Genomic DNA, 144,179 nt, shown 5'->3' with positions numbered 1-144,179 from the left:
CACCCACCCATGCATATCTGGCTGTCCTGAGTAAGTGGTCTAGGAAAAGATCACCAACCCACCTAGTCTCAATTCCTGAACTGTCCCTTAAGAAGGACCACTCACCTGTATATGCCTTCACTTCCCCATCTGTAAGCAGAACAGGCATTACGGCTCTTATGAGGGAATAAATGAATTGACCATGAGAAACCCTTGGGGTTGCCCTTAAAAGTGTGAGATCTGCTTATGTCTTGGCAGCGGTTACTATTCTGATACTGACCAGTGATTCCATCGAGCTCATGTTTCTCCCTTCTGAGTGATCTTTTCTGATGGCATTCTGGATGTGCTGTTCTCCATCTGCCTTCGGAAGGACTTGTTACCCACACTACCACACAGTACTGCCTAGCCTCTGCTATCGGCACAGCACTGCCTAGCCTTGGCTACCTGCACAGCACTGCCTAGCCTCAGCTACCTGCACAACATTGCCTAGCCTGGGCTATCTGCACAACACTGCCTAGCCTGGGCTATCTGCACAACACTGCCTAGCCTGGGCTACCTACACAGCACTGCCTAGCATCGACTACCTGCACAGCACTGCCTAGCCTCAACTACACGCACAGCACTGCCTAGCCTCAGCTACATGCACAGCACTGCCTAGCCTTGGCTACCTGCACAGCAATGCCTAGCCTTGACTTACCTTGCTGCTACCATTCTTCTCTTTTTCATGCTAACTTCTCAATTAAAATTTAAGTTCCTTAAAAACACAATTGTGCATTGTCTTCCTTTCCCCCATGTAAATAACTCAAGGTCTCTCATGTATGTACACTTGTGCAATAACATATTGGTATGCATGTGTACATTCACAAATACAGACGTGCATATGTTAACATGTGTATGGGAAAAGAGGCAAACTCAGTCTTCCTATTTCTGAATGAAATGAGTGCCCTCTAGTGGCCTGGAAGAGCATTAGCCATAGCTCCAACTTTTATTTCCAGATTCTAGTTTCTAGGGAAGAAAGACATTTTCTGGACATTTGTTGTTTGGCCGACACATGGTATTCATTTTCCTTTCTTATTAAGAATGTTATATTTCTCCATGTTATCAAAAACAATAATGAATATTCCCTGTTTGTTTTTTTTCTATGAAATAATGCTATGGAGACTCTGAATTGAGTGAGGTCTCTCCAGAACTGAGATGTTACTGAGGAACTCATGAAACAGGATTCCTTGGACTTGCCAGTGCATGACGGCCTCTCATTTGTATTCATGGGAACAAATCCCTTGGGTTTCAGTCAAAAAGCTGCATCGCTTGCACTAAACTGGAAGACTACAATAATATTTCTAGACATCTTGAAGGTTGTGTAGATAGTCCATCTGACCTCCTTATTTTATGAATAAGAATGCAGAGACTGTTGTAGAGGAGGTGACCCGAAAAAGGTCACACAGGGAACTCTTCTTATTCCTGACATTAGAATCTGTTCCTTCAGCACTGCTCTTTCCAAAGGTCAGGCACCAGATCAAGAGCCAGCAGGGATGTGTGGCAGGAAGTGAGGGCTCTCGAGTCACCCAAAGCCCGTATACAACTGTGGAGGATGCCTGGTGGCTAAACACTCCAGAGAAGGTTCGGGTGACTAATTGGGTGTGTGGGCAGGACATGGGATGCTGTCGACAAGAGGATCTGGGAAGTCTGCCTTCTTACTCTGCTGACAACAAGAGGTTCCAGAAAGTCTGCCTTCTTACACCAAAGACCTGATTTGCGTCAGCCCGGTTAGCTTCCTTAGGTACATCATGCCTGGTCCTTTCGGTCAGTTCATGTCTAGGTAGCATCCAGAGTAGCTCCAAATATTAACATTCCTCAACCTCATTCTAGACAGAAAGGCAGACACTAACCTGCCCCGCTTGAACTGGAGAACTTCCCGGTGGGCATGTTTACCTATGGGAAAGTCAGGAGAGGGGTAGCACCGGGCAGCTGTGAGGATCAAAAACATGAACAATGGAAGAAAAGGATAGAATGTTCCAGGCAGGGTGAGCCCCAACGATAACAATAACAACTGTCTCCCATGCAGATGAGAAAACAAAGATAGTACCAAGCTATGGGCATCAGAATGCCCCCAGCAGAGCATCTTCCCATAGCACCTATAATCTTTCTCAGAAACCAGGTTTCAATCTTTGTGACGATGAAGGGGGTCACAAAGAAGAAGGCCAAGCTAATTAGATGGCGAATGTTGTTTGGAAAACTTAGGACAAAACTTCCAAAACCATTCTCGCCTAAGGAAGCTCTTGTTATCTTAGCTCATAAGAAGTCATTCCTTCAACACCAACCTCAGTCCCATCGTCTATAAAGTAAGGGATAAGGGCTTCACCCATGAGTCCCAAGACGACCTTCCAGGTCCCACAGTCAAATAATAGCGCTCTCCCCCAAAATAATACTTTAAAATTGTCTCTTCAATGTTTTATAGCACCATGTTCCTTCACACCTTCTTTTCAATAAATAAGCGGAAAATTAAAGCCCAGGATGAGGGGAAATATTCCACAGAGAGTCGCGGGGTTCACTGGTCCACATACTAGAAGAGTAGTTTACTATAAACCCCACCCTGTTCTTCTGCCAAGATTCTAAAAGGAAATGATGCTATTGCCACTTTGAATGAGATGTTGCCTCATTGTGCCAAATCATTCTGAGGTCCTGCCCACTAAATATCTCTAGCATCTCCTGGGCACTGTGGCAACCTTCCCTACCGCTACTACTCACGGCCTCGGGGAACCGCAGCAACCCTCGGTGTGAAGCAAAAGAGTCACCGCCAAGAATACGGGGGTGGGGCATCTTACCCTTAAATCACATTAGCTTCGCTTGGGCAAATTAACGTGAGACAAGTTCGTAGCAAGGCGGTCTTTCCTGTCGCCTGTCGTTGTCATTTCTTCAGGCTGTGCTGGCCCACTTCATCCCCACCTTCCCCTTACACTTCAGCCCTCGGAGCTGGCGACTGAAGCATTCTTTGTCCGTTTGTCACCCACTCTCCCCCATTTGTACCTGGCATAATATCCTGCAGGATTCTGTAGGCAGAAGAAGCACCAAACCGTACAACCAAAGGGCAGGGGTCATTGTCTTCCACACACCCGAGATGCTCGCCTCTGTGAAAAATAAAGACAAGACATCGTCAATGTGAAGCTTTTATAGCACGGTGCCCCCGCAGGACAGTGCTCACAGAAGACCTGACTCTGTCTTCAGCGCTGCCCAAGCAGCTGGCTCTCTGGCCCACAGCAGTGGCCCTGTGTCCTACCACAGTCATTACCAGGAGGGTGCCGTGGGAGCACCGGTCCTGCTCGCTGTCGTTGATTTGCGTGGCACGCCTCACATAGGAATTCCTCACATAGGAATTCCTCTAAGCAAAGCTGCTTGATGGATTTCACCTGCCCTACTGGCTCTAACAACAGCCTGTGTTTAGGCAATGGAAATGTCAGTTTACTCCCTGGGTTAGACCAGGGCTGGGAACTGTGTAGGAGGCTACGCAAGATAAACAGGGATTCTTGTGGATAACCGTGGCCTAGAAATACCTTTGAAGGATAAGTGATAGGCTTATCCTATTATCTCGCTCCTCCTCAACCCAAGAAGTGTGTCTCCATACATAAATAGGAATTTCTGGAATTGAAGTGTTCTTGTTACGTTTAACAGAAATTAAGACAAAACTAAAGCAATTGCTTACCATCTCCAACAATGTTAGCATGTCATAGTCATATAATATACTCGGAAATATACCTAACAAAGGAAAAAAATGGATGAAGAGGGCAGGAAGAAAGGAAAGAAAGAATGAAATGTTGGGGGCGATCTGACAAAATGCATAAGGGACACAAAGGATTGAATAGAACCCGCTGGCAAGGATCCGTCTGAGAATGTTAACATTAACTCTTACTATTTTCATCCTGAGTGAGATAGCAATTGAAAGATAGTAGATGTCTACACTCCCAGATAAAAGGATTTGCATAATCAGAATTCACTGTATGCATGAATAAAGCTTCAAGTATAAATCCATTATTATACATAGTTAACACATGCCCATACACATTTTTTTAAAATAAAATTCAACATGTACCCAAAGGCATGTGCCCCTCCCACCATGATAGACAGATCATGGTAGATAGGTAGATAGGTAAATGGTAGGTGGATAGATAGGTAGGTGGGCATTAGATAAGTAGTGGTGTTGGTACTTTTATTCCTTTGCTCTTTAACAAAGCCACCCAGCTCCCAAATAAATCCACATGGAGTCTTATTACTATTTATAAATGCCCAGCCTTAACTTGGCTTCTTTCCAGTCAGATTTTCTTAAATTATCCCAACTGTCTTATGCCTCTGGGCTTTTACCTTTCTCTATTTCTGTGTGTCTTTTCTTTCCTTCTTACTCCATGGCTGGCTATGTCACTGGGTGGCTGGGCCCTTCCTTTCTCACTCCTCTATCCTTTCCTCCTAGAGTTCTCTTTTTATTCTCTGCCTGCCGGCCCTGCCTATGCTTTCTCTTGCCTTGCTATTAGCCATTCAGCTCTTTATTAGACCAATTGGGTGTTTAAGATAGACAAAGTAACACAGCTTCTCAGAATTAGGCAAATGCAACATAAAGAAATGCAACACATCTTTGCATCATTAAAGCAAATGTTCCACAGCATAAACAAATATAACACATCTTAAAATAATATTCCACTAAAAAATAGATGATAGACAGATGGACACACAGATGATAGATTGATAGATATATAGATGATAGATAGATAGATAGATAGATAGATAGATAGATAGATAGATAGATGAATGAGAGAGAGAGATGATAGCTAGATAGATGATACATATATAAATGATAGATGATTAGATAGATGGATAGATAGATAGGTAGATAGATAGATAGATAGATAGATAGATAGATAGATAGATAGGTAGATAATTGAAAGAATAAGATTCTTGGCTTTAATTGAAAAGCCCAAGGGCTATCACAATGGTTGACTTTTTGCTACCTGCTCATTTTTAGCCAAAAAGAATTCTTCCACCCAATCATGCATCATATGCAATAATGTCATTACTAAAACAATGAAATTATATTAATTTTTAAATTCATGCTTTCTGCCTTGAAAGACAAATCTAGCAGAAATTCTGCTAAAAATCCCACAATTAACAAAACCTTCACAGCACATCTTTCAGCATTCAGTTAGCACATTTAAGCCTCTCACACAATGCGAAGGGGAACATAATTCCCAAAACCTCACACCTATTTTTCCATCCTTCTCTCATCCTAAGTCGATCAAACAGACAGTGCCTCCTGTTGAAAAGCATGCTAGTGATCTGTCAGATCATCACCAAGGCCAGCACCGCTTTGAGCACACTTAGTATGACAGAAAATTAAAGCCGTGGATGAGTTTGTTGCCATAATTCTGAAAAAAAAAAAAACTTAAAAAGAAAGCCAAATATTTCTGGATTAACTATCTTTAAATTTTGTAGTCAGTATGGGAGACAGCATAGGGGTGGCATATTTGCAAGACTGTGGCTTCAATCTCTAGCATCTCTCTCTCTCTCTCTTTCTCTCTCTCCACACACACTCACACACACACACACACACACACACACACTGCTATTACCACCACCACCAAGAGCAACAACAACCACTCCACAAACACAGTTCCCTTAAGAGACTGGGAGATGGCTAAGTCAGCAAGCTGTCAGTTGTGCAAGCGTGAGGAGCTGAGTTCAATTCCCAGCACCCAGATGAAAACCAAGAGTAGCTTCAGGCACCTAGAACCCCAGCGCTACAGAGGCAAAGACAAAAGAGTGCTTGGGGCTCACTGGCCAGCCAGTCTAGGCAAATTGTCAAGTTCCAGATTGAGTAAGATGAGTAAGAAATCTCAAAAAAAAAAAAAAGGTAGGGGGACTGAAGAGATGGCTCAGAAGTGAAGAGCACTTAATGCTTTTCCAGAGGATGAGAGTTGAGTTCCCAGTACCCAGACTGTGCCACTCACAAATGCCTGTAACTCCAGGTTCAGAGCACAGAGACCCAATACACTTGCATACACATACTCACAAATAACAATAATGATAATAATAATGTAGAGAGCCATTGAGGAAGACACTTGATATCGGCCTCTGGCTTCCACATGCATGCTCACATATTCACATATGCACAAACAGATTTGCACACAGAAATATGTGCAGATAGTCACACATACATATGTGCAGATACAAAAATACAGACAATTATTTATCTTAAGGGAAACAAACTTTACAAATGCTTTAAGAAATGATAAGAAGTAACAAAGCTGGATGTGGTGGCTCTCACCTGTAATTAAACTGAGGCAAGAGGATCCCTGAGAGTTCAAGGCCAGTCTAGACTGCATAGCTAGGCCCTGTCTTCAAAGAGAGAGAGAGAGAGAGAGAGAGAGAGAGAGAGAGAGAGAGAGAAATGAAGGAAGGAAGGGAGGAAGGAAGGAAGGAAGGAAGGAAGGAAGGAAGGAAGGAAGGAAGGAAGGAAAGAAAAAATAAAATAGCAAGCATTACTCAACCCAAAAGCTTAAGTAGACATTTATTTTTTACAAAATAGCAATTGAGTTCTACAAACCAAGATGGAAATTGTTTTGTTTGCCTATAATTATTGTGTATTATACATAAAACTTTGAATATATCTTTTTACTTCAACAGGTTTGGTTTTGTTTTTTTTGTTGTTGTTGTTGTTGTTGTTGTTTTGAGAAAGGGTCTCTCTGCATAGCTCTGGCTGTCCTAGAACTCTCTATGTAGACCAGGCTAGCCTCAAACTCACAAAGATCCACCTGCCTCTGCCTCCAAGTGCTGGGAGTAAAGTTGTGTGCCACCCACCCGGTGTGCTTTAACTTTTAAAGAGTTAATGTAATGTTTACAAAAAATGATGTTGGTTATTACTAAACATGTACATGGCAAATAATCACTGTTTGATGTGGAAACATTCCTCACGAGGCCTTCATTAGACTTTGCAGGTTGGCCTATTTGATGGTTCTGATGCTAGAGAGATCCAGAAACTTCTAACACCATCTTTAGTACCCAAGAGTACTAAAACCATAAATACATAAAAACCAGACTTTGGAATGCTGTCTTTCCCCACGTTTCAGAATAGAATGCCTCCCGGTTTTTGTTTTGGTTTATGGGTTTTGGTTTTGTTTGGTGCCTTAAGCTTTTCCTCAAGGTTAAAGGTATTTTTTAAACTTGATCCTTTCTTGGATTAGGCTTATAGAGCCAGTTGCTTGTTAAGCGGAGCCGTGTGTTTCAATGTTGACCTGTGCCCATTGCGTTCACAGTTACTGAGCTGCACCCATTAGCCCCTTTTCAGTGGCATGAAAGCGAAAGGTTCGGAAGCAGCAGGAAGGTCAAACTGCAGGACAGAGGCATGACTTGAATAGGCAATGCCTCCCCATTCCTCGAGTTCTGCATTCAAAAGTCACGGTGTGAGGTAGGTAGATACAAACACAAACCGTAAGTATTAATTAACAATGACTTTTTCCCTCACCCTCCACAAGGAAACCAAAGTATGATGGGGTACCTGGTGCCCAACCCAGGCCTGAGATTGCAAACAGGGTCTTTTTCCTTGGAGGACAGCGTACCCTAGAGATGAAGTACCTGTGCTCAATGTGCAGAAGTGTTCCAAATATCCAGATCCCACAAAATGATCCTCATCTTTGATGGCAATTTAACTTTTAAATATTCCTCCATATATCTAACACCAAAATGCTTCACCCTAAAGCTCTCCCAGGTGACAGTCCACAGCACAGCTCACACAGCTCACACACTCAAGACATCGCAAACACAAAGCAACCATGTAGGGAGTGCACTGGATGTGTTGAGTGTACGGTTGCTTCGGAAACATGACTCAGTTCACTGAAAACGTACATGCCATATTGCATTTCTCCAGTGTAATTTTGAGAAGAGAAAGGAAATATTTTCAACAGCTTGAATTCCTCTATCTATGCTGACTAAGGCAGTACGCGAACAGCAGTCAAAAATCCCACTGAGTACGAAAGTGGACAAAACTCCAGAGTTTAACAGTTTAACTTTGTCATTCATGGGCAAAGCTAATGACAGTCGTCAGCTCCTGCCTGCGTGCTTAGGTTCTGTGATGAGTTGTTTGTCAAATAAGATCCATAAACAGACTAAAAGGCTTCCAGGCAGACAACGGGAATGCACTTCAGATGGTCTCAGCTAGAAGATTCCGTGGCATCTGTGAATAGCCAACAGCCTACTGTTTCACCCTTGGCCAGCAATGGATAGAGGCATCCTAATAGATGCCGCCATTATGAGAGAGGGGAAGAAAAACTTATTGCCTCTTTACTGTCCGGATCTATGCATTCACTCTTCCAGTGCTTTCAAACAATTCTGGGCTTCTGAAAGGACTTCTAGCTCCCTAACCGAAGAGCAGTTGATAAAGCTGGTTCTCCTCAACTCACAAGTGCCAGGCAGTACAACTGGGATCTGAACCCAAGTCTGCAGTTTTTCCGGGCTACCGTGCCACTGTTGTAAAATAAACGTAGAAGAGCTGGTCTTTGCACAGATTTCACATCTAACTCTCCTCGTGATGCCATAACAAATGTATGAGCTTCAGAGGTAGATGCCACGACTCTCTTCTATCTAGGAGGAATTGTGGTTCAGAGAGTAAACTGCTTTCCCAAGGTCACATTTCAAGTTATTGGAAAATTCAGATTTGTCTTACAGCTCCCGATCCGTGGCTCCTCACTGAGCTTGTGCTTTGGTGCCCATGAGGGACTGGTGCCAGGACCTTTCGTGTATACTGATGTTTGGGAATGCTCAAGGCTTGTACAAAAATGCACACGACCCCTCCCCCCACATCCTTCTTAGTCATCTCTAGCTTATCACTTATGACTAACACAATACAGGAAGGCAAGAGATGAGCCAGTTTGGGCCAGAAAGCAAGGTCCAGGGTTGCTGAGCTCGTGAGCGTGGCTCAGAGAAGAGGCTGTGAGGAGGAGGGAAAAACCACAGATTTACCTCTTGCTCTTTCTGAAGTCATCAGGAGGTTGCATGTGAGTGTTGCTGGACAAAAGAATAAAACCCTCGGTATGTATGATAGTGCCTGCCTAAAATCCCAGTGATTCCAGGGGCTGAGGCAGGAGTTCGAGGTCAACCTGCATTGCACAGTGCCCCCCCCAAAAAAAGGAGAAGGAGGGTAAGGAGGAAGAGGAGGGAGATGAATAAAATAAGAAGGAAGAAGAGGGAGATGAATAAAATAAGGAGGAAGAGGAGGACGATGAATAAAATAAGGAGGAAGAGGAGGAGGAAGAAGCAGCAGCTGCGAATATAATGTATGTATCAGAAGGAGGAGGAGGTAACACAATGCAAATACTAAGTAGATAGTATTGTTATACTGTATTTTTAATAGAATGACAAGAAAGTGTACATATTTGATACAGGTGCAGTAGGTGCGTGTGTGTCTGTGTGTGTGTGTGTGTGTTTGTCTGTGTGTGTCTCTGTGTATGTGTGTGTCTGTGTCTGTGTGTCTGTGTGTGTGTGCATGCGTGTGTGTGTGGCCACAGTTAAATCCACAGATGTGAACCGCATGGTCATGGAATGCCAACTCTGCATAATTCTGTGCTTGCTTTCTCTGCCCTTGTTGGAAAGGGAGAGCACTGGCTGTCCTCACTGGTAAAGCAACCAATGACAACAGTTTTGTGGATTCTGTCTCTCAGATTCTTGTACATTCAAACAGGGAATTTCTGAGGCAGCCCCTCTGGTGGCAGGGAGTACAGGCTCCATGTCATATGAACAGGAGAAATCATTAGAAGCAAGGATGACTTTTTGTAACCCAAACCAAACCCACAGAGCTGCAAACTCATGGGTGGGTGAGCCCTCCGTGTCCCCAGAAGCCCAGTTTGCTAAAATTCAGGTCATCCATAGGTTCTTCTAAGCCAGTTCCTCTAAACCAACAGCTCTCAACTTGTGGGTCTCAACCCCCACAGCAGCCATATATCAGATATCCTGCCTATCAGAGATTTACACCATGATTCATAACAATAACCAAAGTGCAGTTCTGGAGTATCAGTGGAATAATTTTATGGTTGGGGGAACAGAATTAAAGGGCTGCAACATTACAAAGGTTAAAACGCTGTGGAACTGGGCTCTTTCCTCCTCACATATCCAGGTCTCACGCTGTGCAGAAAGCCGATGAACGCTCAGCCTAAGGTGCAAACAGCACACGGGGTGAGCATGCGCACATGCCATCTATGTCAGTGCTGACCAAGGTGTGTCCATCCACCTAGTGAGTCATCACAAAACCAAAGACAATTTACTGTCACCCAGACTCTGCAAGCAGCAAGACTAACAACATGCAAAATTTAGGGCTGGGTTGTTGGCCAAGTCAGCTAAATGCAAACATGAGAACCCAAATCCTTGGACATCAGTTTAAAGAAGAAAATATAAAACAGCAAATAATTACAAATTATTATAAAACTTGGGAAGTTGGACTAGGGATATGTTCAGTTGGTGGAACGCTTGCCATGAATGTGATCCCCAGAATCACATAAAACAGACATCATGTCACCTGCTGGTAGTCAAAGCACATGGAAGGTGGAAAGATCAGAAGTTCAAAGTCATCCTCATCTACACAGCAGTTGAGTCCAGCCTAGACTACTTGAGACCCTGTCTCAAACAGAAAAAATACTTCCAAAATCAAAATAAACACATGGACTTCATAAATGAATTATAATGAAGCCAAGCGACACCAATAAAAAGTATCAACCTAAAAATCATTGAGGCAATTCAGTAGCTCGTGCTGATACAGGAGAAACACAAACAGAAAGGCAGTAACTGTAACAGCTAATTTCAACTATCAACTTGATTAGATAGAGCAACATCTAGAAAATTGAAGTGCACTTCTGGGTGCCTCCGTGAGGACTTTTGCAGAGATGATTGACACTTGGGTTAGCAAATGAGAGGGGAAGACCCACTCTGAGCATGGGCAGCCCATCAGAGGCTGGAGTTTCAGATGGGGAAAGGGGATAGAAGGAGGAGGTTCTCAAGTCAGGGCACCTGCTGGGCCCTTATGGGCTCTTAGAAGATGGACCAACAGCAACTCTTCACCAAGGAGCTTCCCGGCCTTCAGCCTCATACAAGGCCTACATCATTGGTCCCTCTTGTCCTGTAGATTGTGTGTGCCGATCTACAATTCCTCTTCTGTGCATGCTCACGAATGGGAGGGGGTGGCTAATATTTCTTTTCCTCTGGAGAATCCTGACGAATACACTAATAAAAGCATGAAATTGATAAAATAACTGAGAGTAAAGGTATAGTCCATGAAAAACAGAAAATGTAATTCTAAAACACACACTCACACATACACATATTTGTACACATACATGCTCATATACACACTCACACATATGCACACTAACACACATATATACTCATACATACACTCACACACATGCATACATACACATATACACACATTCACACATATAAACACACTCACACACATATATACCATACATACACTCACACACATCCACACACTCACACACATGCACACAAACATGCACATATATACACACACTCACACATATACACACATTCACACACATATATACTCATACATACACTCACACACACTCACACACATGCTTACATACACACATTCATACACATATACATGCTCACACACTCATTCACAAACACATACACTCACACATTCACTTGTAAGAAGAGAATGGGAGGGATGATGGGTTACGTCACAAATGGACAACAGCCTGACATCCAGAATCGGTCTCCATGGAAATTAGCTTTGACAACAGATTTTTTTTCTGTTGAATAGTAGAATCTGTAGTTTTTTTCTCAAAATTCTGTGTCAGGGGGCTGGAGAGATGGCTCAGTGGTTAAGAGCATTGCCTGCTCTTCCAAAGGTCCTGAGTTCAATTCCCAGCAACCACATGGTGGCTCACAACCATCTGTAAAGAGGTCTGGCGCCCTCTTCTGGCCTTCAGGCATACAGACAAAATATTGTATACATAATAAATAAATAAATATAAAAAAAACTTTAAAAAAAATTCTGTGTCAGCAACATGTGAAAAATAGGAGATTCTATTGGACACTTTTAATCCCAACCATCAGAAGGTAGAGGTAGGAAGATCTCTGTGAATTTGAGGACAGCCTGATCTACACAGCAAGTTCCAGACTAGACAGGGCTACATGGGGAGACCCTGCCTCAGATGATAAACAAAAGTAGATTTTTAAGTATCACTTCACCCTCATTGTATTTTACATTTTACAGCTCCTCTCTTGAATATTAGAATGATTGGAAACTAGGGTTACTTATAAGACAAAATTAAAATGCAGTGATCCCTTTAGTACTTTTAATAGAAAATATAGTATAATAAATATAACTGTATTTTTCTGCTTTATATTTAGGGGAAGGAAAGTCATGTATAGTAATTACATACTTAGAGTCAGTAATTTTGGTGCCATTCATCAAAAGGGAAAATAAAGAAGAAACAAATCTAGAAAGACTCAGAAAAGCTCAACATGAAAACTCACAATGAGAGGCTGGAGAGCCTCCTGTGGAGGATCTGGGTTCGGTTCCCAGCATCCGTATCATACAGCTCACGATGCCCATAACTCCAGTTCCCTGTGGTCCAGTGATCACATCCAGCCTCCAAGGGCACCAACATATACGTGGTATACACTCACACAAACACAGACATACACATAAAACATAGAAACAAATTCATTTTTCTATTTATTTTTTTTTTTTTTGATTTTTTCGAGACAGGGTTTCTCTGTGGTTTTGGAGCCTATCCTGGAACTAGCTCTTGTAGACCAGGCTGGTCTCGAACTCACAGAGATCCGCCTGCCTCTGCCTCCGGAGTGCTGGGATTAAAGGCGTGCGCCACCACCGCCCGGCAAATTCATTTTTCAAATGCACAATTATATGACGGTCATGAAAATACATATAAAGATGTGATAGTTAGCCACACAATGATGACTCTTTTTTAACGGACAGATGTTTATAAAAGCACTACACACAAATCTTTACATGACCTTCACATCTGTGCTCATCGGTAAAGTATGACTATTTCTTCTTTCACAAAAATGAGGATCTTGAATCAAAACTTTTGAGTTGCAGCCGAACTCCAGTTACCAAACAGAAGACAGCATTAAAAGGTAGACTCTTGACTCGGGGGCTTAATGGTTACATTTTAAAATGCGCACTTACACAGCCAACAATTTTTAACCTGGTCACAACTTGGAGTTGTCAATTTCTACTAATTCATCCATCTTGTATCTTATCTCTCTTTCTGGCTCTCTCTCATCTCTCTCTCTCTCTCTCTCTCTCTCTCTCTCTCTCTCTCTCTCTCTCTCTCGTGTGTGTGTGTGTGTGTGTGTGTGTGTGTGGTCAGAAGACAATGTGTGGAAGTGGCGTCACTTCTCTCCTAACACGTGGGTCCCAGGGATTGAAGTCAGATCATCAGGCTTAATGGCAGGGACCTTTCCCGGTCGACCATCTCACCAGCCTGAAGTGTAATCGTTTTAAACGCTGTCCTGGGGCAAACATTAGCCCTGCTACAACTGGAATGTTATGCTGAGCAGAACACTTTTTAGTGCTTACGTGCTTTGTCCTGTGCACAGCAATCTGGATGGACCACTCTGATAGGGATAGAATTTGGGGATTGTTGCCCCATCTGTTTAATTTGTGTTTTCTGCTTACAAAGCTTTCCTACTGATAAAAATGAGTCATCACACCACCCCACTCTTTCCAAACAAAGATATAATTGGAAAAGGTAGTCTCAATAATAAATAAGGACTTTGGCTGATCAACAGTCAGGAGCTCTCAAGTTTAGCAGCTCAGGGATGGCTTTGCCTTCGTGACGGTAGAGTAGGTTAGACTCCTGGTAGGATTATTGTTGTTGTTATTGTTATTATCATATTATCATTAAGGCTACTAATTGCCTGCCTGGCCATGTTCACAGCTCAACCAAACTCGTCTGGAATTTGCCTGCCCTTTCAGTGTTTATCATGGGTGCAGCCACGTGAACAATAATACGCTTGGCCCAAGTCTTTGAACTAAGAGAAAGCAGCTGACCTCACTGGGTCCATAAAGCCTCAGCACAAGAATATTAAAACCTAAGGAAAAGAAAAGAAGAAAACAATGGCAGTTCAAAGTGGTAATTCCTGATTTAATTGAACAATAGGATTCCAAGAGGAGCTTCTGTGAAAATACCAATGTCTGAAGCCTGGATTCAATGAGAATTTATGGAAGTAAGACTCAGTCACCAGAATTTTCCATAAATCTTTTTTGTGACTGTTATTTTGTCATTTTTACATAAACTACAGTTACCTCGGAAGAAGGGGTTAAAGAATTGCCTGTCAATAAATCAGATGACCCATGGGCACGTCTGTGGGGCATTTTCTTAGCTGAAAACTGATGTTAAGAAGATCCAGCTCACTGTGGGTAGTGCCAGTCATCCCTGGGCTGGTAGGTTTGGACTGAATAGAAAAGAAGCTGAGAAATCCAGGGGTAGCAAGCCAGTCATCAACGTTCCTTGGTGCTATCTTCTTCAGGTTCTGCTTTTAAATTCGTCTAGACTTGCTCCTGTGATGGACGACGGTACAGAAGCTGAAAACCAACAAACCCCGTTCTCTCCAGGGTGGTTTCGGCTGGAGTTTTATCACAGCGAAAGAAAGTAAACCCAAACATCTTCATTCTACATTATTTCATTGCTCCTGACCAGCTGGCGTGGAAGCGTGAGGGCGCCTCTGTGTGCCACACCTTGACTGCGCTCCCCATTAGTGAAGAGCCAACTCTCGGAACTTCCAACCCCTGTTAACACGTGAAACTGAGGAAAACCCAGGACTGATATTGAGCGCGGTCCATCCCCTGAAGGAGACAATGAACAAATCAAAACAACGCCATAAAAAACAAAAGTGAAAACCGAGAGTTGGACCACTGCTTTCCACGCCCTGCATCCTCCAAAATGTCCAGGATGGTGAGGCAGTCCCTTTGGGACACTCAGCTAGAGGCTTAGGAGTTTGCTTGCTGTGTTTAAAAGGTTTAGAAATAATATGCAAAGGCAGTAGGAGTTTACAACTTTTATAAAAATAAAATCAGGGACAGGAGAGGGTGCTCAACAGGTAAGAACACTGGCTCTTCTTCTACAGGAACCGGGTTCGAATCCCAGCACCCACGTGGCCGTACAACCATCTATAACATCAGTTCTAAGGGATCCAACACCCTCTTCTAGCCACTGTGGGCACCAGGCACACACGTGAGTACACGGATATTTGTGTAGACAAAAACATCTACAACTTAAAAATAATAAAATCAGAGGCTTCCCTGTCTATTTATGGCTATTACTGGCTACTCTACTAAGAGAAATAGTTAGAAATCACAATTTCTGTATATCTCCAAAGCTATATACTCCCAGGACCATCCCCTAACCTGTGGGGTTTCAGAAGTTCCTAAGATGGACTGACTTCAGTCACCTCTCAGAGACGGTACCGGGGATCAGTGGTGGCAGTGGGAGTGGCCTGTCCCTCTAGGCAGAGGCACATTATCACTTAGTGGTCTAGAATTTCCAGAATTTATTGAGGATTAAATAAATAAAGGAAAACAGACTATTTTTGAAACACACTTGTGCCATTGTTCTCTATAGACACACTACCCCCACTGCCCCTTAGATCCAGGGAAAACTGTTTCTAGTCTCATTCCCTGTGCTCCCCCTTCCCCCAACCCCCTCATATCCAAATTTATAAAGACCAATCCTGGTTCCTGTTTACAGATTTTCATTCATCCAGCAAAGACACAATGATGTTATAACTCTATATTCTGCAAATATGGTGGGAAAGGGATGAGGGTGTATCTGATCGTTTAATATAATCTGTAAAGACTCAGAATGCAGCATTTGGGGGTTGGGAACTGAGTCAGTGCTCGCTGCTCAAGCATACAGACCTGAGTTGTCTCTCCTGAGCACCAGTAGCCTCTGTGTTAAGGGGTAGAGATGGGGGCAGGGGGCAGGGGTTCCAGTACAGACAGACCCTGCCTCAAAATATAAGGTGAGAAGCAATAGGAGACACCCAATCTCAAACTCTAGCCTCCACATGACATGAATGTACACAGATGTGCATATGCAACCCACATACAGATGTGCGCCCACTTGAGCGCTCTCTCCCTCCCTCCCTCCCTCTTTCTCTTTCTCTCTCCCCCTTTCTCTCTCCCTCCCTCCCCCCTCTCTCTTGTGCATGTGCTCACACACACACACACACATACACACAATGCAAGGCTTTCAGTTCAATTCAACCTTATTTGCTGAGTGCACTGAAGATCTCTCAGCTGAGCTACTAAGAAGTCAAAGTAATTTCAAAATAAAAATACAAATACAGATCAACTCTGAAAGAGTAAGTGAAATATCCCCAAAAGAATGAAAGGTAACTGTGAACCTCCCTTTTCAGTCAATAAGCTTCTTCCAGTGGGGAAATAAACATTTTGTCAAAATTCGAAGAGTAAACATTTTGAATAAAAAATAAGCTTTTAAAATTGCATTCAGCTGACAAAAACTCCTCCTGGGAAAGGAAAGCATAAAGCAGAGAATCAACCACAATATGGTTTTAAGAAAAAAAACCTGAAAATATAGAGGGCCGGCAAGATGGCTCAGTGAACAAAGGCAGGACAACCTGAGTTCAGTGACCCACGTGGTGAAAGAAGAGAAGGGACTCTTGAAGACTCCCTTCCAAACCAAGAGAACGACCCCCATCCCCCGCAAGCTAAGACTTGCTCGGTGGAAGTGTAGTGCCTCCATTGGCTGAGGGCACTCCAGTGCTTTTTTGGTACAATATAAAAATTCCCCTCTGGTATCAAGGAGATTTTGAAGTTGGCAAAACTTCCACAATAAAATTGAGTATTAAACATCACAGCATGATGGAGAAAAATGATAAAGGCTTCATGACCGTCTGTGTTTAACCATGTGGAAATTACCTGGAGGTCGGATGGAATCAGATGTTCCAACATTCCAATTTTCCAAATTCTAATTTTCCAAATTTAGCTGGGGTCAGGAAAGCACAGAATCAAAGATGGAAGTAAGACTTTTTCCACCCAAGCCTGGAGCTCTTGTTGAATAGGGAGCCTCTAAGTCACCAAATTCTTCTTGGTCCCTATTCCCTGAGAGTGTTATTAATTGAGACCTAAATAACCAAAGCCTTCCAGCTATGCTGTCATAATTAGCTGCTCATTTCTGAAATTCCTCAGCACAGGAGGTCATTAGAAGGAAGAGGATGCAGGAGTACTCACTGTGGCTGGTCAACAAGACTCTCGCAGACACCTGCTCTCTTCCCTGGTGGCTGAAGAGGCATCAATGGCTTTCCTTCATCAGATCTCTCTTCAGAGCAGCAGCTGGGCTCCTGGACCTCTTGAGTAGTCACTTCGGCCCTGAATGGCAGCTCCAGAGACTGAGGCAGCTGTGCTGGACTCTGCCCTCCCACAGACAGCTGCCCCATGTGCAGAGGAGCCCCAGCCTGACTGACAGGTCCTGCCTGGGAGTAGCAACTGAAGTGGGAGGGGAAGAGAACTGGAGAGAGGATGAGTCAAATGCTGAGACACACATCCCCTCTCTCTCTCTCTCTCTCTCTCTCTCTCTCTGTGTGTGTGTGTGTGTGTGTGTCTGTCTGTCTGTCTCTCTATCTCTCCCCCCCCCCAGGAAAGGTTCTGCCTTTGACAAGGGCCACAGGGCTATGGTGGTGGCACAGGATCCTGGTACTTGGCCATTGCGTTCTCACCTGGCAAGTCTACCTGAGCCTGAGAGTTGGAGCTAGAAACCACAAGTTGTCCACACCGGGGCTATAGTTGGCTGGTGTTGGAGACACTAAGATTATTCTAGCATGGCTTCACCCATTCCTACTTGTCCTCACTTGCAGGGCTAAGCAATAGTCAAATTCTGAACCCCTTGGTGGTTATGGGGACATAGATAATCCACTATGGTGACCGGCAATTCAGAATGCCAGCTCCTCCACCAACATGGGTTGCATGTCACTGATAAGCAGGTCCTTGGCAACTGGCAGAAGGCATAAGAAACGGTTGTTTTTTAGTCACTGGTATTTGGAGCTAGTTTTTACCGCAGCAAAACCTAGACTATACTGACTGATACAAACTCATAGTCTCTTTAAAAACAACAGGACTGTAGCTTTCTGAAACTTATAGGGTTTTTGTGGGGGGAAGAGGAAAGGGGTGTGTGTGTGTGTGTGTGTGTGTGTGTGTGTGTGTTGAGGGGACATTGGTTTTGTTTACATATTCAGGGCCTTTTTAGTGTTCACTCATGTTTGGAAGCTGCATTGATAGTATATAGACTATGTCCTTTTCTTTTTATACGCTCCTGGAAAAGCTCTTGTAGTGGAGTGAGAGGCGCGCTGCCCTAGTTTACTCTCCATTGTTGTGACAAACACCATGAGCAAGAGCAACGTGGAGAGGAGAGAGTTTATTTCAGCCTATAGCTTATAACCAATCATCCATCAGGAAGGGAGGTCAGGGCCGGAACCTGGAGGTGGAGGCGGGAACTGAAGCAGAGGGCATAGAGGAATGAGACTTATTGTTTGCTGTCTGTGACTTGCTGTCTGTGACTTGCTCCGTCTGCTTTCCTACATTCTAGGACCTCCTGCCCAGGGGTGGTACCCCACTGTACTAGGCCCTCATCGTGAATCACCCCTCTAGACTGGACCACAGAGCAACATGATAATGGCGTTCTCTCAGCTGAGGTTCCCTCTCCGCAGCTGACCCAGGCCTGTGTCTCACTGACAACTGACTAGCATACACACTTTCATGCTAACCCTCATCCAAGAACTCCCATCCTCCCTCTGTGCCCTGGACTATTCCAAGGGTGACCAGAGCATAAAGGGGGAGTCCGTAGGTGCTGACTTGGTTTTCATTTTCACAAACTCTAGGTTTCAGAATCCTCTTTGGGGTAAATACTCCAATCTGGAAATCTTGTCAAGTACCTCAAATGAGAAAATTCTATTTTCTGGTGTATTTTATTTTTGGAAGGTTAGGTTCCCAGTGAAATTGACCTGAGAATATAAAGGTTAATTGGAGAGTTTTGATTTAAAAGTACAAAGTCTCTCATTTATCTCCACCACATACTTGTACAGCTCAGACTAGTAAGTATGTCATGACAAGCAAAGAAACTCCACAGATACATCCTCATCAATCAGTTTCCTTTTCAATATGAACGATTTCTGGTACATTCGGTATATGTGGATATGCAGACTTGCTTAAAGATGACCCTTGGGCAGGGCTTATGAACCTCCACCCCTCAGTGAGGCACTATTGGCAACTACTGGCTGCCCAGGGAGAGAGAATCCATCTTCTACAGAGATGCTCCAGTAGGTGGCCCTACTTCCAGGCACATACAGGAAGCATGAGCGGATTTGGTGGGTTTAAACAAACAATAGCAGGTGAAGTTGGAAAACAAAAGTTGAAGGTAGAGCCAGAGAGAGAGGAGTAATGGGAAATTTGATCGGAACCAGCATGTGCGGGTATGAGCCTTTCTCAGACAGTCGAATAGAGATGCCTCCTTGGCTTCCAGAGTTCACAGTCTTGGGGGAAGAAAACACATGAGCATCAAGCACATCTGAGAGTTTCTCTATTATGACCTGAGAGAGTCATTGCGATTGCAAAGCATGGAGGTGTGGCTGGCAGCTGCCTTGGTCTAATGCCGCCCCAGGGACCATCTAGGTCCAGTCCAGACCTAGAGGAATTCAATCACTCCATATGAAAAGCACTGCTTTCACTAACACTTTATTTGTCCATCAAATTTTTTTTTTTTTTTTTTTTTTTGGTTTTTCGAGACATGATTACTCTGTGTAACAGTCGTGGCTGTTCTGTAACTAGCTCTTGTAAGACCAGGCTGGCCTTGAACTCACAGAGATCCACTTGCCTCTGCCTCCCGAGTGCTGGAATTAAAGGCATGCACCACCACCGCCCAGCGTTCATGAAACTTTTAAGCATGTACTAAAGACCATGATTGTAAAACCTGTAAGTGTTCTTGCAGATGATCCTGAAACAAATGAGAAAATCAACTCAACTCTCATTAGCGGGGCTGGGACATCCAACTTTAAGGGACTGGCCTTCACTCAACAAAGCAAGGCTCCAGCTGCAGTAGAAGGCATACTCTTGACTCCCATGTGATATTCCGGCATTGCCTCACTGAAGGCTTTTTATTTTTTGGTTGTGAGCCTAGACTTTAATGACCGAGCCATCTCTCCAGCCTGCAGAAGGCTTTTTATCTTGTGTTGAGCCTCAAGCTTTGCTCCACACTGTCCTGTCCTGATGCTCTCCTTCATCCCCTCTTCTGTGACTAACTCCAATACTCAAACAGGTTCAACCCAGCCCTTCCTAGAGGAAGTTTCCCCCAAAGCTCAGGCAAATCCAGCACCCTACTCCTGCATAGGTTCCCTTATCACTGATTCTCCAATGTTGAAATCTGATCTGTGCTCCCCCATCCCCCACAAGTCATTTCTACCAAGGTAGCAACCTACCCCATCCTGTTCATCCTGCTCCAGCCTTAGAAACTGGTTCCCAGCCCTTGCCTCTCTGTTGGCATTTATTGTAGCCTGAACAGCCTCCACCCATCCCCACCCACAGCTTCACACCTGGCTGACTCACCTGTGTCCCAAGTGTCTCCTCCTCTGTCAGGTTTTCCATGACAAACCTCCCTGACTGGCTTCTCCCTTGGCATTCCAAAGCATCCAAGGCTGGCTCCACCTTGCCTTGTGATTTCAGCTCCATCGCATCAGGCACACATTCCATGGTAGAGCTGTCACCATTGGCTGCCCCACACCATACTGCTTTCTCCTTCTTCTTTCCTTCCTCTTCTTCTTCCTCTTCCTCTTCTTCTCCTTCCTTCATCTTCCTCATTTCTTCTCTTCTTCCTCCTTCTCCTCCTTCTTCCTTCTGCTCTTCTTCCTTTTTCCTCTTCTTCTCTTCCTTTTCCTTCTTTTGTTTCTTCTTTTTCTTCTTCCTCCTCCTCCTCCTCCTCCTTCCTTCTTCCTCCTTCTCCTTCTCTTTCTTCTTCCCATTTTTGATTACTCTCAATGACTTTTAACCAGTTGTGGCAGGTCTTCTTTGTTGGTCACTGAACTAGATATTAGATAAAAATGATCATCAACTTATAAGTTTTAGGGGATCTTCTGAGGAATAAGTGGTGTTCCGAGAAGGATATTTGCCTGGAAGATGAAAATAGTTTTCTAGGTACACTAGAAAAATAGCCACCTTGTCTCCATTTCCCTACCTTCCTTTCTTCCTTCTGAGTTTATGATGGGAGGATGATGCAGTGTATGCAGATAGGAGAGCCATTTTGAAACCTTGAGGTGGTAAGGCTGAGAACACCAATATGTTGAGCCAAGGGCTGGAGGTGTGGTGGGTGTAGGAAGTTAGAAAACCACTTGGTCCTTGATAGCACCACTAATTTCTGGAAACTTACCTGGGATCATTAGCTTCTAAGCTGTTACAATAAAAAACTGATGCATTGTGAACTTAAGCTATTGTCAAGTCTCCGGTTACTTATGGCTGAAATAGTCGAATGGATCCTAGCTAAGGAACACCGAGTCTTTCTCTATAACATTTTGTTTCTTTTCCTCATATCCATTAGGCCTCACATGACAGTGATGTGTTCTGAGACAAGCACTGCAACTTCATAATTGTGTTACGCCGCAGTGTGTGCTCAGATAAGCCTAGACTGATGCAGGCCGGTCCCTCCAGATGAACTGCTGATACACAGTGTGTGCTCACAGAAGCCTAGACTGATGCAGGCCGGTCCCTCCAGATGAACTGCTGATACACAGTGTGTGCTCACAGAAGCCTAGACTGATGCAAGCCGGTCCCTCCAGATGAACTGCTGATACACAGTGTGTGCTCACAGAAGCCTAGACTGATGCAGGCCGGTCCCTCCAGATGAACTGCTGATACACAGTGTGTGCTCACAGAAGCCTAGACTGATGCAGGCCGGTCCCTCCAGATGAACTGCTGATACACAGTGTGTGCTCACAGAAGCCTAGAGTGACGCACCCCGGTCCCTCCCGATGGATTACTGATGCACACAAGAGCTGTGAACACGACAAGGTATATGTGGCTGCTATCAGAGTCGAGAGTCCATGATATCCTATAACAACTTTTCAAAGTAGAAAGAGTATATTCTGAATAATAATAAAAATAATAGTATTATAAATGTGAAAACTGACATTAAGATAGTTGTTTCCTGGGCTAAGGAAATGACCCAGTTGGTAAATGCTGCACAGGTATGAGGGCCTGAATAAAAAGCTAGATGTATTTGGGATGCACCCTAATCCAAGTTCTGGGGAGGTAGAGACAGGAGGCTCTCTGGGCTTGTTGGTCAGCCAGTCTAGGGACTCTGTATCAAAATAATAGAGTGGAGAAGAAACTAACATTGACTTCTAAACCCACAAACACACACACACACGGGGGGGGGGGCACTTGGGAAACACCTGGAAGCCCAAGGAGCATAATCGGCCACATAGTGAGTGTGAGGACAGCCTGGGCTCCATGTGAGTGTGAGGACAGCCTGGGCTCCATGTGAGTGAGTGTGAGGACAGCCTGGGCTCCATGTGAGTGAGTGTGAGGACAGCCTGGGCTCCATGTGAGTGTGAGGACAGCCTGGGCTCCATGTGAGTGTGAGGACAGCCTGGGCTCCATGTGAGTGAGTGTGAGGACAGCCTGGGCTCCATGTGAGTGTGAGGACAGCCTGGGCTCCATGTGAGTGAGTGTGAGGACAGCCTAGGCTCCATGTGAGTGTGAGGACAGCCTGGGCTCCATGTGAGTGAGTGTGAGGACAGCCTGGGCTCCATGTGAGTGAATGTGAGGACAGCCTGGGCTCCATGTGAGTGAGTGTGAGGACAGCCTGGGCTCCATGTGAGTGAGTGTGAGGACAGCCTGGGCTCCATGTGAGTGAGTGTGAGGACAGCCTGGGCTCCATGTGAGTGTGAGGACAGCCTGGGCTCCATGTGAGTGAGTGTGAGGACAGCCTGGGCTCCATGTGAGTGAGTGTGAGGACAGCCTGGGCTCCATGTGAGTGTGAGGACAGCCTGGGCTCCATGTGAGTGAGTGTGAGGACAGCCTAGGCTCCATGTGAGTGTGAGGACAGCCTGGGCTCCATGTGAGTGAGTGTGAGGACAGCCTGGGCTCCATGTGAGTGAGTGTGAGGACAGCCTGGGCTCCATGTGAGTGAGTGTGAGGACAGCCTGGGCTCCATGTGAGTGAGTGTGAGGACAGCCTGGGCTCCATGTGAGTGAGTGTGAGGACAGCCTGGGCTCCATGTGAGTGAGTGTGAGGACAGCCTGGGCTCCATGTGAGTGAGTGTGAGGACAGCCTGGGCTCCATGTGAGTGAGTGTGAGGACAGCCTGGGCTCCATGTGAGTGAGTGTGAGGACAGCCTGGGCTCCATGTGAGTGAGTGTGAGGACAGCCTGGGCTCCATGTGAGTGAGTGTGAGGACAGCCTGGGCTCCATGTGAGTGAGTGTGAGGACAGCCTGGGCTCCATGTGAGTGAGTGTGAGGACAGCCTGGGCTCCATGTGAGTGAGTGTGAGGACAGCCTGGGCTCCATGTGAGTGAGTGTGAGGACAGCCTGGGCTCCATGTGAGTGAGTGTGAGGACAGCCTGGGCTCCATGTGAGTGTGAGGAAAGCCTGGGCTCCATGTGAGTGTGAGGACAGCCTGGGCTCCATGTGAGTGTGAGGACAGCCTGGGCTCCATGTGAGTGAGTGTGAGGACAGCCTGGGCTCCATGTGAGTGAGTGTGAGGACAGCCTGGGCTCCATGTGAGTGAGTGTGAGGACAGCCTGGGCTCCATGTGAGTGAGTGTGAGGACAGCCTGGGCTCCATGTGAGTGAGTGTGAGGACAGCCTGGGCTCCATGTGAGTGAGTGTGAGGACAGCCTGGGCTCCATGTGAGTGAGTGTGAGGACAGCCTGGGCTCCATGTGAGTGTGAGGAAAGCCTGGGCTCCATGTGAGTGTGAGGACAGCCTGGGCTCCATGTGAGTGTGAGGACAGCCTGGGCTCCATGTGAGTGAGTGTGAGGACAGCCTGGGCTCCATGTGAGTGAGTGTGAGGACAGCCTGGGCTCCATGTGAGTGTGAGGACAGCCTAGGCTCCATGTGAGTGTGAGGACAGCCTGGGCTCCATGTGAGTGTGAGGACAGCCTGGGCTCCATGTGAGTGAGTGTGAGGACAGCCTGGGCTCCATGTGAGTGGGTGTGAGGACAGCCTGGGCTCCATGTGTCTTGGGAAGAAAAAGAAAAAGGGATTCTTCAGTCCAAGGCTGTGAGGACTATGCTTCCATGCAACCAGGCTGCAGTAGGATTTCTATAGTCTCGTTACCACAAGCACATAAGTGAGGTACTGGACTACGTTACAAAAGCTCTATCACTAGATCGTAGAACATTTTCATCTCCATTCTCATCGTACAGGTCCACACCCTGTATGCTGTCTGTTACTGAGCAAATTGTCAGTCTTAGGCATCTAGTAGTAACCTGAAGAGTGGAGAGCCATGCCGTCTAGCCTTCCTTCACCACTGTGACGAAAGACCAGGCTCACTCAGTGCAAAAAGGAGGGAAGGTTGACTTGAGCTCACAACTTTACAGGTTTCAATCCATGCTTGATTGGTCCACTAATTTCAGGGCCTGTGGCAAAGAAAGGAAAGCATATCGTAGTGAAAACATACGGCGGACGTTGCTCTCACCTTCTCCAGAAACAAGTCAGAGCAGTAACCAGAATCCCAATATCCCTGCTTAGTTTGGGGTTACTGTTGCTGTGATGGAAACCATGACCAAAGCAACTTGAGGAGGCCAGGGTTTATTTCACTTACAGTCCCATATCACTGGTCATCATCAAAAGCAGTGAGGCCAGGAACTCAAGCAGGGCAGGACCCTGGAGGCAGGAGCTGATGCAGAGACCATGGAGGAGTGCTGTGTATTGACTTGCCCCTTGTGGCTTCCTCAGCCTGCTTTCTTATAGACTCAAGGACCACCAGTCCAGGAATGGCACCATCCACAACGGGCTGGGTTCTCCTTCAACAATCATTAGTTAAGTAAATACCCTTGCCTACAGCTAGATCTTATGGGGGCATCTTCTTAATTGAGGTTTCCTCTTCTCGGATGACTTTAGCTTGTGTCAAGATGACATCAAACTATCCAGCACAGTCCCTTTCAAGGCAATGACCCCAGTAGCCCAACATCCTCTCACCAGGTCCCAAGTCTTAAGTTCCACTACCTCCCCATGCTGCCACAAGCCTGTAAACGCATGGACCCTTGAGAGACAATTATGCAAACCATAGCAACCCTTCATCTAAGATGTACCCTGTGAGCTATACATACTAGACACCTATCAGCAAAAGTAACTGGCAAAGAAACTCTGAGCCATTCATTGTTTCCTGAGCACTCAGCATACAGGAGCAATTCTGGCAGTGCTAACGGAGCTCTGGATGGAACTCTTAGGAGCTGCCTCCTCCCCTGGAGGCAACCCTTGAGAATCAGGTATTGATTATGTGCCACCCCCCTTAGGACATGAAAATAGGCTCCTCAGTGTTGTTGCTAATCTTAAAGTTGCTTTCAAATGTCAGTCTCACCTCTTAAACCCAGACCTGGAAGAACTGCCTTCCCCATGGCTCCATGAGCCATGGAATGCCACAGACATGAAATTGCAAGTTGTCTACATGTTGGCCTGACTCCCGGGGCTGTTGACTGTAACATGGTCAGTGTTTCACAGACCACAGACGGAAAAAAGAAAAAAGACAAACTATTAAACAAGGGCAGGAAAGGACACTGTGGAAAAACGAAATAATCCTGCAATGTAGCCCAAGTTCCCAGCTGAAAAAAAAAAAGGTGTGTGTTAACCCCAGATAAGTAAGGAAATCAAAACAAGCCAGGAAGACAAATACCGTGTGTCTCATCGGACTCTCTCTGGACTAGTTGACAGAAAACCCCAGAGATTTTCCTGTCTCAGTTCTCTTAACTCGGGGACTTCAGGGTGTTCCACCACATCAAGATTTTTATGGGGTACAAGGAGTCCAAACTCGGGTCCTCAGGCTTGTACAGTAGTTTGCCAGCTGAGCCGTCTCCCCAGCCAGGCTGAACCCTCAGAAGTAGCTGTGTCTACCCGCATGGCTTTGGATTTGACCTGGCTGGGGACAAAAGGAAATGCAGAGAGGACAGATACACAGACACAGCTACAGAAAGACTCAGATGGAGAGTTACCAGCAGTTAGGAAACTTGGGGTGTTTATTATACAATGCTGGACGAGGGGGCAGGTTTATCGAATACAACTGAACAAGGAGATAGGTTTATCATACACAGCTGGATGAGGGGGCAAGCTAGCTAGTCTGGATGGGTGGTCCTGCTGGGAACAGTTCTAATGTTGCTGTCATCAGGGAGAAGAAAGCTGTGGTTCAGAGCTTCTGTACACACACACACACACACACACACACACACACACACACATTAGCTAAAGGTCAATGCTTAATAACATCATTCTTGTCCAGAGGAAGGATTTGCTAATCCTCTGAGGCTGACCAGGGGAAAGCTTTGCCTATTCCCATGGGTCTGAAGCACCGGAGACATGCATACAGGACTTCGTCTGCTCCCCACAAGTAGGTCTACCCACATCAGCCTGGCTTCAGTTGGTTGATCTGCCAAGAGTAATCACGCATGAACATAGCAGGTACCATACCAAGCATCTCTGCAGCACTAGCCAGCATTCCCATGATGCTCTTCACCAGAACCTGCTGCTAATGTAGTCACTGTCCCAGCTGCTGCATCTCTCACTTCCGGCATCGTTCAGCCACTGTCACTTATATTCCAGGACTTCAGCCCTCATGTCATTGAGCTTACTGTCATTAGTTACCAGGTCCTCTGTATGGGAGGCTTGGCATTTGGGCAGTGGCTGTACTGTCTGGTTCTCCAATAGGTAATGATGCTTCTTTGTCTATGGGTCAGGATGGTCTCAGAGGAAGGAGATACGCAGCATCTGGGCATCTATGCAATAAGTCCTAAGGATCTGCTCCTTAGCCTTGCTTGCTTGCCAAGCCGTTGCTCTGGGCGGCAGCTATGGTCTCTGGGTGCAGTGCTTGTGCCCTGGCAGATCAGCTTATAGCTGTCAGGAACAGAGTAGGGGATACCATTGCTTCTCGTGAAGCATCAGGGGACCTTCATGCCCAAATGGAGGGAGGCACGCGAGGACATTAGTCTGCAACACAGCGTTGATAAGCAGTCAGCCATTCACAAGCTTCCAGAGGTCCATGTCCTCGGTCACCCAAACTGTTGTTTGCTTTCCTTCACATAGTCTACGGCCTATGGTCGGGGTGGGACTGGTTGTCACGGGACTTGGATTCCCTCTTTCTGCTGGAGGGTGATTCACACCCTGATTCCCCTTCACTTTGGTTGGAAACTTTGCTGTGCTACTGTGTGATGCCAGTCCTAGGGAGATGTAAAGAAACCTTGACTCCCTTCAGATAGGGAATCAAAGGCGGAACAGAGTAAGGAGACCATCAAAGTCTGACTTGGTGAACCAATGAATGTATTGGGGTTACTAAGAGGAAGATTGTAAGAGTCACAAGTCACAGCTGGGATGGGAAAGGTATCCTGGCAGTTGGGAGCCAAAGAATACCACAAAGTCACACCACAGTACACATCTCACACAAAAGATGTATTGGGAAGGAAACCCCCAGGAGTGTGCTACCTTTGGATGAGAAGCAGCAGAGAACTGAGCGGAAGGCAGGATTTTTGTAGGGTGTCTCGGGGGGCAGAGCTTTCTAGCGTGGCCTGGAATTGGAAAGATTATGTGGCCTTATCTTGGGGCAAAATGGGGAATTGGTGGGATTTTTTTTCTATAGGGCAGGATCTGGCCACACTCCACCTTAGGGGGCTGAGAATGGCTGTTCAGACCATTGAAAGAAGTCCAGGGTGAGACTAACCCTTGGCTGGGCGGTGGTGGCGCACACCTTTAATCCCAGCACTTGAGAGGCAGAGGCAGGCGGATCTCTGTGAGTTTGAGACCAGCCTGGTCTACAAGAGCTAGTTCCAGGACAGGCTCCAAAACCACAGAGAAACCCTGTCTCGAAAAACCAAAAAAAAAGAAAAGAAAAAAGAAAAGAGACTAACTCTTGGAGCTCCTCAATCTAGGGGTGGAGCCTGGTGACCAGAGGTCTCCTGGGGCAGATACTACACTGGGAGTCTCCACTTGTAGCAGGAAAAGCCACCCCCACCGTCTGAGTGAGTAACCAACAATGATGGGAGCGGGGTTGCTTACAGGAACAGACAGACTCAAAGGCACCGCATCACCGAAAGGCCATCTAGCACGGGTGATGGCTTCTGAAAATGGGAAACCTGAAGTTCCCTGTATACCTTGCTGGCAACTCATCTTCTGGGCAGTCTGGCTGGTCTGTGCTTCTTCCAGGTAGCTTGCGAGTCTGAGAATGTCTCTCCCCACGCAGTCCTTACCTGCTTATATAAACGTGAACTGGGAAAGGGTCTAGTGTATCTGGTCAGTTTCGAGGAGTTCCTGGGGTTTCTGAGTTGCTTACTTCCTAAGTTTTAATGAGCCTCATTTTAAGATTTTCTGAGTCTTAACCAGCTTCCCCGCAGGATGGAAAGTTTTATCTCTGGTTAGAACAGTGATTCTTAACCTTCCTAATGCTTCCTAATACTTAATACAGTTCCCCATATTGTGGTGACCCCCATGCAGGGAAAAAGGTCAGAGCCTACTTCCGAGTTTGAAAACCTACCAAAGCTCACCAGTCTCTGAGCTTGAAATCTTCACCAGTCCTTGGACTTGGCTTGAAATTCCACCAATACACACCCTGGAAATCTCCACCCTAGAGAACACCCTTGGCCCCCAGAAACCCTATATAAAGTGTGCCTCCTGCTCAGTTCTTTGCTGTTTCTCACACGAATAGAGGCAGCCACCTTGTGTGTCTCTACCAATAGATCTCCTTGTTGTGTGGTGTGATTTGGTGGTATTCCTTGGCTTCTGACTTCAGGATAGCTTTCCTTGTACAGCTGTAACACTTATAAAAGGGAACCCACTCCCTCAGAGATGTACCATACCCCAACCATAAAATTATTTTGTTGCTACTTCATAACAGTAATTTTACTACTGTTATGAATTGTAATGTAAATATCTGGTATGTGACCTCCCAAAGGGGTCTTGACACATAGGTTGAAGATTTAGAACATCCTGCGTCTTCAGGAGTTTCCCTCCACAATGAGGTGCATCAGTGCAAAGAAACACATGCTTTTCTCAACCAGCTTAGTATCCAGCTTCATCCTAAAAAATCTGGACAGGTGGGGCTCACATCTTCCCTGCCAGTGGCTTCCTACCCTTTGAGCAGCAGACAGTGTCTGGTGTTATAAGGACATATCTGGAAACTTCTGGAAGTTTCTCCACCTAGACATCTGCAGCCCCGGTATCAGGGTCAACCTCTGTGAGGTTCATTATCCTAAATTGTCACACCCTGCTTACGTCTTTCAGCTCTATCCAAATTTATAACTAGACACATGCTTCCTTAGATGAAGGTTGTTCATATCTTACACCTACCCTGTCCCTAAGGAAAATAAGAGCCATCCACACAGGACATTTGGACTTTAAGACCACAGTTTCTTCTACTCTCCTTGAATAATATAGCTTCCATCCACTCCCTTCTGCTTACCAAGCGGGGGTGGTATGAAGAGGGAAAAGCATTAACTAGAGACTGATATGAGAAAGAAGGTTTCTGTGAACATTTTGAATTTCCAAAGGTAAAAGTGATTAAGGAATTATTGAAAAACAATCTTCAGTGACTGGAGAGATGACCATACACAAGCTTTTGCAGAGGACAGAGTTCATTTCCTAGGACCCATGGCAGGTAGGGTCACAAGAGCCGACAACGCCAGCTCAAGGTGTCTGACGCCCTCTTCTGGACCCATAAATAAATGCAATCATGTCCATAATATCCCCACACAGACACACATAAATACATAATTAAGAATTAAAATAAAATCTCTTAAATATAATCTTAACAGTCAATCCAGTCTTCAAAATTTAAAGGTAATTTGATAAACTACAAGGTATTTATTCCGAACAAGATGAGATATATTTAGTTTTACACATGAGAGCAGGATGGCTTGACATATCAACTACCAGACAACAGTAAAACAAAGTCAAACAAATAAAAAAATTAGGAAAAAAATCTATTTCTCAGTGGCTAGGGAAATGTTCCAACCAGAAAACTACTTGCTACATAAACATAGAGACGCAAATTCAATTCCAGAATTTACATTAACAGTGTCAGGCGGGGTGGAATGCTCCTGTAATCCTAGTGCTGACGAGGAGAGACAGGAGTGGAGCCTGCGGCTTGCTGGCCAGCCTAACCCACTCAGCAAGCTCCCAGTTCAAAAAATAATAATAATAAAGTGAAAAGCAATAGAGAAAGCTCCAACGACAACTCCTGGCCCCCTCCCACACACAATTATGTTTAAGGGAAAAACATTGATATTCAAAACTAGGTCAGTTAACACTACTGTAGATAGTAGGACCAGCTCCGCCTGCACAGACAGAAAGATCCAGAAGATAGAGTCAGAAGGAACAGTCACGGCACAGTGTTGGAGGCCTTGGAAACTGGGCAACTGGCTCATGTTGGGCAGAGTTAATGACATATTCGGATAGATGGACAGAATTTGGTGACAGTCTCGGCTGAACCTCAATGAACAAGCTATTCTTTCAATAAAACTTTATTTTGTTTGTTTGGAAGAAATACTTTCTGGAGAGCAAATGGCTCATCGCCTCCTGGCTTTGTTTTTCATTTCCCATAAAGATGCCTGATTGCATGTAGGAGAAATAAATTTCTGTTCTTCACAAATTGTCCAGTTGCCTGTACTCTGTTACATTAGCACGAAGTGGACTATAGTCTGATATATCACAAATCCTTGATAAATGTTAGCTATCATCGCTATCACTGCTATCGCTCCCACTGTTAACAATACTGGGCTCTCTCCACTACCAGGTACTGGTAGGATAGCTTTGAACATACATGCTTTGAAGGGCACGAACAGAATAAAGGAAGTCTGAAAGAGTTGGTAGAGAACAGACAGGAAGTGTTGAGCATATAGGATCCCCAGCTTGGGGGAGTGTTGATTCATGCTAAAAATTCATCCTAAAGAAAGACAAAAGGCGAAACAAACTCCATTTAGGACAATACATACAGGCGGGGAGGATGTTATCTAATTCAGTGTCCTCTGATCTCCATTTCCCTCCCCTTCTCGGCCTCACTGTGAGCCTACTCATGACATGTGCAGACTGAGGTAAGTCTCAGGAGAGTGATGGGAGGCTGCGTAGCCCAGCTGGTAGAGTGCTTGCCTAGCATGCACGAAGCCTGGGGTTCAATTCTCACTACTAGATAAACCAAACATGGGAGGCCCACACTTATTAATCCCAGAACGTGGACTATGGAGGCAGAAGTATCAGAAGTTCAAAGTCATCATCGACAACATCGTACCTGAGGCCAGCCTGGGCTATGTAAGACCATGTCTTAAAGAAGAAGAGAAAAGAAAAGAAAAGGAGAGAGAGAGGAGAGAGAGAGAGAGAGAGAGAGAGAGAGAGAGAGAGAGAGAGAGAGAGAGGTGACATGTAGTGGGTACTTGAGAGGCCAAGGCAGGAGATTCATAAATCTGAACCCAGGTTAGGCAACACAGAGAGATGTTGTCTGGGGTGAGGGAAGTATAATTAATTGGTCCAAGTTATTTATATAATCATTGGTGGAATAAAAAAGCACCAGAAATCTGTGTAGTGAACTAAAATGAAAAAAATAATTTTTATTTCATTTTTCTGTTTCTCTTTGCCCTATATAGCACTGATTATCTTGGCAGAACTAAAGAAACAATTCCATTTACATCTGAACACTGTTCTCTGGGCTGTGGCAAAATACACAACAGGAGCAACTTAAGAAACGAGGGCATTATTGGGGTGCAGACCATCAGCGCAGGGAAGGCAAGATGGCAGTGTCGTATCTGCAATCAGGAAGCAGACAGGGCTGAAAGTTGCTGTCCAGCTTCTGTCTCCATTGGATTCATCCTGGGACCCCAGTCAGTGGAATGATGCTGTTCACATTTGCTGATCCCCCCTCCTCAGCCAGTCATTTCTGGAAACAGCCTCACACACGTGCCAGAGGTGTGCCTGCTAGGTAGTTCCAAGTCCCTTCAAGTTGACACTGAAGATGAATGATCACAGCATCCCAGAAACATCATTAAGAATCTCTGGTTTTGAGTCCTGTAAAGCTCTGAGCCAAGGCTAACTGATACATGTGGGAGCTTTCACTTTTCCAAGATGTGTGCTTCTGCTAACTAGTTGTGGCAAACTGTGTGACGCCACCTCACCTTTCTGGGTCCTCCTACAGAGCTCACGGCGTATCTAGAGTCCCTTAGATGAGCATGTCATCTCTAAGGCAGACTTGTTTCCGATTTCTGTGACCCTCTGCTTATAGCATTGCCACAAGACAGAAGCTTCAATGTCCTATGGGGATTGAGGGTTTTTGTTTGTTTGTTTAGTTTTTGTTTTTTAACTTTTTCTTCTCCTCTGGGACAGTTTCACTATATAGCCCTGACTGGCCTAGATCAGGCTGGCCTTCTTGCTTCTGCCTCCCAAATACTTACGTCCTCTTGGAAATGACAGTTATTTCCTACTTGAAATTAAACCAACAAATAAATATGCTTCTTCTGGCGCTGTCCTGCTACCATAGTCTCCACAAGTCACCCTCTCAGGACTGTAGGATAGATTACTGTAGGTTCCAGGGAGAAGAAAGGAACAGAAAAACACGAGATGCCCTGTCCAGAAACTCGCCAAGAAGATACAGCATGCCTTATTGTGAGGTTATTACATATAGAATTGTAGAAGAGATGGATTTCCTCTCGGTCGATGCAGAAGTGCGTTATATGACAAAATAGAGAAACAGGACCCAGCATGGCAGTGAAAGGTGGTAGGTGACAAGGCGGAGGAAGGACTGGAAGTCTCTTTGGAAGTCTCGGGTTGAAGGCACCACACACTACCATGCCACTGGGCTAACAGGACAGCCAGACAGCTCTGTGACTGCTGTGTGACTTGAATATTTTCCTCAAACCTGAGGGCACTTTTTCTGCCCTCTGTCAACCCCAGTGCACAAGAAGAAATGACTTCAAACTGTAGCAGGAATTTTTTTTGTGTACATCTTAATGGTCAGAGAAATGATTTCTGGACATATAAAGTTACTAATTTTGAAGGCCAGTTTTCAAAGCCACATTGGTCTGATTCAAAGGCCCTCAACCCCATGTCTCTAGCAGTTAAATTTCTGCTTGGGGAGGTAGTCAGGCTGAGAGAATGAAAAGGCTGTGTGCAGATCCGGGTTATCAATCAGTAGCTGGAGCCCTCCGTTGCTCTACATACAAGTACATGGTTTCGACAAGACACACCAAAACTGTGGGGCCTTGAGTGCCACCTAGTGTTCATTTAATTTCCTTTTAGAAACTGAGCATTTTATCTCAGAAAATCATTTGAGTTTACAAAGATGTGCACTGTAAGATAAAGAAGGTCCTCTAACGCTCTATGTGTGAGCATGCCATGCAGAGTTATCTAAACAGATTATGAGGAATGGCAAATCACCCTGACAAATTATGGAGGTTCTCCCACCAGTGGAAGAAAGTTCGCAGAGGATCATAAAGAACAAAAGTGGAAGTAGAGGAAATCTGGAGACTCCATTCTTCCTCCCTTCCTATTCATTATCCACACAGAGCAGTGTCAGTAACTTGTCTGCCTAGGAGCTCAGGCTTCAAAGCCAGCTCGGGACTCAGAGCTACAGATCCATCCATTACTAGCTGTGTGGCCTTGGTCAGGCCACTTAACTTCTCTGAGCCTGTTTCATCGGCACAGCTTTAAATATACTTCCTCCTCCTTCACGGTGCAGTTAACTAAGTTTTTCATTGTTAAGGGGTCATATGCATCTTGGTTTTATATATCTGCAAAGTTTTCCTCCTAGGGCATAAGAGATTTTAACAGAGGCTTTTGTAGTAAATGAATGTGATGAAGGAAAGAGACTGGGAGGAGAAACAAGGTTGAAGAAAGATAAAAGGAAAAAAAGTTTTATGGAAGGAAAGAATAAGCAGGAAACAAAACTAAATAATAAAGGAAAAAAGTAAGCAGTAAACAAAACTAAACATAAAAGCACAGGACTTTCTCAAGATAATTAAAAACAAATGAGATAAATATAAGATTGATTTATTAAATTTAACTGTGCTTATTAAGTTTAAAATGTTTTAAAAAATAATCTCAATTAAATTAAAGCCCAAGCCAACAGCAGTATAAATTGCAAGGTAACAATAAACTGTGCAAGGAACATGAAAAACAAGTCAGTAAGACTCCTAAACTCAGAGACTGAAACAAGTAAAATGTCAGAGTTTGAATGCTCATTGGTGAAAATGAGAAATAACCTGAAAAAAAATGACACAAAAAACCACATGTATTCACTCAGTCCAGGCCCTGGAGGGAAAAAGCCACCAACACAGAAGACAAAGTTAGCAATATGAGAAAAAATGCCAGCAGAAACTGAGAATTTTAAATTTAAAAATAGGTATCCTCAATAAATAATCTTAAGGAGAAAGCGTTAGTACGATTCAGCAAGCTGAAGTATCAAGGATGCAGAGTGAAGCTAATGAAACAAATATTCACACTGGCACTCCTAACATAGAGACACCATGTTCACACTCATGGGCACACACACAACAGAAACTCTACAGCTACAGGGAGATGGTGACAGTGGCAGGAAAACGGAGCCAGAAGTTACTATGCTAAGCAGTTAGGCAGACCGAGAATTTTATCTCTAAACATGTAGTTTAGATTTTAAAATTATGTACATTTGTATATGCATCTTACAGTATTGTGTAGGCCTTGAAAATAGAATGGGGGTAGGTAATGAGAAGGAAGGAATCTTGGAAGTAGTGTAATGGAATATGTATGATAAATAGAAAAGGGAACTGTCTGGAGGAAGAAAGGGAACCAGAGGGGAGTGGTTCTGGGAAGAACAGGGGAGGGGAATGAATGAGGACACGATATTAATAATATATTCTCAAAACTTTAACAAAGGCCAAGGAGATGGTTGACTCACTGACCAGAAAAATCTGAGTTCTAGGCTCAGTAAGACACTTCAAAAACAAGGTGAATGGTTCTTGAGAAAGGGCTCAACACACATACACCTGCCCCCAAATACACACACACACACACACACACACACACACAATGAAGCCCATTACTTATTCCACTAGCCTCCAGATTAAAATTACTGGTTATGGTAGTGGAATGGAAGGTCATAGAACCGATCCATTTAAGCTGGTGTCTGCTTTTTTCCTAGAACTGGATTCAACCTTCAGACAAAAATCATCTGCACAAAGTTGTTAGATAATAATTACCTGACTCAACCCTTGCTCAGCATTTCTCTAAACAGCCAAGTTTTGTCCTGTATTTATGCAGATCCAAGGAAGCAATCAGAATCCAAACATGGTGGCAGACACCTGTAATCCCAGCACTTGGAGAAGCTGGAAGGTTTCAAATTCAAGGCCGGCTTGAGACACTGACTCAAAGGACCAGCTCAGCAATCCCGGGTTTATAGTGGTTCCCACCAGCCAACTCACAACTGCCAATAAATTCCGGGAAATCCAATGCTCTCCTTTGGCTTCTGTGTGAAGCTAAAAAATGCACACACATAATAAAATTAAAGCATTTTAAGGTTTTTTTTTTTTTAGGGTATCAGGGGTACAGTGCTTGCCTAAAGTGTGGAGCCTCGAGTTTCAATCCTCAGCCTAAAAGCAAAACAACAAAGAGAGAACTGAAATTTTAAACTAAGAATCCTCATTTCTAACTTAAAGGAGGCAGCACGTTTATTTCCCATACTCTACATGGTCAGTCTTCCAGCAAACATTTAAAGCGACCTTAGAGACCCATTTTCAACCACGGCATGTACGACTTGCTTTTTTTCTTTTCTTTTTGCCAAAATTTATGCTGCTGGAGGTTGAACCCAAGTCCATGTAAATACTTGGTGATACTCTAAAACTAAGTGACTTTTACTCTCCATTTTTTTTTTTAAACCATTTGGACTCTGGGAACTAGGAAGCCAATAAGCTCATGAGATGTACTTACAGGAGCCAAATGTACAGCTGAAGCCTAAAGAATGACTGTTGTTGAGTGGCAATCCTAGCTCCTCCCACAACTCCGTGCTCTACTGAACTTCCTTCTTTCAGAAGGGCTCGCACACTTACAGCCTTTACTTCCAGTCTGAAAAATCCCAGACTGAGACCAACCAGAACAATTTAAGTATTCTCTGAAGGGGCAGCTATCTTCAAACCTGTCCCAAAAATGGAGTAGCCAACACCCCCACACACACCAAGAAAGGAATGCTCTATTCAAAACCAGAGGAAGAAGTCTTTCAAACTCACCTCATCTGCATCACACTGACACTGTAAATGCTTCTGAAGAATAAGATGGCAATTTCCATTTTTTTTTTTTCAATCTAGTTCTGGACCAAGGGCTCTACAAGGTGCTTCACAGAACCTCAAATTCTGCCCCCATCCTATGAGGTAGAAACTATCTAAGCAGTTTCAAATGAAAGAGATACTAAGAATAGTTCTGTAAAATCCAGCCAGTCAGAACTTGCAATGCTATAAAACTTGGGCGTTTTTTTTTTAACCTTTTTTTGAAAATTCAAAGCAATACAAATAACTCTCATCATCCTTAAAAACACAGCATATAATAAACAACATGGTAGTTTGAATAAGAATGGCCCCCACAGGCTCACATTAGAATGTGTGGTCCCCAGCTACTAGACTGTTGTGCAAAGGACTGGGGGATGTGGCCTTGTTGGAAGATGGTGTCACTGTGGATGGGCTTGGCAGGTTCCCAGTGTGTGCCTCTCTCAGCCTCCTGCTGTGGGTCAGGACGTGAGGAGCTCAGCTGTTTCTATGCCTTGCCTTTGCTTTGTCATCCATCATGGACTCTACTCTCTGAAACCATGAGCCAAAAGCTGTCAATTATAAGTAGCCTTGGTCATGGTTAACTAAGGTAAACAACAACCAATAAAGACTGACACAAGTAGCAATACAATTCTTTTTTATTATTAATTTTGTTTTAGGGAAAAACATGCTTTCATTTCCTTCTTTTAACAGCACCTGTAAAAAAATGAATATACTATTCTGAGAATATATATATATATATATATATATATGGATTTTGGAATGTTAGATTGTCTAAACATCAACTGCATCACATTAATAGCTACTGAAGGCAAGGTAGGCTACACAATTAATTTTAAAAATATTCATAGCAGCAACTTTTGAAAGATGATTTTATTAAAGTCATTGCACATGGTCATTTTATTGCTACAGCACAAGGCCATTCAACTGTAACACTTCTCAATTCTGATTGTAAAGATTGTCTCATTCTGTTCATACATTTCAAGTTTAAACGTAAGCATAAACATTCATCAAAAAATCCAGAGTACTTGGAGCGTTTTCCTCTATGTGATCACTGTAAGGGAGTGTTAAACCAGGCCCATTCTCTCTGCACCTTCCAGCTTCCCAGTGAAATCTTGCACAGCTCAATGGAGCTGACAGCTTTATAGTAAGAAATAAGCTTAGTGGTCACAAGCACACCAAAATAACATTGAAATCCCATTAGAAATGAGCTTAGTGGTCACAAGCACACCAAAATAACATTGAAATCCCATTAGAAATGTAGTAGTATTGTTTCAAAGAACAGAAATCTGATTTTCATTAGTAATTTGGCAATGATAGATTTAATGTTGTCTTTTATACATGTGGGAGGATTTACCTCAAAATCGAAGTTATAATTAATATCATTTTGTGATATTAACTTTAGGAATAGTAAAAGTTCCCATATCAAGGGCAAATACTGGCGAATTATTATTTTAAGGAAATCATTTTTTTCCCTTTAGTAAGTTCAAGCTTGCTTGTTTTTTTCCTGAATTCTATCGCTCACGTCAGAAAACCAGACATACAGAAAAAAGGAGAACAAAGCCAGTACGACTTCTCCGTTCTGACTGAGAGGACGATAGTGTGCGCTGCGCACTCATGGCCGTTCTGACTATACAGGCGAGTGCAGAGCACACACTATCACCATCACTGCCGCCACAGGAAGATTGTTTCCTTTCTAACGGACACTGGGTCTCTACACTGTCCAGGCTGGCCTTAAACTCAGTCCGTTCCTTCCTCAGTCTACAACCTACAAGCATGCAGTCACCATACATGACTCCAATAAATTTTAGTAGCTCACAAGTATTAAAATATATGTGTTGCCAGGGCCAAGATCACCAAGCAGATAAATGATACATAATAGTTCAGAAAGGAACCAAACTGCGCGAATTTAATATACAATAAGGGATTGTGCTTTTATTTCTCTTACTCATGCTTATATCACATAAATTCAGTTTTCTGTTATCTGTTTTTCTATAAGAATTATTTTCCCAATTTTTTACATTTTAATTAGCATCTATGAGCTACATGTTTGTCCAGAAAGCGTACACTAGTCACTCGCCTACTGTTGAATATTTACGTTATTTTTGTATTAAAATAACCTTCAATGGGAAAATAACAAAGCTTGAACTGCTGGAACCTTTTCCATCCAGCATTCTGGGGGAAGACAAAGCTCCAGTGCGGAAAGCAGGGGGTGATTTCTAAGATAGGATCATTTACTTTTATCTGAAAACTGTCATTAAGAGCTAGTTTATTAACAAAAAGCAAATTGATTCATTTGACTAATCACTTAAAGATAAAATGGAATAATTTTGTCCATCAATAACCCCTCATTAGATGAGCTTAGACTTGAAATGTTAAAATAGCTAGGCACAGTGGTATGGCTGTCATCCTAGCACGTGGGGGGCAGAAGCAGAGGGATCAGAAATTTAAAATCATCTTTGCTACATAACAAGGTTGACTCCAGCCCAAGCAATATAAGACCCTTTTTCAAACAACCAAAAAAGCTAAAATGCACACTTGATGTAAAATTAATGCTGTCCCCAGAAGTTAATCAAGTGTAATTTTGTGTTGGCAATTCTATTTTCTACTTCAGTTCTTTTTATTTGAAGTAACACAAGACATTTCACTTAAAAAGATTTTTCCATTTTAAGATTAAAATGTAAAGAAAAAGTATTTTTTAAGAAGCATGATACCTTCAATCTGATCTTCATTTCATTTAATAAAGTAAACTTTAAAATATAACTTGATTTTCAACAAATAAAACCATTTCCTCATTGTTTTTAAGACACGTTGACCCACAGGGCTGAGCCATACCACCCTGAATGTGGCTGATCTAAGATGTTCCACTATTGATTTGTGATGCTAAAAAATGATTAAGCATTCATTCTGAAATGATCTCCAACATGGTCAATTATATTTGATTTTCATAACCCATAATGTTACTATTTGTGAAATACTAACACTCTTTTAACATTTACATAAGTAACAACCCAAAATATTTCTAGGAGTTATTGTGTTCTATTTTGAGAAATTATGTCTGTAAAACCTGAGTTTACATTATAGCTTTCCCAATATGAACCTTCATTCTAAAATTTTGAAAAGATCTGGGTTTAGAGGCCTTGTGAAAACTAAGGGAAGGCTACAAAGAGCTAATTACAAGATAATGAAATGAGTAATATTTAGAACTGTAGAATGAGCACAAGAATACAGCAATAAGGCTGGTGTCTACATTATTTAATATGTGCTGCAGTGTCTAGGCACAAGTAAGAATTAGCATGACATTTTTAGATTCCTTAGGCCACATGAATTGAGAATAAAGTTCGTATTTTCCCAAAGATTAATCCAGTATATTTTAACTAACTTCCTTTAATGAACCCTATAGTGTGAGCATTAGAAAACACCCTGCAAGTTTAATTTACTTTTATTATTTCATTATTGATTCATTATGCATGGGTGAGGAACCTCGTAATTAGGAACTCCTATTTTACCACCCAATGTACAAACAGCACTGCAGACACAGGCACAACAGTGTAATCCTAGGTAAGAAGCTAAAAGTGTGTGTGTGTGTGTGTGTGTGTAGTGCAAGTATACAAGTTTATGTCCTTATGTATTACAGAAAAGCAGTGATTCTAGTTACTATAAAGCTAACCCGTCCATCTCAAATAGTTTATCTTACAGCTTATTTGTAAAGATAGTACGATATTTATAGTATAGAACTCTTTAAAAATAATACAAGTTTCAATAAAAAAAACTATTGTGAATTTTCATTCCTTTTTATACAGATTCAGTAGTATTTTCAAGCAAACAACATAAATGTTTGCTATCCCAGCACAGTAGGAAATAAGGCCTCCTTTTTCATATTGGCAAAACAAAATATATATATAAAAAAATTGTCACACTCCCTAACTTTCCAGTAATATCACAGTTCATGTCCTCTCATTTCTTCGTCGCAACACCACATCTGCTGTCTTAACAAGTCGGTTAAGTTCATAGTGTTGCTCCTAAATCACTGGAGCATTAAAGACACTGGGTCCATACCACCTCAAGAAGACAGAAGAACTTTCTTCAGCCTTGCAATTTCCACCTAAAAACAAAACATAAATTGTACAACATAAAATACCTTTAGCAAGGTTTAAGTAAGATTATCTGTACTACATGACCACACTTTCCAACCTCTGAATTCTGATGTCAATATCAAAATCTAATTCTCCAGAGTGCAAAAAATAATACTGTTGAATAAGAGTGTCAGTAGAAAATAGAGCAGTGCAAGTACCTAAATGGTCAGAAATAAGAAAAAGTAGTGTATTTCTTTTAGCTAGAACAACAATGCTAAATGATACAAGCATTTGAAATAGGTATTGGAAAAAAACCTGACACACGTGTACACCCCTCACACATGAACACAAGGAAAAATCTCTTGAAAGGAAAGAGGGAAAAAAAAGAATGTATGGCCACTGGATCTAGAAAACCTTTTATAGGTGATAATGGAAAAAATGTGACACACTACAGAAGCTGAAGAAGAGACTTAGAACTGCCATCAGCAAGCATAACCTAAAATGCACAGGGTTGAGGCTGGATGTGGTGGCCCATGTTTGTATTCTCAGGAGGCCGGAGCAGGAATATTGTAGTAGGTTTAAGGCCAGTCTGTCTCAAGAAATCAAACAAACAAACAAGAGACCGATTTCAAGGTAAAGAATCTGAGATGAAAAATGCAGGACATTTTTAGGGAACAGAGTGAGATCTATGTCTGTCTTGTGGCAAACGAACCCGAAATAAAAAGTGAAAAGAACTACAGCAGACCAAGAAAGGCTTTGTCTTTAGATAAAGGAGCACAGGAGGAATGAGTATTTTCATACAAAGAAACAGGGTGCCAAAAGGAATCAATGGAGTTGTGGTAACTGATAAGGGACCTTCAGGACAACATACACTGATCCCAGAGAGCTATGGGGGATAAGGACTCCCACGGGGCAAAGGATGAAGGCCATGACTCTAGCTGCATCCCACTGCTATACCATGACCCAGTTTCACCTGTATAGTAGGGTTAATAATCCTCATTGCTCCTTGCAATATCTAAGCACACTGGATATGGAGCTGAGAAGTAGCCCTTGGGTAAGTCAGGAAGTTGAGAAAACACACTTTCTGATCCTCTGACAGACAAGGAAGGTAAGCAATGAAGCAAGGTAGGAGGGTGACGGTGGTAGTGACCAAGGAATAGAAGGCTCAGAGAGGCAGAACACAGTGGAGAGAAAAACAGGAGAAAAGTTAAAATTAGGAAATAGTGTAACTTCCAGCTATCCCCAGAAAACAAAATAATGTAACCTCTCCAGTGGCAAATGGAAGTGAGTGACACAACCTGTTTTTCCCTCAAGGTGAGGTGGTGGAGGGGGGAAAGGGAGGCAGGCAGACAGAGAGACCAAAGAAAACAACAGCATTTATTTACTCAGACCCCTCAGATACCAGGTGCCTCCCACACTGTCCTGAGTTAGTACTCAGATAAATTACTGAGCTGGGACTACAGCTCAGCACCTGAACCTTTCCTTAGCAAGCACAAAGCCCCATGTGTGATTCTCAGAACAGTAAGAAAAACAATTTTTTTAACTGCATGAATAAAACAATGTTACCAAGTCCACAAGAAATGTAGGAGATTTAAGAAAGCTCATTTGAGGCAGGCAAGCACAATCTGTAGCAGAGCCAACCACACTGTGAAGAGAGGGAACACAAAACCTCACACTTTCTAGAATTGGAGATGCATTACCTCTAGGTTACTCCGCATGGCCTTCTCTTCTTCCAATTCTCTGCGTAGCTTTTCCAGTTCTTTCCTAAAGGCAAAGTTTACTGTTCATAACTGGAGCTGTAACTTACACACACACACACACACACACACACACAGAGACAGACAGACAGACAGACAGAGAGAACAATGACCGTGTTCATTTGAAAATTTTCAAATTCTTTAGTTTGAGTATTCAATGTAAGATTAAAAATGGTGCTTTCTACTCTTCCAGAGAATCTGAGTTGAGTTTCAGCACTTATATGAGGGGCCCTACGACCACTCCTAACTTTAGCTCCAACAGAATCTGATATCATCCTCTGGACTTTGTAGGAATCACAACCACGTGCAGAAACATACATTATAATAAAAGTAAATGTCTTTGGTGTTATTTTATACCTCCCCATATAAATAATACTAAAGACCATTTGAAAAAGTCATATAAAGTTACTACTGTAGAGGTTTCTAGGTGTGTGAAGGTGGGGTAGGGCAAGAGCTAAAATGGGAAGATGGGACTGGAAAAATAGCTAAGCGGTTAAAGGTACTTGCTGCATTTACAGAAGACCTGGGTTGGTTTCCAGCACCCACACGGGCATGGCAGAAACCAGAGGCCTCAAACCAGAACTCACTGCAATGAACATTTGCAAGTAAACATGTATGGACTAAAGGGTATACTTTGTACCTCACTGCATCACACTAAAGCTTCCATGATAAGATTTTGCTTTTCGTTTCTTTTTTTAAATTTTATTTTTTCTTGGGGGTGGTTTACAAGGGTAGAGGGCAGATGTAAAAGGATGGGGAGATGAGTGGGACTAAGATGCATGATGCGAAATCCACAAAGAATAAAAAGTTAAATTAGAAAAAAAAATCACTAAAAGAGTGACAATATATCTGAAATAAAGAAATTAAGCTAGGCAATGGTGATACACATCTTTAATCCCAGCACTTGGAAGGCAAAGGCAGGCAGATCTCTGAGTTTGAGAATACCCTGCATCCCGGTCTACAGAGCAAGTTCTAGGACAGCTAAGGCTACACAGAAAGAACTGTCTTGAAAACGAACAAAATAAATGAACAAATAAATTCAAAACAGCTAAGGACAAATACAGAAATAATACCTGGCTTTTAAAAGCAGTTCTCCATAATCGCCTATTATACATTTTATAGGCTGGACACTCCAGCACTCAAAACAAATACCAAAGTGACAACTGAACTTCAAGTTCCTCTCTGTTGCTTTCAACTAAATATTACAGTAAATTCCCCAAGCTAAAATATTCCAGCCAATAATCTATATTTTTAAAATCATGTTGTTACTTTTTCAATTCCTTCTAATCTACATTTTCTATACAGTATTTCTGTAAGTATTTTGGATCATGTCTACACAGTAATTCTGTATGTATTTATTTTGTGTTGTGTTTTTTTTTCCAGAAACTGTTTTGAAATATATACAAGCTGTTAAATTTTACTTTTATTTTTCTCAGTAACAATACAGCCTCACCAAGGAAGAAGTTCAGGAGCTACTGGCAATTGATGGCTGCTGAAAGAACAATCAGTTCTCTTCAAGATTTTGGCCCAATGGCTTGTCTATGCTCCAGTGGATGACCCTTGACCCTTGTGTACTAATTGGACCCAATGAGTTACTAAAAATGAGTAAATAAAAGGGCATGTGGTTGAGAAAAGAATGATGTAGTTGAGAAAAGGATGATGACTTAGAAAGGGGTAATAAGAGCAGAGGTAGACATCATCAAAGTAGTTACATGCACATACACACACACTCATGTATCAAAAATACATATAAAATAAAGGAGTGTTCAAGTCCCAGATCCCACATGGTGGCTCATAACCATCTATAATGACAGACGTTGCATGTTCACGGACTCTCATTCTCTCTTCCTCTCTGTGGTAGCCTGAAATTATTTAGGGCCCATAAACTCATAGGGAGTGGCACTATTAGGAGGTGTGGCCTTGTTGGAGGAGGCTGAATGATGTGTGCTTTTAAGCCAGACCTTGAAACTGGAGAGCACACCTTTAATCTGGGCCACATCATCTTCTGTTGGAAGCCTGTTAGATCTTCTGCCTACATGCCACCATACTCTCCTCTGAACTGTAAGCAAGCCCCCCGAGTTAAATGTTTTCTTTATAGAGTTGTAGTGTCTCCTCACAGCAACAGAAACCTAACTAGCACCTCCTCCCCCTCCCCACAGAAAGCAGAAGACGACACTGTGGAGTCAGTTCTTTCCTTCCATTATGTAGGTCTTGGACACCAAACTCCAGTCATTTGGAGCCATCTCACTGGCCCCAAATATATCCTAAAACAGTATTTTTTTCTTGGTTCCATATTTTTTTAACTTTATATACAAGGAGTAACACTGTATGTATATTTCTGATTTGTTCCCACCTTTCATTTTACAAACTGACTGATACTGATTCACGTAGCCACAATCATTCATCATTACTTACACACTGTACATTTCTTAATTAGTATACCAATAAGTATTGTTTATTCCTTCTCTTGTTGTGGCTCTATGATTTTAGATTTAATAAAACAACAACAAGAAAAATCCCTGCGGCCGGGCGGTGGTGGCGCACGCCTTTAATCCCAGCACTTGGGAGGCAGAGACAGGCGGATCTCTGTGAGTTCGAGACCAGCCTGGTCTACAAGAGCTAGTTCCAGGACAGGCTCCAAAACCACAGAGAAACCCTGTCTCAAAAAAAAAAAAAAAAAGAAAAAAAAAAAAGAAAAATCCCTGCCATGGACCTTTATCTTTCCAGAGAAATTTGAGATGCTTAAATGATCTTTGGAAAGATTTTTAAAATATCTAATTGTACATAATAAATCAAAACTATTGTACTCGTTCTACAGATAATTTAAGAGAGCATACAGGCAATTTATGTATGCCAAGTGCTACTTCATTAAAATCCTAAACTTGGGCTAGTTATGGGGGCGTATACCTGTAATTCCAGCACTTGGGACAATGAGACAAAAAGATTAAGAGCTAAAGTGATTATAAATTTGAGAGCACAAGGCCAGATGGAGCTACATGATACACTGTCTCAAATCAGTACACCTGGTACTCAATGTGTAAAACAACAAAATTTGCAAGTCAGGAGAATTTTATAACTGGAGGGAGGTATTCATTTACGGGGGAATGAGCATACAGCTTCTACCATGTGTAGTGCAGAATTTATGAAATCCTTTCCAAAACAGATCAATGTACTCAAGAAAAACCTGGCATATCAAATGACTAATTCTATAATCACAATATATTCAGTAAATAATATATTTCAGTAGTTATCTTAAATAAAATTTTTGCCCCCATCTGTTATTTTTTAATTTACTTTTGCTATTTGATGTAGAGTCCCTCTACACAGCCCTGGGCTAACCTGGAACTCACTGTGTCAATTAAGGTGGCCTTGAACTAAAAGATTTTTCCCTACATCTGCCTCCAGAGTGCTGGGATTGAAGGCACTCATCACTATACCAGGCTCTACTTTATTTTGCTAATACCACCTTTCATAAAGAATTCTATGTGTTGTGCAAATTAAAAGAGAAATGATAAAATCAGACTCAGGGTCTAAGCATAAATTGTATATCCTAGTCTAGGAAATCTTTTGGGGAAAAAAGGTAGACGATGAGATGGGATGAGCACGCTCATCCTCTTTTTAATTAGATTAGCTGACTTTCATCGGATTTATTTATGGGGTTTGCAAGACTATAACTAAATATCAATAGGTGAAAAGATGTGCAAACCAATAAAGAAACATGGTTTTGAGTGTGGGCTGTCACTGAAGAATAGGTAAATAGGCTTACTTCTATATGCTGATTTCTTCATTAAAACGGGGAGGAGTCTACAACAGGGCATCTTTTGAACTTTTAGAACATTAGGCATGTATACTATATACCATATCAAAAACTTTCAGGGCTGTGGTAGAAGAGGGCATTAGCACAACACTATGAGCTTGATCCATAACACTAACAGACAACAACGAATACTTTCAGAGTTAACAGAAGGGCTTTAGCGATCTCTTGTGAGTTGGCACCCATTCATTTTGTAACCACCTAATGTAAGCCTAGCAGAAATAGGGGTCAAAGTCCTCTAAGAGATAAGTATGAGATCTGGATCCTACCAAAAATGGCAATGCAGGTTTCTCAGGATTTTCAAGACTGACATCTGTGCCTGGCTAGCTCCTGGCTAAACACAAAGGTACATAAAGACCTTCTAGAACTGAACCACTGGAACAAGTTTTCCAATCAAGGTTTTTGCTGAGAATGCTGTAACAAAAATGTCTTTGGAAACATGTGCACTTGTTTAACTTAGGAGATTAGACCTTCCAATAACACCTAAAAGAAGTCTTTGAACATGTTAGGGGGGTGGCTTAGGAGAAAATAAGTGTTACTTACCCATGATCCTTTTTCAGTGCCTCTACAATACACAGTAATTCAAGAATCTGGGCTCTAAGGTCATCCAGGGAACTTTTTTTCCCATCATCTGTTTCTGCTTTAGCTTTGAGTTCTAATGGAGTTAGGAAAGCAGATGTATTTACTTTAGAAGCACTTGAAGGTGTAGAAAGAGATGGCTGAAAAACATAAAAATTTTCTCATTATGCTTCTGTTTATATTTAATATAATATTTAAATTGAGAAGATTATGTTTTGTTCTGGTTTTCATTTTTAATACAGGTCCACATGTAGTCCAGGCTGGCTTGTAGCTCCAGATCCTCATATATTAAACTTCTAATCTTCCTGCCCCACCTCCTAGGTATTGAGACTACAGTTTATACATTATTGGGGATTAAACCCAGGGCATGCTAGACAAGCACTCTGAGCTACATCCCCAGGTCACAATACTTTTACAAAAAGAATACAAACAATTAATGAAGTATATATTAAGCAGTCCTAATCTGAAAATCCCTAACCTTAAAAACTCTACACCAGACTTTGCTTCAAACTGCAGGCATGTTTAAATATAGGTAAGGAATTACATGAGACAAATAAATTTTATGTTTACTCGTGAATCCCAGCCCCAAAATACGTTTAAATATATATCTAAAATTTTCCAAATTTCTGACTTCAAGCATTTTAGAAAAAAGATTTTCAACTATGGTTCAGGGTAAATGGGACTCACTGCACTGGATGTGGGACTGCTTACAGCATGACTATGAATTCCAACCAGAACTTCAGATTAGGGCATCACTCAAACCTCACTAGACAAGCTTCTTATTGTAAATGGCAATTAAGGCAGAGACCCATATACAGACAATGTGCAGAGAGTAAGAGAAGTTGGAGTACTCAGTGCTACATGGGATGTCTATGTCACACCCCTCCCCTCATGGTCCAGGGACCTAAGCTGAAAAGGATGCAGAAAGATAATAGGAGGCAGGGGTGGTGGATGACTTCAAAGACAGGAAGAATTTTCAGGACCCAACAGGGCAGGTGCACATACAAACTCATATAGACTGGAGAGTATGCACAGGACCTGTACAAGCTCAGGCCAGACAAAATCCCAGCTCAGGGCAGATGGGGCATATAGTCCACCCTGGCAAAGATGCTGTATGCAATTAACAGCTGCTAGGATACACTCCAGGGCAAGTCCCATGCTCAGGTGTAGTTGGACAACAAAAACTAGATTCTTGTTTTCTTGTGGGTTGCAATGATTTTGTTATGACAGAAAAAATGTGAAGTTTGGTAGGAAGGGAGGTGGGTGTGTGCGTGTCTGGAAGAGTTGGAGGAAAAACAAGAATATGATCAAAATGTACTGTCTGAATTCCCAAAGAATAAAAAAAATTTTAAAAAGGTAAATTTTACAAAATTAAATTCCAAAAGCAGTTGGTATATTCATTGTGGGGAGCAGAGGGGTGTGTGAATAATCAATAAAAAAATGATCTGAAATCTAGTGATTTTATTTGTTTAAGGAAGGAGATAACCACTGGCTTATCTAATGGATTGTTTGCCTAGTGCGGCATCTACAAGTAAAACTGTATCACATTAAGGTGCTGTTTCCATCTTATTGTTATAAATATCCAAAGCCTCACTTAAAAGTAATTATGAAGAATTTAGTTCAGTCCACATGATTTCACTAAAATCGGTATTTTTAGAAAACTTTTAAGAGACTTTTTCTGCTGATAAGATAGAGAATCAGATTAAATATATTTAATTAATTCAAGAAGTGGCCAAATATTTTAGAATGAAAATAAGAACTAACTGATGGAGGAAGGTCATTGGCTAATAAACTGCTTTGGCCTATTTGATAGGCCAGCCTTTAGTGTGGTGGAGTAAACAGAACAGAATGCTGGGAGGAAGAGGAAGTGAGCTCAGATGCAGGGCAGCTCCTCCCAGAGCCAGAAGCGATGAAGCAAGCCGCCAGGTCAGACATGCTGAATCTTTCCTGGTAAGACTGATGCTACACAGATTATTAGAGATGGGTTGATCGGGATATGAGAACTAGCCAGTAAGGGCTAGAGCTAATGGGCCAAGCAGTGCTTAAAAGAATACCGTTTGTGTGTCGTTATTTTGGGGCATAAGCTAGCCAGGCAGCCATGACCAGCTGTGGAAGTGGCCCGCAGCACCCCACTACAGAATGGCGCCCAGACATGGGGCACTGAATCTACTGAAAGCCTGAGAAAGCTTGGGAAAGAATAGAGTAAAGCATGTTTTCTTGGTAGCAGCAATTCTTGGGTCTGCTCTGCTTGCTAGAGGCATGCAAGCGCTCTCATCTAAGAGAGGCTTCCTGACTCAGCTTTAGCTGCAAAACCTGCAGCTCATTAAGAGGTCCTGCCATGAACACTTGAACGGTGTTGATGAAAAGCCGACTGCATGATTGTTTGTTTTCGGCCGTAGCAGGAAAAAAGGTTGTGCTGTTTTAAAATGCTGGCATTCTGGTCCGTCCTGCCAGGGCAAACTCTGACTCTGAGGCAGGAGGTCAGCTCTGTTGAGAGCATTTGAGTGTTGTAGCTTGTTTGCTGGCAAGGACCTTGAAACGCCACAGAGTTGTGGTGATAAACATGGCTACAGCCGGTACCTCCGCCATGAGGCTGGAAAGCTAAGGAATGGGCTGGATCTAGCTGGCAAAGCCACGGCTTTAAACCTACCATATTGCTCAGTAATTTAAAGGCTGGTGTGGTCAGAAAAAGAGAGAGATACAGTAAAGAGAGATTCAAAGACAAAGAAAACCTTTAAATGATTTACGGTGTACTTAAAAATATATGCAGACTAAATGTTAGTTCTTAAAAAAAATAAGGAAGAAAGAAAGTAGTTGGGTGTGGTAGTCCACACCTTTAATCCCAACACTTGGGAGGCAGAGGGAGATTGACCTCTGTGACTTCAAGGTGTGGTAGCACACGCTTTTAATCCCAATGCCTGGGAGGCAGAGGCAGAAGGATCTCTGAGAGTTCAAGGACAGTCTGGTCTACAGAGTTATTCCAAGACAAATATATACAGAGAATATAAAACAAAAGTAAAATAAACAAAACAGAGTTAAAATAAAGCTGCACAAAGATGGAAAATACACAGAGAATCTTGATACTGTATGCTATTATGCTCTCTTTGAATTGTTTGAATGCTGAGGAAGGAGCAACAGATGCTAAAAGATATTTGTTTATAAATGCTGCTGAACTAATCCAAGATATATATTTTCAAAATACCTTGACTTCAGAATTTGGATCTAAGGATATGATACTTTGGAAAAGAGTTTCTTCTTTTGTTTTCACAGAGAATGAGACTCTATGGATTGCTTCTTCGATCCCAATATGGTATGATAGACCACGTCCTCCTGAAGGGTTGCTGTGAACACCTTCAAAAAATTGCTTCGCTCAACTGCCAACTGAGATGAACCTAGCAGACAAGTTATCCCATAAAAGACCTGAATAACAGCGTCCCCAATCAGCAGGAAGCAGTTTGGAGAGAAAAAACTGCGCCCATGTTCCCATATAATGTTTATAAATGTTCTTTTACATTTAAAGGGGGAGATGATATAGATGTGAATAATTTGCATTGATATGAATCTTGGTTTACTGATATTAATTTAAGGTCAATTTTATTATATGTATATGTATTCCTGATATTGATTAAGGTTTTGTGATTGTGTAGTTCACTTAAAAATGTAATGTATATAGGTTGTTAATAGATAATCATAATAGTCAAGTTTGTAGTCATGTTAGATTTTCTAGTTGTGCATGCATATATTTCAGATAGGCATTCATCATATCTTTCAAAGGCTAGAGAATATGGCATTTTAAATGTTTTAATAACTTAGGGTTTTTCATGACAATGAGACACTCTGCTCCTGGCAGCACCAATCTACTTCAAGAAGAAGATGGGCATCGAAGAGGCACCTTATGGAGTTTGATAGCCATTTGGGCAAGAAACTGCTCTTGCCTGTACTGTTGCATAAACTGGACACAGAGAACCCACAGAGAGAGGACTACTGAACTTGCCTAAAGGTGAGATGACCTTTTGGGGTTCCTGATTCATGAAGGAGTCTGACAGACATTCTGCAGGACGCAGCAGATAGTGACTGAACTGACTTTGAAATTTCCTGCTTCATGGAAATGTCTCTGGATACTATGGGCCTGTAGGCCGAAGATAGATGCCCCAATGGTACAGAGAAACTTTGGGTGACTGTCAAGGCAGCGAGATGTCTCTGTCATTTCTAGAGTTTGAAAGTTGCTTATTTCTTGTTTGCTTGGGTAATATTGTATCTTTCTCGAGTCTTTGATGGAGTTGAAGAATAGTTAGTTGTAGTTATAGTTTTCCTTTGTTATGATAAAGATAAAATAGATGTAAATATTGTAACTGTAATTCTTACTTGATAACTGTTTTGTTATATGTAATTTTGCTATGTTAAAGTGAAAGCCTTTCCTTTTTGTTTAAACAGAAAAAGGGGAAATGATGAAGGAAGGTCATTGGCTAATAAAGAAACTGCTTTGGCCTATTTGATAGGCCAGCCTTTAGGTGGGTGGAGTAAACAGAACAGAATGCTGGGAGGAAGAGGAAGTGAGCTCAGATGCAGGGCAGCTCCTCTCAGAGCCAGAAGCGATGAAGCAAGCCGCCAGGTCAGACATGCTGAATCTTTCCTGGTAAGACTGATGCTACACAGATTATTAGAGATGGGTTGATCGGGATATGAGAACTAGCCAGTAAGGGCTAGAGCTGATGGGCCAAGCAGTGCTTAAAAGAATACCGTTTGTGTGTCGTTATTTTGGGGCATAAGCTAGCCAGGCAGCCATGAACCAGGCTGTGGGAAGTGGCCCGCAGCTCCCCACTACAACTAACCTTACTTATATATGTAATTTATAACAAAACTATCTTCAATAAAAATAATTAATTTTAGAAAAGAAACATCACCATGAAATAAGATGGATCCTTCTGCCACTCATCCCAGCACATGCAGAATGCTTAAGAGAATGCCAAGAACCAAACTAAAGAATGAATAAACAAATCATGATTTCCAACCTGCTAACCCTCAAACGTAATTAGACTGAAATTTTCTGGGAGTTGAGCACAATCCTACATGCCTATGGAGGTGGAGGCAGGAGGATCAACAGAAGTTTGAGGGAGCCTGGTAAACATATGAAGAGACAGACCCAGTCAGGGCCACATAGAAACCCTATCTCAAAACAAAAAAAAAGGCCCCACCCTCAAATTATTTTAGGTAAACTAATTCCAGAGTGTATATTCAGTAAGAAAAATGAAACAATGTACAGACCTACGTCTTGGAAATACAAAACACAGAGTACATTCTTTAAGTGCTTCTATTATGAAAAGAGCTGATGTGACTGAAGCTTAATAATTGAGAATTACTTTATTTTTTGGCAGAAGACAGAAAATAATGTTTCTAAAAGGACGCCTTAAATTTCCTGATTGATGACTATAACACATCTTAAAAATTAAGAACCCTAGGCCACAGTGAGTCTACCTTTGAAGAGAAGCTTGTATCCCTTTTAAGCTCCAACGGCTTTAGGTTGCCACTATCTTCTTCTTTTGGTAACTTCAATGTTTTTTCTGGGCTTTGAGTTGGCTACAGGTTTAACATAAAAAGAAAAAATCAAGACACAAATTTTATAAAAGGGAAATTTTAAGAAGCACGTGCACAATATAGCCAACACCCCCACCACTTAGCTACTGCTGTTCCCACTGTTCACTGCTGGACAAGATGTCACATAACTTCAGACTGAGTAATATTTTTCATATCTGAAGGGCAAACCAGCTTTCCTCACAGAAACAGAGCTTTTCCCACCGAGGTAATTTTAAAGTTACACTGTGCTGATGAACTAGTACTGGAACGCTGAAGTAGATCTGCCTTCCAAACAACAAACAGAAAGCAGTTGTAAAGAGAAGGCATCCCAAGAGGTGGGCGAGTACCCCATTCCCCGGAGTCTGGATCTGCTGCTCACTTTTCCTCACTGCCCTTCCTGTGCTGACTGAACAAAGTCCCTGCTCCCCACTGGCCCTGTGCTCTGACTGTGGTCTTAAGACAACTCTATTTTCTGACTCTGAAATCTTCCATGCAAGACTCTATTATTAAACTGATCATATCTCTTTTCCTCTATTTTCTTAAAGAATCACAAAGCTGTCTTTCATCTTTTAAAATTGGATGTGGCTATAAATCCACTCGTTCTCATCTTAAAGGGGACTCAGCACTTTCTTCTGTCTACATTTTCCTAAAGTAAGGGAAACTCACAGAATGTCCACCATTGAAGCGGCCAGGCAACCTTCTTCCAGGCATCTTGGGTCTATTTGCAGTGAGATGTAACAAGTTCTCTGAGGAAGCTATATCATCAAAATTTACAGTATCTAAAATAAAAATAAGTATTACCAACTAAGAGAGTTACTCCTTCTAAAAAGCAAAGAATAATATTTCTGGTTTTTTACACTGAAAAAGAGGCACCACTAAGTCAAAAAACTCACAAATTGAACAGTGCTTTATATATGCATTTGGAAAACAACACCCATGCTCTTAAAAAAAAAAAAAAAAAAGTCAAGATCCTTTAAACCATGTTAAGACCTGTTTCCAGCTCAACAACGTTCCTACAGGAAGAATTCTGTACCACGAACTGCAGTAGAATAAAAGCTATGATTTGAAATTCTCACATTTTTAAAAACCTATTTAAATTCTCAATTAATTACACCTTAGAGAAATTTTACATGTCCAATATTTTAAACTTTACACTATGGACTAATAAAAAATTTGAAGGACTATACTGTATCTGACACCCTACTGCTTTCTATTATTCTCAGTATAAAGTGAACTTATGATTTAATTACATGAATATATACGGATGTTACAGTCAGGACTCAACCTATGAAATAAGAATCATAAGCTAGTTTTACATTTAAGGCAAGTAAGATAACAAGCGCAAGTGCTTCATAGATCACTAACATGTTTCTCTGCCATCAAAGGCTAGCTGCCCTTTGACCAAGTAATTTGTGTTGAAGGGCGTATAAGATATATATGGTAATTCATACCCTTTAAACAATGGTTTGTAAAGCAGCTAGAAAATCTTAAACAAGTTGTGATTCCTCTGAAGCTCAGATGTCTATACACAGCACTGAATCTTTTATAAATTCCTGATACTGCCCTGATTGGTCTAACTTCCTGTAGCTCAGATAAGAAACTAGGAATACTACCCACAGTCAAAATATCCCAATCTTCCAGAAGATTCCTTTTCCTTATTACAATTTGTCTGAGAGTTGTAAAACTTATCAGACACTTACATGTCCAAATAAAATGATTTGCTGTTTCTTTATAAAAGACCTAAACGTACTCATTATGGTCAACCTCTTAAGTTTAATTCATCAAACTTTATATTCAAAGTAATCTACAGAATATTCATTTAAGAGATGGAAAACACAAGGTAAAAAGTCACCACTTTGGAAATGTTCACAGTATAACTACTTTACTATTAAGTTTTTAATAGATTACTTTGTGTGTTCTACCTGGGACAAATACATCAAAACAGATGCTATGGTCTTTTGATAATTTTAATTATAAAATATAGCAAACCATAGAAAGAGATAAACAACATTAGTGGAAATGAATTACATAAACTAGAAGGTCTGGTTTAAATGTTGCATATATCTCATTCTGTTTATAAATATATTAAGAAAAATAATTGGAATAAAAATATGTTAAACTGATAAATGTGCATTGGTGACCTATGGGAAAACTCTGAAAAGTAAAACCCTAATATTTTGACCAAAGAAATAATTTTCAAATGCATATTTAAGCAACTTGCAGGGAAAAAAGAGAAACAAAATAGAAAAATATGGAAGAAATTAAAATAAAATGAAACAGAAAGGGTAGATTGTTTTAAAATGTAAGTTTATAAAGAACAGTATACTATATAAAATGCCTTCGTATGTCCAATTTAGAGCTAAAACACCAAGACAACTTTACCATTCTAAAACTCTCTCAGGTTCTCCATTTATGATATCAAATAAAAGACAATAGTGCACATTTTGGATTTATGACATACCTGAGCCTTTGTAAGTGATGCAAGATTAATTAACAATAGATTGACACTGTGACAATGGCATAAAGGCATCAACTCTAACAAGCATATCTGTTACTCGGACAGAAACTTACACTTCTGTATGTTCTAAGGAAGACAAGGACAGGCTTTTAAGAGCCAAGTGATACAACAATTGTAGGAGAAAATCTGATTTGTGTGGTTGTCAATTTTTTGGAGATATATTACCAAAGAGTATTTTAAATTATAAGCAAGAAAGGTTTTTAAAAATGAACTTCAATTTATTTTAAAATGGAAAACCAAAAGGGTTAGAATAGACAAACAAACACGTACACTTTTAGCAGAGTTACAATGAAAAAGATTGTGTGCACCACCTACTTCTATTGAATATACTACTTTGATTTCTTTTATAAATTGTTATCTTACCAAAATGGAGAAGGGTAGGATAATTTCCTGACACGTAAGAAGGGAGGAAACATGGCAAACAGGCTAGGAAACAAAATCTGGAAAGAAAAGTCAAGGATAGGAATGTCTAGAAAAAAGACTAAACCAAAAAAATTATTTTACAAAGCAGGAAAAAAAGGAACAGTTGTAGATGAATAGAAGCACATCAATGTCTAGCGACCAAGGTTATCTGAACTTATACAAAATGTGTACTTATTTTAGATTTATTCCTTTAATTTCAATATACATTAAGATTTCTAAGCCACATTATATTACAATACCAACACAGTTTCTAAAAGGACAGCTCATTACTGTAAAAGGCCAAGGGTGCAAACCAAAGTTCTAACATCTCCTAAGATAGTTGTAACTAAACTAACACCATCTTCCAGTCAAGGTCTAGTGTTTGCTGCATCACAGTAATTAAGGTGATTTTAATTTTATGACATTTTAAAATTTAAAAAAAGTCCCAAACAGCAAACAGTATCTTTAAATTCTTCACTATAAATGTAATTCAATGCAATCTGTGACAACTCTCATTTTAGAGAGACAGAGAGAGACAGAGACACTAAGGAAGGTCTTAATGCTAGCTTTTGCTTCTTAAACATTAGTATTTTAGAAATATGACTGTTAACTGATAAATAATTGGTAATAAAATGAGATTTTCCTTAAAACTAATTTTTGATGAAGCATTTGAAAAAAGAACAAAATTAAAGCACAGTTACTAACAGCTCTAACATCTGTAGTGCTCATTCATATATATATGAATGATATGACCATACTGGTAAGAGAACTGAAATTATTTCATACCATGAAAATAAAACTAAAAAACAAATATTCTAGGAATGACTTTCTCTTATTTTTAAAGAGCATATATATATATATATATATATATACATATACACACATCAATGTTTATATTATGAAAATATTTAAATTATGAAAATGAGGTAAAAAAATCATGTTCTTCATAGATCAAAGCAGAAAAAGAATAAGATGGATTTAAAAACATGGAGGGGCTAAAGAAACAAAACATTCACAGTATCCTCCACATTCGTTGTCCAGGAAGACAGAGGATAAAGAGGCTCATTTGATCACAAGTTAAGCAAGAAAAATGATCCAGGGGATAAACCTGCTTATTAAAGAAAAAACACAGTTTTAATGCCAAAGTCGGCATGGTTTCAACTACAGTAGTTCATGTCAAATTATTTAAATGATAACGGACCTCTCAGTAAGGTTTTGTGTATGTTTAATATTCTCTTTTTTGAAAAGAGAGATATTTTATATGACTGTGGCTGTGTTGGTTATGTGCACATGAATACAGTGCTGAGGGAGGCCAGAAGAGGATTTCCTATCCCCAGGGTCTAGAATTTCAGGGAGTTGTGAGCTGTCTGATGTAGATGCTGGGAACTGAACTCAGGTCTTCCGCAAGAGCAATTCTCTCTCTTAACTACTGAACCATCATCTCTTCATCCCCTAACTTTACATTTCCTGAGACTTAAAAACCAGGCTCTAGCCGGGCGGTGGTGGCGCACGCCTTTAATCCCAGCACTTGGAAGGCAGAGGCAGGCGGATCTCTGGGAGTTCGAGGCCTGCCTGGTCTATAAGGGCTTTCTGGGACGGGCACCAAAGTTACAGAGAAACCCTGTTTCGAAAAACCAAAAGAAAAAAAAAAAAACAGGCTCTAGCCTAATGCCAAGCCCCAAGTTGTACTCAACCCAAAACTCACAAGAGAGGTAGAACATTTATATATTATAAGAACAGATTTAACAATCCCCAAATTGAAAACGCTCAAAAAAACAAAAATCAAGCCTTTGAGTGGCAAACTTGATTCTATCAGTAGAAAATTTCACAGTTGGCCTCAAGGTACAGGCAGAAATCAGTCAAAACAAATGTACACTAAAAAAATTATCAAATTACCTTAAGAAAATACATTTAAAATTATACACAGAGTATATGAAACTAATTTTGTTTGAAATAATGTTTATAAGAAGCCATTTGCTGCCAGCCATGACACCTTTATCCTAGCAAAGAACATGTGTCTAGCATACTTCTAAGGATGTAACAACTGCTCCTTAAAGAATTTGTACTTAATTGCCAAAATTTGTAACTACTGAAGATAGAGCATAAGTGTGGAACACCAAAGTTTGCCAAATTAAGTAAAAAGAGTCAAAGACAGTTGCTAATTTCCTGACTTGTGACCATTTTAGCATCTCTATACTCTTTACTTACTAAAGAAAGAAAATAGAAAACCAAAAATTTAACTTTTTACACTCTATTCCACAAGATCTATTATATGAAGAGTAAACAACCACCACTGATATAAGACAAACATGTAGATTTTACTTTCCAACCAGGAGTTTAAAATTCTTACATGAACTGTTTATCTGTAAACATTAAAATAAAAAAAAAAAAAACTCTTAATAGATGTACATAGAGAAAAAAGACAGTGAAAACTTGAAGGCTTGGAGAGATGGCTCAGCATTAAGAGCTATACTGTCTTTAACACATGTCTTTAACCCCAGCACTCTAGACCAAAGGCAGGTGGACCTCTGTGAGGTCGAGGCCAGCCTGGTCTACATAGCAAGTTACAAGACAGTCAGGGCTACATAGAAAGACCCTGTCTCAATCAACAAAGTAAGAGTGTGCGCTGCTCTTGGAGAAGACCACAGTTTCATTCCCAGTACCCAGAGGAGGCAGCTCACACACTACCCCACAACTTCAGCTCCACGGGGCTCTGATTTGTCTCACTTCCATGGGAACCTGAACTCACATACACATGCACACACAAACACACATATGTATGAAATTTAAAAAAAAAAAAAACAAGTCTTTTTTTAAAAGCTGAAGCTTATTTTATCTAAAGTGTTTTGAAACTTCTACCTTAAAATCAAATACAACACATAGTCAAGAGTCACACAAAGAAACATGAAAAGAAAATTCCACTCCTAAAAACAGACATCAAATTTAAGACTTTTGTGATAAAGATCACAAAAATTGGGGCAATCTGAAAGATAATACAAATGGATGCTTTTATTTAAAACATTAAATTTGTATAAGTAGCTGGATTTTCTTCAACTCTTACTTTTGAAAACATATTTCTGGTTATATTTTGAGTAAATATAAAACAAGAGCTGTGACAATTCTATCATTTTACTAACATCTATAGAAATAACGGATATTTTAAATCATTTTGCCATTTATTTACTAGTAAATAAGGTCAATTTTTAGCAAGTAAGGCACAGTATGTTTTAGCGAACTTTTCTAAGCTATAATTAGCATCACAATTCCCAAATATTTGGTAATGAATGTAGCATCATCCACAGAAGGATGCAAATAGGACAAAGGGATTTACAAAATATTTAAAGCAGACAAGCCTCTGCATTGATGAACTGAAAAGACAGAAGAAAATTTTAAATTCAATAGTATATTTTATAAAATTATGGCAAAAGGTCTAAGTGTAATTACCACTGAAGTTTAAATGTAAATATAAAATGTCAGCACTGAAGTCAAAGACTATTATGACACTAAACATTTATCCACATACAAGGACTTCAGCACTCTCTCGCTCATGATGTATACATTGATGTATCTGTACCTGTTTACAAATAAAATGGGGAAGCAGCATCTATTTCCTAGGGCTACAATAAAAATAAGAAAAAAAAATACATAAAACGTCCTCTGAAAAATGTAACTAAAAAGGAATGCAAAATACTATACAAAATAACATCCATTACCATAAGGTAATGACTATCAAACACTCTTAGCAGGTAGAACTTCACCAGGATGTCTGTGCTTCTAGCTTTCCACCTTCCACTATACATGGACAACACAAGACAGCAAAAAAGTCCTAAATCTTAAGAAACACTATTTAGCAAAAGTGAAGCTAGTTGAATAAAAATATTTTCCTGCAGGTAACAAAAGTTTCTCCAAATGAAGATAAAAATTTAAGTTTTACAAAATATAAATTTTTGCTAGCACTGAAAGTCTGTCATCCTATTATCACATTTTTTAAAAGCATGCATGGAGGTGCAGATGGTGGCCACAAGAGGGCCTCAGGCCACCTGGGGTTACAGACAGTTGTCATGCAGATTCAAGGAAACAAGCCTTTCCTTTGGAGGAGCAGCCAGTACTCATAACCATCATAATCATCTCTCTGGCCCCTTGTTTTCAAATATTTAACACCAAAATGTACTCAGCTCTGACTAATTTAAGAGATATTGTCATTTCATTATGAAGACATAATGAGATACCAAGCGTGTCAATCTTGTTCATTTTTTGATCATCAGTAAGAAATCCCGGCTCAGACAGAATTATATTCTACCACCTTATTTTTCTACTCTAAGCTACAAAATTTTAAGTCTATTTCAACTAGTTGATATTATTTCATACACAAATTTCGAGTTTTTAAAATCCATTTTGACTCTTTTATTAAAAGCAGTATCTTGTCCATTTCAACTTACCTGTTTCTTTGGAATTTCTGACTATGAAAGCATCAAAGTCTACTGATTTTGGCCTGACTGGCAATTGTTCAGGGTCTAGCTTTGGTTTTGATACTGGCTCAGCTTCAATCTTTGAAGAAACTGTAGTAGAAACGTCTCCATTAATTCTTAAATGAGAAAACAAACATGCAAAAATTACTTGAAGGTAAAATAGTGACTTAATGACATTAAAGATTTTTGTGTGACATAATACTAATTTCCATCTGTTCTGTAAAACTATGTATGAACATAGACTTCTAATCCTAAAACTAATCACAACAAAATCAGAAATGCAAAAACAGTTTAAGTGAATTCATTTATCCTGATGTAAGATTAACATTTAAAGAACTAATAGTCTACAAAGAAATAAATATATGGAAAATAGATACCTAAACTTAAAAAGGCAACAGAGGCCTTCAGGTCAAAGTGAGTAATGAGCACCTAATTTTAAATCAGGTTAAAGCTTACTTGGCTGCTGGTGGTGGAGGAGGAACTGGTTTGTCTGGTCGCTTTGGGTACACTGTTCCAGGAGACTTCAATAAATTATTGGCTTTGGTAGGTGGAGTGGGCTTTTTGGGTGGGACTTGAGGAGCAGCTGGTTTAGAGGGTTTCTGTTCCAGCAGTGCTTTTTCATCTGATGATTAAAAAATATTTAAATAGTCAAAACTATTTAGGTGTTTTTTTTCCAGCAAAGATCAATATTAACCTTCACATTGCGTATGTGTATAAGCACACAGTTTGAAAGTTGCACTTTAACATGTTTAAGAATCTTTTTTAAAAAATTTCCCAGTGGAGCCAAAACTCATTAAAAACCTAATTACAAATAATACATGCTTTTTGTTATACTTCTAGCAACCTTGGTTTGCTATTAGGGGTGGTAACACTATTTTAGTGAAATAAATATTTCTTATTTGATAGAAAAATGCTTAAATAACAGTATTATAATGGTTGTATACCGCATTCATTAAAAACAACCTCACCAAAAGAAAGACAGCAAACACATCCTACAGAAAGCATATCCACTTCCTTATTTTCAAGTACGAAGCACAAATACTTAGCAGAACATCTGTGATTACACAGCACAGATCCACATAGTAGTACGACAGACACAATTAAAAAACAATAAACTTAGGACCAGCACTGAATGACTATTTGTCTTCAAAAATAATGCAAATAAAAGCTCACAAGTGATTTTATGAAATTTCCTCTTAGTCAGAAGTTGGTAAATAATAAACTTGAATCAGTATCACAAGACACAGCACACCTTCTTTAAACAAATTTCACCTTAAAATAACAAAAACTATAAAATGTAGGGTCTGGAGAAAAGGTTCAGCAGTTAAGGGCACTGGCTGCTCTTGTAGAGGACCAGATACAGTTCCTAGCACTTACACAATAACTCGCTGTCTGTGACTCCAGTTCCAGGGATCTAATGCCCTCTTCTGGCCTCCTTGGTACCAGCCATGCACACAGTACACATACATACATGTAGGCAAACACTTATTAAATCAAAACAAATAAGTATTACTACCTCTACTCTACCATGTACAAATAGAGCTTGTTTAAAAAAAAAGTAATCTGTCAAATTACTGATCATTATTCAGAAGTCTGTTGTTTTGTTTTTGCCGAAGACAAGGTGTCTCTATGTAGTTCTGGCTGTTCTGGAAATCACAATGTAAACTAAGATGGGCTTGAGCTCAGACTGCCTTCTGCCTCTGCCTCCCAAGTGCTGGAATTGTCAGCATGTGCCACCATGCCTGGCTAAAAGTCTATTTTTATATGGCCTCAAAATATAGCAATGTATCCCATCCCTATACCACCAGGAGAAAAATACAAAGCTTCCTATTTCTATTTCATAATCAAGTAGAGCCCTTTATAGAGCAACAGCTAGCTAAATTTGAATCTCTAGAAAATACTGAAAAATATTTTAAGGAAATTGCATATAGGTTTGCTTAGCCCTCCCTCTAGTCCACTGCCATTCTTGGGCATCTTTCTCCTTAAGAAACTGTCCTATCCTATTTCTAACCATGTGTTCCCGATGCAACCCTTTGCCCTGAGACACAGGAACCTGGAACTGGTTGCCCTATGAACTCAGATCTGCAGCTCTGACTGAGCATGTTTGCCCTGAAACTATGGCCTTCCTCACTGCTCCTCTGACCTCCACATCTAACTTAACTGGCATGACTTATTCTCCACCTCCCCTCTTCCTGGTAGCTGTCAAGATTCACATCATACAGGCAAAGCCTCACAGTAATTCCAAAGCAAATCTCCAAGTGCTCCTTTTGTGCAGAACCCCATAATACTCTGGCACTCTGCACAACTGACTTAGTATCCCACCCTAAAGGTCTACTCTGTGCCTTCAACTCTGCAAGAGCATCAGGTTCTGTCTGACTTTTTTCCTACAGCATAATACATGCCTTTAGGGCAGGCTAAGAAGCTAAACAAAACTCAAAACATCACAAACCTAAATGTGAAGAAAAAATTATAAAATTTCCTACAATATAACAGAGAAAAGATCAAAAATGGTCTTGAATATATATGATAACTTGAACCAACGGTGATAAGGAGAGAACCAACTCTCAAAAGTTGTCTTCAAATCACATGCACAACTCTGGCACTGACATACAAATCATATATACATACATAATAATTTCCTTAAAAAATTTAAAATTTCAGTAAAATAAAATAAAATTTCTGTTCTATAAGAGAAATAAGACACACAATGGAAAAAGAAGTGTTTGTAAAAAACACATGTAATAAAGGGTAGCTACTCAATAAACAAAGAACTCTTAAACTCATAAAAAATGAACTAAAAATCTAACATACGTGTCACCAAAGTTGTCAAGCACATGAAAAGATGTTCAATATCAGATGTCATTAAGAAAGTGGAACCATATGACACCATTACACAGCTATCAGAATACAAACACAAAGCAGAGAAAACATTACATACTGCTGAGGACACAAAACAAAGTTTCACTACCAGTAGGAATACAACATGAGACTATTTGGGAATAGATTGGCAGTTCCTTAGAAAACTAAAAATACCCTTACCAAAGGATCCAGTGACTTCATCATTGATATTTATTTAAATGAACTAAAATGTATGATCAAATTAAATCTGCATACATGTTTATAGCATCTTTCCTTATAAGCGCAAAAACTTAGAACCATTCAAAATATTCCTCAGTATACATAGGCAATACACATGGACAATGAAGCAGTAGTAAAAGCAAATGAACTACCAACTCATGAAAAACCATGGGTAGATTTTTTTTACATACATAGTAAATTAAAGAAACAATAAAAATGATTACATACTACAAATAATGGGAGATGCAAAGGTATAGAAAGAGATAAGGGAAAAGTGACTACCAAAGGTTAGGATGAGGGTAATCTAAGATAAGAGTAGAGAACTTTCAGAATAGTGAAACTTGAAGTATAAGCCAGACAAGGAGCTATAGTGAAACTATTCTGAAGACAGAATGGTGGGTACACGTCACAACGCACTTGTCCATCCAACAGAATGTACAACACACAGTAAATTCAACTGTAAGGAATTCAGGACAGCGAGGGGTGCACCCACACACTGAGACAATGGGGATGTTCTATCAGGAACTCACCAAGGCCAGCTGGCCTGGGTCTGAAAAAGCATGGGATAAAACCGGACTCGCTGAACATAATAGACAATGAGAACTACTGAGAACTCAAGAACAATGGCAATGGGTTTTTGATCCTACTGCACGTTCTGGCTTTGTGGGAGCCTAGGCAGTTTGGATGCTCACCTTACTAGACCTGGATGGAGGTGGGTGGTCCTTGGACTTCCCACAGGGCAGGGAACCCTGATTGCTCTTAGGGCTGACGAGGGAGGGGGACTTGATCGGGGGAGGGGGAGGGAAATGGGAGGCGGTGGCGGCGAAGAGGCAGAAATCTTAAATAAATAAATAAATGAATGAATAAATGAATGAATGAATGAATAAATAAATAAGGAAAAAAGAATTCTTAAAGATGATGGCATGTCAATTATAATTGTAACCACCAGTCATAACCAATACACTACACCAATGCAGAATGTTTATAGTGGAGGAGAATGAGCCAGAGAACTCATAGGGGTTACATATGGCCCAGTACATGTGTGGAGGTCACAGTCAACCTTGATGCGGGGTCCCATGAATCAAACTCAGATCATCAGGTTTGTGTAGCAATGTACTTTTGCCTACTGAGTCAATCTTGCTAGCCCTTGGTTCAACTTTCTGTGACTCAAAAATTAGGAAGGAAGAAAGGAGGGAGGGAGGGAGGGAGGGAGGGAGGGAGGGAGGGAGGGAGGGAGGGAGGGAGGGAGGGAGGGAGCAAAAGAGAGATGATTCTGAATATGCTATGAAGTACAAGCCAGACAAGGAGCTAAAGTGGGAAAAATCAGTTAAGACACATAATTCAAGTAAGAAACAATGACAGGTTAAACTCTAACACTAGCCAAAGAAATAAAGGCATCCTGAAGCAATATTCCAGTTTGTGCCCAATCTAATAGAGACAAACATCATAGATCTTTTTGTACAGGAAAAATCTTATTTTCCTAAATTTAATAACAATATAAAATGTTTTTTGACAAAATACATGGTATCTAGGAAAAACTTCCCAAGTTCATGTACAAGATTAAAAAAATACCTAGTAATCTCCATAGTTAAATTCTTAAAATTTTTTTAATTTTCATCAAGTAGCCAGTTTTTTTAAGATTTATTTATTTATTTATTTGTTTGTTTGTTTGTTTGTTTGTTTATTATGTGTGCAGCATTCCTTCCATGTGTTCCCACATGCCAGAAGGGGGCACCAAGTCTCATTATAGATGGCTGTGAGCCACCATGCGGTTGCTGGGAATTGAACTCAGGACGACCTCTGGAAGAGCAGTCAGTGCTCTTAACCATTGAGCCATCTCTCCAGCCCAAGTAACTAGTTTTTTTATACATAATATGAAACAGATACTACATCTTACTGAGGAATTCATTTACTTTTGTTTTGTTTTGGTTTTGGTTTTTCGAGACAGTTTCTCTGTAGTTTTGGAACCTGTCCTGGAACTAGCTCTTGTAGACCAAGCTGGCCTTGAACTCATAGAGATCTGCTTGCAGTCTGTCTCTGCCTCCTGAGTGCTGGGATTAAAGGCACGCACCACCACTGCCCAGCCTTCATTTACTTTTTTAATGAATGTAAATTATCAGTATGATGAAAGATTTAATTTTATATCAGTTTTATATAATATTCATTCCTAGAAAGCTCTTAGCACTGCAAAGTAAGTATCAACAAGTACATAAAGACCGTGTAAATGATCTATCGTGGTCATATTTCTTTAAGACACAATCAAAGAAAGGATTTTCTGGGTAAAGGAGGAATCGGCCTTACCTTTTTCTTCAGATTTTAGAGGAAAAGCTTTCTTCTCTGCAGCTAACAGGTCAGGCTTTGGAGCTAGTGGTAGGGAAGAAAGTGAGTAACAACTTTTAAAAAATAATATACGAGAAAAGAACAAAAAGATGGTCATTTCTGGTACCCAATTAAACATCAGAATTCAAATTAATTTCTTCATCTGTACTTGGATTAACATGAAAAACCATTAACATTCCTTGATTTGGCATTTTTATGTTATGAATGCATCTATACTCATAAGATAACACTTTATTTGAGTTGCAAAGCCATATAATAGGGATGGCATGATCGTAAAACACCTGAAATTGCAGCACTCAGGAGGTAAAGGCAGATCCTAAGTTTGTGACTAACATGAGCTATCTAGTTAGCTCAGGTTTCCCCTTCAGCTACACTGTGAGATCCTGGTCTCAAGAAACCAAAAGCAAAAACCCAAAGCAAAAGAAATGCACAATACCTCCAAAGTATATTTAGGAATACTTTGTGTAAAGAAGCATTTGTTCAAAAACTATGGATAAAAAAAGTAGAGTATGGAGACAGGTGTCATGGCACATACCTCTAAACCCAGCATTGGAGAGGCTATGGCAGGCAGGTCTCTGAGTAAAGCCAGCCTGGTCTACATAATGAACTCTACACTAGCCAGATCTACATATTGAGACCCTGCCTCAAAACAAATAAATTAATCAATCAATTAATTAGCAAGAAAGACAAAGTAGAGCAGAGGAGGGACTGACGGCTCAGCAGTTAAGTGCACTAGCTGTTCCTCCAGAAGACCCAGGTTCAGTACTCCCACATATGTGGCAAGCTCTTTCAACTATCTTTAACTCCAAACGTAGGGTGGATCTGGTGCCCCCTCTGGCATCCATAAGCACTGTATGCACATGGTACCCAGACATGCATGCCAGAAAAAAAATTATATATATATATATATATATATATATACATAAAATTTAAAATAAGTAGAATATATAATTCAGCCAAGTCATTTTAAAATAGGTTTAAACTTGATAATTTGTATTAATTCAATATTCCTATTACTGAAGTATTCAAATTATCCCGAAGATCCTTATTTTATTTTTGGAGACAAGTTCTAACTATACAGCCCAGGCTGGCCTTGAACTTAGAATCCTAAAGGGGCTGGGTTTACAGATATGTACCACCATGCCTAAGTAGGATCCTTATTTTATATAATTTGTACTTTTAAAAATAATGAATAATGCATGTGAACATTTAATTTTGCATAGATCTAAAATGCCTTAATACTAACTTTAATTGGTTTTGCTAATAATAAAATTCAATGGTTTACATTAAACCTTATTATTTTGTAATTTAAAAATATGAAAAGTAATCAACTAAACAATGCATTTTTTTTTTTACAAACCTGGACCCTTTACAGGAGGAGGTGGTTTCTTTGGTTTCTGAAGGAAAAAAAGTTAAAACTGATTAGTTATTTAGAGTAAAAATAAATTAATATAAATTATATTGTTTCTCATCTCATGCTTGCCAAGAATATAAAATATTAAGAACCTAACAACTAGGAAAAGCCACTGAAAAAAATATTATTACAACAAACAGATTCCTGGATCAAAAGCTAGTCAAATACTTTTTTAAAAAAGAATTAGTTGCCGGGCGGTGGTGGTGCACGCCTTTAATCCCAGCACTCGGGAGGCAGAGGCAGGTGGATCTCTGTGAGTTTGAGACCAGCCTAGTCTACAGAGCTAGTTCCAGAACAGGCTCCAAAGCCACAGAGAAACCCTGTCTCGAAAAACCAAAAAAAAAAAAAAAAAAGAATTAGTTAATCAGGTAAAAACAAAAAATCTTGGTGAGCAAAATTTTTTCATCTTCATCTAATTCGTCTTAGATTTCCAAACAAAAATTTGCCCCTTCTTCCCAGCTCAGGGACAGAAGGTAAAAGGCCTTGTGCCCACTGGTGCACTAGTGGCAGGACTGTATGGAGGTAACCAAGCACCTTCTGCTTAGATTTCTGTCTGCTCTACCAGAGGGACTCAGGCCTGATAATACAAACCTGGTCAAAAACACATGGAGTGGGAGGTCATAGGCTCCAGAAGGGAAACTACTACTAACATTTTCTATACAGACATGATATAAAACTGTCCTGTAAATATTTCTATTTATACTCATAGAGTGTTCTCTGCCTTAAAACAGAGTAGCTTCTGCTTTCATCAAGTCATAGATAATGCAGAGACTCATAACAGGATAAAGTGCCAAGAATAAACCATTTTTCAACACTCTGACTTGGCCATGTATATCATACCCATCAAGGAGGCTCAGAAATACCAAAGAAGTATGTGCAGAAAGAAAAAAAAGTAAGAGACAAGAGGTGGGAAGGACATCTGTGGAGAGCTGGCTTTTGGATATGAGGAGGACATTCATCCATGACCTCTCCCTAGGACTGAGCCCATCAGCACCGCACTCATCATGCCCCACTCCCACTGAGGAGCAGCTACAGGCAGTAATGGTTCCTAGGTGTGAGGTGTCATTCTTCTGTGGTGGAGCCACTGGTAATTTGCCCTTCCTCAAGGCTAAAGCAAATAAACCCCCATCCACAGTCAATTCTAATTAAATACAGTTGGTTACAAATAAAAATGAAAATAAAAAAGGACTTCTTGGGATGGAAAAGGATTTGCTGAGAAAGAGGATGTGATAAAAGAGGATAATAAGGGGGAGTATGATCAATATTTACATGTACAAAACAGGAAAGAATAAGTTAATAAAAACTTAAAGTACATATGAGAAATTAGTAATGATAAACCTAGCTATCACTCTTAAGTCTAAAGAACTCTCATAGATAGTTAAAAGCAAAGGCCTCCTTTCCCCTCCATTTTCTAAGCTTTTAATTAACTTTTAAGACTTAATTTAGTGTCTTAGAAAGTTTCTAACATTTTTAATCGTGTTGTTCCAAATAACGAATAACTAGTAATTTATATAATAAAAGCAGGAAAAATGCTCATTAAAGAAAGAATAAAAGTAAACTGGAAGCTGAACCAAAACTGAATGCAATATAGCAAAGGAAAGAACTCAGACAGCCTAAGCTTCTATAATATAATTGCCAATAATTTACTTGATTAAAGACTACAAAGATTAGCATGCTCTGCATCGGCCTGAACTGAAGATGACAGCCTATTTTGCTGTGTACACCTAACTGCTTTGCCTTCTAATTGGTAAGCTCGAGTAACCTTGCATGTGGAGAAAGTGTCAAGGCACGAAAAGGCAAAAGATCTAGTACTAATGAATGATTAGTTTTCTCTTGAGAATTTATACAGAAATATTACATGTCTAAGGAGGCAAGCACCCAGTTTCACAATACCATACAATAAACTGACATTTTTCATTAACATTAAATCTCATTCAGAAAATTAAGAGTCTATTCAACTTATATAAACCCAACATTTTTGTGACTCAGAAAAGGTAAAGAAGGCACAGCTGGTTTTCAGTATATAGAGAGCTAATATCAAGAACAAAATACAAGACTGAAATAAAATGTTTCACAGCAAATCAAATTTTACTTAAATGCACAATTTTATGAAATTTGTTCAGCAATATAAAAATTCTATTTTTGAAAAACTATCTGCAAACGTTAAAGTATCATCATTACTAAAAAGCAAATAGACTCTTACTGGAAAGTCTTTATCTAGTTCACTTATCAGAACAGCGAAGTTATCTGGAAACACTCCTTCTTTGCCATTAAGCTCACCCTTCCACCAGCCTGCTTCTCCAGTGTCCTAAAACACAAACCAAGCAGTTACACTAATGTATCACATTTTCCACATTTTCTTTTTTTTTTCCTCTTTTGCAGTGGGGGGGGGGGGGGCTAACCGGGTAGCAAAGGCTGCCTCAAATTGAATATCCTCCTGCCCCTAGCTCTGCAGACACAAGCTAGTAGTTATTAAATAAGGGGAAAGTTCACAAGAAGCTAGGATGACTTCTATGATCTTTAAAGGAAACGGACTATGGTAGGCAGTTTTCCCAGAAAAACTATTCCCTGCATACTACACTTTTAGTAGTAGTTAGAAACTGGACTTAATACCTAGGTGTGATGGCACACACCCTTAAATCCCAACTCAGGAGGCTGACGCTTACAGATCTCTGTGACAATGAGGCCAACCTGGTCTATACGCCAAGTTCCATGCTAGTCAGAGTGAGACCCTGACAAAAAATTTAAAATCAAAACAATTTTAAAATGTTCTCATGGGGACAGGGGTGGTAGAGAAGAGAAAAATACAATAGGTAAGAAGAAACAGGAAAAATATAAGAATTCCTAAACTTTTACTATCTTAACATTTTATATGCAATACTAAAAATCACTTACGCAGCTTCAGAAATTAGCACTTCTAAAGATCACCTGCATAAAGTATTAAATTTTATCAATATAAACTCTATGAATATTAAGAATTATATACAGGGGTGATGTTAAATGTTGTGGACTACAGTTATTTATCATGTAGGTAGGTAGTTAAGCGAGATGTTGAACATATTCCTTTCATTAGCCTTTTTGCTATCTTTTTGGATTCATAATTTATACACTTTAAATGTACACAATAAAATGTATTACTAAAAAAGGATCACATACACTAACCCAAATGTTAACAGTTAACTTAAAACAATAAGAACTTCAAAACAAAATATTCCACAAGGCTATAGCAAAAGTAAATACTTATTATTCTCTTATAAGTAATTATTACTATAACATTCTGCCCAGACCTAAAACCCAGGAGGTTTTATTTTTGTTTTGGGGGCAGGGGGTTCTTGTTGCCTTAGAATTTATTCTAATTTATACAATCATTTTGTTCTTTAAAATAGGGGTACCAAGGTCGGTGAGATGGCTCAGCAGGGAGGGGTGCCTGCCATCAAGTCTGATAACCTAAGTTCAAATCCTAGGACCCACAGGGCAGAGAGAGAAAAACCAACTCCTACAAGCTGTTCTCGGACCATTTCCCACAGCAAGTCGAGTCTCATGAATGACGTCTTACTTACTAATGAACATTTAGGATGTCCAATTCTTGTAGTTAATAAAGGAATAAAAATAAGCAATGTAATCACTGGTCATTTCTTTCTTTTTTTCCTTTTTAAGATTTATTTAAGTGTTTGAATATTTTGCCTACATGTGTGTATGTGTGTGTGCTCGCGCATGCTGCATGCATGCCTGATGCCTGCAGAAGTCAAAAGCGGGTGTCTGGTCCCCTGAAGTAGATGTACAATGACTCTAAGCAACCATGTGAGTGCTTAAAACTGAACCCTGGTTCTCTGCAAGAACAGCAAATGCTCTTAGCTGCTAAGCCACCTCTCTAGACCCTATCACTGGTTTTTAGTATATAAATTATAAGCAATACAAACAATAAAAACTTTAAAATCACTTTAAGAGCTTGTATTTATGTTCCCAGAACCCAAAATCAAGATAAATCCCAACCCATCTGAAGCTAATATTCTACAGGCATTAAAAGAATTTTGAAAGATATTTCTATGAATGATGATTCACAAAAGAAAAAAAAAAACCACCTTACCTTACTTATCAAATAGATTATCTCCCCTTCTTTAAAAGTAAGTTCATCTTCATTGGTTCCTTCATAAGCAAATAATGTTCTACAATATTCCTTAACTGAAATAAGGAATATAAATAATGTGAATATATAATATGACTTATACAAATTGATTAATACAGCAGATACTTATTAAGCCTCTATGTAAAATAATATACTCATTAAGCTATTAAAAGTTAAACTATTAATTTTAAAACTTATACTCAATGATAAGAAAAGTTTACCTGTCATTCAAATAATACTCAGTGTCTGAGATGTACAAAATACAGTTTTAACTTCAGAGATTCTTAAATGAACACAGCACTCCAGAATTCTCAACCTTGTGTGTTTTTCTCCAGGAGGATTTACTATTCTGGGAATGAGTACAGTGTGACCAGTCCCTCTGGTGAGTTAGCACTATGACCCGTATCTATACCAGAGTGGTTTGCTGCAGAGCTTACCTTTACTTTTACCATCGGTGTCTGGTTTTGTCACCTCCACACTCTGGGTTCTGGATCCCAGTGACTGCAGAATTGAGGGCTAGAAGAGGATAGAACACTATCAACTAACTTGAGCTAAAATAAAAATAATGGTTTTAATTAATATTTTTACTTTTCAGGCTCAAGAGACAGCTCAGTGTTTAAGAGCACTAGCTGCTCTTCCAGAGGACCCAGGTTCAATTTCCAGCACCTACACGGTGGTTCACAACCGTCTGTAACTCCAGAATCAGGAGATCCTAGCCCCTTTCTAGCCTCTGAAGGTACTAGGCACGTATTTGGTACAGATATACATGAGAGCAAAACACTTAAACACATAAGACAAAAATAAGTAAGTCTAAAAGAAGATTGTTTAAGATTTTACTTTAGTTTGTAAATTATGTGTCTATATAAGTATCTGTAAGGTGGGAATGTTCACATGAATTCAGTTGCCCAGAGGACAAAAGATGGTGTTGATCTCTGGAGCTGAAGTTACAGGTGGTTTTAAGTCACCTGACATGTATATAGGGAAGTGAACTGTGGTCCTCTATATGACCAATATGTATTGTTAACTGCTAGCCCATTTCTCCAGCCCAAGAATAACAGAAGTTAAACCAAGTTTTCCTTTACACTTCCCCAGTCCTCTATAATGGTACTTATAGTTAGGTTTAGTAATCTAACTAAAGATTCAGCAATAAAAAATTAACAGTCTAAAAATTTCCTCAAAATATGTATGACTGTTTTATCTGCATTTACATCCGAGCACCGAGTGTAGGCAGTGTCCATGGAGGCCAGAAGAGGGCAGTGGATCCCATGGGAATGGAGTTACAGAGGGCGGGGAGTCACTATGCAAATTGAACTAGGAATCTAACCCAGGTCCTCTGGAAGCCATCTCTCCAGACCCAAAAGCCATTAATTTTTTTTTAATTATTTTATCTATCTATCTATTTATTTATTTTGGTTTTTCGAGACAGAGTTTCTCTGTGTTGCAGCCCTGGCTATTCTGGAACTTGCTTTGTAGACCAGCCTAACCTTGAACTCACAGAGACCCACCTGCCTCTGCCTCCTGAGGGCTGGGCTTATAACCACTAATTTTTAAAACTATCTTAAAATAATAAATACTCAGGTATCCACTATCTATTTAATAATAGAAATTCTAAAATAAATAAAATAACCACTTTATATAGACTGAAACTTAACCCTTACAAATTTCGGTATCAAGTATGGATTGTCATTCTTCTTTTTTATATTAGGAAGCAGTTAACCCATCAAAGCAGTGATGCCCAAATCTGAATCTACAAAAATGGATACTTAACAACACCAAGCCTTAAAACTGGAGGGGAACTTTTCAATTTATTTTATTTATGCATTATTTGAGAATTTCTTACTGTATTCTGTAGCTTTGGGTTTCATATGAGTATTGCATCTACATCACTCCTACCCCACCCAAACCCTGAAATAAGAGGGAAATTTAAAAACTTTATACTTCATTACTATCTGAATGAAAATATTTAGGTACTGTTACAACTCTTACATAGACTACTTAGACATTTCTCCATAGAGTATGCCTACACCACCTTCAATGAGTGCTTCCTTGAGTTCTCTACCCAAATAGAGCGGCACACATGACATTAGAATGTAACGGTTAAAAATATGAATACACTGATAACTAACCTACCAATACGTTTATGTGTCTTCAAAAAAACTCACTTTGATTTCTCACAGTTTTAACCATACCTTTTAATATGGTATCACCTAAAACATAACAAGTGCTCCCTACTTTATTAAATAATGTTACTTTGAGACTACTCTCACTAATAACTGCGTAGCAGACGTTATGAATTGTGACTGGCAAAATACTAATGCAATGTCATTAATCCCTGTCGAGAAAAAAAAAAGTTAATCAGTACCATCATACACTTTTAGAGCTCAAAGGGACCTATGATCATTTAGTCCAATGTCCCTCAAAAGCAAAAAGCTGTAGAACACCATTTCACAAAACTGAGACTCTAATCCATTAATTCATTATACCCTATAATCTTTTTTTTGGGGGGGGGGCAGCATTTCACTATGGAGCCCTGACTGCCCTGGAAATTGAGATGTAGACCAGACAGGCCTCAAATTCACAGAGATTCATGTGCCTTTACCTCAAATACTAGGATTTAAAGATATATGTCATCATACTAAAATCTTAATGCCAAGAGTCTCAGAGGTAGGAAAGGGCAAGGTAGGAAGCAGAGATGCTCTTTCCTAAATCCAACTCACAATTAAATAAAAAAAAATATGTAGGAACCTGGCAGAGGAGAAGACCACCATCTCGGGAGAAATAACAATGTATTACACCAACCAAATGAGATGTGGCTGAATTGGGTAAATAATTATTTTAAAATTTTAAGAGATAAGGAGATATAAATGAGAACTATAGGTCCTAGAGAGATGGCACAGCTGATAAGAGCACTTACTGCTCTTAAAGAAGACCCAGGTTTGGTTCCCAACACCCACGCAGAAACTCAATCAAGCACATGTAACTCCACTTTCAGAGGACCCAGCTCCCTCTTCTGATCTTCTCAGGCTGAAGTGTGCATATCACATATACACATAAACACAGCCGTGCACACACATAAACATAAAATAAAGCTATTTTTTAAAATGAGAATTATAGGGATGAAGTTTCTTTCTTCTGAAGTACTTGCTCAGTCAGTATCTCCAAAATACAAACACTGGGAACCAAAACTTCCAAAGAAAGGCTCAAGATTGCAATTATTCCCTCCCAAAACAAAAACTTAAAAGCTTACTTTTTTAGCTTTTTATTAGATTTTATAAATTATGGATTGTTCACTTGATTTCATTTGAAAATGCTAGTAAAATGCTAATAATATTATCTATTTGAGGTTAGTAAATTTAGCTACTGTTGAGAATCCAGAGAAAAGTTATGTAGCACTTAAGTAATTTAACATTTTATTTAGAATTCACTTTAAATAGTTCATTCTTAGGTATTTATTAAATTATAAGAAAAATAACAAATCTTTAGCTTTAAAAAACAAAAATATTTCCCTTTTATATTTACACTGTAATAACTAAAGGACACTGAGGTTGCCACTAAGGAAAGTCTGTTTTAGATTTACCAATTAATAAGCACCCTAATAAAGTAATTAGCCATTACAAATTACAAGAAGTTTCCTTTAAGATTCCCATTCATAAGCCCGCATGACCCTCAAAAATAATTAACAGACTTTCACTCTTTTATAACTTAAAAAAAAAAAAAATGTTTAGTGATGCAGAGTGAGCTACCAGGAGGATCTTGAGGTCCAGGCTAGCCTAGGATACATAAAGAATCTTATCTCAAAAAAAGCATACAAACAAAAAGCCAATACCCTCACCCCCAAAATACTAAATGAAACAATGAATAAAATTAATCTAAGTTAAATTCATTATTACTACCTGTGATTGGTTACCTGTGATTACCTGTGATGGTTAACTGTGACTACCTGTGACGGTTAACTGTGATTACCTGTGATGGTTAGTTCTTGTCAACTAGACACAAACTACCATCACCTAAGAGGGAAGCTCAATGGAGGAATTGCTTCCACCAGCCTGGCCTGTGGGTCATGTCTGTGAAACATCTTCTTGATTGCTGACCGATGTGAGAGGGACCAGGCCAACTGAGCAAGCCAGTAAGCTGCTTTACCCCATGGTTCCTGCCTCTATTGCTGCTTGAGTCCTGCTCTGATTTCCCTCAATGATTGACTGCTTGGACATGTGAGCCAACCATCACTTTCCTCCTTCCAAGGCAGTTTTGGTCAGTATGAATTATAGTAATAAGAACCAAACTAGTACACTACCTTTTCTGGTTTTTTCTCTTCTGTTTCACTACTGGATGTTCTTGTCCTAAGTTTCACAGAGCCTTCTTTAAAAATATCTCCAAATCCAACTCCTCGGAAAACTTTCTTTGGCTGTGTAACTGATCCAGGATCACTCCCATTTCCCGGAGACAGTAATGGTGAGGTAGGGCCAGTCAAAGCTATTTCTAAAAGAATAATTTTGTTTATGAAGAATGACAGTCAAAATTACAAAATTCTTTACAACACTTTCTACAATATCTGTATCTTATACTTTGTAAAAAAAAAAAACAAAGAAAAACAACACAGTGCTCAAATGTACTTTCATTGATTTTTGCTGCTATGTTGAATAAAATAACTATTCTAACTATATTTAATTTTATGACTAAGAAATTCAGAAAACAAAAGATTCTTAGCAAGATACTACTACTTAGATATGGTTTGTCTCCTAATGGCACAAAAAGGAGTGTCACACTTAAGAGGTGACACTCTCTAGATGACTGATTCATCACCACCTGGGAAGAACTAACACCACGTTATGGTTTGCAGGCAGGAGTGCATGAGATTGTGAAAGAGCATTTTGCTGTGAAGAAGCTTCATGGCGGTATTTCTATTCCTGAAGGATCCTTTGATGTTAATATAACCATCCTATCCTAAATCTAGTATGTCTTATACAGAACATCAGGTTCTATCTTTTTTATAACCTGATAAGAGTTATAAGAGACCTTGATAGTATACTTACCAGTCTGGCAATTTTGTCCATTCAATATTCAGACCATTTATATTTAATATAATTAATAATATTTAAATCCATTAGCTTGCTACTCGTTTTTTATTTACGCATTTTTTTTAACTTCTCTCTTGTCTTGGTTTGTTTCACTGCTTATTAGCATCTCATCTTAATAGCTCAGTAAATACACCTCTGCTCTAGCTCTAATGTATAATCATTGAATATATATACACATATATATAATTATTTACCATAAAATCTGTTTCCCTTTTTTCACTAAATTTGTACAACAAAAACTACTTCATGTATACCTCCATGTACTAACATAAAACAATTTATAAAATCTGAAATGTGATCCTTTGTTGAAAAATTACCAAAAAAAATCATGAATTATACTGGGTATTAATGAAAAGTAATACAACAGAGACACCTGATGAAAACACAACATTCAATAGAAACAATCCAGTTTACCATTAATCTTACAACACCAGTCTAGAAGCTTTTAAAGATGGCTCCACATTTCCCTGTGTTTAGGTATATACATGTGAAGAAAGGAAGAGAAGGAGGGAGAAAGAGAAGAAGGGAGATTATCTTGATTATCTTTACTTGGATAGTTCCATATTCCCTAGGAGGGCTCTAACTCAACATCTCCAAAGTAAATTCACCATCTCTCCCAGCTTAAACCTAGCTCCTGACAACAAACAGTATCTGCATTAACCCAAAGACTAGCTGGTAATCTCTGACCACTCTTCTTCAGTCACTCTCCACATCCCATCATAACTAAGTCCTAAATGACACAGAACTGATGGAGCTCTCCCATTCTACCAAAGTCTCTCCATGGGTAGAATAGCATTCTTCTGTTCTACCTAAATTAACACGACACTCTCAGCTGGGCCTGCCAGCCAGTCGTCTTCAAAGCACTCTCCACATGCAACCAAAAGAATCCAGCTTAAAAGAAAAATTGATCATGTCATTCCCCTTCAAACATTCTCTGTGATTTAGTGGCTTTAGTGGCTTATGCCTGACGTTTCTCCATCCTTAACACTTACCACCTTCAACTATATAATCCAAAATCTCTCTGAAATGAATGTCTTCCAGGTCTTGAAAACCTATAGCCTTTCTTCACTCTTCAAGTTTGCTGAGGCACTGGCCTATTGATTTTGAGATCTCAACACATGACTTCTGCAAAAGGTGTTTTCCCCCTTTATGTACATATATAGTACTCAGAAGTTCCTTGTGACATATTTCTCGTGTCAAATTACATTAACTTTGACTCATTTAATAAAGTCTTTTCTTTTTGAATGGAACAAAAGCTTCAAAGTTGGGGGGCTGCTTGTTATTCACCACTGAATCTCCAGAATCTAAGCACAGTATGTTGGACAACAAACGCTCAACATACTAAAAGTAAACAAACTATAGATGCTAAGTGAATAGCAGTTTTTTATATGTGGGCTTCCTTTCGGTCTGTAACTATTACATTGCAGACTTAATGACAAGCCTCCACTGAAATGTAAATGAGCTCTCATATCACTACTCAGCACTCTCAGTCATGACTCGGAAATCAGAGTCCAACAGGCAAACCACAGGGCTGCAATACTAAGAAATACCTAGTACCTAATTTCCTGGTCATGCCTTCTACACATTAAGAAGTATAAAAGAAATCAACAGCAGCCCAACTATGATTTACTACTCACTGGATAACCAGGTGTCCTATTTCATCTCCCTTAGTAAGAGTGACATCAATACCCTCCAAAGTTAAGGGTTTCACTTTCTAAACTGCCTGAAAATTCTCTGTATACCAAAAAGTATTATTCTTTCATTTGCTGACTATCGACATGTCACACCATTCCACAAAATAGGCATTTGGCAGTGAACAAAATTTATATATTCTAATAAGTAGTGTGTGTGTGTGTGTGTGTGTGTGTGTGTGTGTGTAAATAAGGAAGAGTAAATTCTGCTTCAAAATTAAATCAAAGAGAATATAATTTTAAAAAGGGGGCTGAGTCTTTCGCTTTTATATACAGAGCATTCAGAAAAGGTATCAATAATAAAGTGATTAATAAGAGTATCATAAACCATCAGAATACTTCAAAGAGTCTTCCAAGCAAAGACACAGTGAGGTCACAGTATCCATGAAAGTTCCATACTCAAGTGTTCTGTATCCAGATTCGACCAAGTGGAAATGTGGTTAGGTATATGATGGCTGCATTTTTACAGACTTTTTCTTGTTTTTCCTTATACATACATTGTAATAACTATCTACATTGTCTTAGTTATTATAAGTAAAACTGGAAATTACTTAACATGCACAATCAGATGTGCCTAAATTATATGTAAATTCTGTCATTTTAGAAACTATAGTGTCCTCTGATTTTGATATCTGTGGGGAACCCTAAAAACTAAGTCTCCAAGATCTTAAACAAACAATGTACCTAATCCACTCAAGAAAAATCAAAGCAATTGTTGTACAGTCCCCAAAAGTCTTAATGCCCAAAAAAGCAGACAGAAGATAAAGGAACTGGTCTAAAGACCAATTAAAAGGTAAACCATATGTGTGGTTCTAAGTTCAAAAGAAAAAAATCATTATAAAACAATAGGAGAACAATTAAAGAAGTCTGTAGATGAACTATGTGTGAAACAACATCATCAATACAAAGTGTCCTGATTTGATGATGATAATAATGTAACTGAGACAATCTTTGGTCTCAAAAGATAAACAAGATTTTTCAAACAGATGTAGAGAGAACATGAACAATAACTAGACCATGGTGAATTGTTAACTAGATAAAATCTGGATAAAGGATATATGACAACTCTTCCATTTTTATGTTTCTCCAAGTTAAAAAGAAATATTTCTAGCACAAGCCTGTAATCTTAGCACCTAGGAAGTTCAGGCAGAATTACCATGAATTTGAGGTCAATCTGAACTATACAGAGCAAGACCCTCTTTAAGAAAAAACAAAAACAAAATGCTTAAGATGGTCCTATAAGGCAACACTTTGCAAATAAAAGTACTCGGCAATGGGATTCAAATGACCAAACTCTTAGAAATTTTGATTCTTCAATAAAAATAAAAGCATAGTGTCAGGTTTCTCTGCTATAAAATGAAGGGCTAGGGGCTCGAGAGATGGCTCAGTAGTTAAGAGCACTTACGCTCTTCCAGAGGACCTGAGTTCACTTTTCAGAACCCTTATCAGTCAGCTCGCAACTGCCTGTAACTCCAGCTCCAGGAGATCTAACTTCCTTTTCTGGCTTCCCCAGGCACCCACATACTCACATGCAAATATACATACCCACAGTGAGAAACAAAAATTTTAATAAATAAAAATGGAAATCAATCAGTCAAATGATTATAAGGACTTTCTAGGTTTCTAGATGTTTCTGAACTTTATCTCCTCATGCCTTTTTCTGCCATTTAAAAAAACCTAGCTTTTCCTCCCAAAATCAATTTTCTTCATGTTTTCTACCATTTAACAAGATGCCTTCTTGAGCTGGTGAAAGAGTTCAGTAATTAAGAGAACTCTAGCACAGGCTGCTGTTCCAGAAAACCCAGGTTTGATTCCCCGCATACAAATAGCAGTTAACTCCAGTCCCAAGGGATCCAACACTCTTCTGGCCTCTGTGAGAACCAGGCACACATGTGGCATACATAAAACATACAGGCAAAACCCCACAAACATTAAATAATTTTTTTAAAAAAAATAAAAAAGGGCTGCCTGCCTGCTCTCTAGGCTTCAAATTTCTTAGGTTGTAGAGTTAAAGAAGATACCACCTCACTCACATGCAAAAAAAAAATACAAAATTATGAATGATGACAAAAGTAGCAGGAAATTCTCTTGAAGTCGGAAATAGAACACTTGAGAATAATTTCAAAACAACTCTAGATTTCTTTTATCAATTACATTTAATGCTACTGTACATAAATTTTTATTTTGTAAGGATTTATTTTAATTATTTGTACGTGTGGGTATGTGCACATGACTGCAGATGCCCAAAAAAACCAGATCCTCCTGGAGATGGAGTTACAGGCTGTTGTGAGCTGTCCAACGTGCATGCTGGGAAACCAACTGCTCTGCAAAAGCAGTATGTACTCTTAACTGCAGAGCCATGTCTCCAACTTCAAGTCTATGAAAGTTTTAATTATTATTTGGATTTATTTTCTCTAAAAGTCTCTTATCATTCAGTTCACTAAAGCTCAGAATCCATTCTCTGCGCATTAACAGCTTTCACTTCAAATCATTTGCACATCTGTATATAAAACACTAAAAGTACTGACAAAAGTCAAAGAAAATAATAGCTCAAAGCAATGCACTGCCCTGCAATTGCATATAATACCTTTCTGATAAAATCATTACTCTCGTTTGCAAATTAATTACAGAAAGGCAAAGATAGCATATATTCACTGTCACTACTCACATAAACAAGAAACACACACACACCTCGGCATTATACTGACTCTAAAAGAAAAGAAAAAGTAACTGGCATCTTACAGGTTATAGACTAACCCTTAAAATCCATAACATACATAACCAAAAATAGCTATGTATTACTTATCCTCACTATATGTACAATCCTACCTACACTTCAAAATTTAAGTAGTATTTTAAAGCAACTTTCCTAAATACCACAACAGTGGTTTTTTTTAATAGTATTAATTTATAATTAGCTTGGGTTAACATTTCCTCAACTAAATCCTTAAATGATGAGAATATTAAGATGAATTTCTGTCTCTAATTGACAAGAGATCAAATTTATTAAGCTAAACACGGCAGGACACACACTTAGAATCACAGTACTTCTGAGACTGAGACGGGAGGATTGCTACAAGTTCAAATAAAGTGTGGTTCTACACAGTGAGTTCCATGTTGACAAAGTTACATATCTCAAAAGACCAAATAACAATAACAGCAATAACAATTAATTAATTAACTGGCATTTGATTTTAGAGAAAACAGAATCTGGATTAAGAATACAGAAAACAAAAGACTGCTATTTAAAATTTTCTCAATTATTAAGCTAGGCCATTTGCAAACTCAGCAGTTCAAATAGTATGCTAAACAGAACTCAGGGAAAGAAAAATAATAAACTGAGCAGGTATTTTTTCCCCTTCTATTCTCATTATAATCTGCTCTTTAAAACCAGGCTAACTGAAACTGATTAAGCACTCAAAAGAAGAATTCCAAGAGATAAAATCATAGTCAAGTTTTTTCTCCTACCTGATTCGTCCTGACCTTCATGAGTTTCACCATCCTCTGTGAGCTCTAACTCTTTCACAAAGTTTGAGGGGAAAAGTCCCAACTTATTGTTCAGGGTTCCACTCCACCAACCTTCCTCCACCTGAAAAAGTTCACAGCCCAAATGTAGTAAAATTCTTTTAAGTGAAAACCTCACTCTATGGAAAAACTAAGTAAATAAAATTTAAGTAGATGGTTTCTAACCAATATTTCTAAGCTAATATTAAATTAGTCATGCATGGGATTAATTATATTACTTGTAATGTTCACAACGAAAACTTATAATCAATTCAAGCTGTGAAACAAACACTTTTTACTAAGTGACAGTAGAACATAGCACATAGCTGAGGAAGCACATAGCCCTGACTGGAATGGCACTCAGACGTTACTGAACGTTGCTTTATAAAAATAAGATAAATTATTTACTTAAAAATTTTCGTTTGGACAAAGTTTAATAACTCTAAGGATATAACTTTGTGAACCAGTGAAATGACTCAGCAGGTAGGACTGCTTGCCAACCTTGACTACCTGAGTTTGATCCCTGAAGCCCACAGAGCAGAAAACTGACTCCCAAATGTTGCTCCTGGCCTCTATACATGTGTCATGGCATTAGCACAACACACGCAGGCACAGGCACATGCATACGTGTGCACACAGACACACACACACGCGCTATGGAGTTAAGAATGCAGAGGATCAAAATTCAATTCCCAGTATCCATGTCAAGACAGCTCACAACATCCAAGCTCTTGGGGATCACAAACCTCAAGCCACTTCAGGCACCTGCACACATATGTACATACCTACACTCAGACCCACACACATACATATAATTAAAAATAAATTTAATAATAAATGTAAAAAATATTTCTAAGAATGTTAAAATGTATAAAATCTTATTTCTCCCCTTTTAATTAAACAATAATTATTAAGCAAACTATGAAAAAAAATTTTGGTTTTGTTTATTATTTTGTTCATTTTATGTGTATGGGTATTTGCCTGATGTGCTGTATGTACTGCAAGCATGTCGTGGCCCCAGAGGCCATAGAAGGCATCAGAAGCCCTGAAACTGGAGTTACCATGATACGAGCCATGTGAACGCTGGGACATGAGCTGGGGTCCTCTGAAATACTGACCCATCTCTCCAACCCTGAAAAAAATCACTTTCAAAATTCATCTAATAAGCACCTTACTCCAAAGAAAAATGTTCTCATGAATCAAATTCTTTAACACGGCTGAAGAGATGGCTCAGCAGTGAAGAGCACTGGATGCTCTTCCAGAGAACTCAGATTCAATTCCCAGCACCCACGTGGCAACTCACAACTGTCTATAACTCCAGTTCCAAGGAATCTGACAACCTCATATAGACATAACATACAAGTCAGCAAAACACCAATGAATTTTTAAAAAATCTTTAAAAAAGCCTTTATACTCACTAATAATAAGATTGCTCAATTTATTAAAAAAAATCAGTGACTGTTTTCAGACACATAGTTTCTGTTGTTGGACAAAGGATGCTAAAGGGATTTAGAGAGTAACAGTAAATTTTGTAGAGTACACTGCTAACTGTCATAATTTACTTATCAACCTTACATCACAGCTAGAAATATCTCATTTACATAAATCATTTTCAGTGCTATCCACCTTATAACTGAAAGCAAACTGATCTCTACATAAACTTTTCTGACTGTCCTGAAACTCACTAAGTAGACCGGGCTGATCTCAAACTCACAAATATCCACTTGGTTCAGCCTCCAGATTAAAGGCATGTGCTACCATTCCCAGCCTGAAAACAAAATTTTTAATAAATAGTTAATGTAATAGGCACTCTTTATATACAAGCCATGATTTTTGGCTGGGAGAAGATTCAAGCCTTGCATATAAAAAATTCCTTCCTTGCCTTTGCTGAATAGCTCACCTAGGAGAATATTAGACTGCAGCAATCTCTTGAAAAACCAATCTAAGAAAGCAGTAAGCACATAGTTAGAATGTAATTGCTAGGCATGGTGGCACACCTTTAAAACCAGCACTCAGAAGAAAGAGACAGGTCAACCTTTTTAGTTCTAAGTCAGCTAAAACTACATAGTGAGTTCCTGTCTCAAAACAAAAACAAGTAAACTAATAATAATGAAATGTAAAAATAAGTGCTGTAATCAAAGTGAGAAAAGTGCAATAAAAGCACGGGAGCATAAGCTGGAAAGTATCAGAATCTTCTCCCCTAAAAGCCAATGACCAAGAAACTCAACACTAAGCCTAAATGAGAATCTTCTAGATAAAAAGCATATGGGGAAAAAATAGTCACATCAAAATTCATGATGGTTACAGACAATATAGCTGAACTACTAATAGCCAGATACAGTATGCTTGGGATGGCAAAGTAAAGCAGCAAGCATGAAGAGTTCAGAGATTTTAGCAGACCGAAGGCAAATGAAACTGAGCATGAAGACTCATGTCTGACCACATCACTCAGGGAATAGGGCAGGAGAGTTGCTTTGAGTGTAAGGCCAGACCAGGCTAAATTTTAAGTTCAAAGAAGTGTGCTACAGAATGAGACCCTGCCTCAAAGAAAGAGGAAAGAAAGAAAGGGAAAAAAGAAACTAAGGTAAAAGGATTGAAAATTATAGGAGCTATGTGTGGTATGGAATTAAATATGACAAAATGGAACAGCCACAAAGTAAAAGAAAAACATCAGTATTAAACTCCAAATATCAGCAACTTGTTAAAAGTTATTTAAGGAATTCTTGGGAAGAGTGGCAGTGAACACTCATTCAAGCATAGCAATAATGAACTGGGCATGGTGACCATACCTGTAATCCCAGCACTGAGGAGGCTGAGGCAGGAAAACCACCAGTTTAAGGCCAGACCGAGCTTTGAGACCCTTATTTGTCTCTAAGAAACACAAATAAAAACAAATACAAAGGAAAGCAATCATTTAAAAACAGACTGCAGTTGAGCCTGCAGGCACATGCTTGTAATTCCAGTGCTCAGGAGGTGAAAAAGAAGACTACAAGTTTGAGGCCAGCCAGAAATACATGGTCAGACCCTAGCTAAAAACCAAGGGCCCACTATACACAGAGTCCGGGGTTCAACTCCTTCATGTGGGGGGGGGGAGTAGGAAGCTGTTCCAGACAGGCACACAAGAGGGCAAACTACACACAATCAAATTCAGGCCACTACATGTCAGGCACATATGAAGTTAAATGAAGATGGTTTTACTCCTGACAGTTTCTAAGTGGTTTGTAAGTAGCTATCATTTCCAAGGCTAGACTGTAAAAGGCACTTCCCCACGTATGCTGAATTGGTTGCACTCTGAGTTGTGAAACTGCTGTGCAAATCAAAATAAGTGCCCTCTACTCAAAATGTTTTGGATTTCAGACTACGGAGTGTTTACAATAACTCGACTCAAAATCTGAACCTTTTTGATTATTATGCGGGTAGTTAGGAGGTTTCAGAATCTTGATCATTTCAGGTTTGAGATCTGTTATGTTCAGACTATAAGACCAACTACCCAGACACTCCCATCCTCTAAGAAATCCAAGCCAAATGGAAACGACACTAGAGAGCTGTCCAAGTGGCAGTTCTAGTTTTCAAGGCTATCAGACATAGATGTAAATAGAGCAACTTTCTTACAAAGGCTCTCACCAGCCCCTTACTTCTGAACCTGTCCATCTGGGGTCCCAGACATCATGGAACAGACAAGCCAATTCCTTGTGATCTATCTGCATACCTGAACCACACAACCCACAAGCATAACAGTTGTTTTTGCCACTAATTTTGGGGTAGCTTCTTCTGCATCACGAGTAACAACTATAAGCAATGTGGTTCTCTATGACTCAGTCTCTACCTCTGAGAAATGAAGATAAATATCCCCTTCTGTTATAAAGGAAGAAAATGTCAAACTTATTTAGCACAGTACTTCCAAATAAACGTTAACTGGTGTTGCCATCAGACAGACATCAGACGGCCTCTTGTATAGGTATTCTCGAAGTTATTGTAGATACCAGTGATAAATGAGAAATCATGACACAAAATCAATTCCTGCTACAATACATTTTATCAAAGCACTCTCTAAAATAGCATCTTCGCTGGCCAGCAAAACTTTAAATATTCCTTCAATGAGAAAAGCAGATGTAAGAAATTAAAAACATTTTCATATCTTAAAGTACTAAAACTGTGAAAAAAGCATACTTGGCTAGAATTTAAATACAACAATTCAAACAAGACAGACTTTAAAGCAATTTCTGCATTGTACTCCTATATCATTCAAAAATAAATTTTTGTTATTGTTTTGTGCCAACGGAGAATTAAGATGAGGCTCTCTGGTGTTTGGGACTATTTAAATAACATTAATTTTACTTTTTAGCATTATTATAATGGTATGTGTGCACAACGTGAGTATGCGTGTGAGCATGTAATGTGCATGCAGAGGTCAGGGGCAACTCTGTAGAGTCAGTTCTCCTTTCCACCTTTATATGGGTTACAAGGATGGAACTCAGGTAGCCAGGCTTGGGTGAGCTTCTTGCCAATAGAAAATTACATTAATTTTAAGCTTAAAAAATGTTTATTTTTATTAAGACAAACACACAAACAGGACAGAGCAAGCACAAGTAACAAGGACTATCTTTAAATTTTATTGAAAACGGGCATAAATTTTTATAAATTTTAACAATCTGACAAAGCCCTCTTCTAGAAGCCACCCCACGTAACTGCTATGCTACTGCAAATGTACAAAGTCCTTCTGGTGCTTACCTCTTCGTTAATATCAATGATATCCCCCACTGTCAGTACCAGTTCGTCCTCATTTTGTGGAAGGTAGTCAAAAAGAACTTTACACTGACGCTTTTTTGTCTCTAGAAGAAATCATTTTAAAAAATATGTTTAAAAAGATCATTTTTTAACTAGCACCTTTATTCATATACCACAATTATAGTTACAAGTGTGTAAAAGAGAAAAAAATTAAACAAGCAATCACAAACAGCACTGGGTGATTTTTAAATATGTCTCACACAACACAACATGTTCACCTCCAGATAAAGTGTAAGGGTTCCGGTACAGAAAACGGGTACACTTGATTCCTTTCACACACAAGCAAAATATCCACAACAACTTTTAGAACTACAAAGACATTCTGACAATAAAATTATTGTAGGCAAGTCCCTCCCAGTGGTAATTTTCAGATGACTTCTTAATCAAGGCCTAGGAATATTTAAAATGTGCTACTTGAAGTGACTGTTGAAGGGAAGGCAAGACGGCAGAGCAGAAGTACCCAGCACTCACTTGCTCCTTCCAGAGAATAAAGAGGGGGAAGGGAAAAAGAAAGAAAGAAGGAGAAAGCAGGCTGGCAACAGGTAACAGATGTACAGATGCACGTTGAGATGAAAAACTGGCATTCAATCACAGAAAAAACAAAAGCATTGCAAAGTCCCAAGCCTTGAGACAGCTGCATAGTAAAAGAAAAAATACTCTAACGCCCAAGTTCCTAGCTCAGCAGCTTGGAACCCTTTCCCTTCTGGGATAAAAGTAGAAAGAAAATCAGAAAACTATCAGCACAGGCATTGATACTCCTACCTACTTGGAAGTTTTATAACCCTGGAAGCTTACATTCTAAAGAGAATCTGAATCTACCCACTCGTATAGAGTTAGAAAAAGGATTTCATCCAGCAATTCCCCAGGATATTGTAACCCGGAGGCTTCTTGAGAATAGATTGATGGAGGAAGGTTATTGGTTAAATAATAAACTGCCTAGGCCCATTTGATAGGCCAACCCTTAGGTGGGTGGAGTAAACAGAAGAGAATGCTGGGAGAAAGAAGCCGAGTCAGGAGTCGCCATGATTCTCCCACTCCAGACAGACGCAGGTTAAGATCTTTCCTGGTAAGCCAGTTCATGGTGCTACACAGAATATTAGAAATGGGTTAGATCAATATGTAAGAGCTAGCCAATAAGAGGCTGGAACTAATAGGCCAGGCAGTGTTCAAAAGAATACAGTTTCTGTGTAATTATTTCGGGTATAAAGCTAGCCATGCGGGCGGCCGGGTGCCGGGGATGCAGCCCCACCGCTCTTATTTCAACAGAGTGGCACCCAACGTGATTAACTAATGCCACGTAAAACCTGAGAGGGCTTAAAAAGGACACAGAGAGAATTTAAGACAGCTTTTTGCTGTTTCTGGGTTGCGTGCCGCAAAGAAATTGTCCTGACTCAGCAGCAGGAAAAACTGGCTGTTTTAAAATGCCGGCTTTCTGGGCTGTGCCGCCATTGCCATCTCTGTCTGGCTCCTGCGGGAGACAGAGCTTTTGAATGGAGCATTTGGAATAAAGTGCTACGGCTTGCTTGATGGCACTGTGGACTGCTGTGTGCCTGGAACTGTGTGTGGCTCAGGGGCACCAAATGGCTCTGAGGCAGGAGCGCTCAGCTCTGCCAAGCTGAACTGTGCTGGTCTCAGGCAGGAACTAACGTAATTACCGTAATAACAGCGCAGTTAAAGTTTAGACTGAGCAGTACACAGGCGGTACCATATTACTTGTACATGGTGCAACTTAAGTTTTTAAGAAGTGCTTAACATTTTAAGAAATGCTCCTGGATAGTAAAAAAATTACAGATTCACAATAGAACAGATTCAGACACTGTTGGATGAATGTACGTAGGCTTGAGAGAGAAAAAAATATATATATAAAGAATAAAGTTAATGTCTTAAAAAAAGGGTAACGTCTTTAAAGAGACAGAATACAGATAGTTTTAGATTAAAAGAAATAAAGAAAAATAAGCCACGTAAAAATGGAAAATTCACAGAGAGTCTGGATTATGTACATTGTGTTTTCTTTAAAATTTTTGACTGTGAAGGAGCTAAGTACAGAGAGACATTTCATTATATGGGCTGCAAGCGGAACCAGAATGGATATCATAAGGGTATTATGATTTCAGAATTTGGGTCTAAGGATATGATGCTTTGGAGAGAGTCTTCTTTTGTTTTCACAGAGGACGAGACCCTGTTGATTGTTTCTATCCCAATATGGTATGATAGACCACGCCCTCCTGAAAGGTTGCCGTGAACACCTTCAGAAAATTATTTCACTCAACTGCCGACTGAGATGAACCTAGCAGACAGGTTATCCCATAAAAGACCTGAATAACAGCGCCCCCATTCAGCAGGAAGCAGTTTGGAGAGAAAAAACTGCGCCCATGTTCCCAAATATTGTTTATAAATGTTCTTTTACATTTAAAGGGGGATATGATATAGATATGAATAATTTGCATTGGTATGAATTTTAAGGTCAATTTTGTTATATGTATATGTATTTCTGATCTTGATTAAGGTATTGTGATTGTGTAGTTCATTTAAAAATGTAATGTAAAATAGGAAATATAGGTTGTTAATGGATAATCATCAATAATAGTCAAGCTTGTAGTCATGTTAGTTAGATTTTCTAGATATATAGAGATATATTTCAATTAGATAGGCATTCTTCATATCTTTCAAAGATTATAGAATATGGCATTTTAAGTGTTTTAATAACTTAGGGCTTTTCATGACAATGAGACACATCTGCTCCTGACAGCACCAATCTACTTCAAGAGGAAGATGGGCATCGAAGAGGATCCTTATGGAGTTTGATAGCCACTTGGGCAAGAAACTGTTCTTACCTGGACTATTGCATAAACTGGACACAGAGAACCCTCAGAGAGAGAACTGCTGAACTTGCCTAAAGGTGAGATGGTCTTTCGGGGGTTCCTGATTCATGAAAGAGTCTGCGAGACATTCTACAAGATACAGCAGTTAGTGACTGAATTGTCTTTGAAATTTCCTGCTTCCTGGAAATGTCTCTGGATACTATGGGCCTGAAGGCTGAAGATGGATGCCCCAACGGTACAGAGGAACTTTGGGTGACTGTACAGGCAGTGAGAAGTCTCTGTCATTTCTAGAGTTTTGGATTTCTTGTTTGTTTAGGAAATATATCCTTCTGGAGTCTTTGATGGAGTTGAAGAATGGTTAGTTATAGTTATAGTTTTCCTTAGTTATGATAAAAGATAAAATAGATATAAATATTATGACTATAATTCTTGCTTGATAACTTTTGTTATATGTAATTTTGCTATGTTAAATGCCTTTCCTTTTTGTTTAAACAGAAAAAGGGGAAATGATGGAGGAAGGTCATTGGTTAAATAATAAAGAAACTGCCTAGGCCCATGTGATAGGCCAACCCTTAGGTGGGTGGAGTAAACAGAAGAGAATGCTGGGAGAAAGAAGCCGAGTCAGGAGTCGCCATGATTCTCCCACTCCAGACAGACGCAGGTTAAGATCTTTCCTGGTAAGCCAGTTCATGGTGCTACACAGAATATTAGAAATGGGTTAGATCAATATGTAAGAGCTAGCCAATAAGAGGCTGGAACTAATAGGCCAGGCAGTGTTCAAAAGAATACAGTTTCTGTGTAATTATTTCGGGTATAAAGCTAGCCATGCGGGCGGCCGGGTGCTAGGAACTTAGCCTGCTGCTCTTATTTCAACAATAGATTATTGAATCCGGACTGCCATGTTTCAGATGGGCAGACTTAACTCAGTGGAAAGACACTGACACAAATCCACCAACAGACCTATCCTAAGAATTCAGTATAAGGGATGCAGAGTGGGAGTGAAGGTATTAGCCACAAAAAACAAATGATTAGCGAGCCCACCAACTGAGATAAGGGTATATAGTTTGCCACAAGTAGATCCTGCTCAGCTCTCAGTTCCACACAGAAGTTCCTAACTCTGACAAGATGAAGAAAAGGGCTCCTAGACTGATCTCTCAACACACATAGGTGTTCTGGGGCAGTTTCAAGCAATGTCCTTGCACCATCATAATGCTACCCAACTGGTCCACAGAGAAAATGTGTCTGGATTTGTTCTTTGTACTTAGAACTAAGAGGAATTTTGCACAGCTCCAGTTGCAACCATTCCAGCAATATCCCTGGTAGATAATGATTTTTCAGAGGAAGAAAAGCCCATCCCAAGCAAGCATGCACACTAGGGGAGGGGACCTAAGCTCCCACTCTTGGACAAGTATGCCTACAGCAGCACAGCAGAACAGAAGAATAATATTTCTGCTTCCATTACAACTACATGTGTCCTCTGTATCAGTCTTCACAATGATCTTGTACAATCACACACTCCTGTTAAGACTAGGTATCAGTGGCACAGCGGAAGTGTTGTGATTTCTGTTCTAACCTTCCTAGAAGACCACTGGACTTGTACCCACTGTCTACTCAAAGAACAAATGTTTTGGACATTACATGCTTACTACAACTGCATATTCAAATAAAAGAGGCAGTATAAACAGTGCCTGAGGAAACCTCCATGACTTAGGGACTACATCTCCAACTGTAGATAAGACTTAGTACACAAGTACTCTACCACACAAGGCCAGGCCTGCTACAGCATCTCTACTCCTGTGTCACCAGCAGAAGTGGGTCTCTCCAACTCCATACTAAGCATGGGTTATGCCTCAATAATCAAACCCAAAGAAACTCTCAGGAGTAAAGTGACAGTATTATAGTAATCAGTTAGAAATAAACTCAATTCTCCATAACACATTATTACCCCCAAGATTTTACCTCCAATGAAATTAAGGAGATACTCATTTTACTAGACATGCAAATCTTAGTAGAAATAAATTAAAAAATATATGAAAAAGACAAAGTAAGCATATTCTTTAAAAAAAAAAAGCTAAATATGCTGAACAAGATGAAATTCAAGATAAAAAATTTAAGATAGTATGTTGTTATTGTTTTAAAGCTTAATGAGATCCAAAGGAATATAAATAGAATGATTAAGTAAACTTGGAAAAACAAGGCAATATATGATTAAGAAAATCATCAAAGAGAGATTTTGAAAAAGAACTAATATGAAATCTAGGAAATGATGCTCATTGAATCAAACAGAATCCATCTAAAAACCTCAACAGCAGATTTAAGGAAAAAGAAATAATATGAGAGCTTGAAGACATCTTTTTGGAAATAACATATTTGTATAAAAATATAAAAATAAGAATGAAAAGAACATGAAAGATTGGAGGATATCATTAAAAGATCAAATACGTGTATCATCAACATACTCAAAATTTTAATAAGGACAAAGCAAAACAAATGAAAACAGCAGAAATTTTCTCTAATTTTGGGAAAGGCATGCATGCACCATCAGGGACAGGATATTGTTTGTTTGTTTTCTGGGTCCCCCCACCCACCTCTGAGATAGGGTTTCTCTATAGCTTTGGAGCCTGTCCTGGAACTAGCTCTTGTAGATCAGGCTGGTCTTGAACTCACAGAAATCCACTTGCCTCTGCCTCCCAAATGCTAGGATTAAAGGTGTGTGCTACCACTGCCCAGCTCAGGGACAGAATTGTTATATAATCCCCAACAGCCAGAGAAGATCCTCTCTACAATGTATGATAGTCAACCTTTCAAAAGGTCAGCACCAGAAAGACTTAAAACCCACAAGAGATCACATTTAAGGATAATCCTATTGGACTAATTATCAACAGAAACCCTGAAAGCCAGACAAGTGTGGTAGGTATGGTGAGTGACTGGAGGATCAGGAGTTCAAAGTTAGGCTAGGGTACTTAAAATCTGTCTCAAACTAAACAAACAGTAAGAACCAGAAGGGCATCAAATGAAATAGGCTTTAATACATTAACAGCAGGGATGATTTCAACACCTCACTGTCATGAATGCACGGATCATCCAGTCACAAACCAGGGGAAGTGGAAGCATACAGATTTTCAAGATATAACTAGAGAAAACTGGAGTAGACCCTTGTCTCAGCGCCTCCCCCTCCTTCAATGCATGTTAGCTATTAATGGCTTTGGGCAGTGGATACAAATCCCCTGTTCTCTCCTGTATCGGGCAGATGGATCCATCCTTAGGGTTGACTCTCTTGCTTTTTTTTCTTTGAAAATTAGTGATGCTGGGGCCATCAAGACAGCCCAGCAAGTAAAAGTGTAAGGAAGGAAGTAACTTTTCTGGCCTCTACATATGTGCTGTGTCACACATTTAAGTAAACAAATGTAATAAAAATTTGAAAGTGATGTTGGACAGTCCATCTCTGAACTTTAAAAAAAAAAATCAAGTCAGCTTTTTCTTTAAAAATCTACCGGCTAGATCTCCAGGTAGATGCTTATATTTCCCTTTTTAGACAAATACATGCCCTTTCTGTAAGTTAGCTAAGGAAGGAGACAGAGCTGCGTTTCCCCTACCCTACCCTGCACACTGAGGCAGACCAAATGGCAGCTATGCCATTTTTACTTGCCTGGCAAAGCACTATTTAAATATCTTTCTTATTGGCCATGTAATCTTCAAATACTAGGTAAGCATCATAAATCCCTCTTTTTCACTGTCCAGCTACAGTATTTTCTGTAGAAATCCTAATATTTTAGAGCCCATAATACAATAATATCACATTTCTAACAAGCTTTCAGGTAGCATTTTTCTACTAATTTGAGAAAACAGACTTTGAAATTAAAAAATAGTATTTAACTAACTACAAGCAACTGAATTCTTAATTCAAGCTTGTTGCATGCACCTTTACCCGCTGAGTCAAACTGCCAACCACAACTTCATATATTCACTTGACCATTTTATTTCATCCTAAATCCCACCCAACTGCTAGTGAACTTACCATCCTCCTGCCTCAACCTTGTTCCCCTTAGAATTGGAAAAACAAACTTGTATCATTATATATGATCATCTCCAAATAAAACTGATTTAAAAACCTAAAGTAAAATTTTATTTTTACCTATGTGTTTACATCTAACGAGAATGAGTTATTAAGGAAGCCGAAATTTATTTTGGCATCAGGCATTTGCCTCTCACTACTTTTACATGTTATACTGTCAAATCTCTAGATTTTTCTATGTCATAATATGAAAGCAGGGATAATCTAACTTTCTCCTTTCTTGCTCATATGTCTGGTATTTCTCTCTCTCTAACCTAATAGCTCTAGCTACACTTCTATCACTATATATACAAAAAACCATGAAAAGCCCTCCATCCCTGACCATGAAAGTCTTATCACCCTTGACCTGTTCCTGACCTTACAGGAAATGCTTTCAGTCTTTCACATTCAGTACACTGACTATGAATATAGCCTGCAGCACAATGTGGTATGAGTCTTCTGTACCTACCTTGTGCAGACCATGAAGGGATGCTGAGTTTTAGCCAATGTTTCCTCTCCATCTATTGGGATGATAATATGATTTTTGTCTCTCATTCTATTTATGTTTATTGATTTGTATTAAATAAAAACATCTATGCATCTTTGGAAGGAAACTTGCCATGCAATCTGTGGCACGCCTGTTAATTTGAATTTGCTAGAATTTTGCATAATTTTGCATTCAAAGACATTAGGGAGTATTTTCTTCTTTGTTTTGCTCTGTTGGCTTTTGGGACCAAAATAACGTTGACCTTACAAAATCAATTTGGAAGGGTTCCCTCCCTCTCAATTATATGGGACTGCTTGAGAAACATTGGTGTTATTTCTTTAAATGTTTGGTTACATTTAAAAGTGCAGCCTCTTCTGGTCCCAGACTTTTTTCTTGGTTGGTAAATTACCTGGATTTCTTTTTTATATTTTCTTGAATTTTGGTAGGTCACATGTGTTCAAAAGTTTTTCTGGACATAGATTTCACCTGTGTTGTGTGTATGTACTCTTTCTCTATTACTTATACCAAAACTGAAACTATGGTAATTTGAATGAGAACTACTCCCCATAGGCTTGAGTATTTGAAGACTTGGTTTCTAGCACATGGTACTATTTGGGTAGGTTTAGGAGATGTGGCCTTCCTGCAGGAAGCATGTTGGGGGTAAGGGCTCACCCCAATTTTAGTTAAATGTCTCTGCTTCACGCCTGCAGTTGAAGATATTAGTTCTCAGTTCATATGTTGTCTCTTTACAGCGCCACAGAATTAAAATGTAGGGTGTTAATAATGGACAGAGATCATAAATAACTCTTTCATTGATCTGGAAATTCTCGGAACACAGAAATTGCATACAAAGGTGCAACTCTGTGCTGTACATCTCTACTACGTGGCTAGTCTCCAGGAAGTGCAGTCCAGGACCACTAAAATGGCTAAGACTGTCCAGTTAAAAGTGGGATGGGGATGAACAAATATTACTTGACTATCACATTTTCTGGAACACAAAGAATAAAAAAAAATCTAAAAAAAAAAAACTTTAATTGGTCTTAGAATCAAGAAAACTTCATTGAGCCAGCAAGGGCGGCGCATACTTTTAATCCCAGGAACTGGTTAAAAAAAAGCAGGCAGATCTCTGAGTTCGAGGCCAGACTGGTCTACGGAACAAGTTCCAGGACAGCCAGAGCTACACAGAGAAACCCTGCCAAAACAAAACAAAACAACACTTTTTCTTCACAAAAATGTTTTCTAATATAACCCTGTGCTATACTGACATGGAAAATAATACACTGTGACAATAAGGGGCCTGTATGAAAACTAGTAACGCCCTTACATTTATAGTTCAAGGGGGAAAGTTCCTTATTGCCAGTTATTTAATACCATAGGGAGTTACAGACCAAACTTTCAAAGATACTATAATCGCAATAATCTCAGGTAAGAGTGTTTAAACAACTGTGGTCTGGCAAAAATGACTCATCAGGTAAAGGCACATACCTCCAAGCCCTACAACTTGAGCTTGATCTACAGAATCCATCTAATAGAAAGAGAAAAACCAACTCCTACAATGCTGTCTGACTACATACACACTATGGCTCACACACACAGGATGGATGGATGGATGGATGGATGGATGGATGGATGGATGGATGGATGGATGGATGGAAGGAAGAATATGTATTTTTGCCAGGCAGTGGTGGCACACACCTTTAATGCCAGCACTTGGGAGGCAAAAGTGGATCTCTGTGAGTTCAAGGCCAGCCTGGTCTATGAAGTTAGTTCTAGAACAGCCAAGTATTACACAGAGAAACCCTGTCTCAAAAAGAAAAGAAACGAAAAAGAATATGCAGAATATACACTTTTAAAAATACCAATAAACTGAACTGTCCCACATGGAGTTTAATGGGATTTTTAAAATAATAAAACCTTTAGTATCCACTGTCATAAAGACTGTAATTGTACATGTTTAATGCTTCATACTTGTAAATGGCATTGTTGCCTCTCTTTTCCTAACTGAAGTTTAAAAAAAAACTCAAGTAAACTTAAGTGAGCTGAGGTCATAAAAGAGATCAAGTTTCTAAAATTTAAAGTACGTTGACATAATAATCCTTTGGACTCAGTAATGGCACATATACCTTGGTGGCAACCAACAGCTTTCTAAGGACTTACAACCCATTCAGCTAGAAGATTACCATGCCTGGTACTGGAAACCTAACTATTCAGTACTAATGAAACCGTGGTTTTTGGAAGAGATTTACAACCACTAATTTACTAAACAATCATAATCCCTAACAACAATATATAAATATCTGTCTTAATACCCACAGGTAAGTGTTGTCTTCACCTTTCATCAAGGAATCTTCTTTGCAACAGATGAAGACCACTACAGAAAACCACAACCAAACAAAATGCAGAGTTGTGGAGCCCACTCCCAATGGATTCATATACAAACCACTCCAGAACCTAAGGCTCTGGAAACATTGCAGAATAGAAGACAAAAAGATTGTAAGAGCCAATTAAAATTAGGGAATTCACTGGGAGACTCTGTCTCCTACTAATATCAGAACCTATAACACATGAAGTCTCATCAATATTATCCACCTAAACATGAGCTGTGCAAGAATTATACCAACAAACATGCCAAACTAGATCAGAAAAAGCCCACGTGGCCTCAAGCCTACACAAATTACTCAGGCAACTGAGTAATTCTGGGAGCAGGAGAGGTGGTCCTCCCCAGGGAAGAACACACTAATAGGTTGTCTAGTATCCAATGGTCAGACCTGAAAATATACATACAAGTAGTATTATGTGAACTCTGCAGGTTCTATTTAGCAGTATGTATGTACAAGCAAATATATACATGCATGCAGTAACAATTTAATGAAAAAAGAGACCATGAATTTGAAGGAATCTGGGAGGGGTATATGGAAGGGTTTTGAGCAAGAAAGGGAAGGGAGAAATGTTGCAATTAAATTACAACCTCAAAAATAAAACAAAACCTAAGATATGCAGGACTGGGGAGACAATTCAGTGAGTAATAGTGCTTGTCGCTCAAGCCTGACACCCTGGGCTCAATCCCTATGGCCCATATAAAACTGGGAGAGAACCAACTCTACAACATGTCCCTTGGCCTCCGCACTCAACATCCACACACATAATGAATTTAAAAAAAATTTTTTTTCAATAAAATATGGTACTCTTTCTTGGTCTTCCCCCTAACTCATTTATAAACAAAAAACTTTCCAGAGCAGGAGGATCACATATGAAGTCAACATAAGCTACTGGGAAAGACCCTATTTCAAAAGAAAAAGAAAAAAACTTATCAAGACATTTCAGATTAGCAGATACCTCAACAATTAGTAAGTATTATTAAATACAATCAATGTGTCAATCATTCAGAGACAGTAAAAGAGAAGCCCGATATCTTCATTTACAGTTCCTGTATATGGCTACCAGCTTACTCATGGTGGATTATCAATGTTACTGACTCATCATGAGCAAGTACAAAAACTATGTGTGCCAATCATCAGTTCATGAGAGTAAATTAATTACTGCAGTTGGCTGTAGAAGACTGAACACATCTCCCTGAATTTATGAGCAGTCATAACTAAGAAGGAAAGGAATTGTTTACATACTCTTCTTAAGGGTTTTGGTTTGTGGATGTGGCTGAATTCCTCCAGCTGGAAGTCCGTAAGTGCTGATTCGCTGTACAAGACTGGCTACATTTCCATGCCTTTCCCGTTTGATGGGCAAATTGTTATCCTTGGGTTCCGTCTCTCGCTTAATTTCCTATAAAAAGGGAAATCAGTAAAAGAGAAAGATACTTAGGTGTGTCTTAACCAATTTACATTCTTAGACATATTTCTGTATTTTTTAATGTAGCCAAGGCTAGCCTAGAATACACAGCAATCCTTCCACCTTAGCTTCCCTACTTTTTGCTTCTCAAATGTTAAGATGTCAAGACATAGCTACAGTGATTACTAAATAAATCATGACATAACTCATTTTTAAGCTGAAGAATGCAGATCACTTGCCAAGCATGGCATAGTATAAGTTTACACCTTATTGAAACTGGAGAAAGGGTAGAGTTTCAACCTACCCTCCCTAACATACACAAGAAAATCCTGAAACACATAAACAAGTAACAAGTGTACAACTTCTTTCTACAAAGCACTATATACTAAATGTTTATGGCTACCAGTCCATACAATTTCTAATATCAGTTCTGTTACATGTAATTCAAATGCAGTTACATACCTAAACAACTAAACCCAGACATATTCTAAAAGAATTCATGAATGTAAGTAAGTTAAGTTGGGCATGGTGGTCCACACTTGCAGTCCCAGCCCTTGGGAGTTAAGAGGCAAGAGAATCAGGAGTTTAGGTCCTCTTCTAGTACAAAGAGACTACAGTGAGTTCAAAGCCAACATGTCTGTGTGAGACTCTATTTCCAAGAAAACGGGGGGGGGGGGGTGGGGAGGGAGCGTCTTTTAATTTTCACATATTTTACACATAATTTAACTTTCTCTTAATTTTCCCCCATCCAATCATAAAAATCTTAGCCAGCAACCTTAAAACACAGATCTTGTACAAGCCAGTGACATGTAGATTCTATCTTACAGGTTTTAACTTAATGGCTCCCTGCTCTAATTCACAGGTATAATAAAATGAATGCCAGGTGGTAATCCCAGCACTCAGGAGGCAGAGGCAGGGGAATCTCTTAAGTTTTAGGCCACCCTGGTAGAGCAAGTTTCAGGACAGCCATGGTTACATAAAGAAGCTCTATCTTGAAAAACCGAAAGAATCATCTTGGGAAAGAGTATGGAATTTTACTAGAAGAAACAAAAAAACCACATAAACATGAAGTCATGCCATGTTCAATGATTAAAAGCTTCGTATGAGAGGCAGCTCTAGAGGTGGCCTCAGTCCACCATCACCCTCTGTCCCACCATCCAAAGTTACAAACTTTAGTTTACCTAACATAAATTTAGCAATGGAAAGACAAATCAGGGTAACTACACAAAGTAACCTCTGGGCTGGTGAGATGACTCAGTGGGTAAAGGCACCAACCAACAAGCCTGACAACCTAAATTTAACTCTCACACACAGTTGGAAGCTAGAACTGACTCTACTGTGACAAGTGAGTAACAGGCAGCAAGGCACAGGGAAGGAACATAAAAGATAGAATATGAACAACCTGACTGGAAGACAAAACAGAGCAAAACTTCTAAGAAACAAAGGTGACACTACGTATAGCTGAAGCATGAATATGAAGAGCTCTTAAGAGTCATAAAGACTAAGAACGAGGTTGGAAGGTTGATGATACAAGGCTCTGAAATACACTACAAAGAATGTGGGACAGTTCCACAATGCAAGAGATCAGCACATGCAGTAAAACAAGCTTACAGCAGGTAGGTACAACTGACAATGAATGAATGTTCCCTGAGTCAATGACAGAACAAAGTTTGAAAGGTTCAGAAAATATTCAAAATACTAAGAATCTTGAAAATTCATCAGCTCCAATTCAGATGACAACTAAATTCCTGACTTGATCAACTCTCAGATGGCGCTACCATTCACTAAGCAACGGTCTAAAAAAAGGATGTCTTCTTTATGATCTCCTGTATTTAAGTGGATAATTCTTAAATACAGAATTACCCAATAATAGAGCTCCACTTCAAACTTCAGTCAACTCTAGCTTTTGTCTGCACTACATGTGTCTTGTCTGAATTTTTTCAACAGAGATCACAGGGACTAGGGAGCTAAAGAAAAATTCAAGGCAAGATCCTGGTACATATTTTAGTATTCCCATCAAGTTGCAACTGGATTTCTTCTTCTTCCTTCTTCATCATCATAGTTACGTCATAGACTTCCCTACTAGGGTTGAGATCATGGGATTCCCTGATCTGTTATACTTACAGGTTTCCTCAATGTATACACTTCTCTTAGCTACAGGATCTCACTTTCTTGTTTTCAGGACTATATGTCTGAGGTCACTCAATCTTGATCCACTTGCACTTCTGTCACCTGCTATATACATATAACCAAACTTAGACGCCTTTTTCAAAATGGAGTGGCTTATACTCATAAAATTTTGGGTGTCCCTACTGCCATGAGTTTCCTATCAGATTAAAGCACTTTGGTTTTTTTGGTTTCTTTTTTTTTTTTGGGGGGGGGGGGGGGTCTGAGACAGGGTTTCTCAGTAGCTATGAAGCCAGTACTAGAACTCACTCTATACACCATGCTGGCTTCGAACTCACAGAGATCCGCCTGCCTCTGTCTATTGAGTGCTTGGGATTAAAGGTGTGTGCCACCATCACCCAGCCAGATTAAAGCACTAACACCAGACACAAACAGTAGGTTCTTCTGATTTTAAGTCATATATTTTCCTTTTGTTGTTGTTTTTTGAGACAGGGTCTCTCTGTGTAACAGTCCTGACTGTACTGGAACTCACTCTATAAACCAGGCTGGTCTTGAACTCACAGATATCCACCTGCCTCTGCCTTCTGAGTTCTAGGATTAAAGGTATATACCACCACCATCCAGCTAATTTTTCATAATATACTAGCTTAAGGGGCCCTTGTGGACATAAGCCTTCAATACACTGTAGCCAAGATAAGCAACTATTTCTTTTTACGTTTTCTCCATAACTCTCCAGAGTATTATAGGGGGAAAAAATCATACCATATCTGAGAGAGGCAATCATACCTTTACTATGTACAAAAATTATAAAGGTAAAACTTGATTCCTACCAGTTAGGAGCAACTCCAGAATAGGTTAATACATGCTACATCTGATTCTTACATTTAGAAGCAAATAAGATAATGCCCCAGTTGTTCACTTTATTTTGGTAAGGCTCAAAAAGAAGGATGTCTTCTTTATGATCTCCTGCATTTAAGTGGATAATTCTTCAGTTGCTATTGATTCTTCTGAGATGTATCCTTCATAATTTGGATACATTTGAACCCAAAGCCTTGACAGAAGTTAACTCGACTGAGAAGGTTTCATACCTCCTTTGTGATTTACGGCTGGAGAGATGTCAATGTAAATGTTTCCTGCTCTTCAGTTTAGTTCCTAGCACCCAAATCAGGTGGGGCTATCAATTATCAGCTCCCGAGGGATCTGACTCCCTCATCTGACCTCCGTGGGGACTTCACACACACACACACATGTACACATAAATAAAAGTGAGATTTAAGTTGGGCAGTGGTGGCTCAGGCCTTTGGTCCCAAAACTCAAAAGGCAGAAGCAGGCCAGCCTGATCTACAGAGTGAGTTCAAGGACAGCCATGGGTACACAGAGAAACCTTGCCTCAAAAAACAGTAAATAAAATAAATAAGTGAAATTTAAATTTTCAGAAATATCACCCAGAATTATACAGTATAACCAGACAATTTAAGTTAGATAGTAGAGAAATACAAACAATAACCAATAATTACTAACTAATGAAAACCTACTACTGTTTTAGAAAATCTTAAAAAGCACACTCCCAAGAAATCTCCAGTACTTTGAAGGCTAAATTCTTTTCCGAGACAGATTTTTCTTACTCAATCTGCCCTTGGCATTAGAAGATAATTACAAATACTACCAGTGATATCTGAGATCACTACTAATAACCTACAGAAGATAGTAAATTCTGTTTCTATAACCAGCACCTACAAGAAGAAGAAAATTTAGGACAAAAGGAGGTTAATATACAAGACAGGGAGAGAATACGGGAATGAAAGGCATACAGAACTTCTCGTAGCTATATTGGTTAACAAGATCTTCCACTGACTCTCTCTAAGGGGACACACACTGACACATCAATGTTAAAACTGTAAGCATTCAGATCACTGAAGAGAAAGTGCCCAAATACTGGGTGTACTACTAAGACTTCTTGTCCTCAATGTGACATGATGCTAGAGGGTTAACTGCCCTCAGGATCAAAAGACTCTCAGACGAGAGCCCCTGATGCAGCCCCTGAATGAGGTGGCTCAAAATAATCACAACAAATGGGATGAAGCCTCAGGTAAACCTAGAAGGCTCAGTTCCTCTGCAGTGGTCAAACTCCATATATCTGGGTGTGACCAACTGCTGTTCAAGGTCTAAATTAGCAAGACTGAAATCTCTATACTCTTGTATGCCTCACTTCAGCCAGAAGTAGCCAGATCAAGATGATTCACATCTCCACAGTTATTCTGAGGTCTCGGATCCTTTATTCCTATTACTACACGCATGATGTCATGGAGGTCAGAGGACAACTTCCATGAGTCGGTTCTCTCTTTTTCCCCCAGCAGAGGTAGGGTCTCTCTTGTTAATGACAGGCTGGCTGGTCTGCCCACAACTTTCCAGGCAATTCCCCTACCTCCACGTTCCATTTCTCTGATACAAGCAACCTAATCCTTTTTGTTTTTCTTTTTTTTTTTTTTTTTTTTTTTTTTTTTTTTTTTTTTTTTTTTTTTTTTGGTTTTTTGAGACAGGGTTTCTCTGTGGTTTTGGAGCCTGTCCTGGAACTAGCTCTTATAGACCAGGCTGGTCTTGAACTCACAGAGATCCGCCTGCCTCTGTCTCCCAAGTGCTGGGATTAAAGGCATGAGCCACCACCACCAGGTCCCTAATCCATTTAAAAAAAAAAAAAAAAAAAAAAAAACATGGGTTCAAGGATCAAACCCAGGTTGTCAGGCTTCTACAAGAAGCACTTTTAACCACTACACCATCTCACTAGCCTGGGTCTCACCTCTTGAGGAAAGATTGTAGCTAGTTAGATATTAGCAGGTTTAGATGTCACTAAGGATGGACCACTCCCTCATAATCAGCAGCCTATACAGCCAAGTACTAAACTGCAGTACTATAATTACTGGTCAAAAATGGGATCTGAAACAGCAGTGGTCCTTGGTGAAAATAGAAGATCACAAAACTAAGTACCGAGATTACTACCTCAATGAAGGCTTCCAAGTCATGTATAAGGACACGTCATTGAATTGTCCCTTCCTCAGTCAATCCATTACAGCACTAAGGAGTTCAAGTCTAGACTGGTCTACATAGTGAATTCAAGGTCAACCAGAGCTACAAAGTGAGACCTAATCTCAAATACAATAGTCAATTTAACAAGCATGGTGGCAAGCCTTTAAATCCTGGAAATAGGGAGTGAGGCAGGGGCAGCCAGATTTGTGATTTCAAAGCCACCCAGGGCTACATAGCAAAACCCCATCTCAAAATGGGGGGGGGGCTGTTAATCACTTGAACAAGAAAATACTCCTTGGGAAAGCTGTCTGCTATAGAAATTTTAGAGATGGTATAAAGTCTGCCTAAAATATAGGTGGACACATACTCTCCTTGGACACTGTCCATTCTCATCCATTGCTGCAATGGTCTCTTGCATCAATGTCCAAGGTCACCCCTTCCAAGTGTGCTATGCCCTCTACTCTAATAAATTTTGTGTACCTTTTACACACACACACAAAGAGGAAGAGGGGTGGAAACATATCAAAAGAACAAAATATGCCACCAAAAAATTTGCAAAGATATATCTAATAAATCTTATAGAAAAGCAACAAAAAAACAAAACAAAAAAATGGAAGACTTGTGGGACAAATCTAAGACACCACCTCGAAGTGCAACCCAACTGGAAACTATTATCTATGGTTTTAAAAAAAAAAAGATAGGCTGGTAGATACATGCATACAAACATAAACAAACACAAAGATACACATACACAGCATTACTGTACAGCAGGCTACCAATCAATAGTAAAATCTATTACAGATGTATCTGTACCTGTGCTTTTCTAAATGTCAAGGATAGCTTTAAAGTATTTTCATTTCAAACATATGTATCTATTTGACATACAGAGTTAATTCTGTGAAGCAAAAGCAAGAAATTAAACTGAAAATATTTACCTTAACGAAATTATCAGGGAACATCCCTCTTCTCCCATTTAATTCTCCTTCCAGCCATCCTTCTTCCTGTAGTTTTTTCACATTTCTGATGATTTCCCCAACTCGAATACTTAATTCATCATCATGTACAGCGTCATAGTCATACTCCACCATATAGTCAACTAAAAAAGGAGAAAACAAATGTCTAAAATATAATTTACAAAATTACTATAAACCATATTAACAATCTTTCAGCTACAGAATCTGTGTAACAACAACTAATACTGCAAAGATAAAGGCTTGTCACACCATAGGAAAGTCCTTAATCATCTAAATATAGAATATAGTACACTGTTGTAGAATAATCTTTTTTGTACACTGTGAAGATTTGTCACTTGGACTGGTCTAATAAAAAGCTCAACAGCCAATAGTTAGGCAGGATTTTCAAGGCAGAGAGGACACTGGGAAGAAGGGCAGAGATGCAGCGAAATGGAGAGGAAACAAGACGGTCAGTACAGAGTAAAGGTGATAAAGCCACAAGACAAAAAAAATATATATATATAGACTGATAAAAATGGCTTAAGTTGTATAAGGCAAAAGACTTGGGAATGATGGCAACAATCAGGAGTTTAGAAACAATCCATCTACAAAACCCCTGGTGAGAACCCAAACCTGTGAATATTCTCACTGTGGTCTCACTGAGGACACTAGCTCTTACAGACCAGCCTGCCCTTGAACTCACGGAGATCTGCCTGCCTCTGCCTCCTGAATGCTGGGATTAAACACATGTACCACCACCGCCCCACTACTGCCCACTTTTAAAAAGCAGAACAGATTTCTTATACAAGATGGCAGATTACCAGCTATAGCCATATTTTCTTCCACCTACAACCATAAGAAAAAATAAACATTCAACAAAGCACTTCAAAACAACAGCAGCCACCACTAACCCTCCAATTTCTTACAGATCCTTAATTTTATTAAGATAGTCTGAAACCCTGAGCTTTACAAAGTTTCTTGCAGGCCAGGTTAGATCTTGACTAGTCTCTATCTGCTTTTCTCAAGCACGAAATCTAACCAAGTCATCTGGGAAATCTTGTTTAAAAGAGGACTGAATAAAGCTCATGCATCTAAAGCTGTTGGTAAGAGACAAAAGTTTAGAGATAATTTATTCATAATCATTCTAATTCTGCCCAATCACACTCAGGATTCTGACTTTCCTTTTCATTTGGCTTAAAAAGCAAAAACACAGAGGTAGGAGTATAGCTCAGTTGTAGTGTCTGGTTATTATGCAGGAGGTTCTGGTTCAATCACAAACACACATGTATCCAAAACACAAGGGCCAGGCACCACGTGATACACGCCTATAAATCCACCACCCAGGACAATGAGGCAAGAGGAATACGACCTTGAGGCCAGTCTGGACAACACAGTGAAAGCTCTCTAAATACAACAAGTGAAAGTCTCTAAAATACATACAAGAAGTAACACCCAAAGTTGCTCCAGTCTGAGATTTAAAAAAAAAAAAAAACAGATATGATTAAGGCAGAAAAGATAGGAATCTGAGCAGATTTATCAAGCTGCTACCCTAACCAAGCCCAATTTTATCTGCAACACCCCAGATTTGTTATGTGATTCATGTCAATTTCTTTGTTTGGTTTTTGTTTTTCTCAAAACAACGTTTAATTGTGTAACAGCTCGGGCTATCCTGGAACTTGCTTTGTAGACCAGGTTGGCCTCAAACTCTAAGAGATTAAAGGCGGGAGCCACCACCACCCAGTGAAGTCATTTTTTGTCAGGAGCCATTTCCCTCCAAAATTATTGCAGGGACCATTGTCCTGGGGAATTTGCAGAGAGCCCCACACCCTAACAGTATTTAGAACTGTTTTATTGGCAGAGCCTATCCCATACCCAATTATCTGTTAACAGAGAGCTACCTGTTAGCAGAACCAGCCTCACATTCCAACTATCTGGAGAACTAGGCGTGTCAACTTGTGACCTCCTGACCAAGGAATCATGACCTGACCAATGGTAACCTCCTGGCCGACCTCGTGACCGGCTAGGACCATCGCGGCAAGATCCCTTCCTGCCCCTGCCCCTGCCCCCATCCCAACCCAAATTCCTCATCCAGGGGCTATATAAGCCACAACCAAGACGCTAATAAACGGAGGCTCCGACAAGAACTCTGCTTGGCCTCCTTCCTGTCTCCCACCCATGTCTTTCAGGTAGCGCCTCTCCGGGACCCTGGAATAACTGACCAGCCAGGCGGGTTACAATCCCTAGACTAACTGACCCAACAAGGCGGTCTACAATTTTTTTATTTAGTTTGTAAATGAGTCTTAGACAGAATTTCTACTAGAGGTAAAGACAAGGCAGAGAGCAAGCAGAACTGATAAAACCAGGAAGAAGCTTAAAGAATTTAGGAGGCTGTAACTGCTCTGCTTAAGGCCAGAAAGGCCAGGAAGATGAAAAGTGGGATGGAGAATAAGAACACTGTCAGTCACAATACTTCAAGAAGACAAAATGAAGGCCAGGCATGGTGACACATGACTTTAATTCCAGAATTTATGTAGTACTCTGGACCTGCTCTGGGTCCTGACAATGTCATCAGCTACATCACCACAGCTATGTCCCCTCATAAACGGCAGCCCACCCACCTCCTCCCTCATTCCTCCTCTCTCTCCTCTCTGCCTGTCTCCAGAGGTCTCCTCCCTCCCCACCCCTTTCCCATTCCCTTCCTCCAATAAAAAGCCCTCCACATGAGCCCTGTTGCAAGATGGGGCTCTCTCCCACTGTTTTTTAAATTATAACATACCCCACCTCACATCTCTCCCCCCCAAAAGACACAGATGTTGTGAGCTACAGTTGAAAGAGCAGCAAAATTTAGATTTCATCTTATGCCCACTGAAAAACTGAAATTTTAATTTTATGATCATAGACTACTATCCTCCATCACCTTTTACAGCTATACTAATACTCCAGTAACAGTGTACTGTAACTGAAAGAATCAAAAGATGCATATTCTGAGTATTTAGAGATACTCAAAGACAAGCAAGGAGATAAACTAAGACTCTAAAGGAATCTGAACCCTTAGAAACCTACAGCTTGAATAATCATTAAACAATTTACAAGTCCAAACCAGGTAAAACAAAGCCTCAAACTAAAGACCATGGTGCTATTTCTAGGCCTAAATATATATCCCTTAGTAACACTATAAAACACAAACGTGAATAGTATTTTTTAATGTTACTGTATCTCATTAAATTCAACAAAATTAGGTATTATATCCATGTGAAAATATTAATTAAAAGTCACAGTATCTCAAAAAAAAAAAGTCACAGTATCATCCCAAAAGCCCCTTTTATCAGTTATTGATCGCTAAATATAGAAATAAGTATATCTAGTATTCTTCTATTTGTGTGTGGGTGTGTCTGTCTGTCTGCTTTTCAAGCAGGATCACACACTGCAGCTCAGACTGTCCTGAAACTATGCAACCCTGGCAGTCCTCAAACTCCCAGCAATCCTGACTGCTAGGATTAAAAACATGATCCACAACGCCTACTTTCTAGTTGTGAATTTATTTCTTTGTTGAGATACAGGGTCCTACTCATTCAAGGTGAGCCTCCACCTTCAATACCGGGGTTGCAAGCAGGAGACAAGTGTTGGGATTCCAGGTGGCCCCATCACAACCTAAGATTTTATCTAGTGTTATGGATTGAACTCAGGTTTCTGTGAATTGGCTACTCTTCTGGTGCTGTGACTAAACATCTTCAAAAGCATCAATAAGACTCAGTAAGCAACATTAGAGAAAACATGGCAAGGCAGCTTATGTCACAGTACACAGGACACAGACAGGAAGATGCCAGAAACAAGATACACTTAAGGACCTACCCCAGCCCTACTTCCTCCAAGCAAGCCTCACCTCTTACTTTCAACATGCTCCACCGGCTCAGGTCATGTGGGGACAGTTCAGACTCAAACTCTTAATACCTTTCTCTTCCTGTTTCAAGTAGTGTGTAAAGATGTACATAATGTGTATACTCTGATCACATTTCTCAGAAGGAAATTTCATCAGATTTTTTTCATAGTATTCTAATATTCTTTTCTTTCTAATATTATAAACTAATGACATACCCAGAAAAAAACTCAAAAAGTTACTTTGATCTTACAAAGACTAATTGCTTATAGTCATAACTATAAGCAAAGACATTTTCATATGCATAATCAATTCCTTCTCCCAAAGTAACACTCAAAACCCATACTAGGAAAAAGCAAGTTGGAACAGTCACAAAGTTTCTACATTCCTTGTGTGTTTAGGATTTTTGTTTCCTTTTGCTTACACCTCCCACTATCACCACCCCACCCCCACCCCACTCACCCCATCCCCATACACAAAGGGTCTTGCTTTGTAACTGAAGCTGAACTCAAATTTACAGCAATCTCGACTCAACCTCCTCAGTACTGAGACTACAGGTACGGACGCCACAACTAGCTCTTAATTTCTCAATTTCAATACTAGAAGAGTGTTAATTTTCAAAATCAAACCAAATCATACTGATATAAATATTCACTGAAGTTGTACAGAACTCAGAAAAAAATAGAAAGATAAAACCTAATGAATATATAAAGAACCTGTAGTAGTTTGATTAAGAACGGCTCCGAGAGGTTTGAATGCTTAGTCACTGGGGACTATCACTACTTAGAAGGATTAGGAGTAGGTGTGGTCTTGTTGGACGAAGCAGGTCTATGGAGGTGGGCTTTGACATTTCAAAAGCCCAATCCAGGCCCAGTGACTCTCTTCCTGTTGCTTGTGGATTCAGATGTAGAAATAACTTTCAACTTCTCCACCACCACATCTGCCTGCACACTGCCAGGTTCCCCACAAAGACAATAATGGAATAAATCTCTGAAACTCTAAGCAAGTCACAATTAAATTCTTTCTTGTATAAGAGTTGTCATGATTATGGCATCTCTTCTCAGGAACAGAACACTAAGACAGAAGCAATGTGCAAAGCAGTATATTCCTTAAAAGTATCTTGAAAGGAGTTTCTTAAACACCTGAACAATGTATGGTATCCATCCACAATTTCTAGGAGAGTTAAGTTTGCTTGGATTGTTTCTGTTTTGAGAAAGGACTCATTTGGTTGCTCAGCATGGTCTCCTAGGTTTTCAGAGTAGCTGGTATTCATGAGTTTCAGAGTGCCATTGTGGTTAGCTAAGCTTCTTTATTTGCATATAACAAGGTAGTTGTTACAATCTTACTTTCTTTGCTTAACTCAACATTTTCCCCTTTCCTAAAATTTTTTTAAATGTTTGAGAAGACACGCTTTTAAATCAAATCAATGCAAGTCTGAGCTTGACTCCCCTGCATCCTGACTCTAACCTCGGGTAAGCAACAATTTCTATACTTTTGTTTGTTTTCTGAGACAGGCTTTCTCTGTAGCTTTCCAGCCTGCCCTGGAACTAGTTCTTGTAGAAGATGCTGGTCTGGAACTCAGATCTGTCTGCCTCTGGTTACCAATCTCTATACTTCTAAGGACTGAGGGCATCAATCTGTTTGCTACAATACTCTTGTGGAGATTAAAATTTCAATGCAATACCTAATATGGTAAGTATACGCCAAATGAATAACTGGCAAAACATCACCTAAAGAGAGAAAAGTTAACTTAGCAAACAGGAACTTGCTATAAAAGTTCACTCATTTGCTAAGTAGATTTTAAAAACGAAAATAAGTTATACAGATAAATGCAAACTCTAACACAAGATGTATGGATCATTAAAATTTCTGAAACAATCAATTAAATCTCTGTGTATTTCTAGGCATCCTCCAAAAATCTGATTTCCAATCAATTTAGTTTTCATATGTAATAGAACATGTATAATCAATCATGTTCCATCTTCATTCAGCAAATCTTACCTGGTTATTCCCTTAAAAAAAACCACTTGGTCTAAGCACACTTAGGATACATCTAAGAAAAAATAAAGCTCTCTGAACTCCTGAGGTTTACATTCTACAGTACTGCTTGGATGAGTGAGAAATAAAGATTAAGTAGGCTAGGGATATAATTCAGTGGCTAAGAGCCTGGGGTTCAATCCTCAGCACCAAGAAAGAAAGGTAAGGAGACAATAAAAGAAATTCCAAAAACAAGTTACAATCTGGAAGAATGTAAGAAAAAATAGGGCAGGATAAGATCAAGAATATCTACAACCTGTAACTCAAATAGCTCCCAAGGAAAGAATGAGCTGGTCTACTCTACAGCACTGAGAGTTCAAGTAGTGAAGAGGTCTGCCTAGGTCCAAGCCTTGGCCTTGAATTAACTGCTGTGGTATTGTTTTCCAAACTACAAGAGTAACAAGACCAGCAAAATGGCTCAATGGGCATATATGTGTCTGCCACCAAGTCTGATGACCTGAATCCAATCCCTAGGACCCATGCCCTGCAGGAAAGAATCAACTTCAACAAATTGTCCACTAAACTTCACACATACACTGTGGAACCTACATACTCCCACACACGCACACATACAAAATAAATATAAAAAATGTTTTTCAAAGACTAATAACAGTACTCAAAAATGATAGACTTGTAAGAATTAAATAATCCTTAGAAAAGAGCTTTAAAATGTACCTGAAGCAGAAATACCTAATAATCACTAAACGTTAAAATAACACCAATCCAAAACACATTCTTCCCACTGAGCATCTAGAACAAGCATTTTGTCCACTTTTTTTTTTCCAAACAGTTTCATGTAGCCCAGAGTGGCAGTGAATTCTTTACACAGGCAAGAATGACCCTAAACCTCCTGCCTTCGCCTCCTATGAACTGGGATTACAGGTACACCCTACCTTATTTATACAGTGGGAGGAGACTGGAACCTTCTAGCAACTTAGCTACATCCTTTAGTCCCTTAGTCACCATTTTTTTTTTGCGTGCTTCTGTTTGCAATGATATAGGCAAAGGTTTCAAAACATATTTGATGAATTTAACCAAAGCATTTACTAATGGGATAATAGCTATCATTACTCTCAGAAAAAAATAGTATACTATGAATGGTTAAAAAGAACTAGCGCATAGTAAAACTTAAAAAAAAAAAAAAACAGATGATGGACTTGTGAAGCACAAACTGCTATCTAACTGGAAAATTCCATGAAAAAAAGTGGAAGAATTGGGTCATACCTGTAACCTTGGCACTTGGGAGGCTAAGGAAGAACTACAGAAAGCTAGAGGCCAGCCTGAACTACAAAGTGAGTTCTAGGCCATCCTAAGCAACAGTATAAGAACCTATCTCAAAAAAAAAAAAAAAATACATACATACCATAAAGACATAGGCTCTTTTCTCAAAACAATCCCATCACAAAAGTCCACATTTTGCATATTTAAATCTGATGGACCTGGACAAGTCTGATGTCTCAACGGATAAAAAAAAGCACTTGCTTCAAAAGCACAGTGACCTGAGTTCACATGTATCTGTGACCTGATGACAAACGTACCATACATAGCACATGTGTACCCATGATCACACACAAAACAAGCAAACAAACAAAACAAAAACATGGTGGACTATAAAATGCTTCCCCATGCCTTTTTTTAGAACATTATTACATTCCTATAAACTAAATTACTTCCTTCTGAGGTCTTCACCAGCATCATTCAGTTGTTACTGAAATATTTCTCTTAGGTCTTCCTTTCTTTCAAGAGAGGTCTGGCCTGGACTTTGTGAAACGGCTAAACTAAACTCAAATGCACAATCTTCCTGCCTTATCTCCTGAGTGCTGGGATTGCAGAGTGCTGTAGTGAGAGCGGCGGGGCTGCGTCCCCAGCACCCAGCTGCCCGCATGGCTTTACCCGAAATAATTACACGGAAACTATATTCTTTTAAACACTGCCTGGCCCATTAGTTCTAGCATCTTATTGGCTAACTCTTACATATTGATCTAACCCATTTCTAATATTCTGTGTAGCACCACGAGCTGGTTTACCAGGAAAGATCTTAACCTGCATCTGTCTGGAGTGGGAGAATCATGGCAACTGCCTGACTCGGCTTCTTTCTCCCAGCATTCTCTTCTGTTTACTCCACCCACCTAAGGGTTGGCCTATCAAATAGGCCTAGGCAGTTTCTTTATTAATTAACCAATGAAAGCAACAGATTAGAAAGAAATCACTCCCACATCAGCAGAGTGCGAGTGCACTACCATGGCTCTATGATGCCAGGCAAGGTGACACACGGTTTGAAACCTCAGTGCTAGGGGTTGTTCTCCACAAGGGTGGAGCTCTGTGAGTTTGAGACGAGCCTAATCTTCATAGTAAATTCCAGGTAAGATCCTTTCTCAGGTAGGCACAGACAGACAGACAGACAGGTGCGGCTTCCTGCCCAGGTTGGTGGTGATGCACATGGTAATCCCAACATCTGAGAGGCAGAGCAGGAACACCATATGTTAAGGCCAACCTGGGCTATACTACACAGACAGTTCTGGGACAGACTGGGGAGGGAGGGAAAAAATTATAAGCTAACATATTACCAAATCGAGTATTATTAAAATCAAACCACAATTACAAACATCAATCTAGATGTTGTTTAATAGCTTTAAATGTACTATTATTGTTTCTTAAGCTGTGATCACAACCTCACAGAGTCTTATAACTGAATGTGCATATTGAAAAATACCTGGCAACAGCAAGGTCTATAAACACAATGATCAAAGATTAATTCAAAAATCAAATAAAATGAATCTAGCACATTTCTGGTGGTGCACATCTTCAGTGTGTTGGTTCTGAACACATAACATGCTCACGTTGCACTACACATGCCCCCATGCCAGGCAATGCTAACTATCACTACCTAAACAGACTCAAGACAGTTATTTTTATGAACTGCAGTGTTTACTACTGTACAAGGTTTTTGTCCCTTATAGATGAAACAGAAAACAAAAGACTATTTACCTACTATCACTCCTCAGTGCATAAGTATCAAATAAGTATACCATTGAATTGAACTGGATTAGAATGTTCGACCTGAAGAACTTTTCTGAAAATGTTAACTTGCATTTCATTTACAAAAAAAAAAAAAGTAAAGAAACCTCAAATGCATTTTGGCTTTGGATTAGGAAAAAATTTACAACAATTTCTGTCATGGCTCTAAACACACTTCTGCCATTTTATACTACATATCTACATGAAGTGATCTCCCAGCACTGAAAATTATAAGATAAGTATCAGTCAGGCACCATGGTTCATACCTGTAATTCCAGCACTCAGGAAGCAAAGGCCAGATGACTATTACAAAATCAAAGTCAACTCAATCTACAAAGCCATTTCCAGGCAAACCCGGGTTATAGCAAGAAATGACTTACAACAACAAAACAAAACAAAAATAGCAACTACCAATGAACTGTAAATCTGAAGATGTTCTACATCATGCAGTATTTAAAATACTGCCAAGATTTTAACTCATGTACATAGGACCTGAAGAAGTGGTTCAGCAGTTAGGATCACTGGCTCCAATTCTAGCGTCCACATGGTGGCTCACAACTCTTCAACTTCAGTTGCAGGGGATCTGACACCTCCTGGCTCCTTAGGCACCAAGTATACACATAATGCATAGACATGCCTGTAGGCAAACACTAACACATAGAAATAAAGCAAATTTTTAAAAAGAAGCACAATTATCTCATCAGTATGTAAACTTACTTTCACCTTTAATAAATGGTAAAGTTATATATACCAAAGAACTATTTTTTGGAGGGGAGGGAGAGTGTTTGTTCTGAGACAGGATCTCATTATGTCCTGGAACTCTCTCAGTAGACCAGTCTGGCTTCCAGCTCAAAGCGCCACTGCCTCTGCCTCTGCCCCTCTCCCCAAAAAGTTGGGATTACAAGTATCACATGCTTGTGCTCAAAGAAATATGTTAAAATAAATTTCTTTTTGATTATTCCCATTAGTACTTGATTTATTTATATGTTGACTAATTTTATGCCAATCTGACACAAGCTAGAGTCATGTGAGATGAGAGGAGGAAACTCCAGTTGAGAAAATGCCTCCATAAGATGAGGTGACAGGCAATCCAAGAGGGCGTTTTCTTCATTAATGATTAATGTGAGAAGGCCAACACCACCGTGAATAGGGTCACCCCTGGGCTGGTGGTCCTGGGTTCTATAGGAAAGCAGGCTGAGCAAGACGTAGTAAGACAGTAAGCAGCACTTCTTCATGGCCCCTACATTAGCTCCTGACTCTTGGTTCCTGCCCTGTTTGAGTTCCTATCTCGACTTCCTCCAATGAACTATCTGTGGAAGTGTAACAACGTGGTTTTGGTTATGGTATTTCATCACAGCAATAGTAACCCTAAGAAAATTTGTATGGCCATTTTATATACATGTACACATCTGGAGTCATATAAAAATTTCTGAGGACAGAAATGCCCATGGAAAAAAGTTAAACCCTATCCTAATACCCATGATTGCAAGAAACTGTTATTTAGAGCACAGGATGAAATAAGCCTGAAGGCTACTGTATTTAATTTCCATGAGAAAGTATACTTGAGTATAATAAATCAGCACCAGTTAAATATCTAACAAAAAATAATACTTCAGAAATATTTTTATACACACTCCCTACAAAAACCTACAAACTTCACATTCTAAAAAATGCACACTAGGTTCCCCAGTCGTCTTTGCCTAATAAGTGGGTTCTCAACCCTCATCAAAGCTGATCTCTGCAGCATATGCAGACCATTGCAGAAAACCACAACTGGTCAAATTATGGAGAATTTGACCATGCCCAGTTCCAACAGATGTATATCAATGATGAAACTAAGAAAACAACAATGGTTTAGGCAGACATGCCGGTACAAGCCTTTAAGCCCAGCACTCTGCCATGCAGGTCTCTGGGAGTTCAAGATCAGCAGGGTCTGTGGTCTATGTGCGTTCCAGGCTAAGCAGACTGACATAATGAAACCATCTCAAAGGGAAGAAAGAATGAAAGAAAAAAAGAGGGGGGAGTTTAATTAGTGCTGAGTAAAAAGGGATTCTCATTTTATATGGTGACTACACAAGCAAATCTGCACACTAGGCAGCAAGGCAAAACACTCACCAGAATTCAATCTCCTACAGCAGAAAAGGAATTTTAATTAATGCCTACTCCAAAACTTGGATCTTAGGAGAACATTTTTGGTGGTATGTTTGTATGTTTGTGCTTGTGCATATAGAGGCCAGGATCAATGTCAGTGTTCTCCCTCATTTGCGTTCAATCTTTTTGTTATTGTTGTTACATTTATTAATATGGAGGGGGTTGCTTTTTAATGACAAGGTTTTTGTGTAAGTCCAGCTGTCCTGGAGCTCAGTGTAGACCAACTGACCTCAACTCCAGAGATCTGCCTGCCTGTGACTCCTGAGTGCTAGCTAGTATTTAAAGGTGTGTGTCACCACATCTGGCTTACATTTATTTAGTATAGAGATGGGGTGAAGACGAGGGCTCCAGCGTGCCTGTCAAGTCAGGTGCTCTCCTTCCATCATGTGGGTCCTGGCATTGAACTTAGGTAATTTACTTACTGTGCCATCTCACGGGTACTCCACGTTATTTTAGGAGACAGGGTCTTTCAATGAACCTGGAATTCCACCAATTCTGCTGGGCACAGGGATGCTTTACCAGTGCCAGGATTACAGGTGCACTGGTTTGGTTTGGTTTGTTTTTGTAACACAAGAGTGGAGATCCAACTCATGCTTTGCTTTGCAAGTACTTCATTGAGCCATCTCCTCCAGCTTTCTTCCTTTGTTTATTTTGTTTCTGAGATAGGAGAGGTCTTGGGTCCAAACTGACCTTGAACACTTCCAGCCAAGGAAAGATGATGACCTTCAATTTCTCAACCCTTTTCCTGCCTTTACCTCCTGAGTGCTGGGATTACAGAGGTACACAAGAAAAGACATTCTTAAATAAACTGAAAGCTGCTTCAACACAATGAGAAATTCTGTGCACACGACAAGTATTTGAATGACCACAGTGGCAAAGCACTTTCTTAGCGTGTGCTGAAGCCCTGGGTTCAACTCCTAAAACATGGGGCAGGAAGGACACTATAAATATTTCATTTAAAAAAAAAAAAAGTAAAGTTATCCAAATTAAAATTACAAATATAGAAACTTCTATATTTAAAATTGAAAATGTTCTGTACTTAGCAATTACAGTAATTTTGAGTATGACACTCTTACAGCTCATATTCAGTCTACAGAATGGAAATATTTCTAGTATCATCTTTATTGGGTACCAATAGGTCATCAATATCCGTAAGATAGTCTTACTACTTCAAATTTAAAAAGTATCTCAAAAGGATCACCTCAAGCAAAGGCTTGCTTAATTCAGAAGATGTGATGCTCGAGAAGATTTTAAAAGTACCTTGCTTACTGTTGCTACAGTGTGGATCTTGAATGCCCCTAAGACTCTTGTTTTGAAGGCCTAGTCTCCCACCATGGCCCTATTAGGTGGTGAAAACTTCAGGAAGTGGAGCCTTATGGAAGGAAGTTAGGTTTATTCCATGTCCTTTAGGTCACCTCTTCCTGTCTCTCCTTTATGTTTTCCAACTATTACGGTCTTAGTTAAGTTTCTATTGCTATAATAAACACTATGACCAAAATGGGTTTATTTGGTTATCACAGTCCACAATAAAAGAAAGTCAGAGCAAGAATTCAAGGCAGAAACCTAGAGACAGAAATTAAGCAGAGACCATGGAAGAACACTGCTTACAGTTTTGATCTCTATGGCTGCCCAGGTCATTTTTCTACATAACAGAGGACCACCAGCCAAGGGGTGGCACTGCTTACACTGGGCCAAGCCATCTCAAATTAATCATTAATCAAGAAAATGCACCACAGCCTTGCCTACAGGCAAGTTGATGAAAGCATTTTCTTGATTGAGGGTGTCTTTTGCAAGATGACCCTAACTTGTGTCAAGCTGACAAAAAATAATAATAATCAGCACAGTCATGAAGACAACAGACTTCCAGCCCTACAGCAACAGTCAAGAGACTATAAACTAAAATTCGGTATTGTGAGCTAAAGTAAGCCTTTCCTCCTAAGTTGATTATCTCAGGGGTTTCTTGTCACAACAAAGGAAACAATCACATCTGCCAAGCACTTGCTTTATCAATGATCAAACTAATGAGATGAATAAATCCTACTTCCTCCCAATACAAAATTTCTCATTATAGCCTTATTCTTCTCATTACATTTTAACATTTTTTTATACCAGAACACAGCCCTAACCCCTTAAAGCATCACAATCCCTGGTTTAGGTTTCTAAAGAGGTTCCATGTTGTTTCATTCCTACTATTACAACCTATTTCTAGTACAACACTAATAAGCCATACGAAAAAAATGTATAACATCAGAACAACAGGAAGAGACAGGAACATTCTTATCAGAATCCAGAGGTTGTGGGAGTTTCTGGTTTTTTTTTTTTGTTTTGTTTTGTTTTGTTTTTTTTTTAAAGAAAAGAAAACAATACTTAACTAATCTCTTGGCAGCAGCTTCTTTCCTTGACATGACCTTGCATTATACCATTCCTTTTTGGGTGGTCATAACAAATTCATAGCCCACCAAAGCTAGGTTAAGTACTTTAACGCTGAGTACATTCCCAGTCCCCACATCATTCTGGTAAATTGGTGGCAACTGTGCATTATTGTGATAAAACTTAGTATGTTTCTACCTGAAATCACTAGGGATTAAATGCTTCACAGTCAATCCCTTGGAAAAAAAGTTACCTGGACTCTGAATCATCTTGAATAACCTAAAATACACCCAATATGGTATCTGGCACGTTCAGACAGCTTGTGTCCAGAAGTTTGAGGTCATCCTAGGGAACATAATAGGACCCGGTTTCCAAAGGGGAGTAGGGTGGAAAGCAAGTACATCAAATCACTAGGAGCAAGTAAGAGGGGATGCCAGACTGTGACAAAGGAAGACTCAGCATTTTGATAAGCAGAGAAAGCCTTTAAAACCCAAAGCTATTCATGATCACTATATAAACATTTAATCACTAATGTTGACCAATAAAATCTTAAGACATATACTGTGCAGTATAACATCCACAGCTGAGAGGCTTAAGCATCATATCAGTGATACTTTTGGGCTCATCTGAAACAATTTCAGTCAGTAATCAGGCTCCTGTTCCTAAAAAAGAGACAGAGAGAAAAAAAAATACCTTGTATTTCTCAGAAAAATACTGGACCTAGCCAGGTAGCGGTGGTGCACACCTTTGATCCCAGACTAAGGGAGGCAGAAGCAGGTAGATCTCTGAGTTCCAGGACAGCCTGGTCTACAGAGTGAGTTCCAGGACAGGCAAGGTTACTTCCTGCCTGCCTACTATTTATTTGCATCAAATCTATATATAGTAGATACTAATTTTATTAATCAAAGGATTCAAACTTTTAAAAGCTTTAATTATCTGATCATGAACACAACATACTCTAAGGAGTAGACAAACTGCTATGATTCATTTTTGAAGGAAAACTTCCTTTTCATGCTCTGAAACTACGTGGTAAATCACAAGATACCAACTTACAAATATCTGTACGAATGAGTGTTTTTACAAAGGAAATCACTCACTAAAGAAGTACTTTATCTTCTAAACCAACTGTAAATTTCTATTAAAACAACTCAGTCAAGCAAAGTGTCATCCACCCGTAATCCCACCCCTCAGGATGATGAAGCAGGATGGTCACTGTGAGTTCAATGCAAACCTGATGTACACAGTGAGTTCTAGGTCAGCCAGAGCTAGAGTGGAAATCTGGTCTCAAAAACTAAAGAAGTAAATTATGATTGGTGTGTTTTATATACACATAAAACACTCTCAAAACTAATTTTATATTTAATTTTGATGCTGTAAAATAGCATCAATTGTCTGTCCCACAGAGGAGCCATCTGGCTGCCTTGAACAAGGTAAAGTACATGCTTGCTGCCACCACAAAACCTTCAAGTTTTTGAAAACACAAAGTATCTATCTGTACTTCTTCCAATCACAAATTTCTGAAACAATCTTGTTATGCAGCAGAAGTTCCCCTGGAATTCATGATCACCTCCTACACCCACTCCCAAGTAGGTGAGAAAACAGGTGCCTATCACCAGCCTTGACTGCTTAACCCTGAAATTATGAGTGTAGAAGATAAGGCCTCTGTCTGTACACAGAGGCTAGAGAGATGGCTCAGCAGTTAAGAGCACTTGCTAAGCAATCGTGAGGCCCAAAATTTAGATCCTAGCATGCATAAAGCAAACTGGGGCCACCACAAGCACCCATGGCTCCCAAGGAGGCAGAGACAGGAGAATTGCTGAGGCTTACTACTACTGTCTTTAATCCTAATCAGAAAAACATGTTCCCTAGGGTTCAGAGAAAGACCTTGCCTCAAAGGAATTGGTCTAGGATCCACACATGCACACAGGTACATGCATCCCCCTCACACACAGCTTATAGGCACTAGAGTGTACACACGCACAGACACACAGACATACGCACAAGTAATTTGTACATAAAACATTATGTATGCATTTTCTATCTGACAATAAAAAGCTCAATTACTTTCATGGGCATAAACTTTATTGTGGCAGTCAGATAAAACAGTAAAACAAAATTAAGATTTAAAAAAATTTATCTAAAATTAAGAGAAACTTAAGTCTTAAGTATCTACTTACCTTTCAATGTGTTTATGTGTATGTATATATATGTATATTCATTTTTGTCTTTCTTCACTCCAAAATGCATTATCTATTTTTGAGGGGGGCGAGGGAGATGACTCGGCATTTAAGAGCACTGACTGCTCTAACAAAGGTCCTGAGTTCAATTACTCACTACCATCTAGAACTATAGTGCCAATGGACTCTGAAGCTCTCTTCTGTTGTGCAGATGTACATGCAAATAAAATACATAATTTTTTAAAAAAAGTATTGCCTTTTTTTATTCCCTAAATGTATTGCCTTTCTTAATTCCCTACAACCTTTTCTTTCTAATTCCTTCACACAGGCACCTTAAAAGTAGACAGGTATTTTCCCCTACATTTAATGTTGAAGCTAAAAACATTAACATAACAGAAAACTTAAATGTCTTTAGTAGTAGAAATCCTTAAGTTTTTCTCAACAGTTAAACATTTCAAACGATTAAGTTTCTCACAGATTGTCTAATATTGAAAAACCATTTTCGTCAAGTTATACTATACAGAATTCAATTTGTGTTAACACAAAATCATCTTACTGATCCTTGAAAGACAATATTCTGTTTTTAACAACTATCAAACTTTACTCCCAAATTAGAACTGCAGAAATCTTTTGAAAACACTAGTTAGCATTATTAGCTCATTCATTCTCCTAATAGCCTGTGATTGGTGCTTCTCACCAGTTTCTAGATCAGGAAACTCAAGCACAGACAAGTTAATTAACTTTCTAAGTAGCAAAGCTTGTTGGTAAGACTAGGAAGTCCTTGCTCAGAACCCTTTTCCCCTCTTTCAGCCAGGAAGGCCTTAAATAAGCTTCGTAAACAAAGCTGGCCTTAAATTCAATACCTGCCTCTACTTCCAAAGCAGTGTAGGTCTAGGCTTCAAAAACTCTTAGCTACTAGCCATGTGCATCCCTTAAATGTCCTTGTTCATCTCAAAACAAGTAAGACTTAGAAATTAGATAAAACATTTGAGTATTTTAGGCTGCATCTTTAAGTATGTAACTGTCATGGGGTGGGGTTGCCCTCAGAAACCAGAAGAGGCTATCAGATGCCTTGTATGTCAGTGGCAATCATAAGCCACCCAATAAGAATGAAGAATCAAATCAGAGTCCTTTGAAAGAGCAGAGAGAATTCCAGAGCTGTGCCATGAATTACAAGAAATACAGGCAACCAGCTAGCTGTGACAGCTAAAACCTATAATCCCAGCAACCAAGTGGCTGAGGCAGGAGGATCACTCTAAAATCAAAGCCAGGGAGCACAGAGTGAGGAGATGAGACCTTGTCTTAAAAATGCAAGAAAAAGAACAATGGCAGGTAACTGAACAAATTATATATTAAAGAAAACTCTTTTACACAAACTTGAGGATTTCAATAACTGCACAACCAACAAATTTTAAGTACACATTCATCTGGAAAAGATTCAAAAATACTATACGGAAAAACAATGACAAATACCCAAAATAACAGACCTTAAAAGCACATATGACAGTATGGTAAACAACTTTCCCAAGATACTCTAACAACTCACCTAAACAGACCAAAGCAAGTCACAAAGAAAGGACCTGTGAACAATAAATATAGGTATTACATTGTATAATACTGCTCATTTACTTTCTTAAGAAAATACTTTAGCTGGGTATAATGGCTCATGCCTTAAATCCCAGCACTTGTAAGGGAGGTGGATCTCTGAGTTCAAGGCCAGTCTGGTCTACAAAATGAGTTCCACAGCAGCAGGAACTATGCTGTAAGAACCTGTCTTGTAAAAAAAAAAAGAAAAAGAAAAGACAACGACAACCTTATATTCACGTTATGGGTCCACTGATTTCCACTATGACAAATGACAAATTTAATTTATTTCCACAGTTTGAAAAAACCCAGTGAGAAAGGGGAAGGTGAAAGTAGATACTGATCACAGGTGCAATACTGTCCATCCAACAATAGGAGAAAGTGCACTTAAAACAACTGCAAACTGCAAAGGATTAAGTCTATTCTTCAGCACAGGGCCCTACAGTCTACACAAGAGCCAAAGTGGGCCCAGCAGTGGTGGCACGCCTTTAATCCCGGCACTCAGAGAGGCGGAGGCAGAGGCAGGAAGGTCTCTGTCAGTTCGAGACCAACCTACTCTACAAGAGCTAGTTCCAGAGCAAGCTCCAAAGCTGCAGAGAAGCCCTGTCTCGAAAAACCAAAAGGATGCAAGGTGGTTAAAGGGCTCGCAGCAAGTCAAAGTCACAAAATGATTATTCTAGAGCATCAAAAGATGTTTAATTACATTCTGCATCCTGATTTAAGACAGATAAGAATTGTATACTCCGTTTTAGCTTTTCATCCAAATCAGTTAAGCTAGCTTTTGATGCTTAAATAAGCCTGCAATTACCCCATAAACTCAACTAATCAAGTGGAAAGGAATCCATTTGAAGGTCCCCAGCAGCAAAAGCTTGGCTCCTGGGTTAAGGAGCACTTCGTATAGAAAAGAGACACAAAGAAGGAGGGAAGCAGAGGGAGCATAAAATTAGAAAGGCTAAGAAAACAGAAAGGCAGTGTCTGTAAACACTAGCTAAATTCGTCTCCCACGGAACAAAGTGTGGGCACAGGGTGCCACATCAGCACGACTCCTGTTTTGGTCGTGCTTCTAAATCCTCCGTTTGTTTCATGAATTATTGATTTCAGCAATGGTTGAAGCAGCACCAAATTTCAACTGAGTAAGAGCTATAACCTCTTCCTGATTTATACCACAAAACCAAATTCGGGTTTCACAACTTACTCAACACACACTTGCCTTATGGTGACACAGATCTGATTTTAAAAAGAAAAATACCCTATCTTTAATTGTCTTTAATAGCTTTTTTTAAAAAACTATTTCTGTTAATTCGTAGACATCTGAGGGAGTTAGTGCCTTGCCCAGGCAAAACTTTGTTATCAAAAGAGAACTGTTACAGCACTTAACAAAACTCCTTTTCACAGAGCCCTGCAACACACTCAAGCCTTCTCTAAGGCCAAAAGAAAACCCCAAGACGACTCAGAAAACAACCTTGTGGGCCCAGTACTTTTTCTCCCCGGCGAGGAGGAAGTCTCGCTCCAAACAGGAAACTGCTCCCCCAGAGGTTCGGCTGGGAATCCTCGAAGACCGAACCCCCAAGACAGCCCTCAGGTGGAAATCCGACGGACTGCTAAATGCCAGCACACCTGACCGGGGAGACTGCCCGGAAAACACTTCCCAAACTACCCACGGAAGGGGAAGGAAGAGGAGGCACAAATCACTGCCAACCCCAGCCAACGGCAAATGGCAGACTTAACTATTTTCTGCGCTTCCAGCTCTCGACGACAAAATGTCTGTGTGGGCATAATGGACGTGGGGGTGTGAGAGCTTTCTTTTTTCTTTCTTAAAAACCCAATGTGTGCCCAGCCTCGGAGGAGCAGAGCTGCCAGCGCCACTTTGTCAAGTTCGCGATCACCCTCCCCCATCGAAGTCGGAGGCTCCCGGAGGGCGCGGGGCGTCCGGTCACGGGTTCGAGCCCCCGCTGTCCCGCAGAGAACCGCCGAGGGGGAGCGTCCGACCCGACCAGCCTCGACCCGCGCACGAGCCCCGTGGCCGGTCGGCGCGACGATGCTTACCCATGCTGCGGCTCTGGCGGGGAGAGCGCGGCCCGGCGCGCGGCCTCTCCTGTCCACCGGCTCAGGCGCGGCGGGGAGGCGCCTCCATCCGCCCGCGAGCGCGCTCCGCCGCTCCTCACGCCCGGTCTCCGCCGCGGTCTCCGGCAGGCGGGAGCGAGCGGCGCCCGCGCGTGCGCACGCGGCGCCCTCCGCCGCGGTTCCCGGTCGCTTCCGCTTGCCTCGGCGGCACCGGCTAGCCGGCCCCGCACCCACTCCCTCACAGGCCGAGCGCGCCCCGCTCGAGACCCGGGTGCAATGCACGAGCCGGTGCGCCGAGCGTTGGGACCCGGCTGGGGCGAAATCTCGCGAGAATGGTCTGGGATTTTTTTTTTCGGCCACGCCCCCTGAGGCCCCCGCGCGCCACCCCGGCTCCCACAGCTGGTGCCAGGTGCGGTGACGTCACGGCGGGGGCGCGCGCCGCCCTCCTCCAGGTGCGGCGAGCTGCGGGCGCGCGGGGTCTGCGTGGGGCGCGCGACCCAGACGGGTACCGAAGGGGTTCCGCGAAGTGAGCCTGGGTTGCCCCGTTCTCTTTCCTGCAAAGACGTAGCTTGTGGGAGATCTAAGAGGGGAAAACTAGGGGAGCGAGCGCTTTGATTTCGAAGTTCAAGGCAGGCCCGGCAAACGTGGGGACCCCACAGTCCACCTGCAGAGCACGCGCTCTCCTTTGGGGGGGGCTGGAGGGGGCACGAAATGACTTGTTTCGTAGGACTACATTACCGTATTCCTTGAGTCTCTTTTTTTTTTTTTTTTTTTTTTTGGTTTTTTTTTTTTGAGACAGGGTTTCTCTGTGGTTTTGGAGCCTGTCCTGGAACTAGCTCTTGTAGACCAGGCTGGTCTCGAACTCACAGAGATCCGCCTGTCTCTGCCTCCCGAGTGCTGGGATTAAAGGCTTGCGCCACCACCGCCCGGCCTCCTTGAGTCTCTTGTTGGCCAAAGACGACTTCCTAGTCCCTGTTTTGAAATAGAAGTTATTCTAAATTAGGTATCATGGTTTGAAACATTGCCAGGCATTTTTTTTTTCTAGACTCAACATGAAGGTCGGCTTAGGACTACTGTAATCAGACAGGAGCTTTCTTCGAATTATAGACAAATTTTATTAATTCAGCGTAATTTTCCTTTCTTTTTTCTTTTCTCCGCTCCTAATTGGAAAAAAAAAATCAACTTCAGCTCCTGAGCGAATATGTGGAGCAGCATGTGTGGACTGCCGACTGTTGTGCCTGGTGCTTTTCAGAGAAATTAAGTCATGGAATTCTCACACTTAAAACTACTCGACACTTAAAACTGTCTTTCCCTTTGGGACCAGGCCAAGTTGGGTCTCTGCAACTCAACCCTGCCATTTGTTTGTTTGTTTGTTTGTTTGTTTGTTTGTTTATTTTGTAGGTCCTTGAGTTTAAGAACCTGACTGGCACTTCAACTCTTAAAATGTGTTGAAAGAAATCTGTGTGGTGTAGAACAAGGACCTGGCTGGAGTAGTAACTTTGTAAATATCTCTTGTCACTGTCTCCCATAGGCCTGCTATGGGCATCCTTTCCTGCCTCGAAAGGGTTGCCTTGGCGATTTTGAAACAGGAATCATAAAGATTCACAGTGGATCAAACCTTTACGATTACAATGGCCAAGCAGAACCAAGGAAAACATTTAGTTTGCACAACTGATGCCAGCTGCACAGCGTTGAAAGCACAGCACACTGCCTTGCTATAGTCAACGAATACTTATTGAGCAATGTGTTCATTGTCTCCTACCAAGCACACAACACGAATAAAAAATTCATAGCCCTTATCTTCAGTGACGTTGCATTCTAACCCAAAGGCAGAACATAAATACATAATAAACAGCCTGAAATACACAATGTCAGGTGTATAAGAGCTTTAAAAAATGTATGTTATAGCCGGGCGGTGGTGGCGCACGCCTTTAATTCCAGCACTTGGGAGGCAGAGGCAGGCGGATCTCTGTGAGTTCGAGACCAGCCTGGTCTACAAGAGCTAGTTCCAGGACAGGCCCCAAAACCACAGAGAAACCCTGTCTCGAAAAAAAAAAAAATGTATGTTATGAATAGGGCAAGGCTCAGGGAGAAGGGCGGAACAGCAGAGAGGTAAAACTGAAAACTATCAGTCTTAAAGTCAGCAGTGTCTTCCAAAGACAAAACCATGAAAACCAGAAATGTATTTATTTTTACATGTATGTGTGAGTTCCTACCAGTTTGTGTACCCATGTGTACCAGTGCCTGTGGAGGCCATAAAAGGTCAATAAATCTCCATCTCCAGAAGCTAGAGTTACAAGGCAATTTTCAGCCACCAGAGGTGGGAGCTGGGAACCAAACCCAGGTCCTCTGTGAGTGCAGCACACCCTTAAACAGTTGAGCCATCTCTCTACCCCCAGAAAATTTTTTTCAGAAATTTATTTTTAAGCTTTAAAAATTATCTGTAAAAATACTTCCTAAGGTCAGCAAGATGGTTTTTTGGGCAAAGGCACAAGCCAAGACTCCATAAATCCCTTCCTTAAGACTCTCATGTCACTAAGGAAGTTTGTAAGTACTTCCTAAACTTCCAAGTGTGCAAATGTTAGTTCATCAATTCTCCGCTCTTTGTTTGCCAGGGAAAGGGATTCATTTCACTCTGACCAATCATCCTTTTTTTTCCTTCTACATAGTGAACATGTTACTCTGGCTTCAAGAATGTTGCGATCTCTGTGACTGACACAATTTCCGACCAATCCCATTCATGCCTCTCCTGAAGTTTTCTTAGGCCACGGACAGAAAATGACTGTGTTAAAACACCACCAATTGTTTTCCTGTAGGCAAAAACTACTTTACAAGGACCAGCACAGTAAAGAAAGAAAATTAAATGTTTGTTTTTAAGTACTTGTTGAGCTCAAAAGGTGCCAGAAACTAATTCTTCATTGTTTCTTTGTTCTTAGTTTCAAAATACTAGGCTTCCTGAGCAGTGTTTTATAATCTTGTTTGGCTTGGCTAATTTCTGCTGCAGTTAAGTTTCTACCACCTCAATCTTTTTTTTTTTAAATCCCCTTTTAGAAAACAATTATAATTGTAGGAAATTACAATCTTAGTCATGAAGACTATACTGTGTGTTCAAGAAAAAAGTAGGCCTCCAGCCTCTTCCTCACATCCCCTCCCCCACCCTCTGCTAAAGCCCGTGTCCTATCCATCAGCCTATGACAGAGTCCTGTTATTCCACTAGCAGTTTGGGGGCTATAGGGAGACCTGTGACCACTCTGAGCATTTTCTCTATTGTACTTCTTTTAAATGTTTTAAACTCTAGGGCTGGTGGGGAGGCTCGGCGGATTGCTCACCTAGTGTGCACAAGCCCAGATCCCCAGCTCTGAAAACTTGTGTTTAATTCATTAATAACAGTAAAGTAGAGAGAGAAAAAGCAAAATCCTGACGGCCCCATTCAAACAAATGACCATTCTGTGTTCCTCAGGGATCTTTGTAACGATGCTATTTGCCGTGGGTTGGAGGCCAGTGCAATAGGCAGGTCACAGGAGCCGGGATCTTCCACAGGAGGCGCTTTCAAGAAGTATCAGTCTCCCAGATGTTAAAGCTGTTTGTCAGTGGCAGGCTCTCAATTTGTAGCCCAGGCTGGTCTCCAGCTTGAGACCTTGCTTCCTCTCCTCCCAAAAGCTAGAACTCCAAGTTATGCTACCTTTCTATGCTTTTGTTTGTTTGTGTGTTGTAACTGTTTTTGTTTTTAAGATGGGCTCTCCTGGCCTGGAACTCACAGAGATCCTCCTGTCTTTGCTTCTCTGGTGCTAAAACTAAATGTGTACCTTCCATGACTGGTTCTCCATGCCTGACTTTCCATGCCATGCTTAAAACTGGCCCCTATTGATTGTGAAATACTTTTTTTTTTATTTTTTGAAGATTTTTTTTCTGTATGAGTGTTTTGTCTGCATATAATTAATTTACTGTAGTTTGGATGAAAGCCCCTATTGCAAAAAAAAAATGCTGTATTTAGAATCGACATAGCACAGAGCAATAAAATGTGAACTCTCCCCTCTTCCTCCACCCTTGTTTGTTTGGCGTGGTTTTGTTGTTGTTGTGTTGTTTTGGTTTGTTTTGTTTCTGTTTTGTTTTGTTGGTGGGTTTGGTTGATTTTTGAGTCAGGGTCTCACTGTGTAGCCATGGCCAGTCTAGAACTCACTATGTAAAGCAGAAGAGCCTATAATTTACAGAAATTAAATTAATTTTCTGCCTCCCGAGTAGTGGTTGCTTTGCTCTGTACTTTCATTTGTGTATGTTTGTTCTACATATTGCTACATTACATGAGGGCATTTTCATATAAGTATCATTATATTTGGATCTTATTTCCTCCATCTGCTTTTCCCTCTCCCTTTCCTCCTATCGCCTTTCACCTTAATTTCTTTCGTTCCTCTCCAGTTTCACTCCTACCTTCATGTCATAGTACATGCATAACTTCACATATCTTCATAAAATCTAAGAATTGCAGGTGGGAGAAACCATGCAATGCCTGTTTTTCTGAAACTGACTTCCTTTGCTTAATATTGCATCCAGTTGTACCTGTTTTCCTGTAAACAACATTTAACTTTATTTTTCTTTATGACTAAAAAATTCATGTATATGTATATGTATATCTATGTGTATATGTATACACACACACACACATGTTTTCATCCATTTCTTTGTTGATAGACTCCTAGGTTTGTTCCATCACTTAGCTATTGTGACTAGTACTACAGTAAACATTGATCCTGTGACATGTCAGCTTGGAGTCTTGTGGGTAAATACCCTGAGTGGTACAGTTTGGTCATGTGGTATATACTTGTTTTTAATACGTTGAGGAACCTCTATGTTGATTTCCATGGTTGCTACATTATTTCATTCCCATCAACATTGTATGGGGTTTCCCCCACTTTAGTTTTGGTTTATTTTTTCTTCTTTTATACAGGGTTCTCACTATATGACCCTGGCTGGCCCGGAACTGACGATATAGACCAGGTGGACCTGAAATTCACAGAGCTCTGCCTGCCTCTGCCCCCCTCCTGAGTGCGAAGGGTAAGTCACGCACCACCAGAGGCCCAGAGAGGTTCCCTTTTTTTTATTGCCAGATGTTTCATTTGTTTCTGAGACAGGTTCTTGTACATGCCAGGCTGGCTTCCTACTGCTCTGTAGCTAAAGACGATGTTGGTCCACCCACCTCTGGCTCCTGAATCCTGTGATGACAGGCTTGGGTGCCTTATTATTCATTGTCTTAATGACTGCCTTTCTGACAGGCTCGAGATGGGATATCAGCGTCATTTGAATTTGCATTCTCTGAAGACTAGTGATATTAAACTTTCTTCATATATGTATGAGGCATTATGCTTTAATCTTTTGAGAAGCATCTTTTCATTTCACTAGGCTATGAATTGGTTGAATTGTTTACAATGAATACTATTGTGTTGTATTGTGCATAAGCCAGTAGTAGCGGTGCATATCACAAATCACTCCCCTGCAGGAACACTTTCTAAAGAGGATAATATTACGAATTTGTGTCTTCATTGCTCAGGAACTTCTATAAATTACACAGCCAGGCATGGATGCTCATGCCTGAATCCTAGCACTTGGGAAATAAATAAAGGAGGATCAGGAGTCCCAGATCATCTCAGCTATGCAGTGAGTTCGAGGTCAGCATGGGCTAAAAAGTCAAGAAAGGAGGAGTAGGGACGAGGCTCCGTTAGTGGAGTGCTTGCCTAGAATACGTGAAGCCCCCCTGGGTTTGATTCCAGTACCAACATAAACTAGACATGGCGGCCCACATTTGTAATCCCAGCACTCATGAAACAATTACATGATAGGGCTTCTTCTTAAAATAGTAACCCAAGGGACTCTGAGCAGAAGATCCCATCCATATGTGCTCATTATCCTCTGCCCAGCGTCTGACCTAATATGGTACTAAAAGGCACTCGTTCAATTAGTGTATCTCTGTGTTTCTGTCATTGTCTGTTTCTAAAACAAGAAGTGGAAATTTTATTTTAGAACCCCACGTAACTTCCCCAACTGTGCCAAGGACAGAGAAGATTTTATCTCTCATAGGACACTGGAACTTTGAATCAATATCTCCCCCAACCCCGTGTGTGTGTGTGTGTCTGTCTGTCTGTCTGTGTGTCTGTGTGGTGTGGTGTGATGTGTGTACGTGGTGTGGTGTGTGAGTGTGAGTGTGTGTATGTGTATGGTGCTGTAGACTGAATGTGGGAAATGAGGTTCTGGAGATTAAATGTACATGTATAATACTGGTATGTGTGGAGAGAGGTGGGAGTGTGTGTGTGTCTGTGTGTGTGTGTGTCTGTGTGTGTGTCTGTCTGTGTGTCTGTCTGTGTGTCTGTCTGTGTGTCTGTCTGTGTGTGTCTGTGTGTGTGTGTGTCTGTGTGTGTGGTACTGAGCACTGAATGACATTATTTTGATGCCAAGAATTAAATGCCTGCCAAAGCAGAAAAAGCTCATAAACCAAGATGTTCCTCTCTCTTTCCTGAGCCTTCACATTCCATTCTGCTGGTTTCCGGCCACATCTTGCCACTCCCACAGCCGCACCACATTCTATATGTGGCTCATCAGCCAGGCTCTGCAGCCTCCAGTCAGCCGGCGCCTGCTCTGACTTCTCTCACAGGCGTTATCTACAGAAGGCAGGGCTACTTTACCTGAAACACCGGGACCTTCAAGGACACTTCCACCTCCTGGTCCTCGAGGCTTTTACTTACACTCTAACCTTATAACCAGGGAAACTGGTCAACCTAAATGGCCCCCTACACCTCTCTCTACTTTCTGACAGAATTGCTTCTCCTTGGGCATGGTCTTCTCTTCTGCTTTGCTTTCTGCTGTTTTGACAAAACATTGACCAAAACCAACTCGGGAAAGAAAGAGCTTATTTGACTTCCAGGTTCCAATGTGTCATCAAGGGAAGTCAGAGCAGCAGCTCAAAGCTAAAACCTGCAGGCAAGATCAGAAGCAGAGGTCATTTCCTGTGTCACTTTCCATGGTCTGTTCAGCCTGCTTTCTCATACAACCCAGGGCTTGTACCTCTCACAGTGGGCTGGGCCCTCCTATATCAATCGTTAATCAAGAAAATAGTTGGATGTGGTGGCGTACACCTTTAATCTCGCTCTTGACAGGCAGAAGCTGGCAGACCTCTGAGATTGTGGCCTGCCTAGTCTACATGGTGAGTTCCAGGCTAGCCAGGGCAGCATAAGTGAGACTCTGTTTAAAAAAAAAAAAAAAAAAAGGAGGAGGGAGGGAGAGAAGGAGGAAGAAGAAGAAAAGAAGAAATATACACAGGACAGATAGAAACGAAGGAAGGAAGAAAAAGATAATCCCTCACAGACATGCCCATGGGCCAATCTGATGGAGAAAATTGCTCAGCTGAGGTTCCTCTGAGCTGCTGACAGAAATAACCAACACACCGTGTTTCCTCATCAGAAGCACGTCTCTGACTTGGGCTGCTCGTTCCCTCAACAACTGTATCTCCTAGGCCTTATCTTCACCCATTTTCCTTTCTTCCATCCCTTCTTTTCCTCACTAACTTTTAATATTCTCTAGATTGCCAATCCGGTTTTGCCAGTTCAGTAAACCCTACCTACGTGGCATATTTTGGATTTTCTAACCTTTCCTCACTACCAAATACATTTTCACAGAATACCTTTGACTTCAGTCAGGCTGCTGTCTTTTTCACAGAGTAATCCTGGACCCAACTGCAGCCACTCTAAATCACTGATCTTTCACAAGATAGAAGCTTATAATAGCCATGCATGCCTTAAAATCAGTCACTGAAGGGAGAAACGCTCTTTCTACCTTGACAGTAGGAGCAACAATGACACTCAGGACAGCAGCCATCATCTGGCCCCTTGGAGTCTCAGACACCATCAGATACAGTGTTGCCTCCTCAGACATGCCTCTCACTGTATCACTGGGAGCAGGCAGTAAGACTGTAGGGAACTCAAAGTGTAGTTAAGTGGCCAAAGATCACATGACCTCAAAGCGGTAGAAAATGAGCAAAGACTACAAGACTAACTCTCCAGCTGACACTCTAGCCTGTTCTAAGTCAATTTGATTCTTGAACTAGGATGTCTTCCTTTGTTGAAAGAAGAGGAGGGAAGGGGTGGGCAGAAGCACGGAAGGGCTGACTCCTCCCTTGTTCTTTGTTGTGTGAGCACAGATTACACACCATCCGTGAAGCCAATCAATTTCCCTGCATCACTCACTGAAGATCTACTCATGTCCAGGCACTGAAGAGGTGCTTATGTAGCTGGGTAGCGAAAGATAGGAAGGAGGCATCATTCTTACTGTTGTGTAGCTTGGGTTTAAGCTAAGAAGCCAGGCTAGATATGATAGAGTAGGCCTTTAATCCCTGTACTCAAAAGATGAGACCGTGTCTCGATAAAATAAAATAAAAAGGTAGCTCAGTGGTAGAGCGCTTGGCTAGTATGTACAAAATATGGAACACTTACAAATAAAGTCCAATAAAGAGTGGTAAGAAACGGTGTTTTACACCACGATCCTAGCCATCAGGAAGGACAGCCTGGTCTACATAGTGAGTTCTAGGCCATCCTGGGGTACTGAGTGACACTTATGTCACAAAACAAAAGTAGGGCCTGGAGAGATGACTCTGTAGCTAAGAGCACGCGCTGCTCTTGCAGAGGATCCAGACCAGGAGAGTTAACCACCTATAACTTCGGCTCCAGGCACCTGTACAATGTGCATACTACCCCCCCATGCACACACAATTAAAAATAAAAACAAAAATCTATTTTAAAGGGTAGGCCAGTGGATAGAGTTATAGACAGAACTGGATACTTTAAAGGCCAAGCATGGTGGCTTACACTTGTAATCCCTGTATTTGGGGAGTTTAGGGTGGCAGATCATCATGAGTTCAAGTCCAGCCTGGGCTACATAGTGAGTTCCAGGCTAGTCTGGGCTAAAGATTGAGACACTGACTCAAAGGAACAAAATAAACAAATAAAGAATAAATAAAAAAGGAGTCCAACTTCATTGTAACCCAACTCCCCTCTCTGGTGTTTCTTGCCCTCTTCTCCATGACTCTCTTGAATATAATTCTCATGCCTCAAAAAAAAAAAAAAATCTGTAAATCTGTGTTTAAACCTCTTCTGGGATACTCAGTGCATTTACTCTTGTAAAACAGCTATTTTCATAACGCTTTCATTTCCTGTTGTATGGGTGAAGCCTTACGAGTCTGAAACTGTCCCACGCATCTCTACTGTCTCACGGGCTGTGCGCACGTGGAAGGCTCTCAGTAGGGGCAGGCTAAGAGGTTGGTAGGGCTGTTAGTTGCTTAGTGGGGACCAGTTTCCTCCCTCAGGTATACAAGATTCTGGGCGTCTAGTATAACCAAAAAACAAAACAACAACTGCACTAAATACAACAGCATTTGAAAGAATAAAAAAATAAATATTTTTTTACCTCTTCAAGATTTCAGATCAAGGAATTATTTCTTCAGTATTTACAGTTAGTATTCAGGTATCTATACCGGCTTCCCTTAGGGCCCTGACAGGATACGTCCTCAGAAGCAGCCACTAAGAGCACCCCCTGTGCACATCTGTTACTGTCCCTTTCAACGGGGGGGGGGCTTGCCCACCCCCGTCTTTCTCCCTCTCTCTTCCACCAATCTTGTCCACCTCCCCTCTTTCTCTGTTTCTGTTCTCTCTCTTTCTTTCTCTCTCTCTTCTGCCACTCTTGTCCCCAGAGACTGGTCTCTGCCCCTTTCTCTGCTCCCTCTCTCTCTTTTTCCAGTAAATCTCCTATGTGACCCTTGTTGCAAGGTGTGACTTCTCTTCTTTTTAAATAACTTACAACATGTACAGAAAACTGTGTTTTTGTGAGACCACTTAAGCTGCCTTTAAATTCTCAATCCTCCCGCTTTAGCCTTCTCCCAAGTGCTGGGTTCACGGCCACACACCGCCATGTCCAGCTGCAAAGACTTTTAATGAGTGAATGAGACTTAATAGCAAATTCTTGGTGGAGATGTTGCCTAAGCTCATGATTCACACTTACTTTGTGTTCCATTATCATCTTCAGTGGAAATATTATAGATTAAACAATTAAATAATAATGTAAAAATTTTTTTACATATTTATATTCCAAGGACTGGGAATATAGCTCAACCGGTAGTTTGCATGACTAACATGCACAAGACAGTGGATTTGGTTCCCAATACGGCGTAGAGCAAGAACAGTAGCAACATACCTGTTAGCCCAGCACTTGGGAGATGGAAGCCGAAGAAGTCAGACATTCAAGATCATCATTTGTTACAAAGAAGTTTAAGGCCAACCACATTAAACTAATGACCCAGGTAAGAGGGGGAGGGAGGGGGGATAGGGAGGGAGGGAGGAAGGGAGGGAGGGAGGGAGGGAAAAAGAGAGAGAGAGAGAGAGAGAGAGAGAGAGAGAGAGAGAGAGAGAGAGAGAGAGAATATGAATCTCAAAAATAGTTGTAAGGAAAGTTCAGTGGTTAAGAGCACTTGCTGTACCCTTGGTAGTGGTGGCTCATGCCTTTTATCCCAGCACTTTGGAGAGAGAGGCAGACAGATCTGTCAGTCTGAGGCCAGCCTGGTCTGCAGTGCAAGTTCTAGGACAGCCAGGGCCACACAGAGAAACCTTGTCTTGAAAAACAAAACAAACAACAAACAAGCAAAGAGCACTTGTTTTTGCAGAAGACACAGACTCGGTTCCCAGCACCCATATGGGGGTTCACAGTTACCTGTAACTCCAGTTTCAGGTTTTCCTTTTACCCTCTTCTGACTTCTGTGCCTACAAGGCACAGGCATGGAACACAAGTACACACACAGGCAAAACATTCATACACATACAATAAAATAAATTTGAATCTTTAAAAAGCCTTTAATCCCAGCAATTGGGAGACAGGGGCAGGTGGATCTCTCCTAATTCAAGGCCAGCCTGGGACTACAGAGAGAGTTCTAAGCCAGCCAGGATTACATAGTAAGACCCCGGCTCAGTAAATAAATGAGTAAAATTTTTGTTTGTTTTTCGAGACAGTGTTTCTCTGTGTAGCCCTGACCACCCTGGAACTCTCTGTGTAGACCAGACTGACCTCTGACTGAGAGATCCGCCTGCCTCTGCCTCCTGAGTGCTGGGATTAAAAGCATGCGCCACCACCATAATATTTGCCTGGCAAATAAATATTTTAAAATGGTTAAAATATATTCAGACTAGATCTGTTTTATACTATTAGGTCATAAACTTTTCTAAACTACTGGGTACAAAGAGGGGTAGGGAAGTAAATGCCCTTCGTGTGAGATGCTGGATTGGTGTGAGTGCACAATGCTCCCCATCCAAGCAGCCAGTCCTACCAGAAGAAAGCTGGCCTTCCAGAGACCACTGTCTATGCACACAAACACATATTTGTGTTTACACGTGTGTGTGTGTGTGTGCGTGTTTATCTACCACAGACCCGCCACCCTGTTCAAACCTTACCTCTCACCTGTAACAAAGAAAAAGCAAAGAATGAAGAAATCTAGCCTCTGACAACATCACGACCGCGTATCCCAAACACCCAAGAGTCATGACCTTCTGCTTAGAGAAGTAGTCAGTGCTTGTGTGGTTGAATCTAAAACCAGATGTAAAGGAGTAAGTCAGCATTCAGAGACACGTCGGGTGTTTCAGAACTCAAGTAGGCAAAGACAGAAAAGATCTGCAGAACTGAAAGGTCTTCCAGTCACCAGACATCAGCGCTTTGCCGAGGGCCCAGGAAATGACACGGGTGAGAAACTGCTGGCAAGGACTTTCCGTGTCTAACTAAAGTTCCAGACCAGCGTCTCTTCCCCAAAGGAAAGTATCCATTGGCAAGTTTCTGAAATCAAAATGAAAGGGAAAGGGCTTTCCTTTGCTGACTCTTCGAAGAGACAGGAATTGAAAGTACCGGGGAAAGCTTTGTTTGGAGGGAAAGAACCTTGAGAAAGAGGAATTTGAGTTTAAACAAATTTAGTGTGGTAGGGAGAAATACCAGTCAGCTGCAAGTATGTAAGAAAATCACTTCTAATCACTCAGCCAGACAGTCATCCATTTGGGGAGAGGCGTCCTGGACCAAGACCAGAACCTCATGCGTGCTATGTGCACCCCGTACCACTCAGCCAAGCACCCACAGCTCTCTAGCTCAGTTTCAGACTTTTCTAATCGGGCAAAAATTGTTTCATGAGGGTCCAGAGAGATGCCCCAACAGGAAAAAGCACTGCCTGTCTTCCAGAGGAGTAGAGCTTAATTAGCTGCACCCACATCACAGACTCACAAAGGCTTAAAACTCTGGCTCCTAGAGATGCAACTCTTCTGGCCTCCGCAGACATATACACACATGCACATACCTTTACACAGGTATAAGGAGAAATAAAATCTCAAAAGCAATTAGCCTGTTGAACAAAAGTCAAACAATGCACTCCAGATATAGGTAAAAAGACGACGTTCTAGATATTCCAAAGACCTTAGTTCTTTTTCATATTTATTTATGTGCATGTGTGCACACACATGCACGTGCGCACACACACATACATGTGCACAAGCACACGCCCGTGCACGAGAGAGAGACAGAGACAGACAGACAGAGACAGAGAGAGGGAGACAGAGAGAGAGAGAGAGAGAGAGAGAGAGAGAGAGAGAGAGAGAGAGAGAGACCGAGCACTACAACACTCACGTGGCCATCAGAAGACAATGTGGGGGAGTCAGTTCTCTGTCCACTATGTGGGTTCCAGGGCTTGCACTCACTCAGAACACTTCTCTTGACACCAAGGCTGCTTTCATCATCCATGGTGCACTGCTTCTAGCTTAGGCTCCCCTTGAAGAGGCCTGTAAGCTTTGGGCTCAGCTGGCTGATCCGTTCATTGGCTGCTGGGATAGCTCATCTAACCTTGTCCTTCCAGTTCCCGTGTGACGAAGCTATACTTGTACCTACCAGAGCTTCTTGCTGGCTTCCCAGTTCTTCCGGCCGTGAGTCTTGTATTTGCTTGTCTTTGCTGCAAACACTTGGAGGAGTCTTTCTTTTCCTGGTTGGACCCTACCTGATGTCTTCGGTCAAGTATGACTTGATTGATGTTTAATGTTTGGGATTTGTTTATTTGGTTGACATTCCATGGTGCTTTCATGCCATTTAGAAAGTTTAACCTGGCGTGGTAGCACAGGGATCTACTGCCAGTCCTTGGGAGGTAGAGAGGCCGAAGGATCCAGAGCACAAAGCCAACCTTGCTTTATAGAGTTTGGGGTTAGTCTTGGCTACATGAAGTACCTTGTAACAAGTCTTATTCTGTCCCACCAGCCAGTTCCCACATAATGACACAGAAACTTCTTATTAATTATAAAAGCTCGACCTTCGCTTAGTTTTGTCCCACTATCTCTTATAACTTAAATTAACTCGCATATACTAATTTATGTTCTGTTGCTTACTGTCCATCCTGTTTCTTCCGCGTCTCCTGGCATTTTTCTTGCACCTCCATGATCTCCTCCTCTTCCTTTCTCTCTCCTGAAATCCACATATACCCCCTGCCTAGCAATTGGCCATTCAGCTTTTATCATACCAATCACAGCAAATATACCTTCATACAGTGTACAAATATCCCACAACAGAACTTGTCTCTAAAAAGAAAAAGAAAAGAAAAAAAAAAACCACAAAGCTGCATGTCGCTCTGTTATCAATATTTTACAAGGGTTGCCGGGGCCGTGGTGGCGCACGCCTTTAATCCCAGTACTTGGGAGGCAGAGGCAGGCGGATCTCTGTGAGTTCGAGGCCAGCCTGGTCTACAAGAGCTTGTTCCAGAACAGGCTCCAAAACCACAGAGAAACCCTGTCTCAAAAAAGCATATATATATTTTACAAGGGTTTGTAAACTTTTTTTTGCATGGGTATATGTGTTGTATGAGTGTGTATGTGTGTATACATGTTCACTTATGTGTGGGCAGAAGTACACGCTCATGCATGTGGATCCCAGAGGCTGACGTCTGGAATCATCCTTTGTAGCTCAACATCTTATCCACTGAGGCTGAGGCTCTCACTCAAACCCAGAGCTCAGCAATACCTCAGTCTAGTTGTCTCGTTTGTTCCAGGGATGCTGTCTCTTTCTTCAGATCACTAGGCTTCTCTATGAGCTGCCATGGGTGGCTGGCACTTATAAGGTTCTGGGGATCTGAACTCAGACTCTCACAACAAGTACTTCAACTACTGACCACTCTTCCCAGCTTCCAAGACTTTGAGATAAAACTAGACCTCTTTGCTTTGTCTTGCCATGCTGGGATCGTACCCAGGGCCTTGTACATTCTAGGTGTGTACTTATAGCTATACTTACACCCCTAGGCAATTTTTTATCTATTCTTAAATCTTTCATTTTTAAGATATTTCTTATATACTATAATATATAACCACAGAAGTATATATGTCATAAGTACAGCTTGATAGATTTTTCTCTCTTTTTTAGAAGTTTTTTTTTTCTTTTTTGGTGGGCAGTGGTGGGACACGCCTTAAACCCAGTATATAGGAGGCAGAGACATGCAGATCTCTGAGTTCGAGGCCAGCCTGGTCTACAGAGCTAGTTCCAAAATAGGCAGGGCTACACAGAGAAACCCTATCTCAAACAAACACATAAACAACAGCAAGAAGGAGATTTTATTTAAAAATTCTTTTATTTATGTGTCTGTGTATGTGTCTATGTGTGTGTATGTGTATGTGGGAGGGGGAGAGGCAGGTGCCTGTGAAGGCCAAGAAAGGACATCAGATCTCCTGGAGCTGGAGTCGCATGCAACTGTGCGCTGCCCCACAGGAGTAGTGGGAACCTAACTCTTGGACTCTGAAAGAACAGGAAGTACCCTTAACCTCTGGCCATCTCTTCAGTTCCCCCCTTTTAAAACTGTGTACATTCAGCACGCCTGTGTGTGTGTGCCTGCACATGAGTGCAGGTGCCTCCGAGGCCAAAGGAGGGGGCCAGATCCCCTGGAACTAGACATACAGTTCATTTTTTATAGGTAAGGTTGTGACACCTCTAGATTTGATTTGAGAGCACATGGATCAAGATTGTACTTAAGCTTTTTTATTCTCTTCTCAGTGACTATTGATTGAGTATACATATACATACATACACATATACATATACATACATACACATATACATACATATACATGCATACACATATACATATACATACATACACATATACATACATATACATACACACATACAATGTACATACATATACATGCATACACATATACATGCATACACATATACATATACATACATACACATATACATGCATACACATATACATATACATACATACACATATACATACACATATACATACACACATACAATGTACATACATATACATGCATACACATGTACATGCATACACATATACATATACATACATACACATATACATGCATACACATATACATACATACACATACACACATACAATGTACATACATATACATGCATACACATGTACACGCATACACATATACATACATACACACATACATACACACATACAATGTACATACATACACATATACATACATGCACATGTACATATACATACATACATACATACATACATACATACATACATACATGTATATGTGTGTGTCACCTCATGGTACTGGAGAGATGGCTCCATTGTTTAAGAGCTCTTCCTGCTCTTGCAAAGGACCTGGTTTCTGTTCCTAGCAACAACATGAGAACCTGGTTTCGGTTTCCAGCAACAACATGGGGGCTCACAGGCATCTACAACCCCAGTTCCAGAGGACTCAACACCCTCTTCTGACCTTTGAGGACCAACACACACATAGCGCACATATAAGCATACAGACAAAACAGTCACACACCTAAAAGTAAATAGTGAATTAAATAAATTACCACCATTACCATATACCTAATTCTGCATATAACTGGTCAGTTTCTGGACTTTACTATATCTATTCATATGTTCATGTGTCAATATTTCATGTGTGTGTGTGTGTGTGTATGGAGGCCAGCCTGGCCTATAGAGCGAGTTCCAGGACACACACACATACACACACACCCATATAATGTTGATTTGAGACCATTCTCAATAAGTAGCTCAGGCTGGCCTTGAATTCACAGCGGTTCTCCTTCTTCAGCCTCTTGAGTACTAGAATTCCACGCATGAACCCCCACACCCAGCCTCACTGTTTCACAGTGTGTAATCCACAGTTGTGTTGGAATCTCCTCTTGCTGATGACTGGCCATCAGAGTGTAAACTGCTTTAAGTGTGTAGAATAACAAAGGGGACTTGCCCCTGCAAGACAGAATGAGTCAAAACAGAAAAACAAATTCAATGCCAGTAGCAGAGAAAGTAAATGGTCTTGTATAACTCTGAGCTGATGTCGCCAGCCTATCCAGGTTCTGACATATGTAAATATTCAGCAGAAAAGTAGCCCAGCTGAGCATTTTAAGTCCAATAAATGCACACTTTGGCTAAACTCCAGATGGAGTGGTAAAATCAAGTTTTAGCAGAAATGATCATTGCTGGGTGTCAGTATCATTGATTAAAATCCTGTTGCATTAGAATAAGGACAAATTTGTTGTTAAAATTATCATTCCAATTTTATTACTTAAATTGTAAGGGCCTGGGAAATGGCTAGGTAGATAAGTGGTTACCATGTAATCAATGTGGATCCTATTTTGGATCCTTGGCACCCATATTAAAAAGAGGCTTCTACGGTGACACCTGTAAGCCCATTGCTGAGGCCGTAAGAGGCAGGAGGATCCCTTGGACTTGCTGGCCAGTTAGCATAGCTGAGTCAGTGAGCTCCAGGTTTAGTGAGAAACTCCTCCCCAAAATCAAGATTGGGAAGTGATTGAGAAAGAAACTTGTGGCTTTCACATGTGACCGGCATATTCACAGGCACCTGCACTTGCACTCACACACGCACACAAGCACACACATACACAAAATAAACAAGTAGCGGGCGGGGACATGGCTCCGTGGCTCAAGGTTCTTTCCACCAAGACTGATAATCTGAGTTTGAATTTCAGACCCTACATGGTGAGAGGAGAGAGCTGACTCCACGGGCCGTACTCTGACCCCCACGTGTGTGCCGTGGTGGGCAAACACCTAAACTTATGCGTACACGTCATCATGCACACATACATTGTAGAGAAAAACACAGTTTCTTGTTACTCTCACCTGCTCTGATGCTCCTGTAGTCACGGTAACGTGTCTTCTACAATAAAAGCACATTTTAATAGTGGTCTGTGGATGACTAGGATCCAGGCTTCCAATGGCCTTGGCTGGTTAGGGAGCTCCTGGAATATTGCTACCAATTTTATGAGCTTCCTTATTTCCCCAGTGGTGATTGACAAGGACCTGCCTTGTAGAGCAAAGTGTAGGCGTTGACTTCCCAGAACACCTTCTTTTCCTATTTTGAGACAGACTCTCTTGTTAATGTATTCCAGAATTTCTTATCTTCCTGCCTCAGCCTCCAAAATACTGGCATAACAGGTATATGTCACCATGAACACCCAAATTTTTCATAAAATTCATAAATACATGAATGAATTAAAGGTAAAAACTGATTTTGAAAGGATAGGACGTTTCCCCCAAACTCTTTCTCAACACTCAACTTTACTCTGAATGGAGTTCACTTCACTTTTTCTCCTAGGGATCCTGCTCACAATCCTTGGCTGCTGTCTCCTTTGTATAGCCTTGGAACCAACAACATGGCCTCTCTCTTGTCAAGCTTTAATCCCGCTCCGGCAGTGCCCCGCCTTCCTTCGCTCACATCTATGTAGGGGGCGCAGGTAGAGTTTTGGCGTGTGTGCACATGGAAGGCAGGGATCAGCACTAGCTATCACTCCTCGGGAGTCATCAATCTTGTCCTTTGGTGGATCTTCGCGTATCTTCTGCCCTCTGTTGAAATTCAAGTATGCAACATCACACTGGCTTTTTATGCGAGTGATGGGGGTCAAACTCTGGTCCTCATGCATGTGTAGCAAACACTTTACTAACTGAGCTATCCCCCAAGCCCCTGGAGTGGTATTATAGGCTTTTATCATCATAGCAGCCTCCTCCTGCTGCGCTGAAAGACACTTGGAATTATTTTAGGCCCACTGTAATAATCTAGGGTGCTAAATTTAGCAACCTTAATTCCATCTAAATTCCCACTGGCCATGTAATATGTCATATTCTCTGCTTCCAGAGATTAAGATATAGACCAGAGGAAGCATTATTCTGCTTACCGTGCCAAATGTATTTATGCATCTTGTAGATCAAAATTATCACGGTTCAGTTGTAAAGAACATAATCTACTCTGGGCTAAGCAGAGACTTTGTTTCGGCGGCCTTGGAACTGTTGGCTGACTAATTAACTAAACTTAGCTAAGCCTCCCGCAGTCACTTTCAAAGAATGCAGTGCAGGACTAGGTGCAGAGTTGACTGCTGTGCTGTAATCTCAGGAATCTTGAGCCTGTGAGGCAAGCAACAGCACCTCCACTACTATCAAAATGCTACATTTGACTGGGGGATGGGAGGTGCCCTCTCTGAGCTGAGGCAGGAGGATGTGAGTTGGAGGTCAACCTGAACAACACAGGGAGACTCTGTGTCTAAAACAAAACAAAAGATGCTGCTGAATCACGTGACACCTGTTGTAACCCACTCCAACAGAATGACACCTTCTGTCCCCACTGTCCTATTTTAGCTCAAAAACAAGGGTAAAACAAGCGCATCCAAGTAGAGAAAACCCAATGACATCAGGAATTTGGATTTTGGAAGAAGGTGGTGGTGGTGGTCTCTGTGTAGATCTGACTGTCCTGGAACTCTCTCACTCCGTAGATCATGTTGGCCTTGACTCAGAAATCTGCCTGCCTCTGCCTCCCAGGGATCTGAATTCTGATATTGTCTTGTGTTTGTCTTTTGAGCTCGCTAGCCTCTCAAACGCAGTAGAAGGTAGGGACAGATGCTAAGCATAGCAAACAAGATACCTGCTAGGAAGTAGGTGCTTGTGACTCCTGCTATGTACTACATCTTTGTGGGGGAAATCTCAGACACCAGCACAGTGCATGGAGCCAGAGGGACGCGAGGGTGGGTAGAGGAATATTTTATTCTCACTTTATAGCCTTTTGTCTATAACTATTGGAATCTGTAACTTTACATGTGTACTTGTTATTCAAAACAAACGTTTTTAAATAGCACAGAGTAAAAAAAATCGTATGTGATTTTTTTTAGCTGCTTGTGTGTTATTATTATTGTATGTGCATGATGCATGTGTGTGGATATGTGTGGCCCAGTGTGCTTGTCGAATTAAAATGGAAACACCGTGGACTTAGTTTTCTCCTTTAACTTGTGTTTACTTGTTTTTATTATTATTGTTATTTGTTGATTTGTTGGTTTTTTTGAGACAGGGTATCTCTGTGTAGTATTGCCTGCCCTGGAACTCAGAGATCCTCTTGCCTCTGCCTCCCAAGTGCTGAGATTAAAGGCAAGAATTAGCACTACCTGGGTTGTTTTTTTTTTGTTGTTGTTGTTAAAGGATTTCATCATGTGGCTCTGGCTGGTCTGGAACTCACTACATAGACCAGGCTGGCCTCAGACTCATAAAGAACTGCCTGCCTCTGCCTCTTGAGTGCTTGGATTAAAGCTGTGTCCCACCACGCTCAACTTTTTACTTCCTTTTTAAAAATTGCATTTACAGGTTTACCTTGGGTAAGTTTATCTGTTTTCAAACCACAGCCTGTGTGGTGGTCAAAGGAAAACCCTTGAACGTCAGCCCTCTCCTTCGACCTTGTGGGTCTGGGCAATCAAACTAGGGCTGTCAGGTATCCAGCCAACAGCCCTCATCACAGAGTCAGCTGTGGTCAGCCCGTTCTGAAGACAGCCCCTGAAGTAGAAGTAGAAAATCAGTTAAGGAAATTTAAATTTAAATTCCAAATTTAAAGAGAGGACAAGAAAATAGTAACATCAGGTACAGTAACCAAGACACCCATCGGACCTTCGTTAGCTCTTCATTGGGCAGACTTGACCATGCATCAATTCTGATGTGGGAAGTGGGTAAGAATAGCAATCTGGGGCTTTTCCCTCCACAGTGAGCTTGAAACGGTCCTTCAGTTGAAGTCCCTTATAAGCATATGTCACAGTAAGAACCTCTGGGGCTCCCACAGGCTAAAAGAATCATGTAGAAAAGTTTACCCCACCCTAGGTGATCAGAAATCTGTGCCTGGGCACACATCAGGGGACTTCCCTTTTCTAGCAAAGGGAAGCCTGAATGGGTGGGAAATGGAGACAGCAACTTTTTTCTTTCTTAGTGTGTCAATGAGAATGACAAGCCTTTGTTACTGAGCAAGGGACTGCTTTGAAGAAAGGGTATCAGAGAGAGAGAGAGAGAGAGAGAGAGAGAGAGAGAGAGAGAGAGAGAGAGGGAGGGAGGGAGGGAGGGAGGGAGGGAGGGAGGGAGGGAGAGGAGGAGGAGAGAGAGAGAGAGAGAGAGAGAGAGAGGAGAAAAGTCACCTGCTGAGTTAATGACTGACTAGAACCAGGAAGACAGCCCTCCCTGTTCTCAGCAAAACCCACAGGTCCTTGGGGAAGTCAGCACATGCCCCAGTGATTCCACCAAGCACACACTGGCTGTGGAGGAAGAAACTACTTAACTTTAATCTGTGATCTGACCCATGACCAGAAACCTAACTCCAGTGAAGGATGCTTCCGCAAGACACTGTATTAGATAAACTCTCCACCAGTGACTGGGGGAACGGACCAGAGGCAGGAGAAGGGTGACAGGCCTGGGGCAGAGAGTCCAGGCCCTCGGTGACTCAGGCTTGCCTCAGAGTGACTGCAGGAATGCTGGCTGCTGGCAAGTTTCCTAACCTGAGATGCCTATGATAAAAATTTTGCCTTGTCAAGAGATCTCCCTTTAGGGCCAGGTAGATGTCTTGGTGAGTAAAGGTCCTTATGACCACCATGTCTGATGACCAGCTGATCTGAGCTCAGTCCTCAGAACTCACATGGTAGAAAGAGAGAATTGATCTCTGCAAGTTGTCTTTTGTCTCCCATTCGAGTAGCATGGCATGAAATGCCCTACACCACACAATAAACAAACACACAAATAATGTGAGGACCTGAGTTCGGATCCCCAGCTACCATGTAAACATGTACTGTCTGGAACACCCAGATCTGTGGACTCAGCTCAGTGGCCTAGTACTTGCCTAGCATGTGCATGACCACAGTAACACAGATGCACACATGTGAACACGGCCACCAATGGCAAAAGTAACTAAAGACTCCTCTGTTTCGTACACCAACCCCACCTAACTCATTCATTCATTTATTTTAAGACAGTTTAACCCTAGCCAGCCTGGAACTTTCTTTGTAGTCCAGATTGGCCTCAAATTCATATTGATCCTCCTGCCTCTGCTCCACAAATGATGGGATTACGGGCATCTACTACTTTGGTCTGCTGAGAAGCTGAGATTCTACTTGGAGCTAGGGAGAAGGAGGCTAGGAATCAGACTGCCAGCCTGTTTCCCATGCTGCTGCTGCATGGGAAACATGATAATGACGATGATGATAATGATGGTGATGATGATGATAATGATGGTGGTCGTGGTTGTAGTGATGATGATGGTGGTGGTAGTTATAATGATGGTGATGATGGTGGTGATGGTGGTGATGATGGTGGTGATGATGATGATGGTGGTAATGATGATGACAGTGATGATGATGATGGTGGTGCTGCTGCTGCTGATGGTGGTGGTTGTGATGATGATGGTGGTAATGATGATGATGGTGGTGGTGATGATGGTGGTGGTGGAGGTGGTGACGACGATGACATGACTATCAAAGGAAACTCCAGGATCCTTGCCAAAGCTGCAGGAAAATTCTAAATAACAATTGAAAAAGAAGGTATACTAGGGAGAGCAATCCTAAAGTCCCCAACCCACAGCACACACTATAGACTA

General features: G+C 40.5%; 2 protein-coding genes across 4 annotated transcripts in view; both read right to left on the bottom strand.

Annotated features, from left to right (window-relative positions):
• LOC130862039 (adhesion G-protein coupled receptor F2-like) overlaps positions 1–3,078 on the bottom strand; it is a 9,571-nt gene extending 6,493 nt beyond the window's left edge. The window contains exon 1 of the mRNA XM_057751410.1: positions 3,007–3,078. Within this exon, the coding sequence (XP_057607393.1) occupies positions 3,007–3,078 (72 nt within the window). The remainder of the gene's footprint in view (positions 1–3,006) is intronic.
• A 34,051-nt stretch (positions 3,079–37,129) lies between these two features.
• On the bottom strand, positions 37,130–122,525 carry Cd2ap (CD2 associated protein). 3 transcript variants are annotated; one of them, XM_057794778.1, is made up of 18 exons: positions 122,206–122,525; positions 102,928–103,088; positions 96,682–96,835; positions 85,639–85,739; positions 80,872–80,992; positions 74,929–75,113; positions 71,072–71,150; positions 70,596–70,690; positions 68,712–68,816; positions 66,455–66,491; positions 65,056–65,118; positions 60,133–60,298; positions 59,647–59,792; positions 52,954–53,066; positions 52,189–52,290; positions 46,678–46,853; positions 42,264–42,327; positions 37,130–40,592 (listed from the first exon to the last, which is right to left on the bottom strand). In XM_057794778.1, exons 1-18 carry the CDS (start codon positions 122,207–122,209, stop codon positions 40,551–40,553), a joined length of 1,914 nt encoding a protein of 637 aa, XP_057650761.1. In that variant the 5' UTR covers positions 122,210–122,525; the 3' UTR covers positions 37,130–40,550. The 3 variants fall into 3 exon arrangements, with proteins under 3 accessions (XP_057650761.1, XP_057650763.1, XP_057650762.1); XM_057794780.1 differs by lacking the exon at positions 122,206–122,525 and adding an exon at positions 121,622–121,671; XM_057794779.1 differs by lacking the exon at positions 122,206–122,525 and adding an exon at positions 120,122–120,139.
• Positions 122,526–144,179: the final 21,654 nt, after the last annotated feature.

This window comes from Chionomys nivalis, chromosome 19 (assembly GCF_950005125.1).
Source record: "Chionomys nivalis chromosome 19, mChiNiv1.1, whole genome shotgun sequence".
Classification (NCBI taxonomy): Eukaryota; Metazoa; Chordata; class Mammalia; order Rodentia; family Cricetidae; genus Chionomys; species Chionomys nivalis.
Note: the sequence above shows the minus strand (reverse complement) of the source record. Positions and strands in the feature narration are given on the sequence as shown.

Excerpts from the sequence above, each read along its gene's own strand:
- Cd2ap (XM_057794778.1), bottom strand. Across the intron at positions 52,291-52,953 it reads GCTTCAATGGTGGACATTCT|CCAACTCAAAGCCCAGAAAA; the intron begins GTGAGTTTCCCT and ends TTAAACCTGTAG. Across the intron at positions 42,328-46,677 it reads GCACTGAAAAAGGATCATGG|GAAAGAACTGGAAAAGCTAC; the intron begins GTAAGTAACACT and ends CTTTGCCTTTAG.